The sequence below is a fragment of the Cetorhinus maximus genome, chromosome 17, assembly GCF_964194155.1.
Source record: "Cetorhinus maximus chromosome 17, sCetMax3.hap1.1, whole genome shotgun sequence".
Taxonomy (NCBI): domain Eukaryota; kingdom Metazoa; phylum Chordata; class Chondrichthyes; order Lamniformes; family Cetorhinidae; genus Cetorhinus; species Cetorhinus maximus.
Window position 1 is genome coordinate 29,692,197 of NC_135895.1, and position 105,416 is coordinate 29,797,612.

General features: G+C 44.3%; 1 protein-coding gene across 1 annotated transcript; it reads left to right on the top strand.

Annotated features, from left to right (window-relative positions):
• Nucleotides 1-22,233: 22,233 nt before the first annotated feature.
• On the top strand, nt 22,234-93,184 carry LOC144692275 (MOB kinase activator 3C-like). The gene is made up of 4 exons (XM_078560899.1): nt 22,234-22,458; nt 38,208-38,770; nt 75,416-75,618; nt 88,690-93,184. Exons 2-4 carry the CDS (start codon nt 38,353-38,355, stop codon nt 88,717-88,719), a joined length of 651 nt encoding a protein of 216 aa, XP_078417025.1. The 5' UTR covers nt 22,234-22,458; nt 38,208-38,352; the 3' UTR covers nt 88,720-93,184.
• The last annotated feature ends 12,232 nt before the right edge of the window (nt 93,185-105,416 follow it).

A 105,416-nucleotide genomic window follows, 5' to 3' on the forward strand; every position in this document is an offset into this window, starting at 1 on the left:
ACATCGCCTGCCCAGCCATCTGTTTCTATTTAATTAATTAATTTGGATGTTAAATATTTTAGAAGTGAATTTTTTAACTGTACTCTTCAGCTATGTGAACGTCTACTGATTTAAACCATCTAGCCAATCAAAAGAGATATGGAAGAGATACCCACCAATCACCTACCTGTTTTCTGTGACATCAGACTTCAGCCCTGACAGGTAGAAACAGGTTGAAGGGGCTCTCTGCCACTTGTTTTTATCTCGCGTCGCCACTGCCCTTTTCACACAGGTCTGCTCTCCATGTGCTCCCAGCTCTCCTCTCACTGTTTCAAACTCTGAAAATCCCAGCTCTCCTCTCACTGTTTTAAACTATGAAAATCCCGGCTCTCCTCTTGCTGTTTTAAACTGTGAAAATCCCAGCTCTCCTCTCACTGTTTTAAACTATGAAACTGTGAAAATCCCAGCTCTCCTCTTGCTGTTTTAAACTGTGAAAATCCCGGCTCTCCTCTCACTGTTTTAAACTGTGAAAATCCCAGCTCTCCTCTTGCTGTTTTAAACTGTGAAAATCCCGGCTCTCCTCTCACTGTTTTAAACTGTGAAAATCCCAGCTCTCCTCTTGCTGTTTTAAACTGTGAAAATCCCGGCTCTCCTCTCACTGTTTTAAACTGTGAAAATCCCAGCTCTCCTCTTGCTGTTTTAAACTGTGAAAATCCCGGCTCTCCTCTCACAGTTTTAAACTGTGAAAATCCCAACTCTTCTCTCGCTGTTTTAAATTGTAAAAATTCCAGCTCTCCTCTTGCTGTTTTAAGCTGTGAAAATCCCAGCTATCCTCTCGCTGTTTTAAACTGTGAAAATTCCAGCTCTCCTCTCCAGTTTGGAATTGTAAATTGTGACTGCAATCATAACATAATTTGACATAGGTGTCAAAACACTTACAGCAGTATTTTGAAAACTGTACTGGAGTGTTGCTTTGGGCGCATTAGAGTGCTTAAGTTGGAGTTTGGTGAATGAGGGAGTTCAGTGAAGAGGGGAAGGAGGTGTTCCTTTTTCTATCTTTCAGCCTCTAGTAGCTGCCTCTTACTTTGCTACAGGAGAAGAAGCTGATTGGGAGCCCATAAAGCAGTGCAGAGAGGGAACCAAGAGTTTACTGATTAAACCTAAAAGTGACATCACAGGAGTCTCATAAGTTGGTTGGCTGGTAAATATAGGCCTTTCCGGTCTCGGCACAGAGGAGTTGATTGGTGAGTGACAAGTGAGTTATTATATTATACCATACTGTAGTAAACACTTTAATTTAAAGTATGTCAGTGTAGCTCAGCCATGTGAAATGTGCATCCTGCAGGATGTCAGAAGTCGTACAGGCACAAGGTGCCCTCGATGACTACGTCTGCAGAAGTGTCACTAGCTACAGAACTTGAGTTCCAAGCTGTGGAACTCGAGCGGTGGCTGGAGTCACTGTGGTGCATCTGTAAGGCTAAGGATTATGTGGATAGCATGTTTAGAGAGGCGGTCACACCGTAGCTCAGAAGTACACAAGCAGAGAGGGAATGGGTGACCACCAGAGTATCTAAGAGAAAAAGGCGTGTTGCACAGGAATCCCCTGAGGCTATCTCGCTCTCTAACCATTTTTCCATTTTGGATACTGCTGAGCAAGATGGTTCTTCAGAGGACTAGCAAGAGCCAAGTTTATGGCACCATGGATGACTCAGCTGCATAGGAGGGGGGATGGAGGAGTGGAAATGCTATCGTGGTAGGGGATGCCATAGTTAGGGGAGCAGACAGACATTTCTGCGGCTGGAGGCATGACTCCAGGATGGCACATTGCCTCCCTGGTGCCACGGTCAAGGGTGCCACGGTCAAGGATGTCACAGAGTGGCTGCAGAACAGTCTTCTGGGGGAGGGTGAACAGCCAGAGGTCGTGGTCCACATTGAGACCAATGACATAGGCAGGAAAAGGGATGAGGTCCTGAAAGCAAATTTTAGGGAGGTAGGAAAGGAATTAAAAAGCAGGGCCTCAAGAGCAGTAATCTTAGGATTACTCTCAGTGCCACTTGCTAGTCAGCGTAAGAATAGGAAGATTGAGCAGTTCAACACATGGCTGGAGAAATGCAGTAGGAAGGAGGGCTTTAGATTTCAACAGGAGGAAGAGCATCCAACAGAGAGCGGTAGTGAGAAGCAACTGAGAAGCATTCTGGGAGAAGTCAGCGCAGTCACCACAACTCAAAAGGGGATCGAGGAGGACCCACTGTCAAAGAACAGAATAGCCCCAAACATTACATTGCTGTAGTGTTTCCATTCCTCCCTCCTCCTCAAACCAAAAAAAAGAGAGATAGAAGAAGCGGCAGTACCTTCAGGAGTGCACCAGACCTGTGAGGGACACTCTTCTGAAAGTGGATTTTAAAAGAAGCAGCTGATTGGTGAGTAAATCCTGGTGAGTTTTTATTTTCAGTCTATTAAAGTAATTCATTGCTTAATACTGAGATAGGAGCCTAAAAAAAAAGTATAGAGTAGTACTGTAAAAGTATAATTAGTCAAGAAACAAGGTTCCTAGCTAACATAAAAAAGGCACCGAGCTAGTGTATTTTTTAAAGGAGTAACTAGCTTAATCGAGAAGGATGTCATGGCAGGAGAACTCAGACCCGTGATATGCTCCTCCTGCAGGATGTGGGAAATGAGGGACGCTTCCAGCGTCCCTGGTGACCATGTGTGCGGAAGGTGTGTCCAAATGCAGCTTCTAGCTAACCGGATTTCGGAGCTGGAGCTGCAGGTGGACTCATTGTGGAGCATCTGTGATGCTGAGCAAGTCATGGATAGCACGTTTAGCGAGGTGGTCACACCGCAGGTGAAGATTACACAGGCAGAAAGGGAATGGGTGACCATCAGGAACAGTAAAAGACTCAGGAAGGTAGTGCAGGAGTCCCCTGTGGTCATCCCCCTCTCTAACAGATATACCGCTTTGGATACTGTTGGGGGGGGGCATGGCCTCTCAGGGGAAAGCAGCAACAGCCAAGTTCACGGCACTGTGGGGTGGGAGGAAAACAAGTGGCAGGGCTATAGTGATAGGGGATTCAATAGTTAGGGGCACAGACAGATGCTTCTGTGGCCGCAAACGTGAATCAAGGATGGTATGTTGCCTCCCTGATGCCAGGGTCCAGGATGTCCCGGAGCAGCTGCAGGACATTCTGGGGAGGGAAGGTAAACAGCCAGTGGTCGTGGTACACATTGGTACCAACAACATAGGTAAACTAAGGGATGAGGACCTGCAAGCTCAGTACAGGAAGTTAGAAGTTAAATTAAAATGCAGGACCTCAAATGTAGTCATCTCAGGATTACTCCCAGTTCCACGTGCTAGTGAGAGCAGGAATAAGAGGATAGACCAAATGAACATGTGGCTGGAGAGATGGTGTAGCTAGGAGGGATTCAGATTCTTGAGGTACTGGGACCGGTTCTGGGGAAGGTGGGACCTTTACAAACCGGACGGGCTGCATCCAGGCAGAGCTGGGACCAGTGTCCTTGCGGGGGCTTTTGCTAGTTCTGTTGGGGAGTATTTAAACTAGTGTGGCAGGGGGATGGGATCCCAGGAGTAGGATCAGATAGGTCAGATTCAGATCAGAAAAATGGAGGTAGAACATTAGCTAGGGACATTGTGATAGACATGGAGTTACAGGAGAAGCAAAGTTTACAAAGTGTCCAGCAAGGGAAATTGACAGGGTTAAACTGTTTATACTTCAATGCAAGGAGCATTACAAACAAGGTAGATGAGTTAAGGGCACAGGTAGATACATGGTAGCAGGATGTCATTGCTATAATGGAGACCTGGCTAAAGGAGGGACAAAACTGGCAGCTAAATATCCCTGGTTATAGAGTCTTCAGACACGGTAGAGTAGGAGATAAAAAAGGAAGTGGAGGGGTAGCACTAATGATTAAAGAATCAATTCCAGTTGTGAGAAGTGATGATATACTAAATGGGTCAACAAACGAGGCTTTATGGACTGAGCTTAGAAATAAAAAAGGGGCAGTCACACTACTGGGAGTAAACTACAGACCCCCAAATAGTGAAAAGGAGATAGAAGAACAAATATGTAGGCAAATTTCTGCTTGAGAGGGCAATAATAGTAGGAGACTTCAACTATCCTAATATCAACTGGGATTCAAACAATATAAGGGGCACTGAGGGAGAAAAATTCATGCAGTGTGTCCAGGAAAAATTTTTCAACCAATTAGTGACAAACCCAACGAGAGGAGATGCAATTCTAGACCTAGTCTTGGGGAATGAAGAAGGGCAAGTGGGTGAAGTGACAGTTGGCGACCATATCGGGGACAGTGATCACAATTCAGTTAGATTTAGCATTACCATGGAAAAGGACAGAGATAAGGCAGGAGTAAAAGTCTTGAACTGGGGGAAGGCAAATTTTGCAGAAATGAGAAGGGACTTGGCTGAGGTGGACTGGACAGCACTGCTGGAGGATAAAACAGTGGAAAACCAATGGGAAGCACTAAAAAGCAAGATCCTAATTGTACAAAGTAGACATGTCCCCTACAAAAATAAGAGTGGTACTGCCAAATCTAGACCCCCCTGGTTGTCTAGAGGAATACAGGGGAAGATCAAACAGAAAAAGAAAGCATACGATAGATACAAAGAACTAAGCACTGCAGATAGCCTAGACGAATATAGGAAGTGCAGGGACAAAGTAAAAAAGGAAATAAGGAAATCAAAGAGAGGGCATGAAAAAAGACTAGCAAGTAAAGTTAAAGATAAACCAAAGATGTTTTACCAATACATTAATGCTAAAAGGTTAGTTAAGGAAAAAGTAGGATCTATCAGAGATGAAGATGGAAACTTGTGTGTAGATGAAGAGGCTGTGGGAAAGGTTTTGAATGAATATTTTGTCTCCGTGTTTACAAAGGAGAGGGAGGATGTAGATATAGTAGTCCAGGAGGAACACTGCAAGATACCATATGGGTTAGTCATAAAGAGAGAGGAAGTACTCGAAGGGTTGAAATCCTTGAAAGTTGATAAGTCACCAGGGCCAGATGGATTGTTTCCGAGACTGCTGGAGGAAGTCAGGGAGGAGATAGCAGATGTTCTGAGGATGATTTTCCAATCTTCACTAGATACAAGGGAGGTACCAGAGGACTGGAGAAATGCAAACATAGTTCCATTGTTTAGAAAGGGATCAAAGGAAATGCCAAACAATTGTAGGCCAGATAGTCTTACATCGGTGGTGAGCAAATTAGTAGAATCAATCCTGAGAGATAGGATTAACTGTCATGTGGAAAGCATGGACTAGTCAGGGATGGTCAGCTTGGATTTGTTAAAGGAAGGTCTTGCCTCACAAATTTGATTGAATTCTTTGAGGAGGCGACAAGAAGGGTTGATGAAGGTAGTGCAGTGGATGTTGTGTACATCGATTTGAGCAAGGCATTTGACAAGGTCCCACATGGCAGATTGGTTAGGAAAGTAAAAGCCCATGGGATTCAGGGTAATGAAGCAAACTGGATAAAAGGTTGGCTTTGTAACAGGAAACAAAGGGTAATGGTTGATGCATGCCCTTGCGAATGGCAAGTGTCTCAAGTGGTGTTCCACAGGGCTCAGTGTTGGGACCCTTGCTGTTTGTGTTACATATTAACGATTTGGACATGAATGTGGGGGCACGATTGGGAAATTTGCAGATGACACAAAGATTGGCCGAGTAGTGGATAGTGTGGAGGATAGCCATAATCTCCAAAACGATATAGATGGGTAGGTGGAGTGGGCGGTAAAGTGGCAGATGGATTTTAACATAGAGAAGTGTGAGGTCATACATTTAGGGAGGTCAAACAGTTACAGAGATTACGCAATGAATGGGAATATACTAAGAGGGGTAGATGAAGTGACAGATCTTGGCGTACAAGTACACAGGTCCCTGAAGGCAGCAGTTCAAGTAGACAAGGTTGTAAAGAAGGCATTTGGAATGCTCTCCTTCATTGGCAGAAGTATAGAATATAAAAGTAAGGATATAATGTTCGAATTGTATAAAACACTGGTGAGGCCACAATTGGAGTATTGTGTGCAGTTCTGGTCAGCACATTACAGGAAGGACGTAATAGCTCTGGATAGACTGCAGAGGAGGTTTACAAGAATGTTGCCAGGGTTAGAAAAATGTAGCTACAAGGAGAGATTGGATAGATTGGGGTTATTTTCCTTAGAACAAAGAAGGCTGAGAGGTAACTTGATTGAAGTGTACAAAATTATGAGGGGAATAGATAGAGTGGACAGGGTAAAATTGTTTCCCTTGGTGGAGAATTCTAGAACCAGGGGACATAGCTTCAAGATAAGGGCAGAAGGTGTAGGGGGGACATGAGGAAGAACTTTTTTATGCAGAGGGTAGTGGGTGTCTGGAATTCGCTGCCCAAGTTGGTGGTAGAGGCAGAAACTCTACACTCTTTTAAATAAAAGTACCTGGATCTGTTCCTTAAGTGCTGTAAGCTGCAGGGCTATGGGCCGGATGCAGGTAGGTGGGATTAGAAAAGGCACCCGGGTGCCCTCGGGCTGGTGTGGACAAGATGGGCCGAATGGCCTCCTCCTGTGCTGTAACTTTTCTATGGTTCTATGGCTCTATAGTTCTGTTAAACTGTATGTAAATGAGACAGATACAGATCTAAAATCAGTGAATATTAACTTGGTAAACAGTCAAACAAAAAACATGCATCTAATGTATATATATTTAATTTTGTCTGCAGGCACATACTCAATTACAATTTATGTTGCTGTTAGCAAAAGAGAATTCATCTCTATTTTATCTCTGTTTGTTGCATTATTGATAAATCTGTCTCATTTTTATGCAACTTTAATTAAATAATTCTTCTGTAATTAGAGTTTATATTCTCTGTGGCCCTCAGTCTAAAGGAAAGCAGCACTACAAATTACTATATTCTTGTGACTGACTACTGAGCCTCTGTCTCTGTTAAGATGTTGGCGCTGTTGAATTTAGATTTCTTTTCTATCACTTTCAATTGGTTTTATTTATGGAAAGGGATTCTTGGTTCCAACACACTGGATTAAGTGAATTTTCAAATAATTTTTCTTCCTTTAAGTTCTCCTTCCAGCTCCATGGATGGTAATATATCATCTTAAAAGGATCAGGCAGATAGGTCATCTCCCCTCCATTTTCACGACTGATGGTGATCTTGAGCTGACTGCTAAAAGGTGCGCAGTAACGGATTGGGGATGACTCACCCATCAATTCATTTGTAAACGAAATAGATGGAATAGATAGATGTAGACTTCTCTTTCATATTTGAAGCAAATTAAGCAGATTGTAAAATGACCATTGGCCTGTTGAAAAGTCATCTGGTTTAATCTTTATTAAAACTTATTATGAAAACTATTCATTAAAAGGCCAATTGATGTAGTTTCTCTGTATGCCAATATTTCAAAATGCAGTAAGCACAAGACAGATATTTGATAACTGCTGGGTCTGGTACTGAGCCAAGTTTAAAAGCTGCTAGAGTCAATTCAACTTGAATACATAAATCATCATATACTGAGACTGAAATAATAGGACCATAACACGTGCAAAAATCTATCATTGGCAAAGTCAAATCATTTAAGGTAATTTAGATACAACAAAATCTGATTTTTAAAAAATACACATAAGCTGGGAGTTTTCAGAGGCAGCAGGGGTTCTGCTGCTAGGGCCGAAACTGGGTTGTTGGGGTGGGGGGGTGGGGTGGTGGGGGGGGGAGAAGGGGGGGAGAGGTGGGTGATGGCGACCCCACTTTTGATGGCAGGACCCATGCCACATCTTACAGGTGGTAGCCAGTTAATCGATGGACATGTGCCATCAAAGTAGGTTATTACAAAGCAAAGCTACTCTGATACAATCAAACAACTTAACGTGTGTTCCCTTGCTGAAATGCAGGAAAAGCTCTGCCTGGACTTCACTAGGAAACTCACCTTCCATTGCCATGATTTCTTGCCACAACCACCCAAAAGTAAATGTGCGATGAGAAAACCACAATTCCACAAATATGATACAGAATGAATAGAATATGAGGCAACCCAATCCCTTACTTTATAAAACTCATAAATACCATGCGAACGACTGAGAATTTAATGGACCCAACATGACAACATATGATTTATGGACTTTAATACGAAATGCAGGGTGCAGTAGACCTTTATTCTGTAAATTAAGGAGAGCTGCATTTTGCAACTAAGAATACGTTGAAATGATCATTATTGTGCAATCCTTTTATTATTTTATACTTTATTTTTCTTTTTATTTTAATGATTGTTTTATGATTATGATTACTAGTTTTATTTGTATCATCACCACAATTCGGCACCTGCCACTATGATGATGACAGGCAGGTGCCAGTGAGGTGAGGGTCAGGGTCCGCAGAGGTTAGGCAGCATGATGCCTGGTGGGGGGTGGAGGGGGGGTGGTGGGGGGGGGTGGGCTTGATGGGCCAAAGGTTGCTCAAAATGGAAGGCTCCATCCGGAGTCTGCTGGGTGGCTGACAGGGGTCACCAGATGCTATCCCCATGTAGCAGAGTGCTCTCTCCCACTGGTAAATTGCCAGCAGAAGCAGGAAGAGGCCCCTAATTAGCAAGTTAAGTGGCTCAATTGAGCTCCCAGGGGGTGGGCTGGCAAAATAGCATGGCAGCTAGAAGGCGTCAGACATGCCACCTGATGCCTTCCTGTGCTATTTTGCCAGCCTTACTGCCTCCAAGACTGTCCGCAAAGACCTGGTAAAATTCCAGCTGTACAGGTGGTTGACCTATTGTTCTGTGATTAAAGATTTTCCCAAATGCATCCTGTTCCATTTGTATTTAGATTTAAGCTACAAAACATACTGTTGAAACCAATTTTGGTGGTGCTTTTAAACCACCAAATTAGCAATTTCTGAAAGTATGTGATTGAAAGATGTAATATTATTACAAATAGTAAAATTTAAAATTTGCAAAATGCGTGACAAGAGCAGTTAATCGTACATAAATATTCAGAGGGTTAGAGAATATCTTTATTGTTTTTGATTTTATTTTCTCTGAAGAATTCTTGCAAAACAGTTATAAACTGTACAAGTTATAAACAGGTATAAAAGAAAAGAGCTGCAGCTCGAATATGTAGGAGATCTCATGTAATTACAGAAATAGCTGGAAATACAAAGTAGGACAGTCAGCTTATAGAATTGATAGGGAACAGTAATAAAAAAGACTGAACATCTTTACACAGATTTTGGTAAATATTGGAATATTGTCTGTGGAAACTGGGCGGAATCGTCTTAGATTTGCACTAAGTGCAGTAGCGGGCTGGAAAAACAACGTTTTACCCGCCAGCCACAGTGGTGGATTTTCACGCGGTATCATCCCAAACCCGTGGCATTAATTATGTATTCCCAGGATACATGCTGTTTTGGGCGGGGTGGACTCTGATTCGTCTGCCAAGCCATCGCCTCACAGCTTCATTACGCCAGGCACCACATTCAAAGTACAGCTGCACTCAGTGCTTCCAGCCCAGGAGGGGCATAGATAGGGTAGACAGGAAGGAACTTTTCCCTTTGGTGGAGGGATCAATAACCAGGGGGCATAGATTTAAGGTAAGGGGCAGGAGGTTTAAAGGGGATGTGAGGAGGAATTTTTTCACCCAGAGGGTGGTGGGAATCTGGAACTCACTGCCTGAAAGGGTGGTGGGGACAGAAACCCTCATAACATTTAAGAAGTATTTGGATATACACTTGCGATGCCATGGCATACAAAGCTATGGGCCTAGTGCTGGAAAATGGGATTAGAATAGCTAGGCACTTGTTTGAGCGGTGCAGACTCGATGGGCCAAAGGGCTTTTTTCTGTGCTGTAGACCTCTATGACTCTATGACTATGAGGTCAGCAGCAAAGAAGACATGGTCCTGAAAGGCAAGAAGACTGCACCCCTTGAGTGCCTTTTGGATGCAGTGGAGGCCCCTGCGATGTCCTCTACCCCTGCTCTGGGCATGGGAGGGACAATAACATTACCACTCCGGCTTGGTAGGCGATGGCAATGTGATCAATGCCAATGCTGATTGAAGAGGTTGCCCATCCAATGCAGATAGATGAGAATGACCTCATCCGTGCAGCTAGGGTATGGCAACTGTCTCATCACTCTAAACTCACACACTCAACCCTACCACACATTCACTGGCATCTCACTCACTGCCAGCTCAAGAGACATCACCACCCATTCTCACACACATACTCTCACATGTCCATCTGGCCTCATCTCCTCTGGAGACTGCTTCCCCAGTTCTCACCATCTTGAGGCCACTTGTACCAATCAACATGTGCCCCACACAAACCTGGGATACCCTCCTTCCCCATTACAGTCCTCGCCCTGCAGTCTCTTTCCTTGCTTGAGGCCACTTCTCCCCCTTCCCCAAGCAAGCCCTAGCCCTGCAGCCATTGAAAACCCACACATGGCTGATCTTGTAAGTAGAGACCTGTGACCCCCCCTAAAAGTGATAGCACTGATGACTGCAAGCACAGACCAAAGCAAGGTAGGCAAGCAAACAAACGCTGAAGTCCCAAGCAAAGTGCAGCCTACGAAGTGCACGCCTTATATATGCTGTTGTGAAACACATCGGCGTGTTTTCCTGCTGAGGTGGGTGGACGATCCAGCCGGGGCGGTGGGGGGGAGACGATTCCGGTGGGCTGGCCTAATAATGATATGCTGGTGTGTTACAAAGAGGTTCCTGACGTCCGATGGCGGGAAACGGAGCCTGTGATCAGTGGGCTGAGCGACTGATCGCAAACTGCTTTCACACCATCATGAAACTGATCACGTCATATTATCCACTCACACCACCAAATACACCCGACGCCAATGAGCATGGAAAACCCCAGCAGTGAAATGGATAGTGTGAACAATATCTAGAGAAGTTGATAGCTATTTGGCAGAAAAATGATTGAGGAGTATGTGAATTAAAGTAATGAACAGCAGGCGGAATCCATGTTTCAGTCCTCCTGGGCCACACAGTTGCAACCTGTACTCTTCCAGAGTTACATATAAAAACTTAAACCCAGGTTCCCTTTAAGTTGCAGATCTCTGGTGTTGCCTATACCAAGTGATCTTGTTATTCTGTTTTAGGATTCATTCACCTCCAGACTTGAGTACCTACTGCTTCTAGCCTTTTCAGTTTCCACTCTCCATGAACTTCAGCTCATCCAAAACCCTTCTGCTGTTTAAGAAGTCCCATTCACCTATTTATCACCCCTGTGTTCAGTGACCTACATCGGCTCCTGGTACAGCAATGCATCAACTTTAAAGTTCTCATCCTTCTTTTCAAGTCCATTCGCGGTGTTGTCCCTCACTATCTCTAACCTCCTCCATCCCTATGACACCTCCCCCCCCCCCACCCCCCTCGACATCTTTACCAATTCTGGCACATGTATTCCTAATTTTCACCACCCTGCTCATGCTGGCCATGCCTTCAGATATCTATGGGCCCTAAGCACTGGAAATCCCTCTTCTTTAAGATGCTCCGAGCTGTTTGAACAAGCTTTCAGTCACTTATGATAGCTCTTTATGTGTCTCGCTGTCAAATTTTGTCTGATAATGCCCTTGTGAAATTCTTGGGATGTTTTACTACATTAAAGGTGCTATATAAATGCAAGGTGTTTTATTGGTGCAAGAATAGAGCAAAATTCTTTAATTTCAATTCAGATTGATACATCATTTGCAGCAATTTCCCATTTTGACACATTATGAATCTGCGAAGCTCAGTTGCAAAGAATACATTTTAATTTTCAAAGATCCATTGAATTGAACAAGTTGATTGAGAATTCACGCAGAGGCAAGAAGGAGCTGTGAAATGATAATTGCTGCAATTCCAAAACACAATGATGTACTGTCCAGAGTTCACACAGGAAGGAAATACATTAGAGCGGAAAGCATTCCTTTAGAGACAATGAAACAATCCCTTTGAGCTTCCGCTCCGAATCTATGTTTAAGCCATCTTAGAAACAGGAATATTACTTACCTTCTTAACTCTCAATGCATGTGCCACTGCTGGAACTGTGGGTGTGAGCAGGTATCCCTCTGAGGAGAAGTAGAATATGAAGAGTTTAGTGAAAAATGGTGAAGATTTGAAGAGGCTGTCCACACTGTTAGATTAAACACCTGCTAATGATTATTAAACCTCTGTGGTTCTTTAAACTTATCAGGGGTTTCTGATTTACTACATTTGAAATATCCTTTCTTCCTTGATACCTCACTTTTTGGGTGAAGTGGTATGAGGCCAAAGTCTACATGGTGAAAGTGGCACACCTCCAATAAACAAACTGCAGAATAGTGGGAGTTGGGTTCATGTTATTGTTCCTCCCGCATCAAGCTTCCACTCTGGCCTGTTGTGTCAAGAAAGGGCAGAAATGAAGGTAAGGGTAAAATGGGAGGGGTTAATACCTTTGGGTTGAGAAAGATTTGGAGGTGTTCTTAATATCATCTAGATATTTATTTAAAGAATAATATCACCAGCACCCCAGGTGTTGCTTCTCCTTCCACACCACATAACCAAGAAATTATGTTCACTGAGGATTAGATCTAAAGAAATGGAGTCACAGAGCTATGGGGACAGAGCAGGGAAGTGGGACTAATTGGATAGCTCTTTCAAAGAGCAGGCACAATGGGACAAATGGCCTTTTTTTGCTCTGTATCATTCTACAACCCTATGTTCTTCCATAAGCAGTCACTTCCTGTCTATGCTTCAGTTCCTGTTCTGTGAATGACCTGCTGTCTAAAAATACTTCTATTCACTTGTCAATTCTGAAAGATTTCTAAACCGTTTTGTTATCTGCTGATCCTAGTGTACTTTAACGTGTATTGGTAAATATTCTGAAATGCTACTTGTAATCTGCGACTTTCAATGGCTCAGTGAGCAAACTGTGCTCAATGCCAAAGACCACTTTAAATAAACTCTTATTTTATATGAACCAAAACGTGACATTACATAAAGGATACCTAGCACTGTGTTACTGCCCAGAGGCAGGCTAGCCTTAATTACTGAAATGTGCTCAATGGAATATCTTGGGCCTTCTAGCATTCTTCCATTCTTTGAGTAATTAAAGAATAAGCTTAGGTTATAAGCAATGAATTGGATTTATTAAAATTAAAAATTAAAAAGCAAGTGGTCAATACAACAATTTTCATTACATTACAACATTTAGATACTGTGCCTTGATTCACAAAATAAAAAAAGGTGCATTGCTGCATATCGTATTTCATAAGTTCCATGAAGCATTCACAGATTTATTTTTACATTGAAGGAACAAGAAAAATTGTTAAACTAGCAAAAACTGCCAAATATATTTCTCTGGGTAAGAAGCTGTTAATAAGACTTATTTCAGGAAAAAGGAAGAATGAAGTTATCAATTGCAGTCGGGTGGAGACACAAAACTGGTGTCTCAGAGACTGTCTCCCGCCATCTATTGTCTTTTCAGGACAAAGCCAAATGATGAGTGCCTGATGAGGTTACCCTGCTTGCAAGAGAGCCACACAAAGTGCCAAGCTAACAACCTGCCAGATTTAATTGATGGACAACGATAAGCAGAAAATTAATCGTCAGCGAATGTTCTGAGAATGCATCAACACTAACAGTTTTGTAATTAAAATGTAGGGATCATTTGCCTCATAAGGTCGTCTGACTTTAGAGATAAATGAATCTGCAATTCCCAAACCTGAGCTGAATTTTGTCGTTGCATAAAGAAGGGGATCCTGATGATGGGATGGAAAGCCAGTGGCGACATCGCCTTGGCTGTTTGTGGGACCTCTTGGTGCATTTTACGGGGGCCAGCCAACTAATTAGTTGCTGTCTGGGCTGCTATCCTCTTGAAGGATGTTTACCTGCCTTCAGGAGCTGCCCTGGGAGCAGTGGTCACCACTGGAACTCGGACTGGAAGAAGGTGATGCTATGGAAGCAGACCACCCTCAACCAGGTAGTGGGGTCTGGGGATGCCAGGGCCAGTCAGTTCTTAGCAGGGTGTTGGTGAAGGCCAATGTGTAGCTACAGGCTGGCCATTGTCACCAGGGGCCTCTCAGCGGGCAACTGAGTGCCCAAATAGGAGGGCTTCCCCCCAAAGCCCACAGGGTCACTACCAAGGTTCACCGGACAGTGTCCCCAAGTGGTGGAGACACACCCACCCTGCTAAAATGCCAGCGGCAGCAGGAAGAGGCCTTTAATTGGCCACTTAAATGGCACAATTGTCTTTTTGGTGAGAGGGCTGTCCTCTACCTTCCCCACCACTGTTAAAGTTCCATGCCATTGGGAAGATAATGGGCACTCCACCTCCCACCTTCTCTTGCCATTTTACAACCCCGCCCCCCTGGTTCCAACCCACTACTGCCCCTGTGTCCCAGCCAATCCTAGAGGATGAGTAAAATCTAACCCAGAGTGTGGAATTATTTTAAGATAACTTATTTTAATTATCCAAATTTCTTAAAGGAATTAAAACAAAACAGTAGCATGTGCAAAATAGTCAAGTCATGAACATTTTTGTTTTCCAAAGAGGGCTGCCTTATTTCAGTTTTGGCATCAATACCTTCCTGCATCCTCTCTTGAAGGCAATAACTACCTCCTGGGATCCATGCACTAGTGGAACATAGGAACAGGAGTTGCATAAGCAGCCCCTTGAATCTATACGGCTATTTAATTAGATTTGGCTGCATGTCTGAGCATAACCCCTAAAATCCTCAGCTAACAAAAATATATCAATCCTCAATTTGAAAACTTCAGTTGGTCTAGCCGCAACAACTATTTTTGTGAGAGAGTTCTAGGTCTTCCACTACTCTAAGGGCTGGATTTTACAAGGTCCCCTCCCCTTGCCTGGCACTAGCCCACACAGATAATGCCGCCAGTCCTTGACCCCCACCCCCTCCCCCGCACCCCGCACCCCCTGCCCCCCACACCCCGCCCCCCAACACCCCACCCACCCACCACCCCCCCACCCCCAGCTAAAATGTTGAGTAATTTTTTGCAGCAATTTAATACTGGGAGCAGCATTAATTACTTTAAGGAGAGACTTCCACCCCTTTCCCAGGAGGAAGCCCTGCCTTGAAGCATGGAAATGCTGGCCATTGCTGGGATGCAGGCAGTCCCACCACACTGAGGAGCCCAGGTAAGTCCAGGGTGGGGCTCTTGGTGAAGGGTGTGAAGGGAGAATGGGTTGAGGGGAGTGAAGAGTTGGGTCCAAGAGGTACGGGGGGGAGGGTTAAAGAGGGATAAGCTTCGGAGGGGTGCCTGATAGGGTTAGGGGAGCCCACGAAAGATGTCCCCTCCCCTTGCCTGGCACCAGACCACACAGATAATGCCGCCAGGCTTCCTGCATGGCATGGCATTAACTTCCCACTTAAGGGCCTCAATAAAACCCCCCCTGCAGGTCAGGAATAGGCAGGTAGGCGGCAGGAAGGCCACCCACTGTAATTTTACGTGCACCCCCTGCCTTCAAACCCACTGGCAGGGGAGCATAAAATCCAGCACTTTGTGTGTCGACGTACTTTCTGCTCTCCACTCCAGATCAGCTGAATTCTAATTTTAATTGACTTCTGCATTCTCCACCATAGGAGACAATTTCTCTCTATCTACCCTAAACACCTCAACAGATCGCGCCTTAATCTTCAGTCAAATGCTGCCTTGATGTCTTGCCTCACATCCTGTAAAAACTACCTGGATGAGCACTTGGCACGTCATAACATTCAAGGCTATGGACCAAGTGCTGGTAAATGGGATTAGGTAGGAGGTAGGTCAGGTGTTTCTCATGTGTCGGTGTAGACTCGATAGGCCAAAGGGCCTCTTCTGCACTGTGATTCTGTGATTCTGTGATGTCAAGGGCAGTCACTCTCACCTCACCCCTGGAATTCAGCTCTTTTGTCCACATTTGGACCAAGGCTGTAATAAGGTGTGAAGCTGTTTGGCCCTGGCAGAACCCAAACTGTGTATTGCTGAGTAGGTTATTGCTGGGCAAGTGCCGCTTCATAGCACCTTCGATGATACCTTCCATCACCGATGACCGAGAGTAGACTGATGAGTGGTAATTGACCAGATTGAATTTGTCCTACCTTTTGTGGACAGGACATATCTGGTTAATTTTCCACATTGTCAGGTAGATGCCAGTGTTGTTGCTGTACTGGAAGAGCTTGGCTAGAGGCATGGCTAGTCCTGAAACAAAAGTCTTCATTCAGTGATACAGCCAGGATGTTGTCAGGGTCTGTGCTGTATCCAGTGCCTTCACGCGTTTCTTGATGTCAAGTGGAATCAACTGAATTGGGTGAAAACTGGCTATTGTGATGAAGGGATCTCAGGGGGTGCCTGAGATGTATCATCGACTGCGCAGAAGGCCCGTCCAGTTTTAATCTTATTTGACTTTTCTGTAGCATATTTATACAACTGAGTGGCTTGCTTAATTGTTTCAGAGGGTAGTTGAGAGTCAACCACATTGATGTGGGTCTGGAGTCACAAGTAAGCAGATTTCCTTCCCTGAAGGACATTAGTGTACCAAATGAATTTTTATGACTATCCAATGGCTTCATAGTCATCATTTACTAAGTCTAGTTTTTTGTCCTAGATTTTTATTAATTAATTGAATTTAAATTCTTCCATTTTCCATGGTGGGACATGTTTCCAGTGCATTAGTCCAGGCCTCTCAATTGCTGATCCAATAACATAACCATTATGCTATCATTCCTGGTAGATTCCTGGTTAGATTCGCAAATCTTCACAGTATATTCAAAACATAAGTAAAAACACGAGTCACTCTCCCATGGTGTTGGCAACATGGGTAATACTGTTAGTCTATTATCTGTCTCTGCTGTTTTCTGAGCCAATGCAGATGCCAGAATTGAGCCTCTCCCTGTCTCTGTCTCTTTGGAAATTGAATTGATATTGACCTAAGAATGAGCAGCTCTCTCCCTTCCCTTTCTCTCACCTTCATATGCCTGTATCTCACTACCAATCTCTCTTATCCCTGTCTCTCTCTTCTTTTGTTTTGTTTAATATACTTTCTGAAGTTTAAGGAACACATACCAAAGCTACAATGCACCTGTAATTAGTATATTGCCAGTTTTAAAATTCTCTTTCCCAAAGACATATGCAGACATACGCAACCTCTCCATTTAAAATATACTCAAAATGCACTTTACCTCAGGACAAATGTTACAAGCTCAAGAAAAATATTCTAAATTAATGGCAATAATGCATTTAAACTCAGCACAGAGTCATAGCTCTGGGCAAAAATATTTGCCTGGAATTTCCATTGGAAAGCTGCAGTGGAAAGTTGTTAGAATCCCTGCGGTGACAGTATAAATGACTAAAAGTTTATGCCTTTCTCTGTGGCATCTGCTGATCTCCCACTAAAGTTGCAGCAAGATTGGGAGATTTCTGAGAAATGTCAGTGCTATCAAGTCCAAGTTTAGGCGATAGATAAGGTCTGAGGTCGTCAAGTAAAAAAATACATTACTAGGCACGAAATGCAATTCAATGGAAACATTTAATGATTGCTGTGAAATATATACGTTTTTAAAATTTTATTTAAACTCTTATTTTGAAGTTTTATTATCAGGTGAGGAGGGGTTGAATGCCTCCCCTCTTTTCCCTCTCCTCATTTGACAACAACAGATTTCTTTGTTTTGGAAAGGATATACTTGCCAGTTTAATGAGCACTTAACTGTTTATGTATGGTGATCATAAAAGAGCCAAGTGGACAGGTCTTCTTCAGTTTAACAAAGAAAGGGGTTAGTTTTATTATACTTAAAGTGATCTAAGTAAAATAATAAAATAAGCTCTGACTTTCATACACACACATTCAAAGGTCACACAAGGACACAAATAGATTACAGAGTGGGGAAGGATAGGTTGGTCAAATTAGACTCCATAAAAATAAAAGGAATATACAATATGTAGTTTGGTACCTTGGCTGGCTTCAGGCTAAATTTGGTGGTCTTGTTACTTTCTTTTGGTGGTCCTGATGCTTCCAATTTAAAGACGCAGACAGCTGATTTGGCTGTTCTCCTGGAGATTCGACATAAAGCACGAAGGTTAGACAAACTGGGCTTTTTTCCACTGGAGTTTAGAAGAGTGAGGGGCGACTTTGTTGAAGTATGTAAGATCTTGAACGGTCTCGACAAGGGGGACGTGGAAAGGATGTTTCCTCCTGTGGGTGAGTCCAGAACTAGGTGGCACTGTTTTAAAATTAGGGGTCGCCCTTTTAGGACAGAGATGAGGAGAATTTTTTTCTCTCAGAGGGTTGTACGACTTTGGAATTCTCTGCCTCAGAAGGCGGTGGAGGCCGGGTCATTGAATATTTTTAAGGCGGAGTTAGATAGATTCTTGTTGAGCGAGGGAATCAAAGGGTATCGGAGGTAGATGGGAATGTGGAATTCAAAACACAAACAGATCAGCAATGATCTTATTGAATGGCGGAGCAGGCTCGAGGGGCCAAATGGCCTACTCCTGCACCTATTTCATATGTCTGTATGTTCGTAGTGCTGCGTTGAGTTCTTTTAAGAAGTTTCTGTCTGCAGCTGAGGTGTCCCTGCATGGACATGGTCAGCAAACAAGGTTTGAAGCTTGCAAGGTGGATTGGAGAGAGAGGGAGGAAGGAGGGAGCCCATTTAGATCTTCTCTCGTCAGTGTCTCAGCTGCTTGTCCTCTCGCTGCTGAGAAAGCAGAAACCTAAAACACACAAAGGGGATAATTTTCCGCACCCACTGGCGACGGGAGTGATCGGTGGCGTGAGTGGACAATATGGCGCAATCGGTTTCACGACAGCATGAAACCACTTCGCGATTGTCCGCTCAGCCCATTGATGGCGGGCTGCGTTTCCCGCCATCGGACATCGGAAATCTCATTGTAATACATCAGCATATAATCATCAGGCCAGCCCACCAGAATCGTTCCCCCACCCACCCCACTGGATCGTCCGTCCATGTCAGTGGGAAAGCACGCCGACGTGTTTCACAACAGCACATAAAAAGCTTGCACTTTGCGGGCTGCACTTTGAAGGGGACTTGGGGGTGAGTACACAGTATTGTCGTGCAGTGCTTACCAGGGCTGCCTGTTGGACTTCAAACTTCAGGGGTGTTGTGGAGTCGGAGTTAAGGGCAGCCCAGCTGTTGAGGCAACCTGTAGGGTTGGACAAGGGGAGCCCAGCCACTGAATATAGCACACAAGAATTCAGGGTGGCGGGTAGGGTGGATGAGGGAAGTGGCCACGCATTAGGGAAACCTGTATAAAGTGACCATTCCTCTGCAACTGTGACGGATCAGGAACAGCCACATTGATATGATTGGATTCGGGCTTCTAGCTTATCTCAAGCAATGCAGAGGCATCAAAGTGCCACCAAGTCCTCCAAAGCTTTTCACACCCCCGCACCCCCACCCCACCCCCCGGCACAGACTGCAAAGTCACGAGCATTTTAGTGGACTGCAGGATAGTTGGACAACTGCACAGGTTGTACAATCTTCTCGCTAAAGCTGGTCATGGAGCAGTCATTGCTGGAGGCACTCACAGCCCTTGCAATGTCAGCATCCCGGTTTGGATCATTCTCAACCATGGTTCAGGCTAACAGTGCAGACTTGCAGCGTGTGTTAGGAGAATGCCTGTGCCTGAGCTGAGAGCACAGCATGCCGCCAATCGGTCGGGTAGAGTGGAGCAGAAATGGTGGGGTTTCGGGCAGCCATGCAGCGCACTAATCTCTGGTCATCCAATTGGTGGCCAGCACTCTCCGGGAAACATTAAAGGCTTTCACGCTTAACCAGGACAGGTTCTTAGTACACCCATGCTAACCACATGTCTCTGGCCTCCAGCAATCCTCCAAGTGCTGGATGCCAGGAAGGTCCCTGCCACTGCCTGATGTGGATCAGACAGTGAGAAGTGCTCACCAGGTTGTGATCCCGAGGCTATTCTAAAGCTAGATCCCACTGAAGTGTGTGTCTCTGTGCTGGTGGAGGGTGTGGGTGAGCGGCGTGCCGGGACTTCATGGACGGTGCCTCCAGGCTCCTCTTCAGAGGTTTCCTTGGGGCTTGATTGGAGGCCCTGGATCATGGACTCCATCAGCTGTTTCCCAGATGTGCCTGCGGAAGCAAAGGGAGATAATTAGTGCATGGCAGTGGCCTGTGAAACAGGACACATCACTCACAGAATAGTTGTCTGATGGATGTTGCACTGCTGGATCCTCACTTGGCAGAGCACTGATGACCTCACCGTGAACACAGGACCGGTCCAGATCCTCACCGGCCAGCTGGATGGTTCTGTTTTCAAAGCCTATGAGGACCTTGGTTTCAGGCATTCCTCCACTGGTTTGAGACCTCTTCCTGTTGTTATGTGCCAGCTTGTCCTGCATAAATAGAGATGGAGAAAGTGTAAGCAGGACACCTGCCAGTCCAATGGTAAGTATGCCTGGCCTGTGTGAGTGGTGGATGGGATGAGGATAATGACAGTGAGTGTGAGAGAGTGAATGGTGATGTCCCATGAGTTGGCAGCAAGTGAGATCCCTGTGGATGTGTGATGGGTTTGTGAGTGTGTGAGTTGAGAGTGATGAGAAGAGTGACTTACCCTGGTGGAACAGAGGTGATCATTCATCCTCGTGCGGCACTGGTTGGCTGTCCCCTTTTGAAGGTCATTGGTGCTGACCACCGCTGCCACTGCCTCGCAAGCCAGGTTAGTGAGGTTGCTGCCTATCCTGCGGTCAGAGCTGGAGTAGAAGACATCCTGGTGGGACTGCACGGCATCCAAAAGGCGTCGCTGAAACCCGGGGTGGGGCTGCAGTCTTTTTGCCTTTCAGGGCCACGTCTTCTTTGTAGCAGTCATGGTCTGGAAGCATGGCAATGTGTGCGCGTGGCTGGATTTTAAATATAGCGCCTGGACTGATGCAGTGCCGAGGTGATGGCGGTTGGGCGAATGAGACTGGCTCACCATGGAAACAGTGTGTTTCCTGGGAATGCATAAATAATGTGGTGGGTTTGGGACGATATGGCAGCCAGCGGGTAAAATGTCGTTTCAGTACAATCCTTAGTACAAATCTGGGAAAATTCCACCCAAAGGGTGGGCCTGTCACATGATCATCACTAGTGTATTGCCCCTGCAACTTTAATCAGTTCATGTCTGGGAATCCCCCTCTCATAGCAAGAGTCCAAGTGATTGGGTTTAAAGCATTCCCATTATAGCTTGATGAGTTCATGTTCAGGCCCCCCCCCACTCTCAGCTCGGGTCTTATTGTCCAAGCGATTAGGTTTAATGTCTAGTCTCCACCAGTTGAATAACTCAGGTGATTGGCTTGATGCCTTGCTATTGGAGACACAATTTGGTTCACTCATATTCCCCAAGTCATTGGCCTTGATGGATCTTTGCAGACATGCTGGTTCCATCCCAATGGATTGGAATGTGGAATGTAGTGATGCAAATTGGGGTAGCCAGCTTTAGCTGCAAGCTCAAGTCACCTTTAGTCTTTGTGTTTAAAAAGTCTCTGTTTTTAAAAGTTCAATTCAGGTTTCCAGTCAGTGGATTAAAAATCATTATTTGACATAAAGCACGTTTTCATGACAGAATTAGAGAAACAATGGTAGTAAGATTTCGGAACACATTTTGAACAATTGGTGGAAATATGCTGTCCAGACTACACAACTTCATTGGGGAATTTACATAAGCAAAAACTGTTACGAAAGTATACTTTCTACCAGTAAAAAGTTGATATAAAAATTGTAACAAAAATATGACAACAGGAAAGTAAATTGAGCAGACATAAAGCGCATGCAGATCATAGACATTTTAATAAGAGGTGTTGTGGATTTTCCTCAAACTGCTTGTGTTTCAGGGAATGCACTGAGGGGAGCTTTGCAGAAACCTTAAGCGCTACCTTGACCGCCACACTTCCTCTTAGCACTGATATCAGTTTGTAACTTGAACGAGCTTTCAAAATGCTGAGTATTTTCTAAAACGCATGACAAGAAGCCGACTGCTAAGGGCGTGTCTCCTTGTCCTGTGGCCCTGACATGTCTGTTCGGAAGCTCAGCAGTTAAAGTGGATGAAAATGAAGAAATGGCATTTTTATTCAACAGGTTAAAATATAAAATGCTTGGGCTGAAGTGGTTGATGAAACCACAGCATCGCTTTTACTTCTTTTGCACTTTCAATGGAGCCAAACAAAACGATCGAGGGAACTGTCTCTTTAAACATTTTTCAAAAAAAAGCCAAAAAAGATCAACAGAAGTGATCGGGGAGGGTGGGTTGTCTCAGGATGTGACATCATAAACAGGAAAACAGGAGAGGAGCCCAGCCATTCTTGTGTAACCCTCTCCTAGCCCAGCAGTGTGTGAAATGCTGGACTGAGTCTGCAGAGAGGAAAGCACCAAACTATGGCTGTGTTAAATTGAGTCTATAACAATATAAATCCCCCACAGCTGCAGCTTCCTGTAACAACTGTGAAGATCCTGTATGCAGAAGGGAAAGAATCGCTTCTTACAGTGTATGGGGTGAGTGATGAAAGTTTCAATTCTTTTCAGACAGTCTTCATTACCAAACTTTTATTTTCTGATTTTTTAAAAAAGAACCTTTAAGTAAAAACTCTTATTCCCAACAAATGATCTGCAAACTTCAACTCTGTGAGTATCAGCTGCTGGGGATCAACTGTCCAGTGATCCGTGGTATGCAGGCTAAACAGAAAGACAGCTGTTTCAGTACATTCACACCACTGTGATGGAATTTAAACAACTTCTTTTTGCATTGTAAAGAAAAAAGGTGGGGCAAAAGTGACAACTTGCTTAAAATGGTGACAAGCTGAGAATGTCATTTTTATATGATTAAAAAAAAAGAGGTATTTCTCTGGAATAGCACAAACTGCTAAAATTGGATTTTTGCCCAAGGGCGACTCTAGACAAAACACGCTAGAGGAGACTGAATAGATAGGATCCCAAAATCAAGACTCTAAGCAATCCCTGACCTTCTACTTGAATTCAGTGATGCTTATTTTACAAAAGTGCATAAAAAATTTTATGTGCCGCAGCCGGGCATGATTTTGGCAGTGGGAGGGGGAGGCACATAAAACCACCTTCCCACCCACCCCTGAGCTCACCCCCATAACATGGACGGGTGGGCAAGGAACTTAAATCGGCAGCCTGCCTGCCATGTTGAAATAGATAATCAAGGGTCAATTAGGTTTGTTACCAAGCCAGTTGACCCTGATAATACACTGCCCATGCCATAAAACATTTGGCATGGGCAGTCGGGCTGGAGTGGGCAGCCCAATTTTTAAAAACTAATCTCTACAAAGGGTGGGAAGGAGCAGGGGAGGGGCGGGGGTTCTATCTTCAGGGACTGCTCTTTGTGGGTCGTGGGGGCGGCCCTTCTAAAATAGTACCCCCCCTTTCTCCCTAGCCGCCTGCCTCCTTAAACCCATCCGCCCCAACCCGGCTACCCTTAAGACTTGCAGTTCCGGCAACGCCCTCTAGTGTGCTCTTGCCGCTGCCAAGACTGATGGAGCTGCCAGCCAATCCGATTGGCCAGCAGCTCCTGAGGAGGGGAGTTCTTCCCTGGCAAGGGGTGGAAGTCCCACTGGCCATTGTTTAGCCCGCCTGCAGCGCATTACGGCTGCGGTGCCATGTTGGCTTTGTTTCCGGGGGTGTGGGGCTGTGTGAGACATCCACCCCCACCCCCTCCCCACCCCTCCCACCCACTCCCTGTAATATTCAGCCTTTTGCATTTGGTTGGTGAGGAGTTGTAATTGCACTGTAAAATTGAAAGTGAAAATTGACAGAATGCATTGATGGTTTTAACATCATGCTTCCTCATACATATTAGTCCTACTACTAACATCGGAAATCTAACTGCAAATTCAAAATACCTCCACAAATAGCCATGTACTTTGTTTAACACTAAGTAGGAATTAGCCAAGACAGTTAGGTTTGATCAAAGTGTTTGAAGAGACTTTTAAAGATGGGGAGAGATGTAGGAAGGTGGGGGGCCTTAAGTAGACAACTCCAGAGTCTGGGGCCATCATGACTGAAGTCTTCAGTGCCAATGGCAGAGTGGAGAGAAGGCCATGCACACTAGGCCAGAGTTGGACAACTGGTTAATGTGACTGGGACACCCGGATGGGAGAGGTGACTAGAGAGCAATGGAGATCAGTGAGAATGCCATTTTGTGTGGGCGGGCCAATTAACGCGAAAGAGCACACTGCTCCCTGAGACTAAGTGCTGTCTCAGGGAGATTAGTGACAGTGCACAGAAGTTAAAAAATAGAAAAATAAAAATATTATTAACATGTCCCCCTCATGTGACAATGTCACACGAGATGGGACATGTTAATAAAAATACAAACGCTTAAAGACAGGTAAATACCCTTTAAATCCATCCAATATGTCTCACACAATTGTGATACGTTGTGAATGAGTTACCTGGGCATTTTGATCCAAGTAACAATCACACCCCTTAGGTTAGGAAGTGGTAAAGATCGGGTTTAAAACCAGAAAATGCTGGAAGAACTCAGCAGGTCTGACGGCATCTGTGGAGAGAGAAACAGAGGCCAGAATTTTCCCGTCGGCGATTTGGGGGCGGGGCCCACTCGCCGACGGGAAAATGACGTGGAATGACATCGGGAGGAACCCCCGACGTCATCCCGTTCCCTTTATATTTTTAGGAAGTCGGGCAGACAGCGAAATCGGCTGTCCGCCCGCCGACCTGTCAATGGCCAATTAAGGCCATTGCCAAGCTAATTAAGATCATTAAAGACCCTGCCCGTCCAACCTTAAGGCTGGTGGGCAGGCCAGGAGCCCCAGTGGGCTTCTGAAAAAACATGAAACCTCATCCACTGGCGGGATGAGGTTTCATGTTCGTTTTTAAAATGTTTAATAAAGTTTATGTCGTTTTTATTAACATGTCCCATCTTGTGTGACATTGTCACATGAGGGGGACATGTTAATAATATTTTTATTTTTCTATTTTTTAACTTCTGTGCACTGTCACTAATCTCCCTGAGACAGCACTTAGTCTCAGGGAGCAGTGCGCTCTTTCGCGCGCATGCATGAAAGAACGCACTTTGACAGCTGGGGATTCCCTCCCTACCCCTGCACAGGAAGTGCATAGCGATTCCTGTCAGGCAGGCCTTATTTGGCCCGCCCACTCAAAATGGCGGCGGGCTCCGTTTTGGCGGCGGGGATCGGCTGTCTGCCCGCCGCCAAGCCGGTGGGGCCCGCCCGCCCATCAAGGGCAAAATTCTGCCCAGAGTTAACGTTTCAAGTCCGTATGACGTCTTCAGAGCGGGTAAGTGGTTATTGACAAATGTATGTGACTGTGAATCATGCAGATAAGGAGAAGAGCTTTGGTCTTTGCAACGACTAGGATTTTCAAAGGTTTTGTTGCCTGTCTGGTGCCAGGGTTGAAGATATCTCCTCACAGCTGGAGAAGAACTTGGAGTGGGAGGGGAAGGATCCAGTTGTTATGGTCCAAGTAGGAATCAATGGCAACTATAGACCCAGATTTCCTGTGGCCATTTCATCTGCTTAGCTATCTTCTGAAACAAGATAAAGAACACCTCTACATCCCTTTCCTCAAACTTTGGAAGAGCCTGCACAAATTTAAACATCTCTCCACTGGGTTTTAAATTGAAAGTGGTTGTTTCCACATCAGAACCTTCCTCCGCATCCGAGATTTCTTTTTTAACCTCCAGCTTTTTAAGATGATATTCCCTCTCCCTTTCTTTTTCTCTTTCCTCCATTGCTAAATTTCTCCCTCTGAAGATCAAGTTTTCTCATTTCCATTTCCTGTTGAAATGCTCTCTCTTTTTCCTTTTCCTTTTCTTTCTCCTCCAACTCAAGTTTTTTCATTTGCGTTCCTTGTTCGTGTTCAAGCTTCTTCATTTGTAACTAAAGTCTCACCACCTCCATCTGTGACGCACAGATTTCAGGTATCCCCTTCAATTTCAAATGCTGCGCTATTACTTCAATTATGCCTGCTTTCTTTGCCCCGACAGTTAACCTAACTACAACCTATCCGCCAATTCTGTTAACCTAACCTTAATTGCTTTTTGTAAACCAATCAGTTATATCGTCTATTCCCAGAAAAGTCTTAGCTATGGATAAAGCCATGTTTGCAGTCTCACCACTTTAAAATCTCTCAACACCAACTCGTGAGTTCAATGTTCTTCTCATACTCGTAGTCTTCAGATTCACCAACTCAAAACCAATCAAGGAATTTTAAAACTCCTGCAAGGAGCCCCCAGTTTTGTAATGATGTGGCAGGTGGAACGTGCCAGGCAGACCAAATCCACAGGGGAAACTTGGCCGTGCTATCACAACAGTTTTGCAATTTGTATTTATTACGAGAAGATTTGTGCACTGAATTATCAAGTAACGAGTCCATTGACAGCGTTAGAGATTTTAAAAATTAAATTAAAACATTTATTAACAAAAGAAAAGAATTTAAGCACATAAATGAGATTATAGTTACTTGATATTATAACAAATTACAAAATTCCTAATTAATCTGACTCCCAACTATACACCCCCTTTAAGACAACAATCCAAAATAGAGTTCAATTTAATTAGCCAATCCAGCAAGGTTACCACAGTTCCCACTCGACAGTGGGAAAGGCTACCAAAGGCTTTTTACGCAACTTTAGTTACCGGTGCAGCACTTCTTCTTCAGAGTGGCTAGTACCTCTAAAGATTTTCCATGGCCACACCCCCATATAGCCTTCCATCCTTCATTGTATATGTTTCTCTCTCTCTAATGTGTAAAATTCCATTGTCTTGGATCACATGTCTTTGGAAATTTAATTTTCCCATAATATAAAAATCCTTCAAGTCATCATTATGGTCAACATGTCTGGGAAAAATAAACATATTGCTTTGCCTCACTTAACATTACACCATCCCAAACAACCCATTTACTTATCTAAAAATGCAAATTTCATTCACCCTATCAATGGAACCTTAATCCTAGCTTATCCATCTCCATTTCAAAAGTCTAACTCTTTTGATAGGCCTGGATTTTTCCTATGGCGTATGTGCTGGGCGGGAGCAGGCAGGGGCTGGCGCGGAGCCGATTGCTGCCCGCGATGGGCTGCACACTGCCATTTTACGTGGGCGGTAGCGCTCAGCGCTATCTGTTCAGGCGTGGGGAGGAGGGAGAGTTGGGGCCAGCGCTCTTTCGCGCATGTGCACAAAAGAGCGCAGCAATCTCCCTGAGGCATGGAGCTGCCTCAGGGAGATTCAATAGGCAATAAAAAACTTCAATAAATGGTGTAAAAGTTTATTCAAACATGTCCGCTCGTGTGACTGTTTCACATGAGCTGGGACGTGTTTGTAAAGGCGGGGAAATTTATTTAATTGTTTTATAAAAGCTTCAGGAAACCTCATCCCGCCCGTGGATGAGGTTTCCTGAAAAACGCGAAGGCCGTTTGGGATTTTCGTCTGCCGGCCAACCTTAAGGTTGGATGGGCAGTGTTCTTAAATACATTAGTTACATTCTTAATGGCCTTAATAGGCCGTTGACATTTCGGCAGACGCACAGCTGACTCCGGTGGTGCCCGCCAAATGAAATATCACGATGATGCGCGATGAAATTGGGACGCAATCCTGACGCCATCGCGCGTCATTTTAAGTGTCGGCGTGTCGATCCCGCCCCCGCACGCTGATGGAAGATTCAGCCTGTAGTTTCAATCTTGTAGTCTAAGCATCTTGAGTCTAATTAAATCAGTCACACAGACAGAACCATACACACTTACGCCCATAAGCCTACAATAACGTTATGAAAAATATGATAGTTTCATCACAAATACATCATTGAATAAGGCCAAATTAGGGAAAAATGGTAAGAAGGTAAAATTATAAATGCTTTATCTGAATGCAAAAAGCACTTGTAACAGGATAGACAAATTTGAGGCACAAATAGTGATATGGCTACATAGTGGCCAAGGTTGGGAACTATATTCCAGGGTACATGATATTTTGAAAAGACAGACAAAATGGAAAAGGGAGGAGGGTTAGCCCTGATAATAAAGGTGACGTAACGACAGTAGTAAGAAAAGATCTTGGCTCAGCAGGTCAGAACGTCTAATCAGTGCGGGTGAAGATAAGAAATCACAAGTGTCAGAAAAGTACATGGTAGGCTCCTTAACAGTAGCTGTGTGGATGGACAGAATATTAATCAAACTCAGAGGAGCTTGTGACAAAGGCAATGCAATAATTGTGGGGGATTTGAATCTTCATACAGATTGGATAAATAAAATCAGCAAGAAGTAATTTGGAGAACGAGTTCAAGGCAAACATTCGCAATTGTTTTCTGGAACAATGTACATTTTGGAATCAACCAATGAAAGTTATTTTAGATCAATAATTTCTGCTCCATTTTGTCTCCTTTTCTTTGCTTGTTTCAGTTCTTTTCTTTCAGTTAGCAGCACACCTGTTCTAGGCACATCTTTTGTTTCATTCCCCATCACCATTCTCTTTGGCCCTGGAAGACTAACTCTGCTGTTGTTCAATCTGTCCTGTTTTCCACTTTATCATTGACCTTCCTTTTGTCCTTGTTCCACTCACCCCTTACTTAAAACCTATTACATCTTTAAATTTTCCCAGTTCTGATGGAAGGTCATCAACCTGAAACATTAACTCTGTTTCTGTCCACAGATACTGCCAGAACCTGCTGAGTATTTCCAGTGTTTTCTGTTTTTATTTTCGATTTCCAGCGCCCACAGTATGATTTTGATTATTTTAGATTTTCTTTTGTGTACTGAGACTGGGTAAACTCATACTAAGGGATCCTGTGGGAAAGAGTAATCATAACCTGAGGGAATTTCACACTGAGTTTGAGAGTAACATCCATAAGTCCAAAATTAGAATATTGAACTTAAGTAAAGCCAATTACATAGGTATGAGGTGAGTTTGCTAACATAGATTAGGGAACAATATGACTGTGGATGAGGAGTAGTGACATTTAAATAAATATTTTATAACTCTCAACAACTCTACATTCCACTGAGAAATAAAAACTCCACAGAAAAAGAAATTCATTTGTGCCTAACTTAAGGAAAATATTAGATTTAAAAGAAGAGGCTTATAATAGTGCGAAGAAGCATTGTAAGCCGGAGGATTGGAAGAATTTTAGATATCTGCAAAAGATGACCAAAAAATTGACAAAGAGGGAGAAAATAGAGTATGACAGTAAACAAAACAGAACTATCAAAGCAGGTTCTAAGGGCTTCTTAGAAGGAAAAAGGAAGAGAGTAAATAAAGTAAACATGGGTTCCTTGGATGCTGAGACATGAGAAATTATAATGGGAAATAAGGAAATTGCAGAGATGTTAAACAAGTATCTTATGTCTGTCTTCACAGTAGGAGGCACAAAAGATATATGAGAAATAATGGGGAGCCAAGGGGCAAATGAAAGTGAGGAAGTGAGGCTATCCAATCCCCATGACCTGATGGCCTACATCCTAGGGTTCTAAGAGAGTGGCTGCAGAAATAGTGAGTGCACTTGTCGTGATTTCCCAAAATTGTTTAGAATCTGGAATGGTCCCAGTGGATTGAGTTGGCAAATATAATACCGCTATTTAAGAAAGGAGGGTGAGGGAAAACAGGGAATTACAGATCAATTAGCCTGACATCAGTCATTGGGGAAAATGCTGGAATCCATTATTAAGGAAGTGATAAAGTGCAAATTGTAATAGAAAATTGTAATAGAGAAATCAAGTTTGACAAATCTATTAACGTTTTTTGAGGATTTAACTAGCAAGATAGATAAAAGGAATGATGTCGAATATCTGGTTTTTCATAAGATGTTCAATAAGGTGCCACACAAATGGTTGTTGCCAAGATAAGGGCACATGGAGTTGGGAAGAATATATTAACATAGACAGGGGATTGATTAAAGGACAGAAAACAGACAGTAGGAATAAACGAGACATTTTCAGGCTGGCAGGCTAGTGGGGTGCTGCAAGAATAGTTTGAGGTCTCAGCTATTAACTATCTATACTAACGATTTAGATGAAGGCACAGAGTGTAATGTATCCAAGTTTGCTGATGATTCAAAGCTAGGTTGGAAAGGAAGCTGTAAGGAGGACAGCTGCAAAGAGATATAGACAGGTTAAGCAAATGGACAAGAAGGCGGCAGATGGAGCATAATGTGAACAAACATTAGGTAATTGTGGAAAATTGTCCATGTATGTCCAGTCCACAAAAAGCAGGACAAATCCGACCTGGCCAATTACTACTGCCCCATCAGTCTACTCTCAATCATCAGCAAAATGATGACAGCTGTCATTGGCAATGCTATCAAGTGGCACTCACTCAGCAATGACATGCTCACCAATGCTCACTTTGGTTTCTGTCAAGGCCACTTGGGTCCTGACTTTGTTACAGCCTTGAACCAAACATGGACAAAAGAGCTGAACTCAAATGGTGAAGTGGGAGTGACTGCCTTTGACATCAAGGCAGCATTTGACCAAGTGTGGCATCGAAGAATTCTTGTAAATTTGAAGTTAATGGGAATCAGGGGGAAAGCTCTCCACTGGTTGGAGTCATACCTAGCACAAATGAAGATGGTTGTGGTTGTTGGAGGCCAATCATCTCAAGCCCTCAGGAAGTCACAACAGGAGTTCTTCAGGGTAGTGCCCTAGGCCCAACTATCTGCAGCTGCTTCACCAATCACTTGCCATCCATTATAAGGTCAGAAACAGGGATGTTTGTTGATGATTAAACAGTGTTCAGTACCATTCGCCACTCCTCAGATACTGAAGCAGACCTTGTCCATTTGCAGCAAGAACTGGACAACATTCAGGCTTGAGCTGATAAGTGGCAAGTAACATTTCCACCACACAAGTGCCAAGTGATGACAATATCCAACAAGAGAGAATCTAACCATCTCTCTTTGATGTTCAAGGGTGTTACCATCACTGAATCCTCCTCCATCAACAGAAACTGAACTGGACCAGTCATATAAATATAGTGGCTATAAGAGCAGGTCAGAGGCTGTAGATTCTGTGGCGCGTAACTCAACTCCTTACCCTCCAAAGCCTGTCCAATATGTGGAAGGCACAAGTCAGAAGTGTGACAGAATACTCTCCACTTGCCTGGATTAGTCTGTGTTTCCAACAATACTCAAGAAGCTCAAAACTATCCAAGACAAAGTAGTCTGCTTGATTGTCACCCCATTCAGCACCATAAACATTCACTCCCTCCACTACTGAATCACAGTGGCAGCTCTATCATATACAAGATGCACTTCAGCAACTTGCCAGGACTCTTTCAGTTGCATTTTTCAAAATCATGACCTCTATAACCTTGAAGGACAAGGGCAGCAGATGCATGGGAACATCACCATCTGCATGTTTCCCGCCAAGCCATACACTATCTTGACTTGGAAATATATCGCCGCTCCTTCATTGTCGCTGAGTTAAAATCCTGGACTCCCTTCCTAACAGCACTGTGGGTGTATCAGATGGACTGCAGTGGTTCAAGAAGGCAGCTGATTACCTCTAGCTTCTCAAGGGAAATTAGGGAAGGACAACAAATGCTGACGACGCTCACATCCCATGAAAGAATAAAAAAAGGATTTCAGTGTTCTTGTACAAAAAAAAAACCAAAGAAAGTTAACATGCAAGTACAGCAAGCCTTTAGGAAGGAAAATGAAATGTTGGCCTTTATTGAAAGGGGATTGTAATACAAGAGTAAGGAAGATTTGCTGCAATTATAGGGCTTTGGTGAGAACGCACCTAGTTTCTGTACCTACGGAAGAATATACATAGAGGGGGTGCAACGAAGGTTCACTAGATTGATTCCTGGGAAGAGAGCGTTATCCTACGAGGTGAGATTGAGTGGCCTGGGTCTATACTACCAGAATGAGAGGTGATCACAGGATAGATGTTGAGTGGCTGTTTCTTCTGGCTGTAGCGTGTGGAACTATGAAGCATATTCACAGGATTAGGGGACGTCCATTTTGGACTGAGATAAGGAGAAATTTCTTCACTCAAATTTGTGAATCTTTGAAATTCTCTACCCCAGAGGACCGTGACTGATAATTCATTGAGTATATTCAAGGCTGAGATCTATAGATTTTTAGACTCTAATGGAATCAAAGGATATGAGGATCAGGCAGGAAAATGGAGTTGAGATTGAGGATCAGCCATGATCTTATTAAACGGTGGAACATCCCCGAGTGACCGTATAACCAACTCCTGCTCCTATTTCTTATGTTCTTATGTTTACCCCGACCCGAAACTAGGGGCAGTGTTTTCCCGTCAACAAGTGGGGGGTTGGGGCCTGCTCGCCGACGTATAAAATTATGCGCGGAAGTCAGGCGGAAGACCCAATGTCACCGCACGTCATTCAGATATTCAGTTCAGTGGGCGCACAACTGACTCAGCTGTGCGCCCGTCGAACTGTCAAAGGCCTATTAAGGCCAGTTAAAAGGTAATTAACTGAGCTGCCCATCCAACCTTAAGGTTGACGGGCAAGGCGGCCTTTGCATTTTTCATGAAACCTCATCCACGGGCAGGATGAGGTTTCATGAAGAGTTTATTATTTAAATAAAAATTTTTGAAATAAATAATGGACATGTCCCAGCTCATGTGACAGTTTCACATGAGTGGACATGTCCTTAAAATTTTTTCCCACTTTTATTCAAATTTCCATAACTTAAACAAATATCCCTGAGGCACCTCTGTGCCTCGGAGATCTCTGCACTCTTTCGCGTGCATGTGCAAAAGAGCGTAGGGAACCACTCAGGGAACCCCCCCCCACCCCCCGACCCCGCCTGCTTGGCGCTTCCGAACGTGCATTACAATGGGCAGGCCTTAATTGGCCCACCCACGTAAAACAGCGGCGCGGACCCGATTGGGGGCGCCGATTGGGTTTGCGCCTGCCCCCGCACAACCCTCCCCCCCCCCCGATGGGGGGAAATTTCTGGCCTGAGAAAGACAAAAAAAACAGATAAACCCCAGACCAACTGTGCAAAAAAAAATAAATTCTTCCCCAACCTATCTATGGCCAAGACCAAACTAGCCCAAGAGATCACTCTGGCCTTGAATTTCCTGAAGTGCCAACCATTTGTAAGAGGTGTTGTCTCCCCTAACCAAAATTATGCCCAACTCCCGCCTGAAGGAATAAGACAAGTGATAAATGAGTAGGCTGGAACTCAGGGTAGGATGTCGACAATGGAATAGGAAGTTAATGTTAAATTTACATAGAACCTTGGTTAAAGATACTGGGCCGAGTTTTACACTCTGAGATTGGGAGTGTTTCCCGCTGTGTGGAGCGTATTATGGAGCATGATGATGTCAAGCACCCTTTATGACATCATCACGCAGTTTCCGATGACATGGCACGTGGGCGGGTCATAAAGTCGGGAGCCCGCCCGCGTTATTTAAGTATCAATTTAAAAAGCAATTCAGCTACTTAACTACCCATCCCACTGCAATAATACGGCTAGAAGGCAATAACACACCTTCAGGGCAAGATTTATGACAGGTGGGGAATCCATTTTCTTTATGCGCAAACTTGTCTGGGCAGATTTTAAAACTGCAGCTGAGACCACAGTCTCAGATTTGCAGCTCAAACTCAATTGATTGCAGGGACTGCTCATTTGAGTGGACAGATGAACCTTTTGGATATTGTTCACATGGAGAACTCTCCTCTGATTCAGGGGGCTCTTCTGAAGGAATATTTTCCTGTCCATTACCCAGGGCTGAGGGGTGAAAAGTGTCTGAGGCAGATGGGGATTGTTGCCAGTTGGAGACACAACCTCCAGTGAGGAGGAGAGAAGGATTGGGATTGGGGGGAGGAGGATAGAGAGAAGAAGGGAACACCTGGGGGGCTCAGGATGCTGTGGTTCCTCAGGAAGGGGAGCAACGCCAGACCCTGAAGATCAGGAGGAACTTAGAAACCCTCAATGGACTTATGCTGCCCCAAGGGAATGCAGGCTGAGATTTACCTATCTGCGACTGACCTCATGAGGTCATTGAGCCTTTTGTGGCACTGGAACCAAGCCCTCCTCACCACGTCAACACTGTTGACCTCGTTGGCCACCTCCTCAAATGCAGCACTAGTCCGCCTGGGTTTCCTCCTCTTCCCAGCACTGGGCATGAGCTGATCACATTTATAATGTACAGCACTCAGGAAGGCAGCAAGGGTGGCCTCATTGAATCTGGGGGCAACTTTGCCCCTTCTAGAATGTCTCTCCCCTTGCCCCGATGGGGCAGACATCTACGTTTGGAAAAATGCGTTAAAAGTACGGCTATTCAATGCCAAAAGGTGGGAGACTTGCTGATTTTTAAAACTTCTGCCACCTATGAAGATTGACATAGTTGGCAGAGATCAGCTAAAATTTAAAATAAAAACAGGAAATTCTGGAAAAACTGAGCAGGTGTGGCAGAATCTGTGGAGAGAGAAACAGAGTTAACGTTTCAAAACCGTATGACTCTTCCGCAGAGCTGAAGAGAGGTAGAAATGTGATGGATTTTCATCACATTGTTGAAGAGAGGCGGTGGAGCAGGTGGAACAAATTAGAAGACCAGGGATAGGTGGGAGCTCAGGAGAGATTTGGCAAAGAAGTCATGGACACAAGACAAAGAGACAAAGAGAGCGGTAATGATAGTGTTAAAGACTAAGGCAGGTGCTAATGGTGGCACAAAGGAAAAGTAGTGGAATGTGTTACTAACAGAACAAGGGTCAGCGCTCTTTGAAAGCAAAACATAAGAACAAGTTACAGTCTGGCCCTGTGGGGGGAGGAGTTGGGAAAAAAAACATCAAAATGTAGGACAGGGTTCATGGTCTGAAGTTGTGATTTCAATGTTAAATCCAGGAAGCTGTAAAGTGTCTAATCAGAAGACGAGGTGCTGTTCCTTCAGTTTGTGTTAGGGAACTGGAGGAACAGTGCCTCATCTTTGCATTAGGCACTTTACAGCCTTCTGGACTTACCCTTGTTCTGTTAGTAAGACATTCAGCTATCTTACCTTTATGCCACCATTAGCACCTGCCTTAGTCTTTACACTATCATTACCACTCTCTTTGTCTTGTGTCCATGGCATCTTTGTCAAATCTCTCCTGAGTTCCCACCTATCCCTGACCTTTTATTTTGCTCCATGTGCTCCACACCCTCTCTTCAACAGTATAAAACCCACAACATTTCTACCTCCCATCGGCTCTGAAAGAGTCATATGGAGCTGAAACATAACTCAGTTTCTCTCTCCACAGATTCTGCCAGACCTCCTGAGTTTTCCCAGCATTTTCTGTTTTTATTTCGGATTTCCATCATCCATAGTATTTTGCTTTTATCTTAGCTAAAATTAAAATGGACTTACCTGGCCAGACTGGAAAATCTTCACTATGTATAATAGAAGTACTCGATTGATCGTCTGATACACCTCCTGATGCTTTCCTGCGATAGGGGCACTTTAAAGTGCTGGCCGTTACCTTGTCCTGGGTCACGCTCTGCAGCCTCGGAGACCGGACATCCCACCCCCCAGCACTCATTTGTGGGGGGATACTGGTCTGTAACCTGCCCTTGCCGCTAATTGGTGGCAATTATTGTATTATCAGGCCCGCACCAAAGGTGGGCCCAGAAGTCAGAACACCGCCGACTTCTGGGTGCGGAATCTGCCCTCGGCATGCGACTGTGTTATTCAGCTCACTGGGTGCAGTCCTGGTCTCCATACTACAAAATGGATATTGAAGCATGAGAGAAAGTTCAGAAAAAAACTTGCAAGGATGTTCCCAGAGTCAAGAGAATAGAAATATTAGGAATGATTGAGTAGGCTAGTGCTTTTTTCTGGGAAAGTTAAAACTAAGAGAAGACCTGATAGACGTCTTTAAAATTATGAAGAATTCCAATAGGCTGAATGTGAAGGAATTGCTTTCACTTGTGGGTGAGTCCAGAAAAAGGAAACATAAATATACAATGGACAGTAAAAGGTCAAATCAAGAATTTAGGGGGAATTTCTTTACATAAAGGGTGGTGAGAATGTGGAACGTGTTATTAGGTGGTGTGCTTGAAGCAGATAGCAATGATACATTTAAGGGAAAGCTTGATGTATACTTAAGGACGAAGGGAATTGCAGGATATAGGGGTAGACTGGGGAAAGGCAGTTAGAATGGGAGGAGGCTTGTGTTTAGTATAAACATTGGCATGATCAATTGGGCTGAGAGGCCTGATTCTGTGCAATAACACATTTAACTTGTTATTGTAACAAAATAATTTAGGCTTTATATAAGTGCTAGATGTTGGGATTGTGTCAGTATTCTTATGTTAGTTCAGTTTTAGCAAATGACTTCTAGGTGAAGTTGCAAATACTTCTGCAGTGCAGTTTGATATTTTTATCTTTGTATGTGAAATCGATAAACTTGAAGTTCAAATTAATTCAAATTTTATGCATAATATACTTAACAAATCAAATATATTCTGTGAGTACAACATACCATGAGGACATGGTGATAGATTTTGAAGCTCTTAACAGGTGATCGGGGGATGGGTGGCAGTAGCGATCGAAGGGGAGGAGGTCAAGGTTGCAATTGAAGGGGACACAGGAGGTCAAATGGTGGCTGACAGCCGCCTGTGGTTTTAATGTGGGGTCCAGGAGCATTCCTGTTCCTCCCAGGTCCACAATCAGGTAAGTTTTCTTTAAAAAAACTTAACTTTTTGGTGGCAGCCTGCAGTGGTCTCTTTAAAGACAGCTGGGATGTTGCATGTACACCTGTTTTTCCTGAATCTAGTCAGTGCTGGCTGCTTCAGGGTAAACCAATATTACAGAAGGAGCCTCAGATAGGCACTGGGCTTCCTATATGGCCCTGAACACCTTATTTTGTCTACATTAATATGGTGGGAGCTGTAGCTTCAGCATGTGCTTCTGGCCTACTATACTGGAGTTTTAGGCACTCATTTAGCACCTGGAAAATAAGGCCCTTGAGAATGCCAGGGTTTTGCATTAAAGACACTTTTAAAAAAAAAAAATTTCATATTCTAAATAAGTACCAAATTATTGAATAAATTGTTAATGAAATGTAACTTCTTAACATTGTTTAAAAACGAATTTGACCATAACTTCTCTAAGTCAACCAACCTGCTATGTAGACTTTTGACAGAACTGTACCAGTCGAAATATGCATGTCAGTTACAAAAAGTTCACACAGAATAATTTTCATATTGATGATGCAGTTGGTTTATTTAAGTTTGGAGATCTTCTAATTCCTACTCTGCATTCATTTAAAACAGAAGCCAAAACTACGGGTTGATTTACTGTTGCGTTCTTCTGATTAGCAAAAACATACCAATCATACATAAGGATTGGTAAAGAAATTTATTTGAAGATAAGACTTTTTACATACAATTGTAACCGGAAGGCTATGTGGACATGCCTGACCTGTACAATTGCTGCTCTGTTCTGTCTACCGGTTACATGGAATTATAAATCGTATCATGTCTCATGGTGGAATTTCTTCACACTGAGGGTTGTGAATCTTTGGAATTCTCTACCCCACAGGGTTGTGGATGCTCCATCGTTGAATATATTTAAGGCTGGGATAGACAGATTTTTGATTTCTCGGGGAATCATGGGATATGGGGAGCGGGAAAGATATTGGAGCTGGTTCTCCAAAACTCTTATTTCTCTGCCATGCATTTATTATACATTAAATATCTTAAGCGCTGGCATACTTTCTGTCAGCTTTTCCACTCCAAATACAAAAGCAAACTTGTCACACTGTACTTACACCCTCCTCTCCAGCTGCAGCACTGTCGCACCTCAGTTTGGTACATCAAGCTCCTTGAGACCTGTTTGCTTCCCAAATTGCCACAAGTTTTCCTTGGCTTTATAAATAATTCTGTAAACTTGAAGTATTTTTTCAAAAGAAGGACACCCTGTTTGAATTTCAAATGAAGACTGAATTCCACCTGCCGCCTAGACCAATTATCACCAGCTTCTAAACCTAGTTCACCTGTAGACTACACTACAGAGTGACTCCACATCTGGAACATCCTGGGAGATTGTCTAGTTTATACAATCAAAAGGGCAGGTGCCTCATTCACTTTCTAATTGACAGTAAGAAATGAATGTTCTCTTTCGAGAAGAGCCTTCACAGAATTTAATATATTTTACTTTTACCTTAGGATTACACATTGTGAGTGTAATCCTGATATAATGGAAGCTTTAATGTAAGGTGGTGTACCAATCAATTGGGTATCTTGATAAAATTACCAAAATCTGCCTTATTAAACAATAAATGCTTCCTTTTTTACAGAATACTCAGATTGCTGCAGTAAATTGTGGAGAATAAACTACCATTGAGATACCTGAAGTTCTTAAATACTATCAACTTAAATCAAGAAAAAGACCCCTTTTTATCTTGAATCTTGTTTAAAGGAGAGACGGACGCATCTTGAAAGATGGCCCTTTGCCTGAAGCAAGTCTTTAATAAAGACAGGACTTTTCGACCCCGAAAGAAGTTTCAGCCGGGAACCCAACGCTTCGAGTTGTACAAAAAAGCGCAGGCCTCACTTAAATCTGGTGTCGATCTCAAGACTGTGGTTCAGCTTCCCGCAGGGGAAGGCCTTAATGATTGGATTGCAGTCAACACAGTAGATTTCTTCAACCGCATTAACCTCATCTATGGTACCATTTGTGAGTACTGCACCGAAAGGAGCTGTCCCGTCATGTCAGGTGGGCTGAAGTATGAATACAGGTGGCAGGATGAGCACAAGTATAAGAAGCCAACCAAAGTAACTGCTCCGCAGTATATGAATTTGCTGATGGATTGGATTGAAGCCCTGATCAATAACGAGGACAACTTCCCCACTCGAGTTGGTAAGATTTCTAAGAGAAAAATAAGAATTCGTGATTGGAGGGATTAAAGGTGATTATGAGCCAAACATTAGCATTTTCAGAATTAGCTAAATGTTAAATAAGAAGTATAATGCGGAATGTTCAAAAGCCATTGAAATAGAACTGCTGCTAGATTTCTCGAGGTTACTGTTTAGAGTATGAACTTGGTGAAAATGATGCATTTTTGCCTGCGCTTTAGTTCAGTTGTTGCCTTTTTTAAAAAAAAGTGTGCGCATGTAAAGTCTCGTAAAGCTTGACTGATAAAAAGGGGGAGACTTTCAATTGACGGTCACCTGTTTCTCGCCTGATAAGCGTTTGACCAGCAGATGATTACCTGGTGGGGACCTCGTGCACTCGTTTGCCCACCTGAACAAAGTTTCAAATAGGTCTCCAAGTGGGCACATGGTACCTCTGTCCAAAACACACAGAAGGACAGATGCAAATTGGGTTTGGGTCCCAACTGAAAATTATAAGGAGAAATACAGGAAGCATGCTGCTTCATCCTAATGTTTAGAGGCCTAAGCAGTGGTCCTTTTGGAGGTAGCCTCTCCCAATAGGTAAGATTTTTTGTGTTTTTCTAAAGATTTTTGCGGGGCCAGGAAGAGCAGGAGTGTCGTCAAGCTGATATCGGGCACCCATTAAGTACCATTACTTAAATATTTTAATTACCGGTTTGAACACTGCTGATGCACTCTGCATGACTACATAGCGGGCGGCAACTTTTGCCATGGAACAGGGGCCACACCACAGTTTGGGCACTTAGATGCCAATGAATTTCGAAGCTTTATTGTTTTTATGAAACAGTAGAATGTACTTCAAGGGCATTTGATTACAAATTTAAAAATAGGTTACTTTAACTCCACAGAACTCATTGATGAGGTCACATTGAAATATGAATTTCACTGAAACAGATAGCACTGTTAATCAAGGGTGGCATTTGTGCAATAGTTAGAGGTGACCTTGGTACAGGAGATCAGGATGTAGAACCAGTCTGGATGGAGATGAGGAATAGTCGGGGAAAAAGTTACTAGTGGGAGTGGTCTACAAGCCCCCTAACAGTAACCACAATGTTGGACAAATATACAAGAAGAAATATTGTGTGCTTATGATAAAGGGACAGCAATAATTATGGATGGCTTTAATCTACACACAAACTGGAAAAATTAGATTGGCCATAGTAGCCTGGATGAGAAGTTCATAGAATGCTTTCGAGATAGATTCTTAGGCACATTTTGGAACCAACTAGAGAGCCGGTTATATTAGACTTGGTATCGTGTAATGTGACAGGATTAATTAAAGTAGCCGAGTAAAGGAATCCCTAGGTAGCAGCGACTACAATGTGATTGAATTTTACATTCAGTAAGTAAAAGAGTGGGTCTAAGACTAGTATTTTAAACATAAATAAGGGCAACTATCTGGGCATGAAAAGTGAGCTAGCTGAAGTTAACTGGGATATTATGCTTGGGGATAGATCAATAGAGAAGCAGCGGCAGATACTTAAGGGGATATTTCAGAGTATTCAGAAAAAGTATATTCCTACTACAAAGAAAAAGTCAAAAGGGAGGACCCACCACTCATTAGGGAAGAAGTTAGGGAAAGCATCAAACTTAAGGAAAAAACATGTAATTCCACCAAGATGAGTGGCAGGTCAGACAATTGGTCAGAATATAAAGAATGGCAGAGAATTACTAAAAGGTTAATCAGGAGAAAGAAATTAGAGTATGAGAGGAAGCTAGCTAGAAATGTAAAAATGGATAGTAAGTGTTTCTACAGATTTTTAAACAAGAGAGTAAGTAAAGTGAGTGTTGGTCCTCTAGAAAGTGAGAATGAGGAGTTAATAATAGATAATAAGGAAATGGCTGATGAAATGAACAAATATTTTGCTTCTGCCTTCACTATAAAGGATACAAAAAACATTCCAATAATTGCTGTAAATCAGGAGGTGGAGGAGAGAGTGGAACTTGGTGAAATTACAGTCACTAGGGAAGTGACACTGAGCAAACTGATGAGCTGCAGTTTGACACATCTCCCAATCCAGAAGGACTTCATCCTAGGGTAATCGGGAAGAGTCAGCATAGTTTTGTAAAGGGAAATCATTTTTAACCAATTTATTATAGTTCTTTGTAAGAGTAACATGTGCTGTTGATAAAGGGGAACCTGTAGACATGCTGTACTTGGATTTCCAGAAGGCATTTGATAAGGTGCCACATCAAAGACAGACTGGGTTTGTTTCCACTGGAGTTTAGAAGAGCAAGTGGTGACTTGATTGAAGGATATCAGATCCTGCATGGTCATGACAAGATGGACATGGAAAGAATGTTTCCTCTTGTGGGTGAGTCCGGAATGAGGGGACACTGTTTTAAGATTATGGGTCGCCCTTTTAGGGCAGAGATGAGGAGATTTTTTTACTTTCAGATGATTGTGCAACTTTGGAACACTGCCTCAGAAGGCAGTGGAAGTGCTGTCACTGAATATTTTTAAGGCAGAGGTAGATAGATTCTTGTTAGGTAAGGGAATCAAAGGGTATTGGGGGTAGACGGGAATGTAGAACTCGAAAGACGAGTGGTTCAGCCATCATCTTATTGAATGGCAGAGCAGGCACGAGGGGCCAAATGGCCTACTTCTCCTATTTTGGATGTTTGTATATATGTATGTTTGTATGAATTTTGTGTATCGATTAACTTTGAGGTAGGCTCAAGGCAGGTTGTTTAAATGTGCAAATAGGGGTCCCATCCCTGTTGTAGGACCCTGATCACAACTTTCAAAGAGAAATGGGTGAAGCATGCATGTAAACTCCTCCTTCTCCAAAATTTGGAAGGGAACCCGTGATCTTTAAAAGGGCCGCTGGAGGCCTCTTCTCTCAAAAGGTGGATTTTTTTTGGAAAACATTTTTCAGGGGTCAGGAGGAGTAGGAATGCTCTTTCTAGCTCTCTCAAATTTTCCAGTTCCCTGCCAATCTTTCCTCATTCCTCGGAGTATGCAACCTTCCAACAGGCCTTATCTGGCAACCATCTATAAGCAGCAGCCAAACAATTTTCCCTCTACAGTGGGCGTTGCTTTGCCACCTGCGGCTTGCTGAAGAACTGTTGCTGAAGCTGAAACCACAATGTGATTTGGACTGCCACAGGCACAACTACCAGCACTCAACCATCAGCCACCCTCATTGACAAAATCGTCTGTGCAATACAGTTAGGATAAATAACATTGATTGCAATATGAGATTAAAATTTTAGAACTTCACTTCATTTTGCTATGGATAACGTGGAGTCCTATCTTTGGTTGTTCAGGAATTTAAATAAATTGGAGAGCGTATTTGTGAATTTGCTTCTTGGACAAATAGGCCTGCTCCTTGATTTATCTTTGCTTATTCCATACTTAACTCCTACCTCTATATCAAACAACATCAAAGAGTGATCAGAGGAAATAAGACAAAATCACCACTGTGCCCACCTCTAATCTTTTGGTCAGCCTCTCATTTTCCAGTTGCACGTCATAGCACCTTTTTATCAATGAAATTGTGTGAATAATTCTCCAGTCAAGCCAATGGTTTTGTAGACCAGACACAGGCAAGCTATGTGTGATGACATTTGACCCACAAGCAGTACAGTAAGGAAAATTTGTAACTTCTTTAAAATGTCTGTGGAATCTGTAATTGTTTTTAAGGATCTTTGAAAAGGGCTTTTAAAAGTTTGCATCACGAAGGAAAGCTACAGTAGAGGGGAGAGCAAAGAAGGGACATTTACAAGGAGCTGTGTGTATAATACAGTTAAACAGGGCAGAAAGCTGAAGGCAGCTAGGATTAGAGCAGCGATTGTCAATTGGACAATTTTACTGCTGCTGCTTAAGTTTTGACAGAGCCTACCAAACTGTTTAATGGTTTTTTTTAAGGAATCAGATAAAGGAGTCTCTGAGGAATCTGTGCCATAAAGACTGTTGTGAACCTAGCTAAGGCAGTTCTGCAGGAGTGTGTTGTTCAGATGACGACCATTTCCGTGGACCTCGGGTGGAATATGGCTGCTGGTGAACATGACTTGAGGGCTGAATTGATTGAGTAGGAAAGTGAGTGATCCTATGTACCACAGGATGAGTTAGAGAACTTTGGAATACTCCACATGGCGCTACATGTCTGTGGGGAGTGATGCAGATTCTTTTAGTTCTATAGGACATGTCTTTGTTGTATCAACTATTTAAAGTGAAATTTACCTTTTTATTTGAAGTATCATATGCCTGTTAATTCATGTTTAATTTACATTGGTTCTGTTTTGTGTTAAAGTAAAAGCTACAAAAAGTGAAATGTCATTGGTAATTTCTTCATTTGGGTATCATTTGATACATTTTGTTATTTTGCTTACAGTTCCCCCACAAAGCAAGTTTTTAAATGAGCTGATTTTATTCTGTTGTCTTAATGCTACCAGCTCTCTCACCGTTAATGTTTGGTGAGCCAGTGTCATGCAGCCAGGGTCAACCACAAAGTATACTGTCTGAACTGTATAATGGCCAACCCCAGGAAGACCAAGATGGACATGGCAGTACAGCAAAACGAAAATGCAGTTTCCTGCAGTAGTGATGATTCCTAGACCCATGGGTTGAGTTGATTATGAGAATGCAAACACTGGCATCAGAAATATAGGTTGATTATTCTTGATAGGCTGGAACACGATCAAAATGCTGTTTTATTATACAGGTTAAAATGATATATGGCACTGATATTTATCAGAAAACTGAAAAGATAATGGTTTGTAATTTGTTGACACAATTTTTTTTTGTTCATGGTGTTCAGGGACCAGGCAAATTGGGTTGGAGATGCCAGTGATTTCTTTTGGCAACATGATTCCCAGATGTAAAATTCCAGGATCAAAAGATTTTTTTGAAGCGTATGTCAACAAATTTGTTAAATGGCCAGAATACTCTGCTAAGAATTGCTCCTAGCTGTTAATTAAATCATAGTAGCTAACAGAGAAACTAAAATCATTTGCATCGTTTAAATGAAGTCAGTGAGGATTTCAATAAAGCAAACAGGCAGCCAAATAGCTGTCGCGTACACAGAATATAGCATCCAAAATTGTATTGTGCCTGCCTTTTGTCATACATTTTGACAGGGTTGACACTACATTCTCTGGTTCAGTAAATAGGCTGGCTTCCTGCCTCCTAGCATCAGCCAGTTCAACTATGAACTCTTGCAAAGAGGTGTGTGTGTGTGTGTATCTGTGAGAGAGACTTGAAGTGACTATTTCAAATGATCTTGCATCATGTTTTCCCTTTTCTACAATGAAATGCTTGTCCTTTGCCTGAGCCCTTCTAAGATTATCAACTTAAAATGATGTGCGGACGAGAATACAATCACTGCATCCCATCAATCTTCTGTATAGTGTATTGGGATTGTATCAACTAGCAGAAGTTCTTAATTCTTTCCGGGTTTACATATTAGATGAACCTGCCCTAAAAACACAATTGTTTTCAGTTAAACTCCACCTCTGTGAATTTACCGTGAGATTGATTCTAGTTCATTTCTCATATGCTTCCTGGAATGATTCCTTCGAGGATGGAATTCCAGTAATGGGGGTTGGCAGGAACCATTTCAAGTGCCTAATTCTATTATTACACAAGACGCTGCAGATTTCCACTGTTAAATAGATTTATAAAGCTATGCAAACCACACACTAATTATTTTGTCACTGAGATTTGAGACAAATTGTTTGTGTGACAGAAAATGACATCCATAATTTTGTAGGTGGTTCATCTTTCTCATTTCAAAGAGGTATCAAATTAAATCTAATACTTGAACACAATTGGAGTTACTTACTTCCCTCAGGCAATTTAAATGAATTAGGGGGATTCCATAATGATACAAAATTGAACAAGTTTCATTCAAGGGGAGCTAGATGGCCTGAATGGTCTTTGTTCTGTCTTCCAAATGTTGCTGTTTGAGGAGCAAAGTGTTAACATTGACCAGCAGGGATTCTGCCCACAAGACCATAAGATGTAGGAGCAGAAGTAGGCCATTCGGCCCATCAAGTCTGCTCCACCATTCAATGAAATCATGGCTGATCTGATAATCCTCAGCTCCACTTTCCTGCCTTTTCCCCATAACCCTTGATTCCCTTACTGATTAAAAATCTGTCTATCTCAGCCTTGAATATACTTAACGACCCAGCCTCTACTGCTCTCTGCTGTAAAGAATTTCACAGATTCACTACCTTCTGAGAGAAGAAATTCATACTCATCTCTGTCTTAAATGGGTGACCCCTTGCTCTGAGATTATGCCCTCTGTTCCTAGACTCTCCCACAAGGGGAAACAACCTCTCAGCATCTACCCTGTTAAGCCCTCTAAGAATCTTTTGTGTTTCAATAAAGTCACCTCTCATTCTTCTAAACTCCAATGAGTACAGGCCCAACCTACTCAACCTTTCCTCATAAGAAAATCCCTCCATACCTGAGATCAACCTAGTGAACCTTCTCTGGAATATCTCCAATGCCAGTATATCTTTCCTTAGATCAGGGGACCAAAACTGTTCACAGTATTCTAGGTGTGGTCTAACTAGTGCCTTTTATAGTTTTAGCAAGACTTCCCTATTTTTATACTCCATTCCCTTTGAAATAAAGGCCAACATTCCATTTGCTATCCCTACAACCTGCTGAATTTGTATGCTAGCTTTTTGGAATTCATGCATGAGGACACCCAAATCCCTCTGTGCTGCAGTTTTCTGCAGTCTTTCTCCATTTAAATAATATTCAGCTTCTCTATTCTTCCTGCTAAAGTGTATAACCTCACATTTTCCCACATTATATTCCATCTGCCAAGTTTTTTCCCACTCACTTAACCTGTTTATATCCATCTGTAGACTCATTTGTGCCATCCTCACCACTTGCCTTCCCACCTATTTTTGTGTCATCCGCAAACTTGGCGATAGTACATTCACTTCCCTCATCTAAGTCATTAATATATATTGTAAATAATTGAGGCCCCAGCACTGACCCCTATGGTGGTTTAAAATGATATATGGTACTGATATTTATCAGAAAACTGAAAAGATAATGGTTTAGAATTTGTTGACACAATTCTTTTTTTGTTCATGGTGTTGAAAGATCAGGCAAATTGGGTTGGAGATGCCAGTAATTTCTTTGGGCAACATGAATCCCAGATGTAGAGTTCCAGAATCAAAAGATTTTTTTAAAGTGTATGTAAACAAATCTGTTAAATGGCAAGAATACTTTTCTTGCTAAGAATTCCTCCTAGCTGTTAATTAAATCATAGTAGTTAACAGAGAAACTAAAATAATCTGCATTGTTTAAATGGAGTCAGTGAAGATTTCAATAAAGCAAAAAGGCAACCAAATAGCTTTTGAGTAGATAGAAGTTAGCATCCAAAATTGTACAGCCTACTCCACTAATTACAGGTTGCCATCCTGAAAATGTCCCCCTTTATCCCAACTCTCTGTCTCCTATTCGTTAGCCAATCCTCTATCCACGCTAATATACTACCCCCAACAGCATGGGCTCTTATCTTATTAAGTAGCTTTACGTGCTGTACCTTATCGAATGTCTTTTGGAAATCCAAATATATTACATCTACTCATTCCCCTTTATCTATCCTGCTTGTTACCTCCTCAAAGAATTCTAATAAATTTGTCAGGCATGATTTCCTCTTCATGAAGCCATGCTGACTCTGCTTCATTATATTATGCCTTTCTAAATGCTCTGCTATTACATCCTTTATAATAGATTCTAACATTTTCCCAATGACGGATGTCAAGCTAACTGGCCTGTAGTTACCAGTTTTTTTTGTCTCCCTCTCTTTTTGAATTAGAGTGTTATATTGGAAGATTTCCAATCCTCTGGAACTTTTCCAGAACCTAAGGATTCTTTGAAAATTGCTACCAGCGCATCTATTATCTCTGTAGCTACTTCCTTTAATATACAAGGATGCAATCCATCAGGTCCAGGGGACTTATCGGCCTTTAGACTCATTAGTTTCCCTAGTACTTTTTCTCTAGTGATAGTTATTGTATTTATTTTCTCCCCCCTTTTTGCTCCTTGATTATTTAGTATTTTTGGAATGCTATCAGAGTCTTCTACCATGAAGACTGATGCATAGTATTTATTCAACTCCTCTGCCATTTCCTAGTTCCCCATTATTATTTCCCCAGCCACGTTTTCTAAGGGGCCTATGTTCACTTTGGCCCCTCGCTTCCTATTTATATATTTAAAGAAGCTCTTACTGTCCGTTTTATATTACTTGCTAGTTTACCGTCAAAGTTTATTTTCTCCCTCTTTATTACTTTTTTGGTCATCTTCTGTTGGTTTTTAAAACTTTCCCAATCCTCTGGCTTACCACTATTCTTTGCCACATTGTATGCTTTTCCTTTCAATTTGATACTATCCTTAACTTCCTTAGTTAACTATGGTTGGTTTATCCCCCTTCCTACGATCCTTCTTCCTCACTGGGATATATCTTTGTTGTGAGTCATGAACTATTTTCATCTGCCATTGTCCATTAACCGTTCTTTCTGCTAAACTCCTTTCCCAGTCAGCTCCAGCAAACTCTGCCCTCATTCCTTTGTAATTACCCTTATTTAAGTTTAGCATAGCTGTTTCCAACCCAAGTTTCTCACTCTCAAACCGAATGCTAAATTCTACCATATTATGATCATTGTTTCCTAGGGAATCTTTTACTCTTAGATCATTTATTAAACCTGCCTTATTATACATTACCAGATCCAAAATAGCCTGATCCCTGGTTGGATTCACAACATATTGTTCGAAGGAACTGTCCGAATACACTCTTTGAATTCTTGCCCGTGGCTACCTCTGCCAATTTGATTTGTCCAATCTACATGAAGATTAAAGTCACCCATTATTAATGTACTGTCTTTTTTACATGCCCTCATTATTTCCTGATTTATACCCTGTCATACAGTATTGGTACTGTTAGGGGGCCTATATACTACTCCCACCAGTGTCTTCTTCCCCTTGTTATTTCTTACCTCCAGCCATATGGATTCTACATCTTCCGATCCAAGATCATTTCTTGCTATCGTACTTATTCCGTCTCGTACTAACAAAGCTACCTCACTACCCTTTCCTTCCTGCCTGTCTATTTGAAAAGTTACATGACCCTGAATATTTAGTTCCCAGCTTTGATCTCCTTGTAACCATGTCTCCGTAATGGCTATAAGATCATACCCATTAACCTCTATTTGTGCCCTTAATTCTTTTATTTTGTTCCGAATACTACGTGCATTTAAGTAAAGAACCATTAATTTTGCCTTTTTATCATTTTTTTTCCCCCTTTGGCCCTATTTGCTGCTGCTTTTTTTAATGTTTGTACACTCTAACCCTTCCTATCATACTCTGGGTATCATTACTTAAATAGCTACCCTGCAATGCTGCCATATCCTTTTGCTTTGTAAGCCTATATATCCCCTCTCCAGAACCCTACCACCCCCCCCACACCCCCACCACCATTTAGTTTAAAGCCCTCTCTACAGCCCTAGTTATTTGATTCGCCATAATTAGTCAATTCCAATTTGAGAGTGTCATCTTGAGCCTTAATTGATCATTGAGGGATCATTAATCAAGATATTACACTTTGGAGGGAAAGAAAAAGCTCTCACCCAATATAACCACCTGTTTTTGCTTTATTTTTATGAACTAACCTTCTCCAGAAACTGCTCAAAATCATACACTATCCAGCCACCAGCTTATCCTACCTCTTTGTGGTAACTAATCATTACCCCAGCAGTATTTACTGCCCCGGAAACTGGCCTCTGCCAACTTTAACTGCTGCCATGTAAACTGTACATTACAATTGCTTTTTTCCTCTCTGACAAGTTAATACTTAGGTATTTAAAGAAAAAGGAAGCAGTTTGTTCAGTCGAGAGAAAACTGACACCTGTGTTCTAGAGAAGATGCATTATAAATTTGTGGGTGAGTACAAATCCACTGTTGCTGATGGCCCACAGCGCCTCATGGATGCCCAGTCTTGAGTTGCTAGAACTGTTCGAACTCTATCCCATCTAGCATTTTGGGAGTGCCACACAACACAGTGGAGGGTATCCTCAATGTGAGGAAAGAAATTCCACTGCCATAGGACTGTGCAGTGATCACTCCTACCAATACTGAAATGGACAGATGCATCTGCGGCAGGTAGATTGGTGAGGACGAGATCAAGTAGGTTTTTTCCTCTTGTTCCCTCATCGCCTGCCGCAGACCCAGTCTAGCAGCTATGTCATTTAGGACTCGACCAGCTCAGTCAGTAGTGATGCTACCAAGCCAATCTTCGTGATAGACGTTTAAGTCCCCCACCCAGAGTACACTCTGTGTCCTTGCCATGCTCAGTGCTTGTTCCAATTTGTGTTCAACATGGAAGAGTGCTGATTCATCAGTTGAGGGGAGACAGTAAGTGATAATCAGCAGGAGGTTCCCTTACGCATGTTTGATCTGGTGTCATGAGATTTCATGGGGTCCGGAATCAGTATTGAGGACTCCCAAGCCAACTCCATCCTGACTGTGTACCACTGTGCCGCCACCTCTGGTAGGTCTGTCCTGCTGGTGGGACAGGACATAGCTGGGGATGGTGATGTTGGTGTCTGGGTCATTGTCTATGAGGCATGTTTCCATGAGGATGACTATGTCATATGGATGAGACGTTAAACTGGGGCCCATCTGCTTGTTGGATATAAAAGATTCCCTGGCATTATTTGAAGAAGGGCAGGGCCGTTATCCCTGGTGCCCTGGCCAATATCTACCCCTCAATCAACATCGCAAAAAAAAAAAAAGATTATCTGGTCATTATCATTGTTAACCACATCTGTAAAAAGAAACATTGGCGGAATATAGATGGTAGTCTGTGGTGCCAACACAACTGAAGCAGAAGCAAATGCCAGGCTGTTACCTGACTAGTCTGTGGGACAGTTCACCCAATTTTGGCACAAGCCTCCAGATGTTAGTGAGGAGGACTTTGCAGGGTTGAGAGGGCTGGGTGTGTTTGTTGATTCTGGTTCCTAAGTCAATGCTGTCTGTTTACATTCTTTTTAGCAGCTTGATGCAACTGAATGGCATTGCGGTAGGGCAGGAGTCACATGCAGGCCAGCAGATTTCCTTCCTTCCCTGAAGGGTATTAGTGAACCAGATGGGCTTTTATGACAATCAACAACAGCTTCATGGTCACCATGACTGAGACTAGCTTTTAATTCCAGATTTATTCATTTAAATTCCAGCAGCTGCCAAGGTGGGATTTGAACCTGTGTTCCCAAAGCTTTAGCCTGGGCCTCTGGATTATTAGTCTAGTGACATTACCACTGCACCACCAGCTCCCTGCTTAAGGTAGATGGTAAGAAGCTGTTTCTCTTGGCTGGGAGCCTAGAACTAGTGGCCATGGTTAAAGGATAAGTGATGGGCCATTTAGCACAGATATGAGGTGAAATTTCTTCACTCAGTGGCTTATGAATCTTTGGAATTCCCTACTCCAGTTGGTTGAGGATGTTCAGTTGATGAATATATTCAAGACTGAGACTGATAAATTTTTGGGTACTAAAGAAATCAAGGGGTGGGGGGATGGGGAGGGAAAGTAGAGCTGATTTGAAAAGTTAAGCCATGATCTTATTGACTGGCAGAGCAGACTTAATGGGCCCTGCAGCCTACTACTGCTCCTATTCTGCTGTTCTTATTAATGGTATGGAGGTCAATTCTAAGGGGGTTCTCCTGATTGTTCAGTGGGCTTTTTTTTATTCATTCATGGGATGTGGGCATTGCTGGCTAGGCCAGCGTTCATTGCCCATCCCTAATTGCCCTTGAGAAGGTGGTGGTGAGCTACCTTCTTGAATTGCTGCAGTCCATGTGGTGTAGGTACACCCACAGTGCTGTTAGGGAGGAAGTTCCAGGATTTTGACCCCGGAACAGTGAAGGAATGGTGATATATTTCCAAGTCACGATGGTGTGTGGCTTGGAAGGGAACTTCCAGGTGGTGGTGTTCCCATGTGTCTGCTGCTCTTGTCCTTCTAGGTAGAGGTCGTGAGTTTGGAAGGTGCTGTCTAATAAGCCTTGCTGAGTTCCTGCAGTGCATCTTGTATATGGTATACATTGTTGCTACTGTGCGTCGGTGGTGGGTGGAGTGAATGTTTGTGGAAGGCGTTCTAATCAAGTGAGCTGCTTTGTCCTGGATAGTGTCAAGCTTCTTTAGCATTGCTGGAGCTGCACTCATCCGGGCAAGTGGAGAGTATTCCATCACATTCCTGACTTGTGCCTTGTGGATGGTGGACAGGCTTTGGGGACTCAGGACATGAGTTACTCGCTGCAGGATTCATAACCTCTGACCTTCTCTTGTAGCCACAGTATTTACATGGATAGTCCAGTTCAGTTTCTGGTCAAGAGTAACGCCCAGGATGTTGATAGTGGGGGAGTCAGTGATGGTAATGCCATTGAATTTCAAGGGGCACTGGTTAGGTTCTCTCTTGTTGGAGATGGCCATTGCCTGGCACATGTGTGGTGTGAAAGTTACTTGCCAGTTGTCAGCCCAAGTCTGGATGTTGTCTAGGTCTCGCTGCATTTGGACATGGACTGCTTCAGTATCTGAGGAGTCGCGAATGGTGCTGAACTTTGTGCAATCATCAGTGAGCATCCTCACTTCTGACCTTATGATGGAAGGAAGGTCATTGATGAAGCAGCTGAAGATGGCTGGGGCCTAGGATACTACCCTGAGGAACTCCTGCAGTGATGTCCTGGAATTGAGATGATTGACCTCCAACAACCATAACCATCTTCCTTTGTGCTAGGTATGGCCTCAACCAATGGAAAATATTCCCCTGATTCCCATTGACTCTATTTTGCTAGGACTCTTTGATGCTATACTCGGTCAAATGCTGCCATGATGTTCCTGGAGTTCAGCTCTTTTGTCCATGTTTGAACCAAGGCTGTAATGAGGTCAGGAGTTGAATGATCCTGGCAGAATCCAAACTGAGCGTCAATGAGCAGGTTATTTCGAAGCAAGTGCCGTTTGATAGTACTGTTGATGACCCCTTCCATCACTGTACTGATGGTCAAGAGTAGACTGATTGGGCAGTAATTGGCCAGTTTGGAATTGTCCTGGTTTTTGTGTACAGGACATACCTGGGCAATTTTCCATATTGCTGGCTAGATGCCAGTGTTGTAGTTATACTGCAAAAAACTTGGCTATGGGCGTGGCAAGTTCTGGAGCACATGTCTTCAGTACTATTGCCAGAATATTGTCAGGGCCCACAGCCTTTGCAGTATCCATTGCCTTCAGCCATTCTTGATATCACATGAAAGGAATCGAATTGGCTGAAGGTTGGCATTTGTGGTGCAGGGGACCTCTGGAGGAGGCCGAGATGGATCATCTACTTGGTACTTCTGGCTGAAGATCAGCCTTGTCTTTTGCGCTGATGTGCTGGGCTCCCTAATCATTGAGGATGGGAATATTTGTGGAGCCTCCCCTTCCAGTTAGTTGTTTAATTGTCCACCACCATTCAAAACTGGATGTGACAGGACTACAGAGTTTTGATCTGATCCGATGGTTGTGGAATCACTTAACTCTGTTTATTACATGCTGCTTCCACTGTTTGGCATGCAAATAGTCTTGTTTTATAGCTTCACCAGGTTGACATCTCATTTTAGGTATACCTGATGCTGCTCCTGGCATGCCCTTGTGCACCCTTCATTGAACCAGGTTTGTTTCCCTGGCTCGATGGAGAGTGGGGGATCTGCTGGGTTATGAGGTTACAGATTGTGGTTGAGTACAATTCCGCTGTTGCTGATGACTCACAGCACCTCATGGATGTCCAGTCTTCAGTTGCTAAATCTGTTCGAACTCTATCCCACTATGCATGGTGGTAGTGCCACACAATACGATGGAGGCTATCCTCATTGTGAAGATGGGACTTCATCTCCACAAGGGCTGTGCGGTGGTCACTCCTACCGATACTGTCATGGATAGATACATCTGCGGCAGGCAGGTTGCTGAGGATGAGCTCAAGTATGTTTTTCCCTCATCTTGGTTCCCTCACCACCCCCACCAGCTGCCACAGACCCAATCTAGCAGCTATGACCTTTAGGACGTGGCCAGCTCGGTCAGTAGTGGTGCTGTTGAGCCACCCTTGGTGATAGACATTGAAGTCCCCCACCCAGAGTACATTCTGCACCCTTGCCACCCTCAATACTTCCTCCAAGTGGTGTTCAACATGGAGGAATACTAATTCATCAACTGAGGGAGGGCGGTATATGGTAACTAGCAGTAGTTTCCTTGTCAATGTTTGACCTGATGCCATGGGACTTCCTTCCCTAAAGGACATTAGTGAACAGGATAGGTTTTTGTGACAATCAATGCATGGTCATCATTAGACTTTTAATTCCAGAGTCCAGGCAAAAGGGCTGTATAGGTTGCTGCTTCACTTCCTCTTCCTCCTCACTCTTCTCGCAGCTTATCCTGGTCTGGGTGACCTCTTTTCATTCTTCCAATCATGCTTTTTTCCAAAGGGAAGGCACTGATGTCTGGCAGCAACTGGTGAAGGAGCCTTAAGTCGGGAAAAAGTCCTTCAGCTCTTGCCACACCACTCCCTGTAGATATTTACAGCTTGAAACAACTATGGAAAGCACCAAACACATGTAGAATACCACATGGGCTGCAGTGGTTCAAGAAGGCAGCTCACCACCACCTTCTCAAGGACAATTAGGGATGGGCCTAGCCAACAATGCCCACCTTCCATGAATGAATTAAAAAAAAGAATCATAGCAACAGCTAGACGAAATCAACCAGCAACTAACCTGTATGTAGTTGATGATCTCCTTAGTGCTGGTGCAGGGGCTCTTTTCTGCTGCTTAACCCATGTTCAGCTGCGAGAGGGCACTGGCTGGAGCACTGAGCTCCAAAATGGCAGCATTAGCGTCAAATCAGTGTTGCACATTGATTGACATCACGATTTATCTTCCCTGCATACACGCAGCGGTTGGTAGCTGCATGCGCTCTAACACCTTCACCAATATGCCTTCCAGCTCGACTGCATACACATCAGACACCACTTTGGTAGTTCCCAAATGATGGGTGCTATTGGGTTCAGTTTCACGTTCATTGATTCTAAAATTCCTGGCGCTGGAATGCTTAAGTCTCGTTTACACCCCTGGAGACACGGAAATTTTTGTGGGGCAGAATATTGGCCTGGATCTTGCTTGATTTGGACTGTACCTTTCTATTCTGGTTGTGGTGGCCATGGATGGATATTTTTCCCCACTACTACCCTGCACCAAGGGAACTGTCCTGCGAGTTACCAGTTTCCCCCTTTATGCTCTTGAAAGACCTCCATGGAAGTTGAGACCTGGGGTTAATCCTTTTGAGGCCTCAGACCCACATTAGAGTAAGGCATTCAACCTGAGAGGGGACTGATTACCTTCTTTGGTCAGAGTGCCCAAGTGACAACCAAAGTGTTAATGGGCCTCTAATGGATTCTGCTCTTGCCTTCAAGAACAGATTGGCTCACATTGGGGTGGACACCTCTGATGCTCATTGCACCTGCTGGCAGTCCACCCTGGCTACGTGAATGACCTCCATCCTGTCTTGGGCAAGAATGGATTGAGGTTTGTAAGTCAGGGTCTGTTCCAATGTACCTGTGTCAGAGAAGCAGGGCCCAGGAATTTCCAAACTGTTATTCTCAACTGTAGAATCCTAAAATATAAATCAAAATCATAAAGCACATTCATAATTTTCAGAGGAATCTCACCAACCATGCTTTTGAGTGCATTGAAAGATAAAAAAAACAATAAAAACATAATCATGAATGGTCAGTGATGTAATGGCCTAATTTATAGTCAATAAGCCACTGAGGTGACTTCATGTAAGAAGTAGTTGTGGGTAATTCACACTGATGGCCCTGTGAGGTTAATGTAAAGCTTGTTAATATTTTGCATGTCGATGTATCATCATGGGCAGTGCAAATTAAATCTTAAGAATAGAAAAAAATTAATGTTGTAAGTGATGAAACAAGCCTGTCACTGTATTTTTAGCATATAAATGGTTATACATTTGCTTAATGGCTATGTATGCATTTTTGATGATTAGTTGATTAGAACTCAGACCTGGATTTGAATACAGTCCATACTGACAGGTCAAGAAAGTTCCCTCGGATCTGTCTGAGGCATCTGATGGTGTGATCACATTTGTTACATCCGAGATTTATAATTTAAAAATAAAGTTTATCTTCTTTGGTTTCAATGTTTTAAAATGTCTGTTTCATAAACATCTTTTTGCGGCACAGTATAATTCCTGCATTCTTTCTGCTGTTGCTGTGCCCTGTTTGGTCTGTAGGTGGCACCAAGTGAACAGTGGACTGTGATGGCAGGTGGAGATACTCCAGGGGGCAGTTTCTTTCGAGACATTACCACTGAAAACTCCCAAGCAATGGATGACTATGCACCATTATGATTTAGTCATGCTGAGTGAGACACTGTCCTGACGTTCAGGGATGGAGAACTGCTACACACCATAGTGGCATGCACCCCAAAGATAGTATTTTCAAGACTTGTCTAAATGGAAATTGCATTAATGCACTTGCATTAATGCACTCAGTAGCAAACACTGATGAAAGGTTTCCCCATTGTCAGTGCAGCCTCAATAACATCCTCAACTAGAAATGCCCAACTATCACAACAGCAAATTGGAGCTCCAACACACTTCGGGATAGAAATTCGTCTGGGCCTATTTCTGGTTTAGCACTATGTGAGTAGCATACACGTGAACCGAGAGGCCTGAGCATTGATGGAAACTGGTTCTTGGTCCTCAATGTATTTGAGCTGACATCCCTGCTCTTTCACAGCAGCTCACTCAAGGGAAGACATCAATGTTGAGGCAACCTCAACTGCTCGGGTGATTACCACGATGGGAGGGTATGAGGTGGGTTAACTGTGACGCCTCCGGAACAGGCAGAGCACTTCAGTTCCTCCTGATCTTTCTGTGACCTGGGTTCAGAGTTGATAGAGCACCATTGTGATCTGGGCTAGTGGAATATTTGGATGTGGGAAAATTGTCTGGTATCTCAGGTTGATTTTCTTTTTTTAACTATTAAAAATTGTGAAGTGTATAAGTATTTAAAATTAACTACTAGACATCATTTTTAATGCACAAATTCGAAATTTTCTTGGGAATGTGTCCCCAGACATGTACACTTACCTTGGCTGTCTTCATGATGTCTAATTTCTTTTCAGAATTCCTGCCAAATCCTTAGATTGGTGAAAATATTCAAATATATCATAATGAAGGGGGGCACTAACATGGGAGATCAACACTTAAGATAAAAGCAAAATATTGCGGACGCTGGAAATCTGAAACAAAAACAGAAAATACTGGAAAAACTCAGTAGGTCTGACAGCGTCTGTAGAGAGAGAAAAAAAACAGAGTTAACGTTTCAAGTCCGTATGACCCTTCTTCAGAGCTGAAGAGAAGTGGAAATATGATTAAATTTATACTGTACCCCCCTTAAACAGTATAAATTTCATCACTTTTCCACCTCTCTTCAGCTCTGAAGAAGGGTCATACGGACTTGAAACGTTAACTCTGTTTTTTTTCTCTCTCCACAGACGCTGTCAGACCTGCTGAGTTTTTCCAGCATTTTTTGTTTTTGTTGTGGGAGATCAACATCTGCCTCAGCAGCTCATTACCCTCCTTGGACAGCCTTTCAACTCTAAAAATGTGACTTTGTATTTTATTTTGCATTATAATGCAGTAACTTTCTAATTGGTGCATATGGTTAGCTGCCTGCCGTGTGCACTACAGGAGGTCATCTCTATACAGTTAAGGTGCTGAGATGTGGTTACCATAGTCATGCTCTGAGAGTGAACTGAGAGTCAAACTGTGGTAATTATGGTTTTATTTAGTGTGTAATGTACCTTTAAGAATAATATGTTAAGAAAGATCACATGGTCTGTAGAAACCAATAGGAGAGTAGCACAGGCTACCTCAAGCAACAGAGTAGAGTTGGAGTTTGAAGCACACATGTAGTTGCTGCTGAACATATTGTAAATTAACTTAATGTTTCCACCAAGTGTCTGCAGTTCAACTCTATTACTAATAGTACAACTTGGCCACCCTACAACACAAACACCTACTGATCAGAAGATGACACACTCCTGTGCAAATGGCAGTTGTATGAAAAATAACATTGGAAAGATCAACCTTTACAATATCAACTCCAATACATTTATGTACCGGGTTTTGTTTTGTGACATTAAAGTAGGTATTAATAACCAGATTTCCAAATGTTCAAGACATTTTAAGCAGTGAATGTTTTATGTTCTTCTCTATTTTGGTCATGAGGTGTTGGACTCTGGGGTATAACGCTCAATCCTGCAACCCGCCCTCGAGTGAAATTTGACCATTTAGGAAATAATTGAAGGTCGCTGTAGTGCAGTGTGTGATTTGTCAGAGTGCAATGCCATCAGTCCCATTTCATCGCAAGTGACTGGCTAGATTTGGTCAGCGGAGCTAATTATTTTCTAGCCAGGTGTTTACTGCATAGGATAAATCCCTCCTAAGCTTGGTTTACATAAAAGTAGCATCTCACTAATATATGCAACAGTTTTGACTTAAATTGAACCAAAGAGCTCTGATGAAAGAATTCTTGCACTCATTTGATTTTTAGATTTCTAAAGCAATCTTATTCCTCAGACGGCTATTGCGTTCAATATTTTTATTTAATAAATAGGGCTGTGAAGCAGTCGAAAAATTAATCGCATTCATCATTGATAAAATTACCTATCTCATTGAAATATGTTTTTGTCATTGACATTGGCCTCGATCTTTCGAGCAGCGTCAACGAAGGTCGGCATTGCGCTCGAAGATTGCCCGGATTCCAAGCTGCTATGCATTATTTCCAGGGTCTTCCGTTCCCGAGTGTCAGAGAAATACGCAGCGCAGCGTCCCTCTGGGAACTCCATCAGAACGGACTGGAGTCAGAGAAAGACAGAGCACATCCCCATTTTATGGCACTAGCTGCCATATGGTGCATTTAAAGGTTCAGTGTGAATGTTGGCGAATGTTTGAGTGAATGGGTAGGTAGGTAGCATGGATAAGGTGGTTGTGTATGAGGTGGGTAAGTGGTTAGGGTGGGTCATGCCTCAAAAATGCCAACCCATGACCCCCACCCACTCCTTCATGGCACCCTTTGGAATTGTTAAAAGTATGTGAACTTAGTTACCCTCTTCCTACCCCAAGGCCCCTCACACCCCTATGCCAACTTCATGCCGACTCATACCAATTCATCGCCCCCACACCCATTGCCCTTACCCCCTTCATGCCAACTCACCTAATATTCTTGGACAGTTCCCTAACAGCTTTGACAATTCCTGGAGAGCTTTGACAGCTGGACAGCTCCTCAAAGTTTCCTTGACACCTGGATATTTCCTTGACACCTGGACATTTCCTTGACAGCTGGACATTCCCTTGACAGCTGGACAGTTCCTGGGGAGCTCCTTGACATCTGGAAAGCTCCTTAACATTTCCTTGACAGCTGGATAGTTCATGGGCATTTCCTTGACAGCTGAGTAGTTCCTGGACAGCCCCTTGACAGCTGGAAAGTTTCTCAATAGCTGGACAGCTCTTTAATAGTTCCTTGACAGTTTGAAGGTTTCAATGAGTTTGTGTGTAAAAGGTGCATAATCATGTTCACTTTTAACAATCCCAAAGGCTGCTTTACCTCTCCCAAAGGTGTCCTGGGACCCTACTTAAAGAGATACCTTACCTCTCCAAAGAGGTAACCTGGCTATCCATAAGAATCTATCAAGTTCAGACCTCCTCTTGCCTGTTCTAATCTGCACACTCTGGATTCCACACTGCTGTTCTTCCAAAATCCCTCTTCAGTGGAGGCAGCTGGCAATTTAAATGGCCAACTGCCTCCACAAATCACGCATGCGCGAACTCTGGCCCGACTTCAGTCCTGTACCTGCGAAGATGGGAAATGCCGGTTTTGGGGGCGGGATTTCGAATTTCCGGCCATTTCTGGGATTTTCACCATGATGGAGAGGCTCTCCATCGTGGCAAAATTCCGGGCCTTAGGTTGTTGTGACAAAGACCAGGTAAAAGGCACATTGATGTAGGTTTGTAAATTATAGCATGGATTAAAATGAATTGGTCACCATCAGCATTACAATCACCAAGCTATGCCATTATTTCCTCTTGACTAACCATGAGCAAAATGACAGGAGATTCTCTCATGCATTAGTATTAATAGTCAACTAATTTTTGCGCTTTATCTGACTTCGAACCAGGAACTCGCTACTTTTGATGATAGAACCCCCCACAAATTATTCAGAATGTGTTCTCTCCAATCCGCCTCTCAACTCAAACAGGACCAGTTAACCTTAGAAGTACTAATGCTCCAACTCTGCTCTACTACAGAGGTGAAGGACTAGTTACACGAGGAGCTTGACGCTGCAATCAGCAGAATCCCTGGGCTGGATTTTACGTGGCCTCGCCAGGCCTATTTCCGGTGGGGGGGTGGGGTGACACATAAAATAGGGCGGGTGCCCAGTCCACCATCTTCCCACCCTCCCCCCCACCCCCCCCCACCCCACCGAGCTTATCCCCATAACATGGTAGGTGGGCAGGCACTGAAATTGGCAGCCCGCCCACCATATGTAAATAAATAATTAAGGGTCAATTAAGTTTGTTTACAAGTCAATTGACCCCAATAATATTCCATTCCACAGTATAGTTGGCATGGGCAGGCAGGCAGGAATGGGTAGCCCGTTCTTTGAAACAAGTTTTTAAAAAGGGTGGGAAGGAAGGTTGGTGGGGGGGGGTTACTGTCTTCGGGGTGGGGGTTGCTTCTTGCACATCAGGGGCAGCCCCCCATAAGATAATGTCCCCCTTTCTTCCGACCTGCCTGTATTCCAAAACCCACCCCCTCCAACGCCACCCCCGCTCCCCCCCCAACCCCCAACACCGCACCCCTTCCCTAAGCTGGCCAAACCCTCCCTGAACAATACCGTGGACTTACCTCACTCCAGGATCCATTGGGCCTTCTTCTTGGAACTGACTGCAATCCTGGCAGCGCCCACTACTGAGCTCTTGGTGCAGCTGGGACTGCTGGAGGGCGGGACTCCCCCCTGGGTGAGGGTCGGAAATCCCACCGTGTGCCAAGTCAGTCCGCCCTCAGTGCATTATGGCTGCGGGGTGGGCTTGCAGAGAGTGACTTCCAGCCGACTTTCCTTCTGGGCGAGGTGGGGGGATGGGGTGAGGGGTGTGGGGGTGAGCCGTCCGCCCTCCTGTAAAACGCAGCCCTCTAGGTCAGGACATCTTTACCTACTGGGGCGTTTCAATGCAAGAGTGGGCACAAACCATGAAGCTTGGCCCTCCTGCATCAGACATCACGGCCTGGGAATACTAAATGAGAACAAAATGAGACTAGAGTTTTGCAGCTGTGCAATTAACACCATCTTTCAGTTCAAACCATGCCACAAGTTGTCCTGGAGTCGTCCAGAATCAGGCCATTGGCAATAGCTGGATCTGATCATTACCAGACTTGGGCCAGAAATGTCCCCCCATCGGTGGGGGGGCGGGGGCGGGGAGGGTGGGGCGTGAACCCGATCGGTGCTCCCGATCAGGGACACGTCGCCATTTTACGTTGGCGGGCCAATTAAGGCCCGCCCAGCGTGACGGTCACCTGGAAACGCTGAGTGCTCCCTGTGCAGGCCGGGGTTGGGGGGTGGATTCCCTGAGTGGTTCCCTGCACTCTTTTACGCACGCGCACAAGAGAGTGCAGAGGTCCCCCTGAGGCACCTCTGTGCCTCGGGGAGATTTGTTTCAGTGTTAAATTTTTAAATAAAGGTTTTTAACACTTTTAAAACATGTCCCCTCATGTGACACTATTACATGAGCTGGGACATGTCAAAGAATAAAAGTATAAATTTTTATTAGATTTTGAAACACTTCATGAAACCTCATCTCACCTGTGGATGAGGTTTCATGAAAAATGCGAAGGCCGCCTGGGCTCTTCGCCTGCCCCCCAACCTTAAGGTTGGACGGGCAGTTTATTGAATTGAGTTAATTAGGTTTTAAATGGCCTTAATCGGCCTTGGACAGTTCGGCGGGCGCGTAGCTGATTTGGCTGCGGACCCGCTGAACTGAAAATCTAAATGACACGCAGTGACGTCGGGACGCCCGCCCAACGTCACCACGTGTCATTTTACGCATCGGCGACCTGGCCCCGCCCCCGCACGCCAACAGGAAAATTCTTCCCTTGATCTCTGAACAGCATTCTCCACACATGCAGCTACCACAGCACTGACTGTGATATAGAATCAGTCCCCTGGATTTAACATTGAGTTCAACAATTTTAGACCATGAACTCTTTCTTCTATCCTCACCCCTTTTTTGATCCCCTATTTTCTACATTAATTTTTATTTCTTATCCACTTATTTTTATTTTTATTCATTTATCCATGGTTTTATCCCCTTTTTTATCCCCCATCTATCCTTATTTTCCCCACCACCGATCTCTCCCCACAGATGCCGCTCGACCTGCTGAGTTTTTCCAGCATTTTCGCTTTTTGGTTTCTTCCTTACTAACATCTGGGGGCTTGTGCCATAGAACCATAGAAAAGTTACAGCACAGAAGGAGGCCATTTGGCCCATCTTGTCCATGCCAGCCCGAGGACACCCAGGTGCCCTTTCTAATCCCACCTTCCTGCACCCAGCCCATAGCCCTGCAGTTTACAGCACTTAAGGTGCAGATCCAGGCACTTATATTTAAAAGAGTGTAGGGTTTCTGCCTCTACCACCAACTTGGGCAGTGAATTCCAGACACCCACTACCCTCTGCGTAAAAAAGTTCTTCCTCATGTCCCTCCTACACCTTCTGCCACTTATCTTGAATCTATGTCCCCTCATTCTAGAATTCTCCACCAAGGGAAACAATTTTATCCTGTCCACTCTATCTATTCCCCCATAATTTTGTACACCTCAATCAAGTCACCTCTTAGCCTTCTTTGTTCTAAGGAAAATAACCCCAACCTATCCAATTTCTCCTCGTAGCTACACTTGTCTAACCCTGGCAACATTCTTGTAAACCTCCTCTGCACTCTCTCCAGAGCTATTACGTCCTTCCTGTAATTTGGAGAGCTGTCTCACAGACAGGTAAAGCAACAGCTATACTCATGGCCATAGCCATACTCATGGAATCATACCTTACAGGTAATGTCCCAGACACCACCGCCACCATCCCTGGATATGTCCCTGTCCTGTCCCACCAGCAGGACAGTCCCAGCAGAGGTGGCAGCACAGTGGTATATAATCTGGAGGAAGTTGCCCTGAGTATCCTTAACCTCGACTCCCATGAATTCTCATGGCATCAGGTCATACATGGGCAACTCCTGATGATTACCATGTACTGCACCCCCCCTCCCCCCCTCCGCCCCCGCGCCGCCGCCGCCGCCCCCCCCCCCCCCCCCACCCAACCCCCCAACCACCTCCCACATGAGTGATTCAGAGGTTGTGGATCTATATAAGAACAGGGCGACTGCACCAATTGCAACAATTATCAAGGCATCTCCCTGCTGCACGTCATGGGAAAAGTATTTGCCAATGTTGTCCTTGTTAGACTGCAGATCCTGGCTGAACACATCTACCCCAAATCCCAGTGTGGTTTCAGATCTACAACTGACATGATCTCAGTCCAGCAGCCGCAAGAGAAATGCCGTGAACAAAAGAGACCACTATATACTGCCTTCTTCAATCTCACCAAGGTATTCGACTATGTGAACAGAGCTGGTTTATTTAAACTGCTGGAGAAATTGGCCTGTCAAAGCTTCTCAATATAATCTCCTCTTTCTATGACAACGTGATGGGTAAGGTCAGCTACGATGGGGCAACATCTGAACCCTTTGAGATCCACAGTGGGGTCAAACAGGTTGTGTTCTGGCCCCAACACATTTTGACATATTCTGCCTTCAGGTACGGAAGGTGTTTGTTTACATACCAGAACTGATGGAAAGCTGTTCAGCCTTTCTGGCCTAAGATCCAAGGCAAAGGTATGCAAAGTCCTCATCAGAGAGTTGCTATTCGCTGACTATGCCGCACTCACATTCCATTCTGAGGAACACCTTCGCAGAAAATGCCATAGAGAACCACAAGAGTTCAAATCAACGCTTTGCCAATTTTATGATGCATGTCTGCACAATCTCCTTTTCATTTGCCCATTATATACTTTCCTGTTAAATTATTTAAAGAAAAGTTGTCTTGATCCTCAGAAAGTGAGAGTATGTATGCCACAGAGAGCCAGCATTGACTTGATGGGCTGATTGGCCTCCTTCTGTACCATAATGATTCTATGACTCTATAAATTATCTGATAACCTGTGAGGGGGTTACAGAAACATACCGAGGGTGTAATTCAAACCCAATAAAATGGATAATTTATGGTCAAGTAGGATGTTTAAAGTTTTAAAAATCTCATGCCCAAATCTAACCCACCTTGAACCTTGAACCTACCCACTCCTAGTTTTAATGGAGGCGGGTGGGCGGAGAGAGAATGTCAACCTACCTGCTTTTAGGAGGACATCACTAAAATATTTTAATGAAGACTGCTGCACGAAAGAGGTAAGCACATCAAGCAAGAGTGCCTCCCCTAGACCCCAAGCTAACCTTCTTACCTGCTGGCGTTTGGATTCCTCAGACTCCCCACATCTCAGTGATCTGATAACCACCTGGCAACATTCACTGACTCTCCCCACTCCTCCTAAACCCCACCACTAACCAATCTCTCTCCAAACTACACTGTAGCTCACAATCTCTACCCCAAGGAGCAGGGAATCTACCTGGTCCTGGGCTGCAACCTGTTCTGCAGCAGGGAGCCAAACCTGTCAAACGGGCTGGCCTGGAAATCCATGTATGCAGATCATTAAAATGTCATGAGCAAGTGATGGCCAGTGGAATACTGGCCTTTATATCTGAAGGATTAGAATAAAAGGTGGGGTAGGGGGAGTAGAAGTCTTCTTTCAGCTATAAAAAGCTCTGGTTGGGGCACACCTGGAGTACTTTGAGCAGTTCTGGATACCACACCTTAGGAAGGATAAATTGACCTTGGATGGAGTGCAACGTGTATTTACCAGAATGATACATAGACTTCAAGAGTTAAATTACGAGGAGAGATTGCACAAATTAAGGTTGTGTTCCCTGGAATTTAGAAGGTTAAGGGCGATCTGATCGAAGTTTTCAAGATGTTAAGGGGAACAAATACATTGATTGGGAGAAACTATTTCTGCTGGGTTGAGGAATCTACGACTAGGAGCACATACCCAGGTCCAGGTCATTTATATGTAACAAGAAAAGTCTTCATATCCACCCTTTTGTAATCCCACTGTATCCTTTTCTCCAGTCTGAAAATCATCTGTTCACCACTACTCGCTGCCTCATATCCCTTAGCTAATTATGTAACCAAGTTACCACTGTCTCTTTATTACCAGGTGCTTTGATTTGCCAAACAAGTCTGAAATTTATTACTTTATTAAATGCTTTTTAAAAGTCTTTATATACCTATTTTCTTCAACCCTGTCTGTTACTTCAACACAAAACTCAATAATACATAGGTCTTCCTCTGTCATCAGTGAAATCAATAATTGCACAGTGCACAGTGGAGCACCTTGTTTACAGGATGCATACTTTAATAATGTGTGAAAATTAAATGTCATGTGACACTAACGATGAAGTATGATTCATCTTGGTTATCACCATCTCCTCAACAAGTGTGAAAATATTCTGACCTATTTATTTTCTACATATAGCTCCCATCTGCATGTTGCAATGTAGTCTCCACATCAGCACAAATAAGATATTAGATTAACAACAAATAAGACTATTTGCACAAAGTGGGTCTAGAGGCATTAATTAAAATTAATAGTTTAAAGAAGGTACTAACTAGATCCTGAAAGGGTGGGTTGAGATTTTTTTTCCCTCTTGCTTAGATTATGGATGGGCAGCTGAGATCTTACAATTCCTGCACCACGTGGGAACTTCAGGACATGTCATGTGCCGCAGGGGCCCATGTTTGTAGGCGTTTCTTTACCCGTCATTGTGAATCCCGCGTGTTGCTTCCGTGGTGCCAGAGGAAAGGACATCATGGAGAAGGTGCAGAATGTTCCGCAGGGGTAAAGAAGTAAGTCAGAAGTTGAGGTACATGTCAGTACCAATGAGGGCTGGTATTGAGATCCCATGGTAAGACTTTCAGAAGTTAGGGAGGAAGTTTAAAAAGTAGGACCTTGAAGGTAGTAGTCTCTGGATTACTCCCAGGGCCATGCTTAAAAATGACTTAGATATTGGAATATAGAGTAAAATTTCAAAATTTGCCAATGTTACCAAACTTGGAAGTGTGGCAAACTGTGAGTATTTTAACAGTCAGCTGCAATAGGACATAAACAGGCTGGCAGAATGGGCGGACAGGTGACGATGGAATTAAATACAGAGAAATGTGAGGTCATGCATTTTAGCAGAATGGATAGAGAAAGGCAATACAGACTTAAAGCCACAGTTTGTGAAGATTATGCTGGGTTAGAGGGACCTGGGTATTCATATGCATAGATCTTTGAAGGTGATAGGATGTATTGATTTCGGCTCCATAAATAGAGGCTTTGAGTACAAGAGGAGGGAAGTTATGCTGAATTATTATAAAGCCCTGGTTAGGCCACAATTGGAGTGTTGCTTCCAGTTTTGGTCACCATACTTTAGAAAGGATGTGAGGGTCCTTGAGAGGACATCTCACATCTGTGTTGTTCCCCTTGGACCAAAGGAGGTTGAGAGGAGATTTGATAGAACTATACAAGATTATGACAATTTTAGATAAGATAGACAAAAAAAAGCTGTTCCCATTAGTTGATGGTACAAAGACTAGGGGACACAGATTAAAGGTAGACAAAAATAAACTGTTCTTATTAGCTGATTGTACAAGGATTTTGGACACAGATTTAAGGTTTTGAGCAAAAGATACAGGGCGGACGTGAGGACAAACTTTTTTATGCAGTGAGTGGTAATGATCTGTAACGCATTGCCCTCGAGGGTGGTGGAAGCGGAGATGATCAGTAATTTCAAGCAGAAACTGAATGGGCACTTGAGGGAAATAAACCTACGGGGCTGCGGGGATAGAGCAGGGATGTGAGACTGACTGGATTGCGCTACAGAGAGCAGGCATGGACTCAATGGGCTGAATGGCTTCCTTCTGTGACTCTATGGGCAGAATTTTACCGGCAGGCCTTTTGGGGTGTGGGCGGGGGGGTGGGTGGTATATAATTTCCTGGGTGGCCTTCTTGCTGCATTCCCACCAGTCCTTGACTTGTCCACATTTTTAATGGGGTATGGGTTTTGGGCGAGGCCTAGGGTGATGGGAGGAGTTCAAGGTCAGTGGGGAAGCCCGGCAGGTAATCCTGGGTCTGTCTCCCCTCCCCAGATGGCCTTGCCATCATGGCTCCCATCCCTCTCTCCTCCCCTCCTGAGCCTCCACTTCTATCCCCGCAGCGAGACCCCGCAACTCCCTGGTCCAGTATGCTCTGGCACTTAGACTTGTGAGACTGCTTGCAAATCCCAGCAGTGGTCACCACTACCAGGTGGAGATTGGCCGGCAGCTGTCTGAGGCAGGACTTCCACCCGCGCGATGGGTAGATGTCCAGCGTCCAACCAGTTAACTCTCCGTGCAGCGTTAAATGGCAGCGGGGCTGCCGTGATCGGTGGGGGTGCATTCTCTGCCGACCCTTCAGGTGGCGGGGTGGGAAATTCCGCTATCCGACAGATTCTGCCCGATGACTCTATTCCAAAGAAAGCAATTTCAAAGCATCAAATCAGAGCAAAGGTAATGACCTGGATTTTACACTGTAGTGTAACTGCCTGATTAGCGCCATAGGAATGGAATGGATTTTTTTTTATAGGAACTTCACTTCTTGCTTAATGCTCACTCCTGCCACTTTCATAATTTTCTATCAGAAGTGATGTCTAATATACCCATCCAAATATGGGCAGACACATTAGAATTAAGCGCAAATGATGGCAATATACATATGACAGATTTACCATCATTTACATCTTAGCAATACAGAATGCAAGCAGCACCAGTGTCTTTCTGACATCCAGTATTTTTATGGGAGGTGGGGCGAGGTTACTGTGATGACTGCCACTTTAAGATCGGTTCAACTCAGTAGGGGGTCATGTGATTTGTTCAACCAATGTGTGGCGAGCGCGGGGGAATAAATTCTAGGGAGGGGATTCCTAGGGAAAAACGGCTGTATGAGGGGCTGGCTGTATATAAGCAGCCACGGAAGCTCTCGTGTAAATAAAGTTTATTTTGTTTGACTAAGAAGCCTCCCAGAGCATGTTTCTACAGGTACTTAAAAATCAGTTGCGTCACCGTGCAGGTCAATAAGGCCATGACAAAAGCAAGCCAAACAAGGGGTTTATTTCTAGAGGGATAGAATTTAAAAATACAATAGTTATGCTAAACTTGTATTGAACCTTGGTTAGATGACACTTGGGGCAGAATTTTACGCCCCAGGAGTACTGTGTGCAGCTCTGTCACTACTCGATAAACTGGAGAGGGATTTTCAAGCATGATACAGAACTACGAGGTTATACTTATGAAGAAACAATGAACAGGTTGGATCTCTTTCCTTTTGAAAGTGGAAGATTGAGGAGTAACTTCTAAGAGTTCTTTAAAATGAAGTAGAGGCTTATTTGAATAGACACAGAGGGCTGAATGTTCCCCATGGCCAGGGGGAACTGGAGTCAGAACTGATTTTGGGTTCCAAACCCACCTCTGATGGGAAACTGATTAAAGTGAAAGTTTTCATGTGGGTGACCCCTTAATTGACATGGAGACAGGCTCCCTGTCCAATTATGGTGGCATGCGGACTCTCGAAGATGGAGGCCATATCCAGCTTCAGTGAAGCTCCTGGCTGTAGTACAAGATAAGTAACATGGAGAGCATTTCAACAAGCAGCTGCACTGTCAGCCAGAAAGTTTAACTAAAAAATTTCAAAAAATGTATTAAAACAAAATAAAAAGCAGCCAGGTCATCACATGGGGGCGGGGGGGGCGGTGAGGGGAGTGGGGGGGGGGGGTGAAGGGGGGAGTGGGGGGGTGAAGGGGGGAGTGGGGGGGTGAAGGGGGGAGTGGGGGGGTGAAGGGGGAGGATGGGGGGGGGTGGGTGAGGGGGGGGTTGGTGGGTGAGGGGGGTGGGGGGGTGGGTGAGGGGGGTGGGGGGGTGGGTGAGGGTGGTGGGGGGGTGGGTGAGGGTGGTGGGGGGGTGAAGAGGGGTGGTGGGAGGAGCCCCCTTACAGGGCAGTCTATGGTTGTAACCCCATCCAGGCAGGCAGGGAGGGCCAGTAGTCCCACCAGGAGTGCTGGTACCCCAGCTTGCTGCTTAGTGGCTGCCTCCAGGCAGTTGATCTGTCCCCTGTCGTGTCGGGAAATTGGAGGCTGACTAGAAAATCCCTGTCGACCCTCCATTACCTATCTTTAAAACATACAGGTCTGCTTGCCTTCCTTGTGGGGGCGGTCAACCTTCCCTGACCCCGAACCCACGTTAGCCAAAATGGCCGACGACAGAACAAGGTCAGGAAGCTGGCACACCTACGGGCCTTGACATTTTTGGGCCCGTCCGCCTGAAAATTCAGCGCAGAGAAAGTGTTTTCACTCGCGGGGAAGAGCAAAAATAGTGACCATCCGTATAGTCACCCGCAGGAGATCATTGAGAAGAAACTTCCCTACCCAGAGAGTGGTGAGAATGTACAACTTGCTACCATAGGAAGTAGTTGAAGTCAATAGGATGCTTTTAAGGGGAAGCTTTATGAGCATTTGAGGAAGAAGGGAAAAGAGAGTTATGCTGATATAATGACAAAGTATGGGAGGAGGCTCAAGTGGAATAAAAACATTGGCATGGGCTGGTTGGGCTGAATGACCTATGTAATAATTGATTTAAAAGCCAGAGCCAACCTCTGCCTCCTTCCAGTAGACATCCTGGGCAGAGCCTGGAAAGCTTATATTAAAAAAAGTCTCTGAGCTTGGAAAATTAGCTGGGTCAGTGGCAGGCCTGAAGAATTTGGTGGAACATTCTGCCCATGTTTGTGAGTGAGAGAAAGCTGGTGAATGCTAATTTGGGCTGCACTTGTAGAAAATGGTAATGTGACTTGCTCATCACAGCAATAGGAAATGTGTAGAGAACTGTATCTTTATTCAAGTCACGAACTTGCCTTCACTGTGGCATATATCATTTCTACACGGTAACGCTATAGGACCTCTGCCCACTGGTGTGCCCATGAAGTTCCTGTTGGGTCTTTCTACCTCACTTTCCCACTCCTAGCATTTAGCATTAGTTATATGTTTCCACGGCTTCCATACTGTTGCCTCCTCTTTGGTAAGAGTGGGGAATTTTCGTCTCCCTCTAATTTATGCTGTGGGATAGCAGGTATGAAGGGTGCAAATGCAATCTAACTTGCCTGCTGGGAAACTGACAAGGTTGGGTGCAATAATAAAAATAAAACGCTGCAGGTGCTGGAGATCTGAAATAAAAACAGAAAGTCCTTGAAAAGTGCAGCCAGTCTGGCAGCATCAGTGGGGAGAGAAACAGAGGGCAACATTTTTTCCCCCGTCCGGGGGTGGGGGAAGTGCGGGAGTGGGCGCAAGCGGGCGGGCTTCTGATCAGTGCCCCCGGTCGGGGGCGTGCCACCATTTTACGTGGGCGGGCCAATTAAGGCCCGGCTAGCATGACATCCGCCAGGAACCGCTATGCGCTCCCTATGCGGGCAGGGTGGGATTCCCTCAGCCGGGCGTGCGCTTTTTCGCAAAGTGCTGCCTCAGGGAGATTGGCTCCAATTTAAAACTTTGAATAAAGATTAGAAAAAAATTTCCCTGCCATGTGCCCTCATGTGACACTGTCACATGAGTTGGGACATGTCCATCACTTTTATTGTAAAATATTCTGCATTTTTTAAATCACTCATGTAACCTCATCCCGCCCGTGGATGAGGTTTCTTGTTTTTTCACAAGCCTGCCTGGGCTCCCGGCCTGCCCGCCAACCTTAAGGTTGGACGGGCAGGTCCATTAATGAGTTCAATTGGCTTTTTAATGGCCTTAATAGGCCGTTGACAGGTCGGCGGGTGCGCATCGGAGTCAGATGCGCACCCGCCAAACTGACAATCTAAATGACGCGGGGTGACGTCGGGCGTGCGTTTGACGTCACCCTGTGTCATTTTACGTGTCGGCGAGCGGGCCCCGCCCCCGCTTACTGACCGGAAGATGCTGGCCAGAGTTTGAGCCCAATGTGATTCTTCTTTGGAACCCTTCTTCAGAAGATTGGGTGCAATGTATGGTTTTATACCCTGCTTGAGCCCACCCTCTAGTAAAGTTAGTGGAGATTAATATTGGTTGTGTGGTAATATACCAGCATTCCATCTGACCTGTGTGTTTCCCGCCTGTTGAGTTAGGTCAAAATTATTAACTTAACGTATTTATCAGAAATTTCTTATTCCCTTTACATTTATGGTCTGCTGATGCACCAAACCATATCTGATATGGAGTATTACATTAAATTTAAGATACTACTGTTACTTGAACTTGTTTGACTTTTGCAGGGGAGTTTTAAATTCCTGGGAAGAATGTCACGTGGGGCATTTCATGATGGCTCAGTGGTCCATTGTTATTCTTTTTTTTAATTGCTTCATGGGATGTGGGTATCACTGGCAAAGCCAAAATTTATTGTCCAGTCCTAACTTCGCTTGAGAAGGTAGTGGTGAGCTGCCTTTGTGAACGGCTGTCTACCCTAGGACTACAATTTATTATCTAATTACCCTCTTCACTTAGTCTCCGATATATATTACGAATTATAAATTGGTCAGGTCTATCAAATTTTGTTAAGTTCTACTTTGTTGCAATGAATGAGGACACAGGCTGAGCGCTGTCAACATTAGGAAAATTCAGGGTGCAAGATTTTCCATCATGAGGCATTCACAAAGCCTGTAGTGTTGCTTTGCACCAGGATGGTTAAAAGCAGCATACCATATCCATTGCATGTTAAAGAAGATAGTTTGACAGTGCTTTCGTCTGGGTTTGCTGCTCCAGCACTGCAATGCAGCTGCTTCAAGCAACTGATTTTCAATTACCTTTGGAGTTACTATTTCGGTTAACTACATGACGATGAATAGCTCACTCATTAGAAATAATTTGAAAGAATAAGCATTGCCTGTAGTGTACATGTAGCTGATACAATTGCCTCATTCTCCCTCCCAATTAAAGTTTAAGCTTTGGAAATTAACTAAAGTCACCTTTTTATATTTTAGTGATTGAAAATAATTGTCTTGTCACTTTGGTGGTTGGAGACTGGTGAGCAGCACGTAGCACATTTGAATGATTTGAATAAAAGCAAAACACTGTGGATGCTGGAAATCTGGAACAAAAACAGAAAATGCTGGAAAAACTCAGCAGGTTTGGCAGCATCTGTGGAGAGGGAAACAGAGTTAGCGTTTCGAGTCCGTATGACCCTTCTTCAGGGCTGAAGAGAAGTGGAAATGTGATGAAACTTATACTGTTTAAGGGGGGTGGGGCAGGTGGAGCTGGATAGAAGGCCAGTGATGAATTTCGGGCTCGGCACAATGCTGAACTCTTCTTCCGCTGCTGTCGTCTCCGTGCTCACTTCTTTGGGCACGAGTCCTCCCCCTGTCCCACAGATCCTTTCACCAAACTCCAGTATTCTCCCTCCACCTGGACCCCTCCCTCTGACCTCTTACCTGCTCTCGATCTTTTCATTGAGAACTGTCGGCGTGACATCGGCCGTCTCAATTTCTCTGCTCCTCTCACCCACTCTAACCTGTCTCCATCTGAACTTGCTGCACTCCATTCCCTAGGTCCAACCCTGACTTTGTTATCAACCTGCCGACAAGGGTGGTGCTGTTGTTGTCTGGCGCACTGACCTCTACCTCGCAGAGGCTGAGCGCCAACTCTCAGACACTTCCTCCTACCTCCCCCTGGACCATGACCCCATCAAACATCAAGCCATTGTTTCCAGGACTGTCACTGACTTCATCTCCTCTGGAGATCTTCCCTCCACAGCTTCAAACCTCATAGTCTCCCTATCCCGGACAGCCCGCTTCTACCTCCTTCCCAAAATCCACAAACAGGACTGTCCCAGTAGACCAATCGTGACAGCCTGTTCCTGCTCCACAGAACTCATTTCTTCCTATCTTGACTCCGTTCTCTCTCCCCTTGTCCAGCCTCTTCCCACCTACATCCGCGATTCCTCTGATGTCCTACGTCATATCAACAATTTCCAGTTGTCTGGACCTAACTGCCTCCTCTTCACCATGGACGTCCAATCCCTCTATACCTCCATCTCCCACCAGGATGGACTGAGGGCTCACCGCTTCTTCCTTGAACAGAAGCCCGAACAATCCCCATCCACCACTATCCTCCTCTGTCTGACTGAACTTGTTCTCTCACTGAACAACCCCTACTTAAATTTATCTCACTTCCTCCAAATGAGAGGTGTGGCTAAGGGTACCCGCATGGGCCCCAGTTATGCCTGTCTTTTTATGGGGTATGTGGAACATTCCTTGTTCCAGTCCTACTCAGGCCCCCTCCCACAATGCTTTTTTCGGTACATCGATAACTGTTTCAGTGCTGCTTCATGCTCTTCTCTGCACCTGGATAAATTTATTAATTTTGCTTCCAATTTCCACCCCTCTATCACCTTCACATGGTCCATCTCTGACACTTCTCTTCCCTTCCTTGCACTCTCTGTCTCCATTTCTGGTTATAGACTGTCCACCAAAATTCATTACAAGCCCACCAACTCCCACAGATCCTCACACCCCGCTTCCTGTAAGGACTCCATCCAGTTTGCTCAGTTTCTTCACCTCCATCGCATCTGTTCTGATGATGCCACTTTCCAAAATGGTGCTTCTAATATGACTTCCTTCTTCCTTAACCGAGCTTTCCCACCCACGGTGGTTGACAGGGCCCTCAACTGTGTCCGACCCATCTCCCGCACCTCTGCCCTCACACCTTCCTCTCCCTCCCAGAACCATGATAGGGTCCCCCTAGTCCTCACTTTTCACCTCACCAGCCTCCGCATTCAAAGGATTATCCTCCATCATTTCTGCCAACTCCAGCATGATGTCACCACCAAACACATCTCCTCACCACCTGCCACAGCACTCCCCCCACCGCCCCGCCGGCAGCATTCCATAGCAACCATTCTCTCCGGGACACCCTGGTCCACTCCTCCATCACCCCCAACACCTCATCCTCTCCCCACAGCACATTCCCATGCAATTGCAGAAGGTGCAACACCTGCCCCTTTACCTCCTCCCTCCTCACCGTCCAAGGGCCCAAACACTCCTTTCAAGTGAAGCAGCGCTTCACTTGAACCTCCTTCAATTTAGTCTACTGCATTCGCTGCTCCCAATGTGGCCTCCTCTACATCGGGGAGACCAAACGCAGACTGGGTGACCGCTTTGCGGAACACCTTCGGTCTGTCCACAAGCATGAGCCAGTCCTTCCTGTCGCTTTCCATTTCAACACTCCACCCTGCTCTCATGCCCACATGTCCATCCTTGGCCTGCTGCAATGTTCCAGTGAAGCCCAACTCAAACTGGAGGAACAGCCCCTCATCTTCCGATTAGGCACTTTACAGCCTTCCGGACTTAACATTGAGTTCAATAATTTCAGACCTGGGGCTGCATCTTCCGGTTGGCAAGCGAGGGGGGGCGGGGCCCACTCGCTGACGCATAAAATGACTGTGCACCTGCCGAACTATCAAAGGCTTATTAAGGCCATTAAAAAGTAATTAAACTGATTAATGGACCTGCCGGACCAACCTTAAGGTTGGCAGGCAGCAAAGAGCCCAGGCGGCCTTCAGAGAAAACATGAAACCTCATCCACTGGTGGGATGAGGTTTCATGAGGGTATTTAAATTTGTATGAAATCTCTGAATAAAAGAAATTGACAAGTCCCAGCTCATGTGACAGTGTCACATGAGGGGACATGTCAGAAATTTTTTTTTCTGCCTTAGATGAAATTTTGAACCTTGAGCCGATGTCCCTGAGGCAGCACTTTGCCTCAGGGAGATCTGTGCGCTCCTTCGTGGGCATGCGCAAGAGAGCCCACTCCCGGCTCAGGGAATTCCCCCCCGCCCGCACAGGGAACGCACAGCACTTCCGAGCGGACGTCATGCTGGGCGGGCCTTAATTGGCCTGCCCACGTAAAATGGCACTGCGCCCCCAAGTGGGGGCGCTGATCGGGAACTCGCCCACTCCCGCACAAGCCCCCCTGACGAGGGGGGGGATTCTGCCCATGAACTCTCTCCTCCGTCCTCACCCCCTTTTTCTACATTCATTTTTATTTTTTATCCAGTTATTTTTATTCATTTATCCATGGTTTTATCCCCGTTTTTATCCTCCCATCTATCCCATTTTCTATCTTTATTTTTTCCCCATCACCGCCCCCTCCCCCACCCCATCCCCATACAGAGCCACCTGTTACTTGTTCCATGTTGTTCTTTCACTCAATGCTACCCTTGTTCTGTTATTATCACATTCTGCTTTCTTATCTTTATTCACTATCAGCACCTTTTTTTAGCAATAACCACTACAATTAATACTCCCTTTGTCCTTTAGTTCATGACATCTTTGTCAATCCCTCCTTTGTCCCCACCTATCGCTGGCCTTCTATCCAGCTCCACCTGCCCCACCCGATTTAAACAGTATAAATTTTATCACATTTCCACCTCTCTTCAGCTCTGAAGAAGGGTCATACAGACTAGAAACGTTAACTCTGTTCCTCTCTCCACAGATGCTGCCAGACCTGCTGAGCTTTTCCAGCATTTTCTGTTGTCGAATGATATGAATGATGCTTTGACTTCTCATTTTCAGCAATGTAAATATGTTGTCCTGATGAGCAATAGAACTAATGCAGCAGTATATGTTTACCGTCACTAGATCTAGACTGCTGCACATAATCAAAATCGTCCCCACTAAGTGTAAGAGTATTTGAACCATAGGCCTGTTATTTAAGACAAGGCTTTCACCAGGGCTATAAATGCTGTGAGAATCCTTTTGCTTTCTCTCACTCACTACTTAGAGAAAACCATGAAACTGGTGTCTACCACCATAGTGGAGGTATAAGTCTCAGGGGTGAGATTCCTGCCAGACAGTGATGTGAAATTTCTCTATTTCCCATGCCAGCCATTCTGAGTAAGACTGCCAATATACAAGGCTTTTGGGATTTGATTTATAAGAAAAACAAACTGAATTACAGAATGTGATCCCAAAGCACTATTGAAGGTTTTCTGAAATCCAATGTAATGAAAAGGAATTTATTTAGGCACCTTGCAGCAGTGGGCCTGGTCAGGGGACTTTATTGAGGCCTTTTCTTTAGTTGTAAGTTGTTTGTCGAGGTCTGAGCTTTTTTGAGGGCTGTGTCAGCTTTTGGAACTATCACCTTTACTAAATTTTGTATGCATGCTGTTCCACTCAATCATCTTACTGGATAAGAGGGGGAAGAGTACATTAAAATGATGATATCATAAAGAAATATTGTCCATGAGAGTTTTTATTCTAAACAAAACTATTTTAAAAAAACTTTGCTCTCTCCTTTTTCCTAGGCGTTCCCTTCCCCAAGAATTTTATGCAACTCTGTAAGAAGATTCTCACCAGACTTTTCCGAGTCTTTGTTCACGTTTACATCCACCATTTTGATCGGATTACCACCATGGGAGCTGAAGCCCATGTCAATACCTGCTACAAGCATTTTTACTACTTTGTGACAGAGTTTGAATTGACTGATGAACGGGAATTGGAGCCTTTGGTATGTTTGTTTGCATGTATATCTGTCTGTGAACTTATATTTCTGATGGCTTCAATGTAAAGAAGTAGTCTTGCATTTTAGCTGTTTGTGAATCATAGATGGTATAGCAATTTTCATCTGCTGTTAATGGTGGCTATTTTTCAGTTAGAAAATAGTGTAATCAGCAGCAATGAACTACCGCAACAAAGTAAGACATCACAATTGTCTACAACTTTCTCCCATCCAACCAATTTCTAATTTCTATTCTACCCATGGTTCTTGCATTATTTTTATCCCACACAATGGGCAGAATTTTCACCCCGTTGTGGGGGAAGTTGATGGGCGGGCGAGTGCGGGCACACTTCCGATCGGTGCCCCCGATCGGAGGCGCGGCGCCATTTTACGTGGGCGGGCCAATTAAGCTGTGCGCTCCCTGTATAGGCGGGGGGAAATGCCTAAAATCGAGAGTGCGCTCTTTTGTGCATGCACACGAAAGAGCGCACTCATCTCCCTGAGGCTAAGTGCAGCCTCAGGGAGATTGGCTCTACATGTAAAAAAGATAAAAGTAGAAAAATAAAATTTCTCTTACATGTCACCTCATGTGACAATGTCACATGAGTTGGGACATGTCCATAATTTTTGCACAATCTTTATTAAAATTTTTTAAAGCCTACATGAAACCTCATCTCGCCCGTGGATGAGGTTTCATGTTTTTTTTCTAGTTGTCGCTGGGGCTCCTGGCCTGCCCGCCAACCTTAAGGATGGAAGGGCAGGTCCTTTAATTGCTTAATTGATCCTGTCAATGGCCTCAGTTGGCCATTGACAGGTTGGTGAGCGCACAGCTGATTTTGCTGCGCTCCCGCCTTCCATAAAATTTAAATCGGGCATGGTGACATCGGGAGTTCCCCCCGATATCACCGTGCGTTATTTTACACGTCGGCGAGCAGGCCCTGCCCCCGCTCACCAACAGTAAAATCCTGTCCAATATGTCCAACCCTGTACCTGTTCATTCTACCCTTGATTACTCTGTTCTGTTCCAATGTAGTTCTAATTTATTCATTAATTATCTTCTTCCTCTCCATTGTCTCTTATTCTTGTTCTTTGTGTTTTTCAGAGGTTTCATGGTGATTATGCACAAGATGCAAACTAATGACTTTTAAAATTTGAACTGTCACCATAAAACCTGACCATAATTTGGCCCAAATATGAATGCACTTCAATGGTTGCTGGGTTAAGGGGCTAAGTTGGGCATGTTCAAGGAAACACCAACCAATGAAAATACTGAACAATAGTGCGTGATTTGAAGCAGGAGCGATTTCCCCTAGCATGAGTTAATTCTTTCGAGTTATCAACAGTCACAGATTGCAACTCTTTTGAGTACAATCACAGTTCTTGGTTTCCGGGAGTGGGACATGAACCCACAACCCTCTGATTCAAAGGCGAGGGTGCTATGAACTGAGCCACAGCTGACACCTCCCAGCATGAGTTAATATTGCTGCATGCAACTGTGTTGCCAGATTGTTAACAACTGTTACGACCTCGTGAGGAGGGGTGAAATGACTCCCCTATTCTCCCATTCCAGGTTTGACTGTAACATTGTCTTTTGTGAATTCAGAGAGAATAGGCTTTGCTAATTCTGCTATTTATGCTTTCAGATTGTAAAGAATTAGTCAGACAGGTTTACTTAGATTAAGCAAAGAACAAGATAAGTTTATTGAACTAAAAAAATCTAGGTTAACTGCAACCACCACTCATACGTCACATGCATCTGTCTTGGCCCACGCACACCAGTACAGATGGCAGAGTAAGAGGATAGGCTTACAGGATTTTTAACACTTCGTGAAAAATAAAATGAAGGAGTATATGATTAGCTGTTCCTTGGCTGATCTTGATGCGGTGATTCCACTTTGTGGTTGTTTGTTTCGCTGGGTGTAGGTTGTATGGAGCAGATTTCCACGTTTTATTCCTGAAAGGTCTTGGTTTGCAGTAGATTTCCTATCTCAGGATGTTTACTTTGAAAACTGCACAGCACTTCTAAGAGGGAGAGAGAGAGACAGAGAGGGCACACAGTTTCAGACAGCTGTGTTCAGTACAGCATTGTCTTTTGTTCTCTCTCTCCTGCTTGGTAAGCTGTCCTTAAAGTACCTTGTTGGCTGTATATTCCATAGAAATTCTATTAGTTCATGTCTGCTGTAGTAGTTGTTTCAGAACAGGTAATTGCATTTTGATGTGTCATCTCAGAAACATTTGAAGTCTCAGGATGGTGTGAAGCTATCAGAGGATGGGGACTTCCATGCTTCCCAGGGGGTTGAATTCATCCCACTTGGAGGAATGTGAAATTGTGGACATTGTAGCAGTCTGGGCAGTTTCATCGTTGTCTCTTAGAAGGTTCCAGCGTTTTAAAATCCAGTAAGAAAAAGAAATATTAGAAATTGTATCTTTAAAAAGCACATCCTCGTAACACAGGTTAAGATAAAAAGGTGACTGGAAGACTTCAGACAGACATATTTCACGTCAGAGAAGATGGTGGATCAGAGGCTTTATATAAATATAAATTCCTCAGGTGGCCTTCCTGCCCTCCCCCTATCTGTCCACAATTTTGCAGGAGGAGGCTAGGGCAGTCTCTATCAAGGGGCCCCCCTTTCCATATCGTGCACCCACCCCACCTCCCCAGGACTCTCCCTCCACTCCCCAAGGTCTGCCCCCACCTCCCATCCTTATAATCATGACTACCACCCCCCCCCCCACCCGCCACCAACCACCATCCCGGGCCTCCCCTCCCATCCCCGCCGTGAGACCCAGCAACTATCTGGTCCTGGGGCTCCCAGTACTTAGCCTAGTGTGACTACTTGTAGCGCTCGCAGTGGCACTGCTGGGACTATAGAGCTGCCGAGCAATCTGATTGGTCAGCAGCTTTCTGAGCTGGGACCTCCTCCTAAGTGAGGGGCAGACATCCAGCCTCCAACCAATTAACACATCGTGGAGCAATAAATGGTTGCGGGGCTGCCATGATTGACCGGGATGCATTCCCCACTGACTCTTCGGGTGGCGAGACGGGAAACTCCACCATCGGAAAGATCTTGCCCTATGCGTCTGCACATGAAGAATAAAAATGTAGTTGTGGGCCTGCCCAATCAGAGCATCCATGCAGATCAAATGGTGGCACACAATACAATTACATGGTTCGATCAGCTGGAATTCAGTGTAAGGAGGATTCCAAAAAACCCCAGCAGAATTTCTACACTCCACACTGTCATCATGGGACAAATTATTCAACCCATTCCAAATAGAGTAACAATAGCACACAAGGGAACCCTACATGAATAATTAAACAGTTCATGATCAAAGGAAGTTAATCCTATTGCATTATTGCAGTCGTTCCTGTTCACTCTGCATATAAACTATCATCTAGAAGGAATGCTGGTTTACAGAAGGAACATCTTTAACCGCAGTAAAGGAAAGGAAAGATAACTTTCATTTTTTCCAAAAGACAGAGATGGTTCAGTTTGCCTATCAGCTGATCTGATGTTCCAAGAATTCTAGGATCATCCTGAAATGAAAAGACAGCTCTCTGCTTATCTTCTCAACTGCAAACTCTTCTTAAACCGAGGGTAGGATTTTCTGCATTGGGTCCGGACCCTGACATCAGGGTCAAATGGGGGTCTTGGTCCAGAACAGTGTCAGAAAAGGCACCCGACAGTGATTTTGTCTGAATTTGCTAATTAGAGACCAGTGAGTGTGCTACCCTCCAATAAAGGATGGTGGGTGGGCTCTCAAAGCTGGAGGGCCAATTGGAGGACATCTAGAACAGAGGTCCGCAGCCTGCCATTGTGGGTAAGGAACGGAGCAATTTTAAAAATTTTAATGGTAAAAAATGGCCACATGTGCCAGGTCATCATTGTTTTTTTAATTCATTCAGTGGATGTAGGTGTTGCTGGCTAGGCCAGCATTTATTGCCCATCTCTAATTGCCCTTGCGAAGGTGGTGGGTATCTGCCTTCTTGAACCACTGCAGTCCATGTGGTATAGGTACACCCATGGTGCTGTTAGGGAGGGAGTTCCAGGATTTGGACCCAGCGACAGTGAAGGAACAGTAATATGTTTCCAAGTCAGGATGGTGAGTGGCTTGGAGTGGCGATGTTCCCATGTGTCTGCTGCCTCTGTCCTTCTAGATGGTAGAGGTCGTGGGTTTGGAAGGTGCAGTCTAAGAAGCCTTGGTGAGTTCCTGCAGTGCATCTTGTAGATGGTACACACTGCTGTCACTGTGCGTTGGTGGTGAAGGGAGTGAATGTTTGAGGATGTGGTGACTATCAAGGGGACTGCTTTGTCCTGGACGGTGTCAAGCTTCTTGAGTGTTGCTGGAGCTGCACTCATCCAGGCAAGTGGAGGCTATTCCATCACACTCCTGACTTGTGCCTTATAGATCCAACCAGTGGAGACTTTTCCCTCGAGTCCTGTTGATTCCAGTTTTGCTAGGGCACCTTGATGCCACACTCGGTGAAATGCTGCCTTGATGTCAAGGGCAGTCACTCTCATCTCACCTCTGGAGGTCAGCTCTTTTGTCCATCTGAAGGGGAACCATCCCCTCACACAGAGTGGTCTGTGGCCACAGCTATGACCATGTAGGCAGGAAGGGCCTCGAAAGCATTCTGGAACATTGCCCACCCCCCTCCTATGACCATGTAGGCAGGAAGGGCCTCGAAAGCATTCTGGAACATTGCCCACCCCCCTCCCCCTCAAGTCTGCTGCCTTCTAGCAGCTGGCCTGTTCAAAATGCCACAGGGCCCCACAGGTTGACTGGAAATTTCAGATGCCTCCAATAATCGGCCTTTAAATTGTTCTAACAAGATTCCTGCCATTTCTGGGCAGGTAGCCCTTTTGCCCTCTGATCCTGCCTGCAGAAAAATCTCTTGAATGTGGCATGGTGCTGGCAAAATGATATGTGAGCCGGCAGCACATGACTACATACCCGCCCACATTCTCACCCCCATATAAGGGTGAATGTCCAGCCCCCTTTACCCTGTCTCTTCCACCCTCACCTCCAACAAATGCAAGGAGCTAAAAGACTATTATGTCACTAAGATTGAAACTATTCAATCAGCAGCCTGTACCATTACCCTCCTTCCTCTAGCCCACCGGGTGAAACTTCCTTTTTAAGATTCTTCCCTACCCTAGTCCTGAACTCACAACTTACTTCAGTTTCTCTCTTCTCTGAGCTCATCTTGTCCATGAGACCCACCTCCAACTCCCTCAGCCCGATTCCCACTAAACAGCTGATCATCCGATATCCCTTCCTGATTCCCGTAAGCTGGTATTGTTAACAGTTCCTGTCAAGTCGTCTAACCCTCTCCTTCAAATTTGCTAATATCACTCCTCAAAAAGCAACCCTTGATCCCTCCATCCTTGTAAACGACCGCCCCATCTAAATCCTCGAACACACCATCACCTCCCATATCTCTGCCCATCTTTCTGGAAACTCTATGGACAGGACTTTCCCTGCAGGCTGCTGAACCCTGCCATCAGGCTGAAACGTGACTCAGATGTCTGCGCCGTGGGAAACAGTCGCTCTTTGTGATTTCCCCAGGGCGGCCAATTAATGGCCAGAGGGCAGGCTTGCCACTGAAGGGCCAATCAGAGGCCTTCCAGCTTACAAACAGCTGCAGGCTGCAATGGAAGGTAAGTAAGGAAGAGGATGCTTCAAAATGGAGATGCTCTCTCTCCAAGCTTTTTAAAGTTTAAATTAGAAAATGGCTTTTGCAGCCAGCCACTGTATGGTGGTGGTGGGTGGGTGGGAGGGTAACCCTCTCCAGGGTGACCTGTGACTGTTACTGCACCCAGGCAGGCAGGGAGGGCCTCTAAACCTGCCTGGGGAACCCTGGTATGCCACCAAGAGGTTTCCTCCAAGCAGTTGAAGTGGCCCTTAATAAACTGAATTAGCTACCTGCAGCGTGCGAATGAGTGGCCCTGTTGACCAAATCCCACCCCCATCTCACCTCCGTGAAAATGGCCCGGGGGGGCAAGATGGAGCTGAGGAACTGACTCAAAGGCCGGTGCTGTTATTTTTAGTACCCACCCCCCTGTCTCTAATTCTGGCCCTAGCAGGGGCTAAAAATCAAGCCCCTTGTTTGAATACCTCCAAACAGTTTTCTGGTGCTGCTAGAGTACCAAAACAGCTCTCATTATTGTCTCTGCCAATTAGGATGTCATTTTTAACTGTGGCCACTGACTCCATCCCTCTCACTAGCAACCATCTGAGGCTGGGTCAGACTGTTTGCAACCTCTGGTGTCATATTTGGACCCAAGTTGAACACCTGACCACATATCCACAGCATCACCAAAACCACCTATTTCCACCCCTTTAACATCGCACAACTCCATTTGTGCCTCAGCTCACCTCTTCCATCCTTCTGATTCCTCTAGACTTGACTATTCTAACATACCCAGCCTCCCACATTCTACCTTCTGTGAGGTCATCCAAAACTCTGCTGCCTGTGTCCTAGCTTGTACCAAGTCCCCTTCATCCTTCACTCCTACACTCCTGATCAACATTGGCTCCAGTTAAGCAACACTTCGATTTTCAAATTCTCTCCCTCGTTTTCAAATCCTTCCATAGCCTTGCCCCTCCCTCTCTCTCTCTAATCTCCTCCGGTCTTACAACTCTCCGGGATATCTACACTTCTCCAATTTTAGCTTCTTCTACATGCCCAATTTTAATTGCTCCACCATTGGTGGTTGTGCCTTCAGCTCACAAGCCCTTAACTCTGGAATTCCCTCCCTAATCCTCTCCATCTCTCTGTTGTCCACTGCACTGAGAAAAGACTCACCATGTGGATTCAAAGCAGGCAGCCATTATTGAACTAACTTTATTTACATATGCCCAATAGAGAGGGCAGCTCTTACGATAAACTACGCTCTCTTTCTCCCTTTAAGATGCTCCTCTAAACCTCTTTTGGTCATCTGCCCTAATGTCTTCTTATGTGGCTCCATGTCAAATTTTGTTTGATAAAGCTCATGTGAAGTACTTGGGAACTTTTACTCCATTAAAGGCGCTATATAAATACAAGTTACTATTGTTGTTGTTGTAAAAGATTTAATCCGGTATCATCTAAATAAAAGCACTGCAAAATGAGAAATAAAGTGGTACAAAATGACATTTGAAGAGTCCGGAAATTTCCCGATTGACCGACCCCGCCTTCCCGCTTCCTCCACGAAAATCCGGCCCCATATACTGCTGATAAAACAAGTTGTAAATCTGATATCAAGGCCACTGCAAACCTAGGCTACTGTCCTGATTTTTCTTATCAAATCACAAGACATAGTTCACATGACTGTATTCTATATGATATATTTTCAAACTAGAATGTGCGTTATTCACAAGGTCAACGGATTTCTGTTGCTATTGTACATTGTATCTCAATATATATTTACAGTAGGAATTTCTGTTATGTTAAAGAACATTATTACAAGTTAACTTGGGCCCTTTTCGAGGATAAAAGTCCTTTGGATAATTTCACCAAAAAGTACAAAATTCCACTTTGTCCTTGTTGTCTTTTTTTTGCGAAAATAATGGTAAACTGGAATATGCCCTGTCTTTGAGTGTCACCACATAAACAGAGCTTGCCATCAGTTTCTGAGCGATGATGCAAGCATATGGTTAGGAAATGGGCAAAAGCCAACAATTGAGAAAACATATATGAAGACTTCATTCAAATATTCCTCTTTCCGCTTGTCCCTCCACAAACTTCACTTGTACTATCATTTACGATTGCCAGTATTTCTAGAATGCAAGCTCCTTACCATGCACACTTAATTAAAAATCTTTCTGCACCAATGTCGCTTGTCTCCTCATTGGCTTATTAATATTCAAATTTCCTCAATAATTTCTCAATCCACTGCCAAACCTCCTTTCATGTGTGAGGGTTATATGGCCATTGGGAACAAATTTGCAACTCCTCAGATACTGAAGCAGCCCATGTCCAAATGCAGCAAGACCTGGACAATACCCAGCCTTGGGCTGACAAGTGGCAAGTAACATTCGCACCACACGAGTGTCAGGCAATGACCATCTCCAACAAGAGAGAATCCAACCATCGCCCCTTGACGTTCAATGCCATTACCATCACTGAATCCCCCACTATCAACATCCTGAGGGTTACCATTGACCGGAAACTGAACTGGACTAGCCATATAAATACTGTGGCTACAAGAACAAGTCAGAGGGTAGGAATCGTGCGACAAGTAACCTACCTCCTGACTCCCCAAAACCTCTCCACCATATACAAGGCACAAGTCAGGAGTATGATGGAATACTCCCCACTTGCCTGGATGAATGCAGCTTGCGCAATGCTCAAGAAGCTTGACTCCGTCCAGGAGAAAGCAACCCACTTGGTTGACACCACATCCACAAACATTCACTCCCTCCACCACCAACGCACAGTAGCCGCAGTGTGTACCATCTACAATATGCACTGCAGAAATTCACCAAGGCTCCTTCGACAGCACCTTCCAAAACCATGACCACTACCATCTAGAAGGACAAGGGCAGCAGATAGATGGGAACACCACCACCTGGAAGTTCCCCTCCAAGTCACTCACCATCCTGACTTGGAAATATATTACCGTTCCTTCACTGTCCCAGCCAACGAAGCCCACATCCTGAGAATGAATAAAAAAATTAGTACTGGTGGTAAACATTTTGACAGACAGTATGCTTCACAAAAAAGTAGAAGTTGCATGTCTCTTGACACAAATGCCGCTATAAATTGTAAAGTTACCATAGGTGATTAACAGTGAAAAGTATTCAGAGATGCGCTAAAGGCACAGCTTTAACTTATTAATATTTCATCTGATTTACTTAATGATGCTTTTATTTTAATTATTCTTTCATGGGATATGGGCGTTGCTGGCAAGTTCAGCATTTATTGCCCATCCCGAATTGCCCTTGAACTGAGTGGCCATTTCAGAGGGCAGTTAAGAGTCTACCATGCTGCTGTGGGTCTGGAGTCACATGTAGGCTAGACCAGATAAGGACAGCAGATTTCCTTCCCTAAAAGACATTAGTGAATCAGATGGGTTTTTATGACAGTTGGTGATAGTTTCATGGTACAAGCTTTCAATTCCAGAATTTTATTAATTAATTGAATTTAAATTCCACCAGCTGTTATGGTGAGATTTGAACCCATGACCCAATATGAGGCATAACCCTAATTAGCCCGGATTACTACTCCAATGACATGACCACTACACCACCATCCATTGGATCAATATTAGACCAACATACCTCCTAGTTCAGTAAATTTACAGTAAATTTGTAAGGAATGACTCAGTCAACAGCTTTCCTATTCAGAGTTTCCTATATATTCAGTGACTGGATGGAAAATAAATTAATTAATTCCTCTCTCTGCGCTCATCTAATTATTGGCAGTTAAATGAAATGTAATCCTTTGGGTACATTAAAATCACAGGGGTAATATTAACAATGGGTGGGTGTAAAACAAATGTTCGCTATTCAGCTGCCTATTGTACATCTTCCTTGATCTTCACTTCCATTTGAAACCGCCTGTTTTATGTCAAAGTCACAATCTGGTCCTGATTTGTAGTAAGGTATTTGCCTTCCTATTTGGATGCACAGCTGAGGATAGTTACCTGAGTTCACATGTAATGGTGTTAACAAGAAAAATAAAAATTTACAACTGTCACTAATCCATATTAATTATATATATCCATATATTATCCATATAATTACATATTTGAAAAGAAAAGGCACCCTCAGAACAAAATCTAAATAAATAGTTCTTTAGTGCATTTTGCATCACCATTTACTCACATTGACCTTTTGTGTTCCAAAATTAGCCAGAGAGGGGGATATGGGCCAGAATGTTAAGAAGCAGAGTTCTGTCTCTTATTACTGACAGGGTGTATACCCCATCTCTGTAATATTTTGCTCCTGTACCATTACCTCTGGTGCCTCCAAAGGATCTATTCTTGCCCTCTTCTATTTCTCAAACTAAATGCTGTCCCACTGAGAGATAATCAAAAAGCACAAGGTTAATTTTCACATACATACCGACAACACCCAGCTCTACCTCACCACCACCTCTCTGGACTCCTCCACTGTTGCTAAATCGTCAGACTGCTTATCTGAAATCCAGTGCTGGATGAGCAGAAATTGCCTCCAATTAAATATTGGGAAGACTGAAGCCATTGCCTAACAGTGCCTTGATTTCAGAATTTTCATCCTTGTTTTCAAATCTGTCCATGGCCTCACCACTCCCTATCTCTGTAATTTCCTCCAGTCCTAACAATCCTCCAAGATATCTGCGATCATCTAATTCTGGCCTCTTGAGCATCTCTAATCTTAATTGGGACACCATTGATGGCTGTAATTTCAGCAGCCTAGGCCCTAAACTCTAGAATTTCCTCCCTGTACCTGTCCACCTCTCTACCTCGCATTTCCTTCTTTAAGACACTCTTTAAGCCTACCTCTTTGATCAAGATTTTGGTCATCTGACCTAATATCTCCTTATGTGGTTCAGTGTCATATTGTGTTTTGTAATGCTCTTGTGGAGCGTCTTGGGTTGTTTTATACATTAAAGGTGCTAAATAAATATAAGTCGTTGTTGCTGCTGTAATAGGTTGAGAAGTGAAGTGTAGACTCTTCCCTGTATGGAGGGCAAATCCTAGCAAGCAACTAACTCATTGTTATCATGATGCTTCCAGTGGTTACTATAAGAACAGTATTGGTACTGGCCAGGGAGCACAGAAAATGGGTGGAAACAACTTATAATTGAAGAAAATATATTTAAATATGCTGCTCGAGAATGGTCATCTCTGAAAGTATATTTTCTAAGTTTTAAATAATAATACATGGGTCTGATATTTTTCAAAACAGGATATAATCTGTTTTCTTCAGTAACAAATGACCTGCTCAGAAAGTTGCATGCTCATAAAAGGGTACATTTCCAAAGTTTCATTCGTTGGTTGTTAATTGCTGAGAAAAACAAATGGGGAATTTTAGACTGCATATTGCTGTAGCAAGAAGGCATTTATTGAAAATAAAAGACCAGCGTCATACTAAAACATGATCATGAAGGAGTTCATGTCCATACCTGAAAATTACTCATTGATGTCAATGATCTTCTATTCACTAGCGTAAGCTGAACCATCCAGTAATTTGGTGAAAATGTACAACATAATTTTGATACCTTCCAGTGAACACAAAGGCTCTTAATGTTGATAGATTTTCTTTAACTGGCAATGAAAGAGAAGACCTGCATAGTTTAAGCACTATCTAGCGAGATTAAAAGTAGACCACAAAATCCCAAACCAGGTAATTCATGTATAAAAGATTAATTGGTTGTGGATAATGAGAAGTAAGCGGCAAAGGGACTCAGTCAATGAATCTCTCTTAAGTGAAACAGGAGACACTCATCAAACAGTAAACAATATCATAAAAAGGAAACTTAGCAAATTAAATAATAAATCCATTGCCTGTGTTGATTATACACTTCAGTCCCTGCAATGCTTACTGGGCATGGAAGGCCTCAAGTGTACCAGTGGACATCACGTAAAATAAAAAAAAGTCATGCGTTTATATAGCGCCTTTCACAACCACTGGACATCACAAAGTGCTTTATAGTCAATGAAGTATGTAGGGGATCGGTGGATGTCATCATAACAAAAAAAGCTCAATGTTTAATCTCAAAAATAATTGAATAGCAACTAGATGCAACTTAAAGGAATAGTCCTGTTTGGGCCTGTGTTGTAGTGTATCTATTAATCATATTTGAAATTTTGAAATTTGTTTTTCTTTTAAGTTGTTCTGTGAGCCTTTTCAAGTGGAAAGTATTTTGTAAAAGTTTATATAGTATAATTGTATTGGATAGCCAAAATGTAACCAGTCTACCCACATTGAGAAATGCACTAAAACCCATCTGGCATGATTTTTGTCCTTGCATGGGGTCAAGTATGGAAGCGGAATGGGTGAGAAAATTCACTCCACCAACCGGTCTGCCAGTTTGCCAGCAGCATCCCACTCAGAGCCATTACTGCCAGACCACTGTTTCCCACACATTGCAGGACCTCCATATGACATTAACATCAGGGTTCCAACTCAAATGGAGGTTTCAGTGAAATCCTTTTAACCTTTTTCAAGCTCCTAAGTGATAGCGGTTTTTCTAATTCATTCATGAGATGTGGGTGTCACTGGCTTAGCCAGCAATTATTGCCCATCTCAAATTGCCCTTGAGAAGGTGGTGATGAGCTGCCTTCTTGAACCACTGCAGTCCATGTGCCGTAGGTACACCCACAGTGCTGTTAGGGAGGGAGTTTCAGGATTTTGATCCAGCAATAGTGAAGGAACAGAGATATATTTCCAAGTCAGGGTGGTGAATGGCTTGGAGGGGAACTTGCAGATGGTGGTGTTCCCATGTGTCTGCTACCCTTGTCCTTCTAGATGGTAGCGGCCGTGGGTTTGGAAGGTGTTGTCTAAGGAGCCTTGGTGAGTCCCTGCAGTGCATCTTGTAGATGGTACACACTGCTGCTAGTGTGCATGGTGGTGGAGGGAGTGAATGTTTGTGGATGAGGTGCCAATCAAGTGGGCTGCTTTGTCCTGGACAGTGTCAAGCTTCTTGAGTGTTGTTGGAGCTGCACTCACCCAGGCAAGTCGGGAGTATTCCATCACACTCCTGACTTGTGCCTCATATATGGTGGAGAGGTTTTGGGGAGCCAGGAGATGAGTTACTCACCACAGGATTCCTAGTCTCTGACCTGCTCTTGTAGCCACAGTATTTATATGGCTAGTCCAGTTCAGTTTCCGATCAATAGTAACCCCCAGGATGTTAATAGTGATATAATCATTTAGTAGTTGCTAATCATATTAAGCGCCTTGGGATGCTTTATTACATTGAACGTGCTATACAAATGCGAGCTGTTGTTAGCTGTGCTGTGACATTCATAGCATCTGCTCCAATACAGAATTTCCCTATGGCCTGGCTGTTCCAGAAATTAAATGTGTTTGAAAACACCCCTGTACTGTAAAATGCCCCTTTCAATAGGAAAAAACTCATTCCATTTTTCTTTTTCTCCCTAACAGAAAGTGATGACAGAGAAAATTTGCCACTAATTCCAGCTTGAGAGAGGCCACACAGCAACTCTCCCCAGTGACATAAAACCCAACAACTGAGCCATATATTGTCTGGCACAAAGAAGATTACCAGAAAGTGAAAATCTACAATCCAAATCCCTGCAAAAATTGACCAAGAGAAATTATTTCGAAGCATAAATCATGAATTCATAAATCTTCTTCATGGGAACAGATCAACAATGATTGAATAAACACTGCAATCAAATCATCTCAGGAAGGCCATCACCTATATCCCCCTTTTTTGTTCTCAAAACTGATTCAATCAACTGAAGGCAGTTCAGCACTCCTGCACAATTTCATTTAGATTCACCAAACAAAATACACTTGCTCAAAACATGTCACAGGCCAAGGGAACCTATGTCACTACATCATGACTGTCTGTCCCCAAACTATTTGGTTCATACAGTACTCTTTGCTTAATCAGGGAGACCTGCGACCACATATTTGGAGCCCAAATGGCCACCACCAATCATTCCTATAGTTCTAATGTTCTATCACAATGGCAGTGAATTTGCATTTCATCACAGTACCGCCTGGTCCACTCAGCTATTGTGCAGCAGGAATATATTGCTCCAGAATCAGGCAACCAGGAATCAGACACCACATCAACTGCAAACCAAAAGGTGTCAGGCAAATCAGGTATATTCTGCCCCAGCACTAGATTAGGTATATAGCAACAGGAACAGACCCATTCCACCCCAGTAGGTATCAGAAATCAGGTATCAGAAATATATCATATGAGGCTTGGCATCAAATACCAGCAGCACCTTACCATTAATGACTGGATTTACCCTGTTAATGTGATGATTCAAAACATCTGATAGCTTTTAGTTTATAAATTGATTCTGCTTGTCTCCCAAACAATCAACAGGGTAATGTAATAGCAACACTAATGGTACAGTGTTCATACTGTGGCCTTCCTTGTTTTACAAGGACATTAACATATTAAAGACATAGAGAATCAAGCCATACGTTGCTGGATCAGGAAAAAAAATCATGCATCTCTGATAAACTAAGACCTGATGAGATATATAGAGAAATATAAGATTTGACACGAGTGAAATATTTGCTTTTATCCAGCGTGTATTGCACTTTTACAGGATTTAAAATTGAGACAGTTTAGTCACACACCACCAGATGAGAGTGAAATGCCAGTTTTTGCATTTTCTAAATCTAGGGAATAACTGCATAAAAGCACTTAGCATGAAACTTAAAATACCTACCCAACTTTTGAATTGGGTGCAAGTCATTTTTTAAACCCTTGTTTTAAATGTACTCTTCATGGTGTTCAAAACACCCTGGAGCCTTGATTCAAAGTAGCTACAGGAGTTTGTGAAAAACTGGCATCAATTGTGTCAGAATCATGCCTTTAGGGAAATATCAGCCAATAAATTCCAATATCTTAAAGAAATAAAGTGCTAACGATATTGTAAATTTTGTACTCTTTGAATATTTTATGATAATGTATAGTGAAACGCCTAAAGAATTTCAGTTCTTTTACAATGCCATCTGATCAAAATGCCAAATGCATTGAAATATTTTTCTTTACAATAGATTGAATTGATAAGAACATAAAATAAGAAATAGGAGCAGGATTAGACCATAGGGCACCTTGAGCTTACTCCACCATTCAGTATGATCATGGCTGATCTTCTGCCTTCAACTCCACATTCCTGCTCACCCCCCATCTCTTATCTCAGTCCTAAATGATTGACCCCTTATCATGAGACTGTACCCAGATACTCCAGCCAGCAGAAACAACCTTTCAGTGTCTACCCTGTTAAGCTCCTTCAGAATTACGTATGTTTCAATGAGATCACCACTCATTCTTCTAAAAGCCAGAGGTATAGGTCCAATTTCTTCAGCCTCTCATCATAGGACAACCCTCTTATCCCAGGAACTAATCTAGTGAACCTTCACTGTCCTACCAGATAAGCAAAGTTACTTATAACCAATCTTATGCACAATGTGTAACACACCATCTGTTCATTGCAAATGAGATCCATACAATCAGATTGCTATAAATTCTGTTGTTTAACCTGAATGGAAGGGAAATCATACGGATTCCTTTACAGGTGTGTGCTCCAACTTGCTCCATTTTTGATACTGCATCAAATGATCCAGTTTTCCTAGGAGCAAATCCGGGAATATCTCCCCTAATATTCTGTTGGTCAAACATCATCATCAAACATTAGATGTAAAATGTCACTTCTCTGACTCAAAACTGCTTTGACAAAGTATATGTTTTCTGTATCATTACGAACAATGCATCATCACAACAAAACTGAAGCGTGACTATGCTAGTTCCTTGTCTTGCTTATTTTTGTTTTTGGTTGAGGAATACATATTGCCCAGGACAATGGGAGGACTTCAATATACTTCTTCATATCATGCCAATGGATCTCTTATGCCTATTTGAACAGCCAGATGGAGCCTTGGTTTAATGTCTCATTTGAGAGACTACACCTCTGACAAGGAAGCACTCCTTCAGTACTTCACAGATGTGTCAGCCTAGATTATGTGGTCAAGTCCTGTAGTGTAGTTTGAACCCACAATCTTTGGCTTATAGATGAGAGTAATACAACTGAGCCATGCTGACAAGAAAACATTTATCCAGTTTGCAATACAGAAATATTGATGAGACCAGGTTTGGCAATGTAGTGAGACTCCTTGATGTTCGTATATGCCGAGCAGTAAGTGATTCCATTGTCTTTTGTGGGTTCTCTCATGACTGATAAGTCTGATGCGGGACATCGGCAGAAATGGCAATGTAAGATTATAGGTGAGATGTGGATGGCTCTAGATTGTCTTAGACCACCTGTTAAAAATAGTTTGGTCAGAATTCCACATCACAATAGTGAAATGCTTTCATCTCAAAAAGCAGCTGAGAAAGATCCTCAACACATACCAATCACACCCCAATAAATATTATGGGGCACATTGGTGAAGAACCAGTTAGATTGTCAGCTTCACCTTATTAGTTATTTACACTTTTGAGGTCAGCTCAAGAGAGCTACAAACTGTACACCAGTCGCTGACTTAGATGTATGGAGCCTGAGCAAGGCTCTAATTTATGATCATATTACATAACTCAATATGTGTCTTATCTGATGACTGAGCCTTAATTATAGTAAAAAAAAGAATGTCCATTATCATGGGACTTAATACAGATATTCAAAAAATTGCATTTTTAAAAAATGCATGCTTTATCTCTTATTCAATTTTTATACTTTTATATGAATAAGTGCTCAGTAATAATTTCTGATTTTTTTAACTATCAATAGTTGGAAGATTTGATGTTTTTCTTTAAGTTCAGTGTTATTATGACGGGCTTACCGTGGCAAAGTTCGTATTGTTTACTTTTAAAGATGTTTTTACTCACCTGTTTTCCCCTCTCCCAAAGTTCTGGATTCCTTGATGGATGGTAGTTGTCCACCGATAACTCATTCATGTAGTCAATATTCAAATGCAAGCTTTGACACTGAGTGTAAGTGGGTTGCTCAAGAATGGGGGCGGTCATGGCCAAGGGAGATACGGTCCTTACTGAATGGTCACATATGTACACTTCCAGCAGAGGTTGTTGTATAGCAATCAGGAGCACATATCATAACAGTTTCCCCTCTTCAACCTAAGTGACATTGAGGCTAACCGTAGCACATCCTACTGCCATTCTGACTGAAACCAACTAACTCAGCACAGATTAGAGAAATCAAACTTGGAACCTTTCTGGTGTGTATGACTCTGATATTCAGTATATGAACTTGCCAAGCTATTAGTGAAATTCCATTACTTTAGTTTCAAATGCTAATTTCATGTTAAATGTTTAAAAGGGCAATTAGGGATGGGCAATAAATGCTAATCTAGCCAGCGACGCCCACATCCCATGAGTGCATAAAAAAAATTTAGGAGATTCTTTTCTTTGATTTAAAGAACTGATGCAGGCATGCAAACTCGCCATTTCTCTGTCAAACTCCTATAAATTATAAACATGTGAGGTCATGTCTGTTTAATTTCATTTTGTACATTTACATTGTTTCATTTATAGAAATCCATTAATTACAAAGGTACAAGTTTATTTTTTTATTTGATATGAGAAAGATGATTTCTCCAGAAATGTTGTTTTTGATATCAATGGTGCTGGAATCGGGAACTTTGAAACAGTGAGGATCATCTTCTGAAAATGAATGAACTGGAGAGATTGCGAATGACTTTCCTACAAGAACTTATGCTGGATTGGAGATGGATAGAATTTGCAGCACGTTGTAAAGAACTTAGATTTTAAAATGGACAAAGATACATGGACTAAATAAAAAACCACTGGTATACGAATAATTAAGACATATCATTCTCATTATGTTTCGCTTACATGTGCAATGTACTTTTAATACTTCCTGTTTTTGGGCTTTGTAATTCTATTTGTTTGAAAATAAAGTTAGTAACTTTACTTTGTAAATTAGAATTTCTCTCTGCCATTTTAAAGAGAATTGCTTAAAACTACGTTCTGTCCAATAAAGTAGTTTACTGCATTTGGAGTAATATTTAGCCCTTAGGTATGTCCCTCTGTGAGGAGAGATTACAGAATAGGTACAGTTCCCAAATCATATGTGCTTACAAGTATCATTGTTGGACTGTTGTAGGTGGAGAGGATTAAAACCTCCAGAATTGCAGCATTTACACTTAATTGTCCAATTCATTACAGAATGGCTATCAACTCTTCCAGCAAAATGTTTCCCTGAAATGCCAGAACATCTATTAAGTCTGAAGAAGACATGACCAAACTATACCTTGCTCTGGTCGCACCACATCTTGATTGTTGTGTCCAGTTCTGATTGCTAAGAAACAAAGGAAATATTAAATCATAGGAAACAGTTCAAAAAAGAGCTACAAGGCTGATCCCTAATGTTGGGTCAAAGTTCTGAGGAAAGACTGGGGAGATTTCGGCCTTCCAGCTTGGAAAACAGGCATCCAAAAGTGGCCTTGTAAATGGGTGTAAGATAGTGAATGGTATGGAAGCAGTTTGTCAGGACACTATAAGTTAAACTATAATCAAAGACTAAGGGAACACAGCCCAAAGTAGTAAAAAGTAACTTGAGGACTGATAGCAGAACGTTTTTTTCTCACGGAAAGTGATCCACATATGGAATGAACTTCTGGACAAATGTTGAGGCAGAAACCTAGAAATATTGAAGAGTGTAGGTGTTTTATTGGATGAATTAAAAGAGATTGAATGGGATTCCTTACCTGTAAGTATTTGCTGTCATATTTTTATAATGATATAAAGGCACCAATCACTCAAAAGGGATTGGTAAACACATTATGGGTTCATTTATTAAGATTAGGTACATGAGAACAGATATACAAAGGTATAAAGCTTGAAGACACATCAGCAACAGCTGTCTGTGTGTGCTCTGCTTAAAAGCAGAAATGAAAGTAAACTGCATTGCATGACATACTTCCTATCTAGTGATGTCATGCTGCAATCCCTTAAAGGCATATTACAACATTTGCAATGTTATGAACTTACATAGGCTTGAACAATAGACATTCGATTTCTTAGTAACTGAGGGATGATCATACATGCATATTTTTCTCCACTAATAGTGTAGCAGATTTGGTGTCATTGTTTCACCAAGAACAAACCATAGAAATAATTTCAGTATTCCTTGGTTTTCCCTTTTAATGAAGAAATACGTTGTAATAGTTGCTTTCCACTACAGCTTAAGAAGTGAAATAATTTCATGAGCATAGATCTTGAGGAGATGGGTGCAAATTGATCAACAAAACTTTCCTAAAACAAAATCTCACAGCCACTCATAATAACTTACATTTTGGTGCCTGAACCAGTAAAGCATAACTGTGTACCTCACTAACTTAACTGCTCAGATTCATAAATATTTGCCGCTTCATATGGAGCATCTGTTGAAGGAAGCTTATGCTCAAAAATGCTGTGTGAAAGAACAAAGTCTCATTTTAATGATTGTCCAAGTAGTGAGTTATGAATTACATTTGAGCTATCAGGGAACGTATTCAGTAGTGACCAAAAGGAAGAAGCAACATTACAGGTTCAGGCAGCACATGGCCGGTGGTGACATTTAGCTTGACCACCTGCCCAATTAGGCAAATTTAGAGTCCATGTTCCAATAGGAACATATAGGGCGGAATTTTCCAGTGCCCCCTGTGGCGGGTTTAACAGTGGGTGACAGGGGGGTGAAAACAATGTGGCAGGAGCCGAAAGTAGCCTCGGGAGGCTGAAAGCCAGACTCTCCATGTCCGGTAGCCATGTCCCACTCCACCCCTGCCAGCTGGGCTGCCCACTCCTTGTGTTCTTTCAACAGTGGCTGGACCCCTCCCGTCTTCTCCCTCTCTCAACAATTATGGCTTAACTTCTCCTGCGCAAAGAAAGAATATGGGGTTGAGAACAATTGGGTTTCATATATCTTTCTCATGCTTCCAGTCTTACAAATAATCCACTGGATTGTGTGCCATCTGACTGATGCACTGCAGGTTGTCCAGAAGTGTTCTAGGCGAGCACCCCACAGAGCGGTGAGCCCATGCAGATATAAGGAAAAGGCTTAGAGAGGCATGTCGTTAGCGGTGCTTGCTGGTGCCCTCAATGCCTGAGCCCCTTCCCCTCCCTACCGCCTTCACATTTCCAGACAGCATGTGGACTCTCTGTGTGGAAGGGTGAGGGAGCCACAGTGGCCTCTCCACCTGCAGAGTGGATGGACTGCAGTGGGGCCGTGAAGCATGACCTTATCTCATTGCCACTGAGGCCCATGACCCCTGTACCATCCGTTGTGGTTAGTGTGAGCAGGTCACTTATCCTGGCGGCATGGGTGAGGTCATTCATCCTCTTGCGGCATTGGAGAGCAGTCCTGTGCTGGAGGCCCTGGGCACTGACTGCCTTGGAGACTTGCTCCCATGCAGAGTTGGTCTCCCTGTTCAGCCTCCTCCTCCCATCAGTTGGGTAGGGGACGTCCCTCCTGGCCTCCACTTCGTTGAGGAGGATGCCCAGGGAGGCATTGCTAAACTTTGGCGCCGGAGGTCCCTGTCCCTTTCTTGCCATCTCATTCGGTGAATGAATAAGATGCTGTCCGGCAACCTTTTAAATATGGTGCCCGGATGACGGCGGAGAGCGCGCCATCAAGCCCGCCCCGCGATACGTTGGGAAACCCCCAACTGCATAATTGATGAGGCCAGTGTGGCGCGATACATCATGAATTCCTGGCAGCCTCCGTAGCTGGATAAACTCCCGTCCCTGCCCCCACCACAGGACTTAGTCCCGGAAGGGAAAATTCCGTCCAAAGTATTTTTTTCTTTACTGGCTTTTTACACACAGGCTATGTTAACCTTACTTTATATACATGCCTGTGTTGAAACTAGTAAAAAAAGCTCAGCGCTTTACCATTTTAAACTAACGAAGACATTGGACCTACTGTTTTATCCCATTAGCAGTAGCAGCATTAATTAATTCCCCTTTTGATTGCTGATAGAGAATATACAGATTGAGCAATATGTCCAATAGTATGTGATTAATATTTGTATCAGTGAAGTTCAGTGGATCACACACAAGTGAATAGGTTGCAGGGGGCTTATAGTGAGTTTAAAAATGGACTTACGTTATTGGCTTTCTGAACCGTCTATAACCTGTTTTCTCGTTCAACTTATTTTATTTTTTGTGTGAATCACAGTAAAGGCTTTCAATGTCATGAAATGGGAGGCATATATATTTCTATCAACCGTATGAACATCAAACATTCCTACTTAGGTTAGTATGGTTTAGGTGAAGGGTAAAACTTTCTCTAGAGAAAGGAATCACATTGGTGGCAGCAATGAGCATAAGATTTCAATCATGCACTTACAGGAGAAGTTTGGAAAAGTGTTTTTTGATGATGCTCTCTGTGAGCTGAGCAGAGAGTGCTCGCAATAACACTGCTCATTATCATTACCAAGCAGCTCCACCTATTAAAATCTACCATGGGTGGAATCGACCATGCCTGCTGGCGTTGGGCGTGTTTCATGGAGTGAGTTGGCAATATGGCGATACATTAGGGACACCTTATATAAAGTGACCATTCCTCTGCAGCTGAGACAGTTCAGGCACAGCCAGATTGATATGATTGGAGTCGGGCCTCTAGCTTCTCTGCCCACTCAAGCAACACAGAGGCATCAAAGTGCCACCAAGTGCTCCAAAGCTTTCCACCCCTCAGGCCCAGACTGTAAACTAATGAGCGTTTTAATGGACTGCAGAACAGTTGGATGACTGTTGTACAATCTCCTTGCTAAAGGTGACCATGGAGCAGTCACTGATGGAGGCGCTCACAGCCCCTTGCAATGTCAGCATCCCGGTTTGGACCAATCTCCCCCATGGTTCAAGCTAAAAGCTGAGGCTTGTAGTGCAGGTTAGGAGAATGCCTGCATCTGAGCTGAGAGCACAGCATGCAGTCCAATTGGCAAAGCTGCCACCATTCGGTAGGGTGGAGTGGGGCGGAGGTGGGTGAGGTTTCAGGCAGCCATGCAGCGCAATAATCTTTGGCCATCCAAGTGGAGGCCAGCATGCTCCAGGATGCGTTAAGGGGCCTTCAGACTTTACCAAGTCAGGTTCTTAGTACACCGATGCTGACCATGTGTCTCTCTCTTTCATCCTGCAGAAGGAGTACATCAGGATCATGGCTGCCTCATGGCTTACAGAGAGTGAAGCTGACTGAGAAGAGAGTGACTGGGGTGCCTGGCTGCGCATAGGGAGGAGCAGCAGTCTCTGGAAAGAGGGGCGGCTGGGGCTACCACACATGCTGCCGAAGAGCCATGGCAAGTTGTCATTGGTCAGCACCGAGCTAGACCCAGGGTCTACAGATGTTGCCTTTCATTCCTGCAGATGACCAAGAACCAGTGTCGCCGAAGACTACGCTTGTCTAGGGAACTGGTCGGTCACATGCCAGCTACTGCAGGATTTGGCACCACAGGGATGTGAAGGGCATCCACTGGCTGTGGCCATGAAAGTGACAGCGGCATTCAATTTCTATGCCAGTGGCTCCTTTCAGGGCTCTGTAGGTGACCTCTGTGGGATCTCTCAAGCCTTCACCCACATATGCATCCATGAGGTCACGGACGCCATCTTCGCGAGGGCACACAACTCTGTGCATTTCGCCCGGGAACAGGACAGCCAGGATGCAAGAACGATTTGATTTGCCCAGATCTCAGGTTTCCCACAAGCAGAGTGCCATCAACTGCAGTCACATGGTAATCAGATCTCCATCGCAACCCGTGGTCAACTATGTCAATCATTCCATTTGTTAAAAGTGCAGCTGGTGGTCTGTGCACGTTTTCCAAGGAGTGTTCCCGACTCATAAGAATATACGAAATAGAAGCAGGATTAGGCTATTCGGCCCTTCAAGCCTGCCCCACCGCATTCAATAAGACCATGGCTGATCTGCCCCAGGTCTCAACTCCTCCTACATTCCTACATTCTCAGTCTGTATGAGAATGATACATTCACAGATCCCTGGCATCTTCCCGGGTCCACAGAAGCTGCAGGGGTGGCTTCTCGGGGGCATGGGCTACCTATAGAGGGCGTGGTTGATGACACCTGTGTGGCACCCTCAGACTGCAGCAGAGTGAAGGTACAATGATGCTCATGCTGCAACATACAATTTGGTGGAGCAAACCGTTGGGATGCCAGAAATGAGGTTCCGGTGCCTGGACCAGTCTGGTGGGGCCTTGCATTATAGTCCATAGAGGGTGTCATGCGTCATCGTCACCTGCTATGCCCTTTACAACCTGGTGCTGCAATGGGGAGAGGAGCTGGCTGAGGAGGAGCTGGAGGTCTCGTCCAATGGGAAGGTCGCCGACGGGGATGAGGGTAAGGAGGTCCTCAAAGGCGATGATGATGGGGATGAGGCCCTTGCACTGGCCAGATGAGGCAGGTGCGCTCAGGAGGTGCTCATAGCTGCTAAATTTGTGGAGGATGATGATGACATGCAATGAGGAGACACCATAGATCCTCACTTTGCATCTATGAAAGTTTGACTTCAGTCTGGCTTCTGGCAACATCTGTGATAATGCTCCTGTCATGGAGATGCAGTGGAGACCCTAATAGTTGCTCGACTGCAGGATGATGATGACAAGATGCAGTGAGGAGACTCCATAGATCTTCATATAGCCTCTGAGAATGTCTGACTCCTGTCTGGCCGAGGGCAGCTCGCTTGTGCTCTGTGATCAGGGTCACATCATAGAGATGCAGCCATGAAACTTTAGAAGCATCTGATCCTTTGTCCACCTTCAGCACCTGACGCCTTCGGGAGCACAGCATCACTGGTCACAGATGCTGAAGAGATTGGGTCAGCCCCACCCTAAAGGCGCTGAGAGCACACAGAGAGAATGACGGAACTCTGTGATGCCTGCCCATGACATTCTGGCAGCAATAACAAGCACCATCGAGGTGCAGGCATCACTAATGTGTCCAGGGAGTGTGAGGCTGGACCATCACTTTGGTCTGAGAGTTGCACAAAGCACAGGGAAGAGGCCCTGGATGGAGACATCTGCCTTTATCTTGTGGAGAAAGGTTTCACATCTGAGTGACAAGAACACTGCTGATCAGAATAAGGAGCCATAGGCAGGGGGACATTCCTGGGAGTTTATTGACAATAGTGAACAGTATGTACAAGTGATTAACACCCGTTCCCAGGCTGTGCAACTAATTCTTCTTAACCCCCTATAATCGTAGAATGTGTCGGTTCACGGACTCCCAAGATACCTGCCCTTTTTGTGGTCTTGTGGAGTCCGTGGACCATGTCTATATTAACTATTGTAGGTTGCACTCCCTTTTCATTTATTTAAAAAACCTTTTATTGCTGTTTTGTTTGCACTTCAGCCCCACGCTCCTGATCTACGGACATCCGGTGCGGAGGGGGGGCCGGGAAGGAGGAGGACCTCCTCGTGAACCTGCTCCTGGGCTTGGCCAAGTTGGCCATTAACAGGTCCAGGCAGCGGGCGATCTAGGGGGTTGTCCCGCCTGACTGTTTGCCCCTCTTCCGTGGCTACGTTCGTGGCCGGGTGTCCCTGGAAAGGGAGCACACGGTGTCTGCCGGCACCGTTGAGGCCTTACATGCCCCGTGTGCACCACGGGGGCTGGGGTGCTTTAACGACCCTCTTAATCATATTTTGATTTGATGTTTGTAAGTTTTCTTTAAACTTTGTCTTTGGTTTTACAGCTAACCTAACTTAGGGGCTGTGTTTACTTTATCCCTCATTTTGTTAATTTAGTTTATTAGGTCGGCTTTAAAAGAGCTAATTCTTCTTAACCTTCCTAACACTGTTGCTACGTCTTGGTGCTCCCTGGCCATCCACAGCAGAGTGGAGGCAGCCTGATAACTGCTATGCCCTGACTGTGATTACCCTAGTAGGCATTCTCTGGAGGGCAGAGACCTGGAGGGCCCCGGCCTGCTATCGGGGTCCTGCATTGTGGCAGGACAGGTCAACTGAGTGCAGTTGCTTGCACTCTGCACCTGTGGGAAACCCCTGATCTGGGCAAATCCAATTGTGACACCCTCCTCAGCCTGTGGAGCTGGAGCTGGAGCTGCTGAGGTCACAGAAAAAGGGGATTTGGATAGATTAGACACTCCCGGAGTCACCTGGGTAGATGGCCTGGGGCGGGGGGGGGGGGGCTTCACCTGCTGATCCTCCTCCCTATGTGTGGGCCCCTGGCTGACTCCTTGAGAAGAAGAGGTAGCTGGAGTGAGACTGAGCTGCCCTGCACCCCTCTCACGTACACACTGTTGAAGGCCAACCAAGGCATCAGCGGTGGAGTGTTGACCTCAGTGCGTTGGCATGCCATCACTATCACCTCAGCCTGACGACGAACGGAGTCCTCCATCGTGCCTTGTAAACTGAGTAGTGCAGTGGACATCCCTTCCTGATGTTTCCGATCTTGCCATTTTAGCGCCAGCAACTGTGACATGACTGAGTCTAGAGGCTCATCATCTGACTCAGACTCAGCAAATTTCTGGCCTCCAGCAGTCCTCTGAGTGCCGGACACTGGGAAGTCCCTGTGGCCGCCTGCTGTGGATCAGAGAATGCGATGTGCTCACCAGATTGTGATCCCGAGGCTACTGTAGAGCTAGCTCCCACCGAGGTGTGTGTCTCTGTGCTGGTGGAAGGTGTGAGTGAGTGCTGTGATGGGACTTCAAGGAGGGTGCCTCCAGATTCCTCTTCAGAATTTTCTTTGGGACTTGATTGGAGACCCTGGGTCATGGACTCCATCGGCTGTTTCCCAGATGTGCCTGTGGAAGCAATGAGAAGTAATTAGTGCATGGCCGTGGCCTGTGAAACAGGACACATCACTCACAGAATGGCTGTCTGATGCATGTTGCACTGCTGGATCCTCACTTGGTAGAGCACTGCTGACCTCACCATCAGCACAGGACCGGTCCAGATCCTCACCAGCCAGCTGAATGGCTCTGTTTTCAAAGTCTGAGAGGACCTTGATTTCAGGCATTCCTCCAGCAGTCTGCGACCTCTCCCAGTTGCTGTGTGCCAGCTTGCCCTACATCAATAGAGATGGAGAGAGTGTAAAGAGGATGCCTGCCAGGCCAGATGATAAGTTTGCCTGGCATGTGTGGGTGGTGAGTGGTCCCATGGACGGGATGAGGACAATGAAGGTGTGTGTGACAGAGTGAATGGTGATGTCCCTTGAACTGGCAATGAGTGAGGGCCCTGTGGATGTGTGATGGGTTTGTAAATTGAGAGTGACGAGAAGAGTGACTTATCCTGGAGGAACGGAGATCATTCATCCTCTAACGGCACTGGGTGGCTGTCCTCTTTTGAAGGCGTTGGCTCTGACCTCCGCTGCCACCGACTCCCAAGCCGGATTAGTGATGTTGCTGCCCATCCTTTGGCCAGAGAGGGGGTAGAGGACATCACGGTGAGTCTCCACTGCGTCCAAAAGGCGCTCGAGAGATGTGCCATTGAACTTGGGGACTGCAGTCTTCTTGCCTTACAGGGCCATGTCTTCTTTGCAGCAGTTGTGGGCTGGAAGCACTGAGACGTGTGCCCGCAGCTGGAATTTAAGTATGGCGCCCACTCTGCTGAAGTGGCAAGGTGATGGTGTGGTGGGCGAATGAGAGCCACCCGCCATGGAACCGGCGTGTTTCCCGAGAATGCATAATTAACGCAGTGGGTTCGGGACGATACGGTGTGAAAAGCCACCAAAGTGGCCGGCAGGCAAAGTGTCGTTTTACCCGCCCGCTGGCGCACTTAGTGCAAAAAGCTGCATCTGGGAGATTCCATTGTAATGAATGGACAAACTAACTGAGTTTTATTGCAATTTTCTAATATTAAAAGCAATAAAAAAATTAATATATTTTATTTCAGAAATGAGTTAATTTATTTTCTCAAAGGTGATAAAAGCCAACTGATAGCACCACTGATTTTGATTACTGCAAGGCTGTTGAGAAGAAGAATTTCCCATTTGGAAATAGGTAAATCATTAGGTGGCTTTTTGTCATTTTTGGCAGGAATCGGCGACCGGATTGCCTTCTGGATATCTGAGGTAAAAAAATGCATGACTTAAAGCTACAATTCAAACGGAATCATAGATTAGGGAGTTTAAGTAGTAAAAATGGAAAATGCTAGAAATACAAGTCTGGCAGCATCTATGAAGAGAGAAACAGAATTAATGGGTTGAATTTTCCGGTCCTGCCAGCAGCGGGAATTGTGGCTGGTGAGCGGGCTGGGTGGGGGTTGCAAAATTGGGTGTGAGGCCAAAAGGCAAATATCCACTGGCAGGGAAATAATTTTCCTCTCTGGACTTGCATGGCAGCCTCATGGCGGGTCGACTTTCCCGCTGATCCATGTTGGGAACTATGTTTGCAAGCATCAGCATGTCATGAATACTCATTAAAACCACAACTCACTGGAATCGCATTCTCTCTCCCAGTTAAGTGCCACATCAGCGGCAGACCACTCTGATACACAACCGGATATAAGTGGCGTGCACCTGCCCTCCTTCACTTCAGTCATGACCTTGAGGTGTGTACAACATTTAAAACCCACCTGCAATGGCCCTGCTGCCATCTCTCGCCGCTGCTTCGACTCCTGGCCATTGGCCAAGCTGCTCTCTCAGGCGAGAAACTGTTGAGATTTGCAGGCAGAGCTGCACTCTGGTGTCCTAAACTGTTGGATTTGTATTGGCAGGCAGCGCTGCAGTGTCTCAGGTAAAAGTGTTGGGGTGTGCAGGCAGCACTGCACTCTACCAGGCTAGATCAGACCGAGGCAGGGAGAAGAAACAGACAAAGTCATGCCGGGTGGGGGAAGGTGGGTGTGGGTTTGGAGGAGGGAGGGAGGGATGGCAGCCACAGGATTGATTGGGGGCAGCCGGGGTTTGGAGGAACAAGGGAGGGCCGATTCAAGGGGCACCAAAGTTCTTTGGGATTGAACACATGGAGATCAAGGCTCAGCTGAAAAGTGTTATGAAGAGTCAAATATAATTTTGCTGATTTGGGCACCCTAACTCATAGTGTACTTTCTTACAATAAGGGTTTGTGGCAACATGTGAGTAGCTCTGATGGACCATGTAACCATCACAGAGGAACTTGAAAAGGGAAGAAAGATCAAACGATTGATGGAGCACAGTTGCCTGCTTGGAATGGGTATCAGCCTCTGGGTCTTCCTGGGACCTCCCTGGAACATGCACCTCAGGCCAAGGCTCTTCTCTAAGCCCTGCCAAATGGCAATGGGCTCTTCTTCTGCAGGACTATGCTCCAGGGAAGCCAGCAGATACCTTTTGGAATCTAATTGGCTGACAGGGCACAAGGCTTTCATTCATTAAATTGGTGCAAGGCAGGGCTGTACTCATATCAAAAGAGGTCAGCCTGACAGTGGCTGGAATAAGACTGATCACACATGGCTGCACTCACCTCTTTCCAAGCCTCTTGGTGAATGTCCTGTCATGCTAGTGGGGGGATGCTCAGACATCTGTGATTCTTCAGGATGTGCCTTATCTGCAGGGGCACAACTGGGAATGGCATGTATGGCATGAACACAGTCCAAGGGCTTTACACTGGCTTCCTAGCTTGGTGATGGAGGATTTTCATTGCAGGGTAAGCTGCATTTATGTGTCTGATCTATTTGTCCACAGGGGCTAAGAGAAAAGCCTTGGCCTGAGGTACATGGTCTAGGGGTGCCCCAGGAAGCCCCAGAGGCTGAGGAGCTCATACCCAATCTAAGCAGGCAACTGGCATTACCAAGGGTGTACTAAAGACACCTTTCATTTTTGGTGATAAGCGAGAGAGGGTGTCACAAACATCTCCATTTGTAAAAAGATGTGCTGGGTCACATCTGCCACATTCTTTGGAAGGATCTGACACCATGTGGATTGGGAGGCCGTCCTTCGCCAGTGGCTGTAAAGCTGACTGCTGCGCTGAACTTCTTTGCAAGTGGTTTGTTCCGGGGGTCTATTGGGGACCTATGCAGCATCTCTTAGTCCTCAAAGCATAACTGTATAAGGGAAGTTACAGATGCTTTTTACAGTAAGGCACATCAGTACATTCAGTTCACACAGGATGAAGCCAGCCAGGCCGCTAAATTTCTGGGATTTGCAGCGATTTCTGGCTTCCCAAACATGCAGGCTGCCATAGATTGTATGCATATCACATTAAGAGCTCCTTAGCAGCAGCCACTGGTCTTCATCAACAGAAAAGGGTTCCATTTCCTCAACGTGCAGCTGGTCTGCGATCATCAGAAGGAGATAAGAAGATAATCCATGTTTGTACCAAGTTCCCCAGGAGTTCACATGACTGCTACATCCTGAGTCATTCCCAGGTGCCTCAGATCTTCAAGGGCCCATGGCACTTACAGGGTTTGCTGCTGGGTGATAAAGGGTATCCACTGAAGTCTTGGCTTATGACAGCTGTGCGTCGTCCTTAAGAGTTTCTGGGAGGAGAGATATAATGTGGCGCTTTCTGTGACAAGGTCCATCGTAGAGCAGACCATTGGCATTTTGAAGATGCGCTCCCGATGTTTGGACTGTTCTGGTGGAGCTTTACAGTACTTTCTACAGAGGGTGTCTCACAACATTGTGATCTGCTGTGCATTGCACAACCTGGCGCTTCAAAGGGGAGATCACTTGCCAGAGGGAGACATGGAGGAGGTGGAGATTTCCTTGGACGAGGAGGAGTTGGAAGGGCCAGAACCTGAAGAGGGCCAGGGGACGTTCCATGTGAGGATGCCATCGCAGTGGCACAATGCGAAAGACGTGCCTGTGACACACTGATTGCCACTAGGTACCAGCAGGAGTAAGGTCCAAACAAGGTGACAAGTGCGCATTTCTCCTGTCCCTTAGAGACAGGGAAGTGATCAGGACGTCCTTCCCAATCATCGACATCTCCAACAAGTTCATCATTCAGCCTTGGACCAGTAATCCTCAAAGATAACGAGGGGATCAGCGTTGGAAAGATCAGCATCAAATGCTGCATGTGGCGCCTGTGCGATGTGAAAGGCAGCACACCAGTGGGCAACCTGAGTCAACTGCACATTGTGCAATCATTGCCACCAACACATGATATTTTCAACAGCCACTGAAATGTGGACTTGGTTGCAGTGGACATAATTCATCGAGGACATGTGCTTTCACACTCACAAGCATCACAGTTAGTGCTGATGCCACCATGTTAGATATCACC

Coding starts and splice junctions, on each gene's coding strand:
- LOC144692275 (XM_078560899.1), top strand. CDS start 38,353: ATGGCCCTTTGCCTGAAGCAAGTCTTTAATAAAGACAGGACTTTTCGA. Junction 38,771..75,415: donor CAACTTCCCCACTCGAGTTG/GTAAGATTTCTA, acceptor CCTTTTTCCTAG/GCGTTCCCTTCCCCAAGAAT. Junction 75,619..88,689: donor AACGGGAATTGGAGCCTTTG/GTATGTTTGTTT, acceptor TCTCCCTAACAG/AAAGTGATGACAGAGAAAAT.